This window comes from Oncorhynchus kisutch, linkage group LG13 (assembly GCF_002021735.2).
Source record: "Oncorhynchus kisutch isolate 150728-3 linkage group LG13, Okis_V2, whole genome shotgun sequence".
Classification (NCBI taxonomy): domain Eukaryota; kingdom Metazoa; phylum Chordata; class Actinopteri; order Salmoniformes; family Salmonidae; genus Oncorhynchus; species Oncorhynchus kisutch.
This window is the reverse complement of record NC_034186.2, coordinates 6,516,729-6,638,733: the sequence shown is the minus strand read 5'-3', so window position 1 is coordinate 6,638,733 and position 122,005 is coordinate 6,516,729. Positions and strand designations below refer to the sequence as shown.

Here is a 122,005-nt window from a genome sequence, read left to right as displayed (position 1 = left end):
TCTGTCTGCAATCTCTCTCCTCCTTCTACCTCTGTCTACCATCTCTCTCCCTCTGTCTCCCATATCTCTCCCTCTTTCTACCTCGGTCTCCATCTCTCTCCCTCTGTCTCCCATCTCTCTCCTCTTTCTACCTCTGTATCCCATCTCTCTCCTCTTTCTACCTCTGTCTCCAATCTCTCTCCCTCTTTCTACCTCTGTCTCCCATCTTCTCCCTCTTCTACCTCTGTCTCCAATCTCTCTCCTCGTTGCTCCTCATCTCTCTCCCTCTTTCTACCTCTGTCTACCATCTCTCTCCCTCTGTCTACCCTCTCTCTCCCTCTTCTACCTCTGTCTACCATCTCTCTCCTTCTGTCTCCCATCTCTCTCCCTCTGTTCTCCCATCTCTCTCCCTCTTTCTACCTCTGTCTCCCATCTCTCTCCCTCTTTCTACTCTGTCTCCCATCTCTCTCCTCTGTCTACCATCTCTCTCCTTCTGTCTCCATATCTCTCCCTCTGTCTCCCATCTCTCTCCCTCTTTCTACCTCTGTCTACCATCTCTCTCCCATCTCTCTCCCATCTCTCCCTCTTCTCTACCTCTGTCTCACATCTCTCTCCCTCTTTCTACCTCTGTCTACATCTCTCTCCCTCTTTCTACCTCGGTCTCCCGTCTCCCTCCCTCTTTCTATCTCTGTCTCCCATCTCTCTCCCTCTTTCTACCTCTGTCTACAATCTCTCTCCCATCTCTCTCCCTCTTTCTACCTCTGTCTACAATCTCTCTCCCTCTGTCTCCCATCTCTCTCCCTCTTTCTACCTCTATCTCCAATCTCTCTCCCTCGGTCTCCCATCTCTCTCCCTCTTTCTACGTCTGTCTACCATCTCTCTCCTTCTGTCTCCAATCTCTCTCCCTCTGTTCTCCCATCTCTCTCCCTCTTTCTACCTCTGTCTACCATCTCTCTCCTTCTGTCTCCAATCTCTCCCATCTCCCTCCCATCTCCCTCCCTCTGTCTCCCATCTCCCTCCCTCTGTCTCCCATCTCCCTCCCATCTCTCTCCCTCTGTCTCCCATCTCCCTTCCATCTCTCTCCCTCTGTATCCCATCTCTCTCCCTCTTTCTACCTCTGTCTGCAATCTCTCTCCCTCCTTCTACCTCTGTCTACCATCTCTCTCCCTCTGTCTCCCATCTCTCTCCCTCTTTCTACCTCTGTCTCCCATCTCTCTCCCTCTGTCTCCCATCTCTCTCCCTCTTTCTACCTCTGTCTCCCATCTCTCTCCCTCTTTCTACCTCTGTCTCCAATCTCTCTCCTCTTTCTACCTCTGTCTCCCATCTCTCTCCCTCTTTCTACCTCTGTCTCCAATCTCTCTCCCTCTGTCTCCCATCTCTCTCCCTCTTTCTACCTCTGTCTACCATCTCTCTCCCTCTGTCTCCCATCTCTCTCCCTCTTTCTACCTCTGTCTCCAATCTCTCTCCCTCGGTCTCCCATCTCTCTCCCTCTTTCTACCTCTGTCTACCATCTCTCTCCTTCTGTCTCCCATCTCTCTCCCTCTGTCTCCCATCTCTCTCCCTCTTTCTACCTCTGTCTCCCATCTCTCTCCCTCTTCTACCTCTGTCTCCCATCTCTCTCCCTCTGTCTACCATCTCTCTCCTTCTGTCTCCAATATCTCTCCCTCTGTCTCCCATCTCTCTCCCTCTTTCTACCTCTGTCTACCATCTCTCTCCTTCTGTCTCAATCTCTCTCCCTCGGTCTCCCATCTCTGTCTCCCATCTCTCTCCCTCTGTCTACCATCTCTCTCCTTCTGTCTCCAATATCTCTCCCTCTGTCTCCCATCTCTCTCCCTCTTTCTACCTCTGTCTACCATCTCTCTCCTTCTGTCTCCAATCTCTCTCCCTCGGTCTCCCATCTCTCTCCCTCTTTCTACCTCTGTCTCCCATCTCTCTCCCTCTGTCTCCCATCTCTCTCCCTCTTTCTACCTCTGTCTCCCATCTCTCTCCCTCTTTCTACCATCTCTCTCCTTCTGTCTCCAATATCTCTCCCTCTGTCTCCCATCTCTCTCCCTCTTTCTACCTCTGTCTACCATCTCTCTCCTTGTCTCCAATCTCTCTCCCTCTGTCTCCCATCTCCCTCCCTCTGTCTCCCTGTCAGGTGGAATATGAAGGGGGATGGATAATCAGACTGGGTTATGACAGCAGAATGAGTCAGATGCAGGTAAAGAATCACATCCTCCACCGCCTGTCTCACATTGGGCTCCCCTCTGTCAAATGGCCCTACCTGCATTTTTCTGCCTTCCTTCCTCCAGCAGACCTAAAGGGAGACCACCCAGGTTCTGTGCCCAGCTGGAATGCACCGTTCCTGGGTAGGGTAGGGGAGGCTATGTACCGGGGAGACGACAGAGGGGTTGAAAGCTGTGTGAGGGGAGAATGTGTGGTGTGCCACACAGATATGATGCATGTTGTGTCTCCTTGACCCCGCCGTGAACCCTCTCTACACACCATCCAGTCTCCTGTTCCCCTGAAATCAGACCTCAGGGAGCAGAGCGTGCAAGTCAGGGCCGGTTCCAGGCATAAGAGGTCGCTAGGGTCCCCCCCCCCAATTTTTTTTAAAACTCAGTCTTAACTTACTGTTGAGAGTTAGTAGAATACAGGTGTAAGTTCAACTTTTGGTTGTTCATCAGCAGTTGTTATTTTGTTTTGTCAGTCACTGACAATTACTCAATTAGCCATGTCAGCTAACAACTTTTAGACTGGTAAGTTAGTCTAGCTAGTTATCTTAACATGTAGTAATCATGGTGGAATTACCGACCAGGCACACAGGGCACATGCCCCGGGGGGCCTGTCCTCCAGAGGGCCCTCATTGATTTTATTAGTCATTCTCACTCAGATATCTGTCACGTTCTTCGTACGAAGGAGACCAAGGTGCAGCGTTGGATACGTACGGTCTTCTTCTTTATTTAATGAACACTGAACAAACTAGCAAAACAACAAAATGAACCGTGAAGCTAATATGAATAGTGCAGACAGGCAACTAAACATAGAACAAGATCCCACAAACACCAAAGGGGAAATGGCTACCTAAATATGATCCCCAATCAGAGACAACGATAAACAGCTGCCTCTGATTGGGAACCATAAACATACAAATACCTAGACCTACAAAATCCTAGACATACAAAAACCCTAGACAATACAAAACCCTAGACAATACAAAACTAGCGTATCCACCCTAGTCACACCCTGACCTAACCAAAAATGAAAGAAAACAGAGATATCTCAGGTCAGGGTGTGACAATATCATTAATATGGCATAAGTCATGGCAAAATGTGTAAAATTGCAGGAAATTAGCTTTAAAACTGCAAAGAAAAACTATGTGCTCCATGGCAACATAAGTAGAATTGCATCAAATTTGTTATAAAATTCTACCAAATTAATGGCAAAATGTGAACTGTAGAAAACTTGCTTTAAAACTGCAACATTTTCTCTACGTCCCATGACAAAATGTGTAGAATTGCAAGAAATTAACTTTAGAATGTACATCCACAAAAATAAAAAGAATTGTGTGGTTTGGGCCTCAAAAAGTACGGAGCCGGCCCTGGTGCAAGTCAATGGTCAGGAACAATCTAACGGTCTGTCACCAGTTGTATTCAACTGACAACCAGTCCAGACCACAGAGTAGAACAGGAGGGAAAACCTCCTGGTACCTCTTCAGGAAATAGAGTTGGAGAACACTAGAGTAGAACATATGACCGAATGTGTGTGTGTGTGGGTGCTGACTTTTTCAGGTGCACGTACACGCGTTTCTCCGCTGCACACTGGCCCGGTTGCCAGCAGCATCCCGTGAGATGAGGAAAAATAATCAAATGGATATCATACGCTCACAGCGGGTAGCAATAACCTCATTATTATTCTGACGGTAGCCAAACGGCTTCCTGTCAGCGAATCGGTTATTTATTGCACCTTCCGTGCCAACCGTGGGGCACAAACCCTCTGTCTTTTAACCACTATAATTGGCTTCAAGCTGTTTCAGCGCGGAGACAGATGCGCTCGCTTTGTAGAAGAATCTCGAACTAACCATTTCTTAGTTCACCTTCAGTTAGAGGCAGACCATATGATATGGCCAAGTATACAACATGATGTCCAGCAAAACATGTCTGGAGACGCAACATTGGAACCAGTGTTGGGGAAGCTACTCTGAAAATATACTAAAGTTTACCAAGCACAGGAGGTTGGTGACACCTTAATTGGGGAGAACGGGCTTGTGGTAACAACTGAACCGGAATCAGTGGAATGGTATAAAACACATCAAACACATGGTTTATGATAACAACTGAACCGGAATCAGTGGAATGGTATAAAACACATGGTTTATGATAATAACTGAACCGGAATCAGTGGAACGGTATAAAACACATGGTTTATGATAATAACTGAACCGGAATCAGTGGAATGGTATAAAACACATGGTTTATGATAATAACTGAACCGGAATCAGTGGAATGGTATAAAACACATGGTTTATGATAATAACTGAACCGGAATCAGTGGAATGGTATAAAACACATGGTTTATGATAATAACTGAACCGGAACCAGTGGAATGGTATAAAACACATGGTTTATGATAATAACTGAACCGGAATCAGTGGAACGGGTTGTGGGTTGTGCCGTGGCGGAGATCTTTGTGGGCTATACTCAGCCTTGTCTCAGGATGGTAAGTTGGTGGTTGAAGATATCCCTCTAGTGGTGTGGGGGCTGTGCTTTGGCAAAGTGGGTGGGGTTATATCCTTCCTGTTTGGCCCTGTCCGGGGGTGTCCTCGGATGGGGCCACAGTGTCTCCTGACCCCTCCTGTCTCAGCCTCCAGTATTTATGCTGCAGTTGTTTATGTGTCGGGGGGCTGGGGTCAGTTTGTTATATCTGGAGTACTTCTCCTGTCCTATTCGGTGTCCTGTGTGAATCTAAGTGTGCGTTCTCTAATTCTCTCCTTCTCTCTTTCTTTCTCTCTCTCGGAGGACCTGAGCCCTAGGACCATGCCCCAGGACTACCTGACATGATGACTCCTTGCTGTCCCCAGTCCACCTGGCCATGCTGCTGTTCCAGTTTCAACTGACCTGAGCCCTAGGACCATGCCCCAGGACTACCTGACATGATGACTCCTTGCTGTCCCCAGTCTACCTGGCCATGCTGCTGCTCCAGTTTCAACTTCCACCTGACTGTGCTGCTGCTCTAGTTTCAACTGTTCTGCCTTATTATTATTCGACCATGCTGGTCATTTATGAACATTGAACATCTTGACCATGTTCTGTTATAATCTCCACCCGGCACAGCCAGAAGAGGACTGGCCACCCCACATAGCCTGGTTCCTCTCTAGGTTTCTTCCTAGGTATTGGCCTTTCTAGGGAGTTTTTCCTAGCCACCGTGCTTCTCCACCTGCATTGCTTGCTGTTTGGGGTTTTAGGCTGGGTTTCTGTACAGCACTTTGAGATATCAGCTGATGTACGAAGGGCTATATAAATAAATTTGATTTGATTTGATTTGATTTATAAGACACATCAAACACATGGTTTATGATAATAACTGAACCGGAATCAGTGGAATGGTATAAAACACATCAAACACATGGTTTTAATTTGCTCCGTTCCAGCCATTATCATGAGCCGTTCTCAGCAGCATCCACTGTTACCAAGCTACCAATTGCTTCACATTGGAAGAATTTAAGCTACGCTAAAGCTACCTTTATGGAAAATATAGATTACTGAACGTTACTTACTTTGAAAAATGATGATCATATCTTGATCTGAAATGTTAACCTGGTCTCAGAGCATTTCGTATAACTTGTTAAATACACTCCATTTTGTATGATATGTTACGTTTTTGTATGGTATGTATTAATTTGGGGGATGTCCATCACACATTTCGCATGATATGTTACGAATTACAATCTGTACTTTACGTTACGAATTAGCAAAACGTACCATATATTATGATCATGCAAAACGTGTGATATGTTACGAATTCCAATTTGTTGTGGTTAATTTAAGCTAAGTGGCTAACGCTAACATTAGCTAGCTGGCTAATGTTAGCTTGGCTAACGGTTAGGGTTAATTTTCGGGTTAAGGTTAAGGTTAAGGTTAGGAGTTAGGTTAAAGATGTAAGGTTAGGGTTAATGTTAGGGTTAGCTACCATGCTAAGCAGCTAAAAAGTTGTTGAAAAGTTGAGAATTAGCTAAAGTTGTCGGTGATGAGATTTGAACACGCCTTTGGGTTGCCAGACGTTTGCGTTATACACCCATCCATCCACCCCGACCAATCGCCTTCCTTTTGTTTTTACCTTTAGTAACCATCTGTCTCATGTAACCATACCAAATGTAACATATCAAACTCATTTGAGTGTCCCGGATTTACATTACTTGTTTACGTTTAATCTATGAGACCAGGCTGGGAATGTCATAGACTACAAATTGGCAGGATAGATCACTCTGGTGTCAGAATGTGTCATTTAGCCTATTAAACACAAAAGCTGTGTTTCAATTGAGAATTAGGCAGGTCTGATGCAACAACAAAAAAAAGAATATATTGCCTACTTCAAACATATTTTATTTTTGTTTGGTGCAAAAATGTAGTGTGTTGTTCCAGCAGTTAGCTACATCACTACAAAGTAATCAACTACTGAAAACACTACCAAGATTTAAATTTAGTTCAACTGCCAACAAGCTAATGTGGTTAAATTACATGTAGTTTACTACCCCCCAACACTGATTAAAACTCATATTGTGATCAGTTAAGTGCCTCATGTCAAGGCTATCCGAAGGCCCAAACAATTCTTTATAAATACTACAAATAATGGTTGTATTGCTCCTAGCTTGCTAATATCCCCAAATGACCTAACAGTGTCATAATTAAGGGTTATGTTGGCTTGTTCATGAGAGCATTCCGTTTCAGTCCACATTATGAAATAGATGGAGTTGGAAGGGAGTTGACTCCAACCCTGACAATACTATCAATGTTTAGATGATGGATCACCCGTCAGACAGGCAGGACACTACATGCCAGGTTGACACTTTGTGGTCACCTAGCAACCCTCCAGCCTCCAGAGAGAGCGGGGTTAGAAAGGGGTGAGATGGGCAGGGGGAGCGAAGGGGTGGGGTGGGCATTGAGGTGGGGGAGAGAGGGGGTGGGGAGGGCATTGAGGTGGGGGAGAGAGGGGGTGGGGAGGGCATTGAGATGGAGGAGGGAGGTGGGCAGTGAGGCAGAGGGAGGGGGGGGGGGGTAGGCAGTGAGGCAGGGTGAGAGGAGGGTGAGGTGGACAGTGAGGCATGGTGAGAGGGATGTGAGGTGGACAGTGAGGCAGGGTGAGAGGAGGGTGAGGTGGACAGTGAGGCAGGGTGAGAGGGATGTGAGGTGGACAGTGAGGCAGGGTGAGAGGGGGGTGAGGTGGACAGTGAGGCAGGGTGAGAGGGATGTGAGGTGGACAGTGAGGCAGGGTGAGGGGGGTGAGGTAGACAGTGAGGCAGGGTGAGAGGGGGGTGAGGTAGACAGTGAGGCAGGGTGAGAGGGGGGTGAGGTGGACAGTGAGGCAGGGTGAGAGGGATGTGAGGTGGACAGTGAGGCAGGGTGAGAGGGGGGTGAGGTGGACAGTGAGGCAGGGTGAGAGGGGGGTGAGGTAGACAGTGAGGCAGGGTGAGAGGGGGCTGAGGTGGACAGTGAAGCAGTGTAAGAGGGGGTGAGGTGGGCATATTTTCTCTACTTTTGCAAAAATGTTATACAGAATGTTATCAGATCTTCAACCAAAACCTAATATCAGATAAAGGGAACCTGAGTGAACAAATAACACAATAATTGCAAAATTCCTCCACAGCGACGTGAGAGACAGATCAGCAACTACAGGAAGTGTCTGGTTGGAGTCATTACAGCTAAAAGGTGGCACAGCCAGTTATTGAGTGTAAGGGGGCAATTACTTTTCACACAGGGGAATTGGGTGTGGCATAATTTTGTTAATTAAATAAATAAAATAAGTATATATATATATATATTGTTTTGTTATTCGTAAAAAAAAAAAACTTTTTTTTACAGCACTGCACATTCTGCAATCTAATGATCTCAATATATTGAATTCAACATTTGTCCAAGTGAACATAATGAGAAACATAGAAAGCCATGAGTTTGACTACAAGCTACATTCAGATATGGGATCTTCATTTGATCAACCTGTTGTCGCTGAGAATTTTCCTGCGTTGCAGGATGGACATAAATTCACTGAAAACCACTAACACACTATTATATTAACATGATTGCACTGTAATGTAGCCCAATTTCGGCCAGCTAATAGCCTAACCAATCAATCAATCGATCAAGCAACATTACATCACGGAAAAGTGTGAATGGACTAAATGTTCAAATCCTGTTGATGCAAGATTATTTTGCTGTGACAATACTGGTCAAATTAAAATCCTACACATCTAACATCCATTAAAAAGGTGAAATATGCAGAAATCCCTCCGCCATTTCCTAGTTGCTAAAATTCGAATAGTTTTCCTAATTTAAACAAAACAGAGTGTAGAGAATCATTGTACCATCTAAATCGCTGTGAAATATATTTTCAATAGCCCAGAAATATAGCATTTTCAGCTGTTTGAAGCTGGTGTACAAAAACCAGAAAGTAAAAGATGCCAAAAACGAAACTTAAGAATGGGAAGCATAGAAATAGTATACATAGAACAGATATAACAGCTTCTTAGACTTATTTTCAATAATTACATATCTATAACTCACATTTCTATGTGAATCTGGTCGGGTCGCCCAAAAGTGATATATTTTAGCTTCAACAGCCCATACACAAAAATAGGTATAGAAGGAACAGTGATGGCTTTAAATACATTGAAAGCAAACCTTGTTTTACAGTACAATATCATTCAGCACATTATTTCTTTTAGGAATTTTCAAAAGCAGGGTTCTCTCTTTCCTCCCATAACGAGTTATCAAAGTGGAAGTCACCTGTGACGGACAGGAAACAGGGATTATTATTCTGGAACGGGCTTTAACTGTACGTACATACTACTACAACAGTACTACACTTATATACTAATACTACTATAGTACTATAGTGCCACTGCTTCTAACACAGGAAGGCCTAACACAGTAAGACATTATAGATGAAAGAAAGATGACCCGTTTGGAATAGTATCACACGGAATACATTTCCTCCCCAAGCTCTGGTGCAATAGCTTTGTGACGAGGTTACACATACAATATGAAATACATGTCTTTAATTAATTTCTCTTACTTTTCTTGCTGAGCTTCTTTGCGGCCAGCATGCCCAGTCCCAGCAGTAGTAACAGCCCAGCAGCAGAGGCAGCTCCCACCACTGCATAGACCAGCATCCTAGAGGACTCTTTAACACAACAACCACAGTTACTATCCCTGACTCTATAGAACAACCAGTCACTATCCCTGACTCTATAGAACAACCAGTCACTATCCCTGACTCTATAGAACAACCAGTCCCTATCCCTGACTCTACGAACAACCAGTCCCTATCCCTGACTCTATAGAACAACCAGTCCCTATCCCTGACTCTACGAACAACCAGTCACTATCTCTGACTCTATAGAACTACCAGTCACTATCTCTGACTCTGTAGAACAACCAGTCACTATCTCTGACTCTGTAGAACAACCAGTCACTATCTCTGACTCTGTAGAACATCCAGTCACTATCCCTGACTCTATAGAATATCCAGTCACTATCCCTGACTCTACGAACAACCAGTCACTATCTCTGACTCTATAGAACTACCAGTCACTATCTCTGACTCTGTAGAACAACCAGTCACTATCTCTGACTCTGTAGAACAACCAGTCACTATCTCTGACTCTGTAGAACATCCAGTCACTATCCCTGACTCTATAGAATATCCAGTCACTATCCCTGACTCTATAGAACTACCAGTCACTATCTCTGACTCTATAGAACTGCCAGTCACTATCCCTGACTCTATAGAACAACCAGTCACTATCTCTGACTCTGTAGAACAACCAGTCACTATCTCTGACTCTGTAGAACAACCAGTCACTATCTCTGACTCTGTAGAACAACCAGTCACTATCTCGGACTCTGTAGAACAACCACAGTCACCACAGGGTCAGAACAGAGCAGATAAACCAAGAGGTCACCCTGTAAGGACGGATGCTATGCTGTAGTCGCATGAAATGAAAAACAATCAGGGGAAATTATGATTTGACCTAATGTACTACTATTCAATTGAATTCAGTGTATATAATATTTGATGTGAACAAATAGTCAGTACAACCTTGGACAGAGTTGATGTTTCTTTGGCAAGAGGGCACAAGGTCACTCCATTGTCCCTCTGAGGTGCAGGACAGCTCTTCTGTTCCGTTCAGATAGTAACCTTTGCTGCAGGTGAAGAGGCACAGAGAGCTGAAGCTAAACTCCCCTAGGTAGTGTGAGCAGTTCATGAAGGGTCCCTGGGTTGGTGGTGGGGTTGAGGATGGAGTGGGTGGTGGAGATGGCTGTCTGGGCAATAGGTTCTCACACTGGACCACTGTAGGGGTTAAATCAATCAATCAATCAATTAATTAATAATATTTTTATATATCCCTCACTCACTTTGACAGGATGGCAAGTCTGTCAAGGTGAGTCTGTCAAGGTGAGTCTGTCAAGGTGAGTCTGTCAAGGTGAGTCTGTCAAGGTGAGGCTGTCAAGTTATTTATTTTATTTACCTTTATTTAACTAGGCAAGTCAGTTAAAAACAAATTCTTATTAACAATGACGGTCTACCCCGGTCAAATCCTAACCCGGACGAAGCTGGCCCTATGGGACTCCCAATCCCGGCTGGTTGTGATACAGCCTGGAATCAACCCAGGGTCTGTAGTGACACCTCTAGCACTGCGATGCAGTGCCTTAGACCGCTGCGCCATTCGGGAGCCCCTCATGCCAGATATACTGTTTCTAATCCTTCAGCTAACCACAATAGTTTAGGTTCTCCATTCCAACCCTGGATTTATTCAGTGAGGTGAAACAATTCAGAATGTTCTAGATAGAAATGAAGTGAATAGATCTGACATAGTTCCAAATCATACTTGACAATCACATCTGTTCTACACCACACATTTCTACCTAAACACCCCTGGTCTTACCCTGACAGACAGGAAGGGCGTGGCTCCAGTAACCCAGTGAGTAGCAATGGGTGGAGTTAGTTCCTACCAGAACAAAACCCTTCTCACACTCCAGGGTACAGGTGGAGCTCATAGCTGAACTCATTCATAATGTATTCTTTTTGAATAAATAATGGTTCTTATCACATTGAAACTCCCTCTAGTTGTCTTGGTTTAGCTCACGTTCACATGCAGGTGTGTGGTTGGTCCATTGTCCAGTAGATAAACAGGTGAGGTTGGTGTCTCCTCTCAGCAGGTAGCCCTCCTCACAGGAGAACCCACAAGAGGAGGTGAAGGAGGAATCCCCCAGGGGGTCCACACAGGACATGTTCCCCATGGCAGGAGGGGACAGGGGGCCACACCTCACCACTGTAGTAGGCAGGGTTGGGAAATAAGAAATGACATGCAATCGGATTAGAAAAAAACAAACTATTCAGTTACGTTTCCAGCAAAAATATTATAATCAGATTACAGACACTGTACTTTTGAAAAACTAGATGATGACTTCTTGGAAAACTTTAAAAGTCATAAAGAATGTTTGCCAAAAAATACATTAAAACACCTTTCTGTTTTCTCAGTGACATTCAATTCAGCATTGAAAAAAGGCGCAAGTTTAAGTTTGTTTGTTCTTCCTGAGCGAGTCTGACCACAAGTCAGAGACCTCTATGATGACACACCAAACAATAAACACCAATCAGAGACCTCTATGGTGACACACCAAATGATGACCACCAATCAGAGACCTCTATGGTGACACACCAAACGATGACAACCAATCAGAGACCTCTATGATGACACACCAAACGATGACAACCAATCAGAGACCTCTATGATGACACACCAAACGATGACCACCAATCAGAGACCTCTATGATGACACACCAAACGATGACCACCAATCAGAGACCTCTATGATGACACACCTAATGTGTTTGATGGATCCTTTTTGTCCTCTTCTAATGCCTCTTAAGGGGAAAGTCATCCAAAAGTAACCGAAATGAATCTGATTATGTTACTGAGGTTTGGTAATCAACACTTTACTGATTACAATGTTGTCCAGGTAACTAGTAACTAACAGATTGCATTTACAAAGTAACCTACAAAACCCTGGTAACAGGATACAGATAAGAACAGATGCAGAGAAACACACCACATTCACATCCTGATCCATAGAAAGCTAAATGAATAGTAATGCTGTAAGTAACGTACCTCTGTAACAATATATATTTGGACTAAATGTGCATTATGAGAATAATCTGTCCCTATAACTTATTTAAAAAGCTTCATTCTCGGCCCAGTAGATGGGGGTATGTATCCAGCATGGTTTGAAGATGTGGTGAGTTACCCAGACAGAGGGGGGCTCTCCTGCTCCATGTGCCCAGGGAGGTGCACTCTGTATCAGCCAACCCGTTCAGCAGGAACCCCTCCTCACAGGAGAACAGACACTGGGACCCGTAGTGGAACTGACCATGGAGGTCAGAGCACTTCAGGGAGCCATGCGGGGGAGAGGTTAAGGTGTCGCACTGCTGAGCTGGAGGGGCACAGAGAGAAGTCGGATATGAGTGACACCAGACACATTCTGTGAATCCTTTACTTATCCAATAGCAGATGGAATAAACACAAGTCATTTTAGGCTTCTACATTGGAACCCTTGGGGTTCAGAGAGAAATCTATATGAATATGTCTGATCTGACACAGTTTCCAACAATAGATGACAGACAGACTATGGTTCTAGGTTGGAAAATAACAAAGGTTTTACTAAATGACAGAGAGAAAATGGTTCTAGGTTGAAGATAAATAGTTAAGACAAGGATTCTAATATCCCAGAACTCTTTGCATAAATGAGGAAGAATTCAAACTATGGGATGAGCGATGCTGCTCAGCAATGGTTCCATGAATCTGTTTATTTTCCAAAGCTTCCACATGGAATCATTACATATTCCTAACCTGGGTATCTTCAACGTAGCTATGGTTTGAACTAGGATGTGGTGAGTTACCGAGACAGAGGGGGGCTCTCCTGCTCCATGTGCCCAGGGAGGTGCACTCTGTATCAGCCAACCCGTTCAGCAGGAACCCCTCCTCACAGGAGAACAGACACTGGGACCCGTAGTGGAACTGACCATGGAGGCCAGAGCAGTTCATGGAGCCGTGCGGGGGAGAGGTTAAGATGTCGCACTGCAGAGCTGGAGGGATATAAAGAGGACACAGGTTGTGACACACAGGCCCAAGATATTCCTATTATAATTACCCATTTATATTGATCTCTTCCTATTATAATATGATATTTTATTTACCTTTATTTAACTAGGAAAGTCAGTTAAAAGCAGTTTTATTTTCAGTGGCGGTCTACCCCGATCAAACCCTAATGATGCTGGGCCAATTATGCACCGCCCAATGGGACTCCAAATTACGGCTGGTTGTGATACAGCCTGGAATCTGACCAGGGTCTGTAGTGACGCCTCTAGCACTGAGATGCAGTGCCTTAGAACGCTGCGCCACTCCGAAGCCCCTCATGCCAGATAAACTGTTTCTAATCCTTCAGCTAACCACAATAGTTTAGGTTCTCCGTTCCAACCCTTTGGATTTATTCAGTGAGGTGGAACAATTCAGAATGTTCTAGATAGAAATGAAGTGAATAGATCTGACAGAGTTCCAAATCATACATGACAATCACATCTGTTCTACACCACACATTTCTACCTGAACAACCCTGGTCTTACCCTGACAGACAGGAAGGGCGTGGCTCCAGTAACCCAGTGAGGAGCAATGGGTGGAATTAGTTCCTACCAGAACAAAACCCTTCTCACACTCCAGGGTACAGGTGGAGCTCATAGCTGAACTCATTCATAATGTATTCTTTTTGAATAAATAATGGTTCTTATCACATTGAAACTCCCTCTAGTTGTCTTGGTTTAGCTCACGTTCACATGCAGGTGTGTGGTTGGTCCATTGTCCAGTAGATAAACAGGTGAGGTTGGTGTCTCCTCTCAGCAGGTAGCCCTCCTCACAGGAGAACCCACAGGAGGAGGTGAAGGAGGAATCCCCCAGGGGGTCCACACAGGACATGTTCCCCATGGCAGGAGGGGACAGGGGGCCACACCTCACCACTGTAGTAGGCAGGGTTGGGAAATAAGAAATGACATGCAATCGGATTAGAAAAAAACAAACTATTCAGTTACGTTTCCAGCAAAAATATTATAATCAGATTACAGACACTGTACTTTTGAAAAACTAGATGATGACTTCTTGGAAAACTTTAAAAGTCATAAAGAATGTTTGCCAAAAAATACATTAAAACACCTTTCTGTTTTCTCAGTGACATTCAATTCAGCATTGAAAAAAGGTGCAAGTTTAAGTTTGTTTGTTCTTCCTGAGCGAGTCCGACCACAAGTCAGAGACCTCTATGATGACACACCAAACAATGAACACCAATCAGAGACCTCTATGGTGACACACCAAATGATGACCACCAATCAGAGACCTCTATGGTGACACACCAAACGATGACAACCAATCAGAGACCTCTATGATGACACACCAAACGATGACAACCAATCAGAGACCTCTATGATGACACACCAAACAATGAACACCAATCAGAGACCTCTATGGTGACACACCAAATGAACACCACCAATCAGAGACCTCTATGGTGACACACCAAACGATGACAACCAATCAGAGACCTCTATGATGACACACCAAACGATGACAACCAATCAGAGACCTCTATGATGACACACCAAACGATGACCACCAATCAGAGACCTCTATGATGACACACCAAACGATGACCACCAATCAGAGACCTCTATGATGACACACCTAATGTGTTTGATGGATCCTTTTTGTCCTCTTCTAATGCCTCTTAAGGGGAAAGTCATCCAAAAGTAACCGAAATGAATCTGATTATGTTACTGAGGTTGGGTAATCAACACTTTACTGATTACAATGTTGTCCAGGTAACTAGTAACTAACAGATTGCATTTACAAAGTAACCTACAAAACCCTGGTAACAGGATACAGATAAGAGAAGACGCAGAGAAACACACCACATTCACATCCTGATCCATAGAAAGCTAAATGAATAGTAATGCTGTAAGTAACGTACCTCTGTAACAATATATATTTGGACTAAATGTGCATTATGAGAATAATCTGTCCCTATAACTTATTTAAAAAGCTTCATTCTCGGCCCAGTAGATGGGGGTATGTATCCAGCATGGTTTGAAGATGTGGTGAGTTACCCAGACAGAGGGGGGCTCTCCTGCTCCATGTGCCCAGGGAGGTGCACTCTGTATCAGCCAACCCGTTCAGCAGGAACCCCTCCTCACAGGAGAACAGACACTGGGACCCGTAGTGGAACTGACCATGGAGGTCAGAGCAGTTCAGGGAGCCGTGCGGGGGAGAGGTTAAGGTGTCGCACTGCTGAGCTGGAGGGGCACAGAGAGAAGTCGGATATGAGTGACAGCAGACACATTCTGTGAATCCTTTACTTATCCAATAGCAGATGGAATAAACACAAGTCATTTTAGGCTTCTACATTGGAACCCTTGGGGTTCAGAGAGAAATCTATATGAATATGTCTGATCTGACACAGTTTCCAACAATAGATGACAGACAGACTATGGTTCTAGGTTGGAAAATAACAAAGGTTTTACTAAATGACAGAGAGAAAATGGTTCTAGGTTGAAGATAAATGGTTAAGACAAGGATTCTAATATCCCAGAACTCTTTGCATAAATGAGGAAGAATTCAAACTATGGGATGAGCGATGCTGCTCAGCAATTAAATCAAATCAAATCAAATTTGATTTTATTTGTCACATCCACATGGTTAGCAGATGTTAATGCGAGTGTAGCGAAATGCTTGTGCTTCTAGTTCCGACAATGCAGTAATAACCAACAAGTAATCTAGCTAACAATTCCAAAACTACTACCTTATAGACACAAGTGTAAGGGGATAAAGAATATGTACATAAAGATATATGAATGAGTGATGGTACAGAGCGGCATAGGCAAGATACAGTAGATCGTATTGAGTACAGTATATACATATGAGATGAGTATGTAAACAAAGTGGCATAGTTAAAGTGGCTAGTGATACATGTATTACATAAAGATGGAGTAGATGATATAGAGTACAGTATATACGTATACATATGAGATGAATAATGTAGGGTATGTAATCATTATATTAGGTAGCATTGTTTAAAGTGGCTAGTGATATATTTTACATAATTTCCCATCAATTCCCATTATTAAAGTGGCTGGAGTTGAGTCAGTGTGTTGGCAGCAGCCACTCAATGTTAGTGGTGGCTGTTTAACAGTCTGATGGCCTTGAGATAGAAGCTGTTTTTCAGTCTCTCGGTCCCAGCTTTGATGCACCTGTACTGACCTCGCCTTCTGGATGATAGCGGGGTGAACAGGCAGTGGCTCGGGTGGTTGTTGTCCTTGATGATCTTTATGGCCTTCCTGTGACATCGGGTGGTGTAGGTGTCCTGGAGGGAAGGTAGTTTGCCCCCGGTGATGCGTTGTGCAGACCTCACTACCCTCTGGAGAGCCTTACGGTTGTGGGCAGAGCAGTTGCCGTACCAGGCGGTGATACAGGCCGACAGGATGCTCTCGGTTGTGCATCTGTAGAAGTTTGTGAGTGCTTTTGGTGACAAGAATAAATTTCTTCAGTCTCCTGAGGTTGAAGAGGCGCTGCTGCGCCTTCTTCACGATGCTGTCTGTGTGGGTGGACCAATTCAGTTTGTCTGTGATGTGTACGCCGAGGAACTTAAAACTTACTACCCTCTCCACTACTGTTCCATCGATGTGGATAGGGGGGTGTTCCCTCTGCTGTTTCCTGAAGTCCACAGTGATCTCCTTAGTTTTGTTGATGTTGAGTGTGAGGTTATTTTCCTGACTCCACACTCCGAGGGCCCTCACCTCCTCCCTGTAGGCCGTCTCGTCGTTGTTGGTAATTAAGCCTACCACTGTTGTGTCGTCCGCAAACTTGATGATTGAGTTGGAGGCGTGCGTGGCCACACAGTCGTGGGTGAACAGGGAGTACAGGAGAGGGCTCAGAACGCACCCTTGTGGGGCCCCAGTGTTGAGGATCAGCGGGGTGGAGATGTTGTTGCCTCCCCTCACCACCTGGGGGCGGCCCGTCAGGAAGTCCAGTACCCAGTTGCACAGGGCGGGGTCGAGACCCAGGGTCTCGAGCTTGATGACGAGCTTGGAGGGCACTATGGTGTTAAATGCCGAGCTGTAGTCGATGAACAGCATTCTCACATAGGTATTCCTCTTGTCCAGATGGGTTAGGGCAGTGTGCAGTGTGGTTGAGCTTGCATCGTCTGTGGACCTATTTGGGCGGTAAGCAAATTGGAGTGGGTCTAGGGTGTCAGGTAGGGTGGAGGTGATATGGTCCTTGACTAGTCTCTCAAAGCACTTCATGATGATGGAAGTGAGTACAACGGGGCGGTAGTCGTTTAGCTCAGTTACCTTCGCTTTCTTGGGAACAGGAACAATGGTGGCCCTCTTGAAGCATGTGGGAACAACAGACTGGGATAGTGATTGATTAAATATGTCCGTAAACACACCAGCCAGCTGGTCTGCGCATGCTCTGAGGGCGCGGCTGGGGATGCCGTCTGGGCCTGCAGCCTTCCGAGGGTTAACACATTTAAATGTTTTCCTCAAGGCTGCAGTGAAGGAGAGTCCGCATGTTTTGGTTGCCTGCCGTGTCAGTGGCACTGTATTGTCCTCAAAGCAGGCAAAAAAGTAATTTAGTCTGCCTGGGAGCAAGACATCCTGGTCCGTGACGGGGCTGGTTTTCTTTTTGTAATCCGTGATTGACTGTAGACCCTGCCACATGCCTCTTGTGTCTGAGCCGTTGAATTGAGATTCTACTTTGTCTCTATACTGACGCTTAGCTTGTTTGATTGCCTTGCGGATGGAATAGCTACACTGTTTGTATTCGGTCATGTTTCCGGTCACCTTGCCCTGATTAAAAGCAGTGGTTCGGGCTTTCAGTTTCACGCGAATGCTGCCATCAATCCACGGTTTCTGGGTTGGGAATGTTTTAATCGTTGCTATGGGAACGACATCTTCAACTCAAGTTCTAATGAACTCGCTCACCGAATCAGCGTATTCGTCAATGTTGTTGTTTGATGCAATACGCAACATGGCACTGGTTCCATTAATCTGTTTATTTTCTAAAGCTTCCACATGGAATCATTACATATTCCTAAACTGGGTATCTTCAACCTAGCTAGGGTTTGAACTAGGATGTGGTGAGTTACCCAGACAGAGGGGGGCTCTCCTGCTCCATGTGCCCAGGGAGGTGCACTCTGTATCAGCCAACCCGTTCAGCAGGAACCCCTCCTCACAGGAGAACAGACACTGGGACCCGTAGTGGAACTGACCATGGAGGCCAGAGCAGTTCATGGAGCCATGCGGGGGAGAGGTTAAGATGTCGCACTGCAGAGCTGGAGGGATATAAAGAGGACACAGGTTGTGACACACAGGCCCAAGATATTCCTATTATAATTACCCATTTATATTGATCTCTTCCTATTATAATATGATATTTTATTTACCTTTATTTAACTAGGAAAGTCAGTTAAAAGCAGTTTTATTTTCAGTGGCGGTCTACCCCGATCAAACCCTAATGATGCTGGGCCAATTATGCACCGCCCAATGGGACTCCAAATTACGGCTGGTTGTGATACAGCCTGGAATCTGACCAGGGTCTGTAGTGACGCCTCTAGCACTGAGATGCAGTGCCTTAGACCGCTGCGCCACTCGGAAGCCCTCCATGCCAGATAAACTGTTTCTAATCCTTCAGCTAACCACAATAGTTTAGGTTCTCCGTTCCAACCCTTTGGATTTATTCAGTGAGGTGGAACAATTCAGAATGTTCTAGATAGAAATGAAGTGAATAGATCTGACAGAGTTCCAAATCATACATGACAATCACATCTGTTCTACACCACACATTTCTACCTGAACAACCCTGGTCTTACCCTGACAGACAGGAAGGGCGTGGCTCCAGTAACCCAGTGAGGAGCAATGGGTGGAGTTAGTTCCTACCAGAACAAAACCCTTCTCATACTCCAGGGTACAGGTGGAGCTCATAGCTGAACTCATTCATAATGTATTCGTTTTGAATAAATAATGGTTCTTATCACATTGAAACTCCCTCTAGTTGTCTTGGTTTAGCTCACGTTCACATGCAGGTGTGTGGTTGGTCCATTGTCCAGTAGATAAACAGGTGAGGTTGGTGTCTCCTCTCAGCAGGTAGCCCTCCTCACAGGAGAACCCACAGGAGGAGGTGAAGGAGGAATCCCCCAGAGGGTCCACACAGGACATGTTCCCCATGGCAGGAGGGGACAGGGGGCCACACCTCACCACTGTAGTAGGCAGGGTTGGGAAATAAGAAATGACATGCAATCGGATTAGAAAAAAACTAACTATTCAGTTACGTTTCCAGCAAAAATATTATAATGAGATTACAGACACTGTACTTTTGAAAAACTAGATGATGACTTCTTGGAAAACTTTAAAAGTCATAAAGAATGTTTGCCAAAAAATACATTAAAACACCTTTCTGTTTTCTCAGTGACACTCAATTCAGCATTGAAAAAAGGTGCAAGTTTAAGTTTGTTTGTTCTTCCTGAGCGAGTCTGACCACCAATCAGAGACCTCTATGATGACACACCAAACAATGACCACCAATCAGAGACCTCTATGATGACACACCAAACGATGACAACCAATCAGAGACCTCTATGATGACACACCAAACGATGACCACCAATCAGAGACCTCTATGATGACACACCAAACGATGACCACCAATCAGAGACCTCTATGATGACACACCTAATGTGTTTGATGGATCCTTTTTGTCCTCTTCTAATGCCTCTTAAGGGGAAAGTCATCCAAATGTAACCGAAATGAATCTGATTATGTTACTGAGGTTGGGTAATCAACACGTTACTGATTACAATGTTGTCCAGGTAACTAGTAACTAACAGATTGCATTTACAAAGTAACCTACAAAACCCTGGTAACAGGATACAGATAAGAGAAGACGCAGAGAAACACACCACATTCACATCCTGATCCATAGAAAGCTAAATGAATAGTAATGCTGTAAGTAACGTACCTCTGTAACAATATATATTTGGACTAAATGTGCATTATGAGAATAATCTGTCCCTATAACTTATTTAAAAAGCTTCATTCTCGGCCCAGTAGATGGGGGTATGTATCCAGCATGGTTTGAAGATGTGGTGAGTTACCCAGACAGAGGGGGGCTCTCCTGCTCCATGTGCCCAGGGAGGTGCACTCTGTATCAGCCAACCCGTTCAGCAGGAACCCCTCCTCACAGGAGAACAGACACTGGGACCCGTAGTGGAACTGACCATGGAGGTCAGAGCAGTTCAGGGAGCCGTGCGGGGGAGAGGTTAAGGTGTCGCACTGCTGAGCTGGAGGGGCACAGAGAGAAGTCGGATATGAGTGACACCAGACACATTCTGTGAATCCTTTACTTATCCAATAGCAGATGGAATAAACACAAGTCATTTTAGGCTTCTACATTGGAACCCTTGGGGTTCAGAGAGAAATCTATATGAATATGTCTGATCTGACACAGTTTCCAACAATAGATGACAGACAGACTATGGTTCTAGGTTGGAAAATAACAAAGGTTTTACTAAATGACAGAGAGAAAATGGTTCTAGGTTGAAGATAAATGGTTAAGACAAGGATTCTAATATCCCAGAACTCTTTGCATAAATGAGGAAGAATTCAAACTAAGAGTTGAGCGATGCTGCTCAGCACTGGTTCCATGAATCTGTTCATTTTCTAAAGCTTCCACATGGAATCATTACATATTCCTAACCTGGGTATCTTCAACCTAGCTATGGTTTGAACTAGGATGTGGTGAGTTACCGAGACAGAGGGGGGCTCTCCTGCTCCATCTGCCCAGGGAGGTGCACTCTGTATTAGCCAACCCATTCAGCAGGAACCCCTCCTCACAGGAGAACAGACACTGGGACCCGTAGTGGAACTGACCATGGAGGCCAGAGCAGTTCATGGAGCCGTGCGGGGGAGAGGTTAAGATGTCGCACTGCAGAGCTGGAGGGATATAAAGAGGACACAGGTTGTGACACACAGGCCCAAGATATTCCTATTATAATTACCCATTTATATTGATCTCTTCCTATTATAATATGATATTTAATTGAATTTAACCTAATCTATTTCATTAGGCAAGTCAGTTAAAAACAAATTCTTATTTACAATGACGGCCTACCCTGGCCAATGCTGGGCCAATTGTCCGCCGCCCTATGGGACTCCAAACTACGGCTGGTTGTGATGCAGCCTGGAATCAAACCAGGGTCTGTAGTGATGCCTCTAGCACTGAGATGCAGGGCCTTAGACCGCTGCGCCACTCGGAAGCCACTCAAATCAAATCAAATCAAATCAAATGTATTTATATAGCCCTTCGTACATCAGCTGATATCTCAAAGTGCTGTACAGAAACCCAGCCTAAAACCCCAAACAGCAAGCAATGCAGGTGTAGAAGCACACTCATGCCAGATAAACTGTTTCTAATCCTTCAGCTAACCACAATAGTTTCGGTTCTCTGTTCCAACCCTGGATTTATTCAGTGAGGTGGAACAATTCAGAATGTTCTAGATAGAAATGAAGTGAATAGATCTGACAGAGTTCCAAATCATACATGACAATCACATCTGTTCTACACCACACATTTCTACCTGAACAACCCTGGTCTTACCCTGACAGACAGGAAGGGCGTGGCTTAGTTCCTACCAGAACAAAACCCTTCTCATACTCCAGGGTACAGGTGGAGCCATAGCTGAACTCATTCATAATGTATTCGTTTTGAATAAATAATGGTTCTTATCACATTGAAACTCCCTCTAGTTGTCTTGGTTTAGCTCACGTTCACATGCAGGTGTGTGGTTGGTCCATTGTCCAGTAGATAAACAGGTGAGGTTGGTGTCTCCTCTCAGCAGGTAGCCCTCCTCACAGGAGAACCCACAGGAGGAGGTGAAGGAGGAAGCCCCCAGGGGATCCACACAGGACATGTTCCCCATGGAAGGAGGGGACAGGGGGCCACACCTCACCACTGTAGTAGGATACAGGTAAGATAATAAAAGATTCTGATTGTGTTCCCCTATTCAGACGTTGTTGACGCCAGAACTTACAACGTAACAGCTAACCCAGTGCTTCCCAAACCTTTTTCATTCATGTCCCCCTTTCATCATTGGGGAACATAACGCACCATGTGGTAGAGAGAAAGATTTATACGTTTTAAAGGTGATTCCCTTCAGTTCTACACATTATGCCATGTCTTATGTATCAAACGTTACAGCAAAATATAAACACGATTAAAATACGATTAAAACACGATTAAAATACGATTAAAACACGATTCAAATACGATTAAAATACGATTAAAACACGATTAACATACGATTAAACGCAATTTAAATACGATTAAAACGCGATTAAACACGATTAAAATACGATTAAAATACGATTAAAATACGATTAAAACACGATTAAAACACGATTAAAATACGATTAAAACACGATTAAAATACGATTAATATACGATTAAACACGATTAAAATATGATTAAACACGATTAAAATACGATTAAAACACGATTAAGATACGGTTAAAACACGATTAAAACACAATTAAAATACGATTAAAACACGATTAAAATACCTATTACCCTATAGTATGAGTTACACACTGCGGGGAACTACTTTAGAGTTAATATGTACGCTGTGCGTATAGTCTATTTATGTTCAAAAGGAGACTGATATCTAAAGCAATGTCATCTAATAAGGCAAGGAAAACCGTAGACCCACAAGCCACTGCGGCCCCTCTTAATGAGTTCCGTGTTTTTGTGCCACCCTCTTTAAAGTTGCCCATCCCTGCTCTATAGAGATGAGGCAACGATGACGATTGTAGAAGCTGTAGATGAGGGTTGGTTCCTGGAGTGCCGCTGATACTGCAAGATTTGGTCCAAACAACGCACCACAATGAGCTACTTAGCTAATTCGTCAGGTCAGTGATTGCTTACGCTCGACACACCTGGTCTACTTTCGTTTTGCACACCGACTTCAAACGGATTCAAATATAAAATAATATGTGGTTAAAGAAAATATATTTCTTATATATATTAATATATAAATATATTTCTTATATATATTAATATATAAATATATTTCTTATATGACTATATACATATATTTCTTATATATATTAATATATAAATATATTTCTTATATATATTAATATATTAATATATTTCTTATATATATTAATATATTAATATATTTCTTATATATATTAATATATAAATATATTTCTTATATATATTAATATATAAATATATTTCTTATATGACTATATACATATATTTCTTATATATATTAATATATAAATATATTTCTTATATATATTAATATATAAATATATTTCTTATATATATTAATATATAAATATATTTCTTATATGACTATATACATATATTTCTTATATATATTAATATATAAATATATTTCTTATATATATTAATATATTAATATATTTCTTATATATATTAATATATTAATATATTTCTTATATATATTAATATATTAATATATTTCTTATATATATTAATATATAAATGTATTTCTTATATATATTAATATATAAATATATTTCTTATATGACTATATACATATATTTCTTATATATATTAATATATAAATATATTTCTTATATATATTAATATATAAATGTGTTTCTTATATATATTAATATATAAATATATTTCTTATATATATTAATATATAAATGTATTTCTTATATATATTAATATATAAATATATTTCTTATATGACTATATACATATATTTCTTATATATATTAATATATAAATATATTTCTTATATATATTAATATATAAATGTATTTCTTATATATATTAATATATAAATATATTTCTTATATATATTAATATATAAATGTATTTCTTATATATATTAATATATAAATATATTTCTTATATGACTATATACATATATTTCTTATATATATTAATATATAAATATATTTCTTATATATATTAATATATAAATGTATTTCTTATATATATTAATATATAAATATATTTCTTATATGACTATATACATATATTTCTTACATATATTAATATATAAATATATTTCTTATATATATGAATATATAAATATATTTCAATGATTATTTACACTATACTTGTTTGTTTTTTCACATAAACTGAAATTAGGCAAACTATTACAATTTTAGCAACCAGGAAATGGCAGAGAGATTTCTACATAGCACACACTTTATTAAGTGAAACAAAAGTTAGAGGAGAAAGAGTATAGTGAAAAGAAGGTGACAAGGGGAACGTCCTCGAAGGACACGTTTTAATATTGTAGTGGACAACGATGAGCAGAACATTAGCATGGCCAACTGGACTGTGTGCAACTTGCTATGCAGGTTTGATGCAATTTTCTACCTTTCATTTAATTTATTTTCATATTTATTATCAATTATTGTAAATTAATATTATTGTAGGCCTATTTAATCATCTAAACCAGTTCTTTAAATAGCCTATGCCAAAAGTGTTTTGTTAAATTTAGTTGAGACATTTTAGTCGGCTAAATTAAGTTCTGTCTTTTTTAATTTTGTGCTAATTTAGTTTAAGTGTCATTTGTTGGGTAGGCAATGACCTTTTGTTGGTAAGAGCTGCAATATAGGCCTAGCTTGTTCAAAACGTTTTTAAAGGTGGAATTCAGCTGAGACATTTTCATTGGCCAAATTCAATATAATAGAATCACCAGTAGGCCTTACTATGCTACTCACACTCAAACCATGAAAATGAAAAACCAGATTCTAAACTTCATTTAATGTCGCAATAATAGCCACTTGTTCATATTTTCCCTATAAACAATGACTTGAGTTACTTTTGATATTACCCTAAAAAAAGTGAATTCACTTTTGTGAAGGTTCGGTGCGGTAGGTAATTTCCCCCCAACATCTGACACCCCCTAACTTCGGACACTCTCTAGCGGTTGGAGGGTTAATTCACCTGGAGCTGATTAATCTGTAAAACAAATTGAGACATTATTTGGTTACGACACTGAAGAAGATGTTGGTGAGGAACCATTTTTAAGAGTTTACAGGAGGGCGCCCCTGGCAACGCAATGAAAAGTTGACAGGGAAGCCATTTTGTTTTTCACTGGAAGGCTAGCCAACTAGTCATCTAGTGAAACACTTCGGATACGAGGTTGGTGTCTCTTTTTTCAACTAAATTAAACGGATATATATTGTAATTGAACAAAATAGTAATGTGGCCAATAACTACGTACCGTATGCCGATAAACCCCTTATCAAAAAACTGATTTTACTCGTATTTCCACTGAAATGTCAAACATGCTAATACATTTTTTTTTATGACACCATTAATCACAAAACTTTGATGGGTTTGATGACACTGTTGAAGGTCATATATTTCTGAAACGCCATTGAATATGCCGATAACACGGGATGCTACTAGCATGTTAATTATTAGGTTTAGCTACTGCAGGCCAATGAAGGCAGTTGAACTTGAGGTGAGGAGGAATGTTTTAGGCCTACTAGAGTTATATTCTGATAGAACATGTTCAGACTCCTTCTGTACGCCTATATCGGTAGAGCAGTAGTAGTCTATCTGACAAGTATAAAAGAAATCCGTGTTGTTGCTGTTAGCATGTCTCTATCTTTCTTCCGGTCTCTCTAGGGCTAGCACTACGCTTGTCTGCCTTTAATATATAGGTTTTTATACGAATGTCATGTGGACACGCCCTGATGCAATTTGGTGCTCAACTCTCTGACAGCTGAACCCTGAGGTAGACAATAAAACGATAGACTATAAAGTTTAGCATATGCTAGTCTACACATCGAAACAGAACAAATAGCCCTAGTTTTTTGTTTGTTTGTAATTTGTTATAGGCAGTTTTTAAGGATACATAACTGTGGATAATTTCTCCAATATCACTGGCAGCGCCCCGTTGGTTGTTTCGTTCTCTCTCTCTTTCTATTCTCGAATCTGAATGGGTCTCTCGGGTTTCCGAACCGGTACTGGTCTGTTTGGGTCTGTTTTTCCACGGTTCTTTTATGGAACGGGTCTCTGTTTTTAATTGTTTTATTTATGCATATCTGGTCGGGTGGGAAAGCCACGGATCAATTTCGGAACGTTTTGGACCCATGAAGACCTGTACCTTCACAGTTCGTTGGCACTCTCCAAAGGCAATAGGGTAAAGAGTGAGATTAGGTTAAAGAGTGAGATTGGAGCAAAAAACATTCAGACTCTAGGAGTCGCCAACCAACTCCCAATCCATACAATATAATGTAAAGAAGTTAGGGACTGTCTTTAGTTTAACAAAAACACATTAGGGACTGTCATAAACAGCATGGGTTACATACGGTACGGTTGACAACATGGCTGACAACATGGTTCAGATAAAGTGTGGCTCAATCAGAAAAAAGGATTTTGGACAACACATTAACAGCCAGGGTTTTGTGTTCAGTGGCAGAACAGGATGTCACAGAAAAAGTGACAGTTTGAAAGTATTTCATCAGGTCATATTTCCTTGTGTTCTTTGACACAACTATTTCACAACAGTTCAACATTTTAAATAGTGGAGATTAACAGTGGGTGCGGTCAAGTGAAGGACTGGGAGGAGACACAGTACTTCTGTTGCAATTCTTGACATTTTATTTTCTCTCACTTTGACCTGACATTCAGCAGGTGTATTAGTAGCTACTATCCCATGGTGACAGTGATAAATACCTGTGCAGGTGGAGACGTTGCCTGTCCACTGTCCTGTGTGGTCACACTGAATCCTGTCTGGTCCTATTAGGTCAAACCCCAAATCACAACTGAATTCACAGGTGGAGTTATAACTATGCAGGGCGATGGGGTTACTGCAGTTCATAGTCCCTCTATGAGGACCACTGTCCAGCGCTGGACACTGTTTGACTGAAGGGGGCAATAAGAGAAAGGTTGTTTAAACTCAATAGGGCAGAAAATCTATGTTTCAAGCCTAAAAAAATGCTGGTTTATGAGCCTCGTTACACAACGTTATGTGAATTTGGATTAGTCAGGTAGCCTTCTTAAATAAGGGTGCATGCCCCGATAATGTCAGCTTTAGGAATGTCTTTAGTTTGATTAAACTGTTTATTGTTGCAGAGCATTATGGGTACTGTTGTATTTTATCCTTTATTTAACTAGGCAAGTCAGTTAAGAGCAAATTGTTATTTACAATGACGGCCTAGGAACAGTGGATTAACTGCCTTGTTCAGGGGCAGAACGACAGATTTTTACCTTGTCAGCTCTGGGATTTGATCCGGCAACCTTTCAGTAACTCTAACCACTAGGCTACCTGCCGCCCCAGTACATTGTGCTATACCCTCCTGCTCTCCCATACCTTGGCACTGAGTGGCAGGGTGGTCCCAGAACCCTGTGGCCTGGCAGAGCAGTTGTGATGCCCCCTGCAGCTCGTATCCCCGGGCACAGTGGAACTGGCAAGAGGAGTTGAAGGCAAACAGCCCATGAGGATGGTCACAGTTCACTGAACCCTGCTCTGGGTCCGACACAGTGTCACACTCTACGGCTGACAGAGAGAGAGGCAGAGAGACTAGATTATCAATGACAGCAAACAAACATACTGAATACTAACATGTCATTGAAGTTGAACTCGGGTAACTATTTTGGTTCACCTCTGTACAGAAAACCATGGCGTTAATTCCCGTAGATGAATAAGAATGGTTAAGACCTTTTGAATGTATTGTACAGGTTAACTCACCTTCCTGGCACCGGGGGCCCTTGAAGCCAGGGTCACACTGGCAGGTGTAGTTCCCTATGTTCTCTAAACACTCTGCATGGGTGCTGCAGCAATTCTCTGAGCAAGAAGCTACACACACACACACACACACACACACACACACACACACACACACACACACACACACACACACACACACACACACACACACACACACACACACACACACACACACACACACACACACAGGGGAAGAGACAAATAGAGGACTTAAGAAAATACACACACACACACACACACACACACACACACACACACACACACACACACTCTTCTACCTGTGTAGCAGAGGGCTCCCTTCTTTTTTGTGCATCTCTCATCGTTCCACTTGGCTTCGTCCTTTCCTCTTTTGATGTAGATCTCCACACAGTCCTGTCCGTCCCCTATGTTGTTGGGCTCCCCGATGGCCCAGTTCTCCGCCTCTTTGGTCAGTGTCTTGTTAGTCCCCGTCCAGGTCCACATCTCATTCACCTGATTGATTGACATAATTTATTTCAATAATACAACATAAAAATAGAAAAGATATGCAGCCACAACATAAATGAAATAGCAATGCATTTAAAAACAATTGAGATTAGTACATTTAATAAACCAGCGACACATTTTCTGCTAGACGAACCTCTTGTAGTAAGACAGACTAATCTGTCAGTCCACAGTACACTCCTGTTGATAAAGTAACAGAGAACGGAGACCAACCTTGCGGAGGCCGATCCAGTAGTATTGTGAGTTCTTAGGGAGCATGGTGTTGAGATAGACAATCTCCTCCTGGTTCTGGATGGCCACCATGTCTGTGTAGTCCTGCCTGCACCACTGGCGGGCCGAATCCCAGTCCAGATTCTGGTTGACGCTGTAGTTATATGTCCAGGCCTGGACACCTCCTGTCTCACCTGTTAAGTCTGAGGGCCAATGAAAACAGAGGCAATACTTTCCATTTTGAAGGGGCAATCTACAGTTGCTACATTTATTTCGGTACTTTTAAATGACTGATATGTACTCATTGATTCCTAAAGAATATAATTTATGAACACCTCATGAGCTTAGTTCACTGTCTATGTTGCTCTTCTACCCGCATAGCAATGCTGTAATTAGTAACATTTGCTATTTAGTAATTCCTTGATTTGATTTTAATGGTTTTGGTTATTAAAAGTAAGAGCACATTTCTGTCTGATAGTCAGGCAGTTGTAAACATCAGGTTGCTCTGTCTTACCTTGGTAGATTGTCATCAATAGAATCACCAGCAACCTATTATATAGGCTCTGTCTGAGATAGTTGGACCACGGAAGCATCTGGAAAACGTAACCAATATATCAACACTAAACAATAATCAAACTGGATTGTACAATTTGACTGAATGTTACGATACAATAATGCATAGTAATTTGCAATTGTACAGGAATAATCATAAAATAACCTACCTCTCCCTCAAGATTTGGGGAGACTAATAAAATGTGCTGTTTTCCATGTCATCACACCCATCCAAATGAACTGTGTAAGAGGTGCAATTTCCTTTCAGAATGAGTCAACACCAGACTGCAATATGCTGCATTTACTAATCTGATCATCAAACTGTCTACTGTGAAAAAGTAGCCCTTTCCTGCAGTCGAATGACCAAAGCGCCCTCTAGTGGCCTCATAGGTGGAACATATTCTTCATTATTTCATCATTAATAAACAAAACAAAAGTTTTTGTTATATTTTAGTATTCTGTAATGTATATAAAGTGTAATATTGGGATGCAAACTCAACATTGAATACATTTAAACATGGTACAGGTGTCTTATTTTGGTTAAGTCCATAACATACCTGTGTGTGAGGTGTATACTTTAATTTCAAAGTAGATTTGTTTATGACTACCAAGAAACACTCTGTGTGACCCTGATTTAGCCCACTGCAGTGAAAGGTGAAGAAAATATATTTTTTAATTGTAACTTCCTTTGCAATTTATAGGAATGCATACACACTCATGCATGAAGCGTGAAGAAAAAGGTGTTGTTCCCACGCACACTGATTTACCCCATATATATACTCTGAACCCCAAAATCAAGTGAGCTAAAATAGTTTTATTTACTTTTCTTACACAAAGCTGTTGAACTTGTAGAATTCACATAACATACAGTAACATAATTCTAACGATTTACAACATCCTATGTTTGATGTGGACTAATCCACACAGTATGTTGAAATAATAGGTAGATTGACATAATGTATGAAGTCTCAGAGGTCCATCAGTTGTCCCCTGTCTCGTTGGATGACGTCACACCCTCATCTGGTTCCCTTCAGGATAAGAGTAAAAGTCAAGATATCAATCAAAAACAACAACATACCAGCACATGGTCTAAGTGAGAAGCCAGCACATGGTCTGAGTGAGAAGCCAGCACATGGTCTAAGTGAGAAGCCAGCACATGGTCTGAGTGAGAAGCCAGCACATGGTCTGAGTGAGAAACCAGCACATGGTCTGAGTGAGAAGCCAGCACATGGTCTGAGTGAGAAGCCAGCAGATGGTCTGGGTGAGAAGCCAGCACATGGCATGGGTGAGAAGCCATCACATGGCCTGGGTGAGAAGCCAGCACATGGTCTGGGTGAGAAGCCATCACATGGCCTGGGTGAGAAGCCAGCACATGGTCTGAGTGAGAAGCCAGCACATGGTCTGAGTGAGAAACCAGCACATGGTCTGAGTGAGAAGCCAGCACATGGCCTGGGTGAGAAGCTAGCACATGGTCTGGGTGAGAAGCTAGCACATGGCCTGGGTGAGAAGCCAGCATCTCTTACCTTAGTTGAGCATGCTTCTTTTCTAACGGAAAGATCAAAAGAGAAGAAAAAAAATCTTGAATTGCTTGAAATGTTGTCCCTTGGCTTTGGCACCATGTAAAAACAGTTTAAAAAAATACTCTTACCCTTTTTCTACCCAATTTCATGATATCCAATTGCTAATTACAGTCTTGTCCCATCGCTGCAACTCCCCTACGAACTCGGGAGAGGCAAAGGTCAGGGGCCACGCCTCCTCCGAAACACAACCCAAGCCGCATTGCTTCTTGACACACTGCTCACTTAACCCAGAATCCAGCTACACCAATGTGTCGGAGGAAACACAGTCCAGCTGGCGGCCCGAAGTCAACTTGCAGGCGCCCGGCCCACCACAAGGAGTTGCTACAGCGCGATGAGACAACGAAACCTGTTCTGGGGGTTTAGATCTATGTCTATCTAATATATTTCATAGATCAATAAAAACAAAAAACGCTATTTAAATATGATATATTTTTTACACTATTATAATGTGTTCCCTCTGGTTTGTGTCACTGGTGTTTCCACCTTGAAAAATCACTGATTTACAAAGATATACAAGGACACTGAGCATTCTCTCCAGTGGCAAACTGTTATCATGGGGAGGGGGGGGGGGTCTATATTAAGCAACATTATTATCTTAATCACACCCTTTTAAGTATGTCATCAATTTGAAAGTTCCATTGATTCTGTGTGACACAGTTGGTAGAGTATGGTGCTTACAACACCAGGGTTGTGGGTTTGATTCCCAAGAGGGACCTGTATGAAAATATATGCATTGCACTATTGTGAGTGTTTGTTAAATGACAAACGAAATGTAAGATGACAATTAGGTGTTTCTAAATCAAAGGTGTTAGTCAATTTAGATGAAGGGAAATAACATTGTGAGCAAAGTGATTAATGATATCACTTTGGTAAAGAATTGTAAAGAATAAAGAAAATAATTGATGGCCATCTCAGAAAATCCTCATTTATCTAAAAATGTCTCATTGGTGTTATCATCATTGGCGTTACTACTCCTAAATATATATAGTCATTAAGTCCGGGATAGGGAGGGTTTGGCCTGTAGGGATATCCTTGTCTCATTGTGCACTAGCAACCCCTGTAGCGTTGCGTTGCGGTGCACGCTGACCAGGTCGCTAGGTGCACGGTGTTTCCTCTGACACATTGGTGCGGCTGGCTTCCGGGTGGTATGCACGCTGTGTTAAAGAAGCAGAGCTTGGGTTGGGTTGTGTTTTGGAGGACGCATGGCCTTTGACCTTTGTCTCTCCCGAGCCCGTACGGGAGTTGTAGTGATGAGACAAGACTAACAATTGGGGAGAAAAAGCGGGTAAAAAAAATATACTTTTTTTTTTTTTTTTTTATCATGTTTTTTTATAAACAACTGGAACTTACTTTTTCTGTGATTGAAACAACAGCAGATGCAGCAGGACATTGAGAGCATCCAACCAGCAGCTACAGCCATTAGGACATGCTGATAACCTGAGGAAACACACAGTCAACCAGCAGCTACAGTCCAACATGGAAATGACCCAGACACAACCCCTCTAAAGACCTGAGTCAGTCTCCAGTCTCCAGTCTCCCACCAGACAGGAACAAGCGTCTGTGCTGACAGCATGGAGCGTACCATTGTGTTGCAGTGTTGATAGATGCCCCCCCCTCCCACCTTTTGCTACAGTATATATGCAGTATATACAGTAATATCAAACTCCAAACAGCCTGCCTTGACTTGTATTATTGAGTTACTTTATTTGGACAGGGTCCAATGTACAGCAACAAAAAAGGTCTCAGTATTCTGAGAAGTGATGAGTTGCACAAGATTGAGCTCATTTCCATCAGCAGCCTCACTTCCTCTGAAACACTAGCCTGGCCTGGCACCATAAACTAGCCTGGCCTGGCACCATAAACTAGCCTGGCCTGGCACCATAAACTAGCCTGGCCTGGCACCATAAAGTTGTTCTGTAACCTGTAGTACATGATGGTATCAGGGGATTTAATTACTTGCACAAACTGGCCTTTGTCCGCTCCAGACCCAGATCCTGCTCCAGATGTCATCGCCCCAGACTGCAGTCCAGACCCTGTCCGTGCCACAGCTGACTTCTGGGGATCCCAGCAGTAGGTTCCCCTTCTCACAGCTCAACCGGCATGTAGAGTTGACAGTAAAGTTGACAGCAGAGCAGTTCACAAACCCATCAGGTAGACATAAGGGGTCACATCCCTTAGCTTTAGGGGCAAAGAAAGGTTTCAGCACAACAGTGGGGTACAGTAGGGACCTGTCATAATGCCTGATGTGTAAATGAAGTACCACTCAGGAAATTGAGGAAGCAGATGTTGTAGCCATAGCGACCCTCATTAGAAAAGGTCATAGGTTAAAGGAGAGGTGTGACATGGTGTGAACAGCAGCATTAGCAGCACCAGATTCCCCCTCACCTGTTTGGCAAACGTGTCCCTCAAACCCAGGTTCACACACACAGGTAAAATTGTTGATGGTCTCCAAACATCTCCCTTGTCCCATGCATGATGTTTGGTTGCATTGGTCTGTGATATAAATATACATCATGTAATATATGTCACAATCTCAACACAGCTTTCATCAAACTATTTACTGGTGGCCTTTAAAAGAAAAACTAAAAAAACAATGGTTGAGTCCCTCACCTCTGTAGCATAGCGAGTATTTGAGATTTGAGCACATATCATCGTTCCACTTCCCGTTATTCTCGCTGTTCCCTTTGTTGACGTACATCTCAACACACTCCTCACCCAGTTTGTTATTGGGTTCGTTGGGTGCCCAGGAAGAATTCCCAACCCACGTTCCGTTGGTTCCGACCCATGTCCAGTTTCCATTGATCTTCTTGATTCCGATCCAGTAATACGGAGACCCAGTTCTATCAGGCAAGATGGTGAGGAGGTAATTATTCTCTTCCTGGTTTTGGATGACTACCATGTCTGTGTGGTTGTTAATCCAACACCACTCTCTTGCCATGGTCCAGTTCATGGTATTTGTGGAGGCATGATATGTCCAGCCCGTGGCATGTCCTCCACACATACCTAGGACTACGATAAGCATCCACATCATTGTTACTACCTGTGGCTGTCTGAAGAAGGGTCCATGGACTGCCTGTGTTTGTCCATAAACAGTAAGAATTACACACTGGGGTTATCGAGACATAATTCTATCTACAATACAACAGTGAATGATAAGGACGGCCAATTATAAGAGAGACCAAAGGAGAGCTCCCATCTCATACTTACCATGTGTCGGTCTCCTTCTCTGGCACTCAGAATGTGGTGTTGGGCTAACCTGGGTTTGGAATGGAGCTCAGTTTGGCTTTCAGAACAATTTGACAAAGCCTCCTATATGGATTCCAATCTGCATTCAATGTATCACATGGAGTCATTTTACCATTGATTCCCAAATTAACGTAGAATACCCGGATGCTTGATCATTCACTAAATGTTTATTCTACATTACAGTGAATGGGGTATGATTCATGACTGACTGAATAATGACTGTTAGTAACAGTAAAACATTCTGGGAAGTGCAAGTTTTACTTGCCCCAGTTTCAGGAAATGAAAGATGAGATCTGTTTCTGTCCCCTCACGAGGCTGACAGAGAGGTTAGCTAAAGATGAGATCTGTTTCTGTCCCCTCATGAGGCTGACAGAGAGGTTAGCTAAAGATGAGATCTGTTTCTGTCCCCTCACGAGGCTGACAGAGAGGTTAGCTAAAGATGAGATCTGTTTCTGTCCCCTCACGAGGCTGACAGAGAGGTTAGCCAAAGATGAGATCTGTTTCTGTCCCCTCACGAGGCTGACAGAGAGGTTAGCTAAAGATGAGATCTGTTTCTGTCCCCTCACGAGGCTGACAGAGAGGTTAGCCAAAGATGAGATCTGTTTCTGTCCCCTCACGAGGCTGACAGAGAGGTTAGCCAAAGATGAGATCTGTTTCTGTCCCCTCACGAGGCTGACAGAGAGGTTAGCTAAAGATGAGATCTGTTTCTGTCCCCTCACGAGGCTGACAGAGAGGTTAGCCAAAGATGAGATCTGTTTCTGTCCCCTCACGAGGCTGACAGAGAGGTTAGCTAAAGATGAGATCTGTTTCTGTCCCCTCACGAGGCTGACAGAGAGGTTAGCCAAAGATGAGATCTGTTTCTGTCCCCTCACGAGGCTGACAGAGAGGTTAGCTAAAGATGAGATCTGTTTCAAAACAAAACATTTCTTGCACTATAACGGTGACAAATGGTGCCCACAAACTGTTACGGCCTATATAAAATTGTCCCAACTGCAGTCCCAAAATCTTACCACTGCTACACCTGGCTACCAGTGAACATTGTCTGGCAGCGAAACAGTTTATTCAGCCTCATTTACTGCTTTTTAAAGAAACAGCTTTTATGGCTGACTTGCTTAAACAAATGTGGTTTCTAATGACAATTGAGATGTACAAACTATGTCATAAGGGAACGACAAGTGGATGAGGCAATCTCTTTAAGACATTAATGAGCGAGCTAGGACGGAAGTAGTCAATATAGCTATTTGTTTAGCACTTTCGAAATGTACAACGACACAATTCAGAACATGGGCCATTCTTAAAGTAGTCTCCATGTACACCAAGTCAGAACCGTAGGATAAATAAAGGTGTATATAAGCAGACTGTAACAGATTTCCTCCTCTTCATCTGAGGAGGAGTAGCAAGGATCGGACCAAAACTCAGCGTGGTAAGTGTCCATATTGATTTATTCAAAAACACAACTGAACACTGGAACAAAATAATAAACATGCATCAACGAAACAGTCCCGTGTGGCGACAAACACTGACACGGAGGACAAACACCCACGAAAACACAGGTGGAAAAAGGCTACCTAAGTATGATTCTCAATCAGAGACAACTAACGACACCTGCCTCTGATTGAGAACCATACTAGGCCGAACACAGAAACCAAACATAGAAAAACAAACATAGACTGCCCACCCCAACTCATGCCCTGACCATATAAACAAAGACAAAAGAAAGGAACTAAGGTCAGAACGTGACACAGACAATGAAAGCTCTTACAATATTCAATGTTTTCATTTCTCTAAAACAGGTTATAGGCTACATGGTCACCACCAAGTCAGAACAGCAAATATAGGGGTAAATAAATTATTAGGGTGAGACACATGGGCTACACATGGGCTACTTTCTTAGCTACCGTATACATATCTCCCTGGCATATTACATCATTTATGCAGCAGCATACAACACCTTTTTGGACTCACCTTGTTGTGCTGTGTTCACTTCAACAGGAAGGTGACGCAGCGGTCCTTCAGGGGCAAATTTTGTCATCAAAGTCTGGCATTCTCTGGATTTATGTTGCTTTCAAAACAACTGGGAACTTGGGGGGTGGGGGGGGGGGGGACAAGGTCGAGATATGATGACGTCGTAGCTCTATAAAGAGGCCGGATTTACAATTCCGAGACGGATGACAGTTCAAAACTTATTTTCCCTTTCCCGGTTGGAGCTCGTTTATTCCCGACTTCCCAAGTTGTCTTGAACTCACTGAAGTCAAAGTTTTCGCAGTTCTGAGTTAACAGTTGTTTTGAGCGCAAGCACAAATCATGCTTCGTTGACAGCATGGACAATGTTGAATGTTTATGATTTTAAACTTGGAAAAGAGCCTCTTCATCCTAGACTCCAATGAATAGCAGGCTAGTGATGGCTTTGCAATGCTTGCAGTTAGCCACTGTCAGTCATTCCGTTCAAACCATTCATTGTTAAATTTGCGATTTCCAACTTGTTGTGTAATGTCCAATGGCCGATGAGCACCGATACGTTTTATCTATAATGTCTCTTCATTATTTCTCTTCATATGACAAAGATTAAAAATGATTTGCTAGTTGATTGTCAACTTGATTCATGATGATAACTGCTAACTTGCTAGCTAAGATTTTGAAAGTATAATGTTGACAAGATCAGTCCAATCAAAGCTGCCTGTAGATATAACGTGATTTGACGTCATTTTATCTGTCGCCATTGAATGGGCACTTCTAATGTAACTCTATGGCAGCACCCAAAGGGCAACATTTTTCTAGCTCTACCCTTAGACTTGGCGGTGACATAGTGTCTCCATGAGTGACAGAACACAGAGCCAATCATGGAACAACACTCCATATTTTCTGCTGGTTTGCCCCACCACCACCACCACAGAAAGCATTGCGCTAGGCTGAAACACCTGCATTTTGAAGCTGCTTTGGCCACCATGTTTGTATGCAGCTTTATTAACTCAATGATATACATTATTTTTTACATTGTTTGCAAACTTATATGTGACACCTATTAATGCCAAAATAACATGCAAAACATGCAAACCCTGGTTTTTTTGTTCCTAAAAACTTGCCCCGAATGACGGATCACCACATGCTGACAGAGAGGTTAGCAAAAGTTCAGGGAGGAACACAATGGTCCTGGTCTCCACTGAAGTGGGGTTTCACAGTGGGGGATATGACCCCATCAAATACCTGCTGTCTAAAGTGGTCTGCAATAAAGTGGGGATTCACAGTGGCAGATATGACCCCCATCAAATACCTGCAGTCTAAAGTGGTCTGCAATAAAGTGGGGTTTCACAGTGGCAGATATGACCCCCATCAAATACCTGCTGTCTAAAGTGGTCTGCAATAAAGTCGGGTTTCACAGTGGCAGATATGACCCCATCAAATACCTGCTGTCTAAAGTGGTCTGCAATAAAGTGGGGATTCACAGTGGCAGATAGGACCCCATCAAATACCTGCTGTCTAAAGTGGTCTGCAATAAAGTGGGGATTCACAGTGGCAGATAGGACCCCATCAAATACCTGCTGTCTAAAGTGGTCTGCAATAAAGTGGGGATTCACAGTGGCAGATATGACCCCATCAAATACCTGCTGTCTAAAGTGGTCTGCAATAAAGTGGGGATTCACAGTGGCAGATATGACCCCCATCAAATACCTGCTGTCTAAAGTGGTTTGCAATAAAGTGGGGATTCACAGTGGCAGATATGACCCCATCAAATACCTGCTGTCTAAAGTGGTCTGCAATAAAGTGGGGATTCACAGTGGCAGATATGACCCCATCAAATACCTGCTGTCTAAAGTGGTCTGCAATAAAGTGGGGATTCACAGTGGCAGATATGACCCCATCAAATACCTGCTGTCTAAAGTGGTCTGCAATAAAGTGGGGATTCACAGTGGCAGATATGACCCCATCAAATACCTGCTGTCTAAAGTGGTCTGCAATAAAGTGAGGATTCACAGTGGCAGATATGACCCCCATCAAATACCTGCTGTCTAAAGTGGTCTGCAATAAAGTGGGGATTCACAGTGGCAGATATGACCCCATCAAATACCTGCTGTCTAAAGTGGTCTGCAATAAAGTTTTTTATTTAAAAAAAAATATACTGTATATATATAAGGGACTGAGGTCATGAGGTCATGGTAACGCATTTGGAAATGACCCAGACACAACCCCTCTAAAGACCCGAGTCAGTCTCCCACCAGACAGGAACAAGCGTCTGTGCTGACAGCATGGAGCGTACCATTGTGTTGCAGTGTTGATAGGTGACCCCCTCCCTCTCGTATCCACAAAGTATCTCAGAGCAGGAGTGCTGATCTAGTATCAGGTCCCACCGGTCCATCTTAGTCATTGTTTAAAAGTTAAACTGATTCTAGATCAGCACTTCTACTCTGAGATGCTTTGTGAATACATCCAGACTGCATCACATCCGGACGTGATTGGGAGTCCTGTAGGGCGGCGCACAATTGGCCCAGTGTCGTCCAGGTTTGGCGCGGGGTAGGCCGTCATCGTAAATAAGAATTTGTTCATAGCTGACATGCCTGGTTAAATAAAGAATGTAAATCAAGAAAATGATGTACTTTTTACTCCTTACATTTTCCCTGGCACACAAAAGTACTCGTTACATTTTGAATGCTTAGCAGGACAGGATAATGGTCCAATTCACACACTTATCAAGAGAACATCCCTGGTCATCCCTATTGACACTGATCTGGTGGATTCACTAAACAGAGAACATCCCTGGTCGTCCCTACTGCCTCTGATCTGGTGGACTCACTAAGCACATACTTCCTTTGTAAAGGATGTGTGAGTGTTGGATTGGGCCCCTGGTTATCTGTAAAGGATGTCTGAGTGTTGGATTGGGCCCCTGGCTATCTGTAAAGGATGTCTGAGTGTTGGATTGGGCCCCTGGCTATCTGTAAAGGATGTCTGAGTGTTGGATTGGGCCCCTGGCTATCTGTAAAGGATGTCTGAGTGTTGGATTGGGCCCCTGGCTATCTGTAAAGGATGTCTGAGTGTTGGATTGGGCCCCTGGCTATCTGTAAAGGATGTCTGAGTGTTGGATTGGGCCCCTGGCTATCTGTAAAGGATGTCTGAGTGTTGGATTGGGCCCCTGGCTATCTGTAAAGGATGTCTGAGTGTTGGATTGGGCCCCTGGCTATCTGTAAAGGATGTCTGAGTGTTGGATTGGGCCCCTGGCTATCTGTAAAGGATGTCTGAGTGTTGGATTGGGCCCCTGGCTATCTGTAAATAAGAAAATGTGTTTGTCTGCTTTGCTTAATTTAATGAATTTGAAATCATTTATATTTGTACTTTTACTTTAGATTTTACTTGTATTTTAGTATATTTTAGCAATTACATGTATTTTTAATACTTAAATATATTTCAAACCAAATACTGTTAGACTTTTACAAGTATTTTACTCAGTGACTTTCACTTTTACTTGAGTCATTTCCTATTAAGTAAGGTATGTTTATTTTTACTCAAGTATGAAGAAAACTTGTTCCACCACTGGTGAGAAGACCGTTAGACCCAATGATGTGTTTCTACATATGAGCTTAGCCAGCCACTATTGCCATGACATCTCCTATGAGTTTATCAGGGATTTCTATAGGAGAAGCAGTGTCTGCCTATCTTCATCATGTGCTCTGTGTGGTTATAGCTTTGACTGTATGCTGAAGGTGAATTCAGAGCCATTTAGTGGCTAGTTACACTACAAACATCATTTTATCAGGTTTCTGTGAAGCAATTGTAATGACAGTCTGATGCAAAATACCAAAGAGTTTCCTGATTTGTAAGGGGTAGTCTGTGTTAATTTGATTGTTTATTAGAAACACATATTGAGATCATTCTGATGAGATTTTGCCAGTGGTTGAAAGGGGATTTGGGCTTCCTGTGAAAATGTCAGACGTTGCTAAAGTAACCAAGGGGGGTGGGGCTTAGCGAAGCCCTCTTGGATCCTTTCGTACCACTCTACCTATTCTTATTCTACTGGTGTATTTGAAGTAATGTTGCTCTCTGTTGGTACATTTGAACTCAGATAGCCACGGACTATTTATTTACAGCTATTATAAAAAGCATTGGACAGAAAATAATGGAAAAAATAAGAACATTATTGACAATGTTTGAAACATTTATTATATTTAAAAAGACACTTTTTCAACATCAAATTGAATTCTGTAACACACAGACTGTGGTTTCAAAATAAATATATCTTAAATACTGAAAGGCATTGATTTCACAGTTTTGTAAAATCATAAAATTATATTAATTATACGGTGGAATATTATATACAACTTTCTGTAGTTTGTATAAAATAGCTGTCAAAATCAGTATCATAAGAAATGTGTCCACTTGTGGTCATATACCAGCCAGTGGTGAACAATTTGTTCAATACAAAACTCCCTTAGGGAGAAAAAATACATTTTCTGTAGGACCATCATGAGAACAGATGATTCTGTATACTCAACGTAGCACCTCTCTCCCAGTCAGACGATTCAAGGCTATCTAATCTACTACATTACAATACTGAGGAACTGTGATCCAGGTGTGACCAGCAGATCTTCTTTGAAAACAGAGCCAGCCTGTTCCGACTGTTGTTCCTGCTGCTGTTCCTGCTGTTGTTCCTGCTGTTGTTCCTGCTGTTGTTCCTGCTGTTGTTCCTGCTGTTGTTCCTGCTGTTGTTCCGACTGTTGTTCCTGCTGTTATTCCTGCTGTTGTTCCTGCTGTTATTGTTGTTGGTCTCTATATCAGGCTGTCAATGCTGTTCCTGTAGGTCTGTAAAGGTTCCTCAATGTCTGAGGTGCTGTTCAGATCAAACTTGTTAGCTGGAAGGAAGCAATGAAGAGCATATTGATGAGAATTGTCAAGTAAGAAAAAGCCATTCTGAATCAAATCTGTGTTAAGAAACAGAGATATCTTAGAATTTCTTATAACTTTCTAATTCCTAGCCAATGACTGTGAGTGTAGAAGATAAGGGACTTCTTCTGTTTTTACCTTTCTGTCTGATTCGTTTGAGGAGCCATGCAGCCAGAGACAGGCCAGATAATGACACAGCGCCCCCTGCAACCAGTCCTAGGATAGTAGGGTTCAATGGAGGCTCAGGTGTGGCTGGAGGAAACAAGAAACAACAGAGGAAAACAGTCAAACAATCTGAATCAACTGATTGGTCACATCACTGAGCCCATTTATGTAGGATATGCATTCATGATGCATTCATAAAGCCTTTATAACCTCTACATAAACATACATTGTCCTGATGATCAGCAAAAATCCAAGTTGGTCGTCTCACAGAATTTCAATTTGGTTGTGTCTCACAGAATATTCAGTTTGATTGTGTCTCACAGAGAGAGTAACAGAGGTTATAACATACCTGTGCAGGTAGGTGTTTCAGCGCTCCACTCCCCTGACTGTGAACACTGCATGTTTGGGGCCCCCTGGTGATCGTAACCCTCATCACAGCTGAAGTTGCAGACAGAGCCCCAGGGATGTGAGGGGGCCTCACAGCTGACCTGACCCCCCAGAGGAACCACAGGAGAGGGGCACTGGACAGCTGAGAGAAGGACACAGTGGTTAGTATATTAAAATACCACAAAAGGTAACAAACAATTGTGGATGAAATAATGAAAATGATTGTCGTTGGAGAGCTCAAGTGTGTGGCAGACATCCATAAGGAGATAAGACCAATAGGTCAAATGGATGCCCGCATGACTGCAACTCACTTTGGATTAAAGCGTCTGCTAAAAGGTATATTAATATATATATGTTTGTCGTTCAAACATTCAAACCGGTGCGCCTGGCACCCACTACCATACCCCATTCAAAGGCACTTAAATATTTTGTCTTGCACATTAACCCTCTGAATGGCACACAGATACAATCCAATTGTCTTAAGGCTTAAAAATCCTTATTTAACCTGTCTCCTCCCCTTCGTCTACACTGATTGAAGTTGATTTAACAAGTGACATCAATAAGTGATCATAGCTTTCACCTGGATTCACCTGGTCAGTCTTTGTCGTGGAAAGAGCAGGTGTTCTAAAGATTTTGTACACTCGGGCTGAGTAAAACCTCTCACTTCACCACTTTCTCTCCATTTAAACTCAGTCTATACTGTTTTAGTATCGTGTGTAAATTGACTGAGTTTAAACAGAGAAGAATATTCGAAGTGAGAGGTTTTACTCAGCCCAAAATCTGTCGATAAAAATAAGCCCATGAAGTGTGGCATTTTAGTATGAAGGTCAATGAGATGGATTTGGTCAACAACAAAATGTCATTGTTAACTTGCTACGTGAGACTTATTTGATTGAATAGAAGTTTCGTAATGGTTATGTTCATGGCCTTGGTAGTTTGGGGCTCCCGAGTGGGGCAGCGGTCTAATGCACTGCATCTCATTGGAAGAGGCATCACTGCAGTCCCTGGTTTGTATCCAGGCTGCATCTCATCCGGCTGTAATTGGGAATCCCATTGGGCGGGACACAATTGGCCCAGCGTTGTCTGGGGTAGGCCGTCATTGTAAATAAGAAATTGTTCTTATCTGACTTGCCAAGTTAAATAAATACATGTTGTTTTACGAATGCACTGATATGAGTGGACGCACGTGGCATTTCAGCAACTTTTAATATTGGACATGTTTTTCCATTGTTAGAGTGGTCTTGTTAATTAAGAGTTTAAAAACTCTTGTCAATATAGACATTGGTTTAAATTGATTTAAAAACTCTTGTCAATATAGACAATGGTTAAAATCAGGTCTATTTTAAAGATGCAAAAAAGTTTGTCCTTACCTTCACAGTGTGGTATCTCCTCACTCCACTCAGCAGCTGATGTGCAGGTCAGCGTGATCGCCCCCTTGAGGAGATAACCCTCAGAGCAGCTAAAGTTACAGCTGCTTCCATAGGTGAAGTCTTCTCCACAGCTGATAGCGCCATCCTGTGGCTGCTGGAGGGTAGGGCAGCTTACAGCTGCAAGACAGAGTGGTGCAGTGGTCAGTCTGGGTCCAGAGACAATTCTACTGTCACACAATTACAAAACTCTATTTGCCCTCCTAGATATTTCTGAATGGAAAATGTCCTGTGTCATTCATATATTTATAGCAACTACAGTTGATGTAACATGTTATGGGGGCTACGTTTACAGATATCCAGAACCTGTACACACCAATACACTGCGACTGTGAGTCGTTCCACTGTCCCGAGGCTCCACACTGCAGGGTATCAGAGCTGGAGGCCAGCCTCTCATAGCCCTCCTCACAGGTAAAGGTACAGGTGGACAGGTAGCTGAAGGAGCCCAGGGGATGGGAGCAGGCCATGGAACCCTTCCCAGGTTCATACAGCTCACTGCATAAGACCACTGGGGAGGAGAGGGCAGATCGCAATACATGACTAAATGTTTCAATGCTGTCACAGACTCTATAATGGCAGAGATTCAGAGATGATTCCTCTATCTAGGCTTGGTTTCCTCTATTGTAATCACTCCTCTTTCACCCCAGCTGCCAAACTAACCCTGATTCAGATGACCATCCTACCCATGCTAAATTACGGAGATGTAATTTATTGATCGGCAGGTAAGGGTGCTCTTGAACGGCTAGATGTTCTTTACCATTCGGCCATCAGATTTGCCACCAATGCTCCTTATAGGACACATCACTGCACTCTATACTCCTTTGTAAACTGGTCATCTCTGTGTACCCGTCACAAGACACACTGGTTGATGCTTATTTATAAAACCATCTTAGGCCTCACTCCCCCCTATCTGAGAAATCTACTGCAGCCCTCATCCTCCACATACAACACCCGTTCTGCCAGTCACATTCTGTCAAAGGTCCCCAAAGCACACACATCCCTGAGTCGCTCGTCTTATCAGTTTGCTGCAGCTAGCGAGTGGAACGAGCTGCAACAAACACTCAAACTGAACAGTTTTATCCCAATCTCTTAATTCAAAGACTCAATCATGGACACTCTTACTGACAGTTGTGGCTGCTTTGTGTGATGTATTGTTGTCTCTACCTTCTTGCCCTTTGTGCTGTTGTCTGTGCCTAAGAGTGTTTGTACCCTGTTCTGTACTGCTACCATGTTGTGCTGCTGCCATGTTGTTGCTACCATGTTGTGCTGCTGCCATGTTGTGTTGCTACCATATTGTTATATTGTGTTGCTACTGTACCATGCTGTGTTGTCATATGTTGCTGCCTTGCTGTGTTGTTGTCTTAGGTCTCTCTTTACGTAGTGTTGTGGTGTCTCTCTTGTCGTGATGTGAAGATGCGTGTAATGTCCTATATTTTTATTGAATTGATTTGTTTTTTTAATCCCAGCCACGGTCCCCACAGGAGGCCTTTTGCCTTTTGGTAGCTCGTCATTTTAAATAAGAATTTGTTCTTAACTGACTTGCCAAGTTAAATAACGGTTAAATGCAATAAAATAAAATACATATATTTCTATGGTCTGTTGTTCACAGTCATCTCTGCCCTCTCATTGGCTAGAATGGTCCCACCTGTTCTCGCCATCTCCTGCCTGACTTCCATCTTTGAGGACATGTTTTTCCATTGTTAGAGTGGTCATATGTCTATCTTGTCAATAAATACATTGGTTTAAAAACTCTTGTCAATATAGACAATGGTTAAAATCAGGTCTATTTTAAAGATGCAAAAAAGTTTGTCCTTACCTTCACAGTGTGGTATCTCCTCACTCCACTCAGCAGCTGATGTGCAGGTCAGCGTGATCGCCCCCTTGAGGAGATAACCCTCAGAGCAGCTAAAGTTACAGCTGCTTCCATAGGTGAAGTCTTCTCCACAGCTGATAGCGCCATCCTGTGGCTGCTGGAGGGTAGGGCAGCTTACAGCTGCAAGACAGAGTGGTGCAGTGGTCAGTCTGGGTCCAGAGACAATTCTACTGTCATACAATTACAAAACTCTATTTGCCCTCCTAGATATTTCTGAATGGAAAATGTCCTGTGTCATTCATATATTTATAGCAACTACGTTTACAGATATCCAGAACCTATACACACCATTACACTGCGGCTGTGAGTCGTTCCACTGTCCCGAGGCTCCACACTGCAGGGTAGCAGAGCTGGAGGCCAGCCTCTCATAGCCCTCCTCACAGGTAAAGGTACAGGTGGACAGGTAGCTGAAGGAGCCCAGGGGATGGGAGCAGGCCATGGAACCCTTCCCAGGTTCATACAGCTCACTGCATAAGACCACTGGGGAGGAGAGGGCAGATCGTAATAACTGACTAAATGTTTCAATGCTGTCACAGACTCTATAATGGCACATATAGCTCCCCTCCTGACTCAGCCTCCAGTATGCAGTAGTTTATGTGTCGGGGGGCTAGGGTCAATCTGTTATATCTGGAGTAGTTCTCCTGTCTTATCCGGTGTCCTGTGTGAATTTTAGTATGCTCTCTCTAATTCTCTTTCTTTCTTTCTTTCTCAGAGGATCTGAGCCCTAGGACCATGCCTCAGGACTACCTGGCCTGATGACTCCTTGCTGTCCCCAGTCCAGCTGGCCGTGTTGCTGCTCCTGTTTCAACTGTTCCGCCTGCGTCTATGGAACCCTGACCTGTTCACCGGACGCGCTACCTGTCCCAGACCTGCTGTTTTCAACTTTCTAGAGACAGCAGGAGCGGTGGAGAAACTCTAAATGATCGGCTATGAAAAGCCAACTGTCATTTACTCCTGAGGTGCTGACCTGTTGAACCCTCGATAACCTCTGTAATTATTATTATTTGACCCTGTTGGTCATCTATGAACATTTGAACATCTTGGCCATGTTCTGTTATAATCTCCACCCAGCACAGCCAGACGAGGACTGGCCACCCCTCATAGCCTGGTTCCTCTCTAGGTTTCTTCCTAGGTTTTGGCCTTTCTAGGGAGTTTTTCCTAGCCACCGTGCTTCTACACCTGCATTGCTTGCTGTTTGGGGTTTATGGCTGGGTTTCTGTAAAGCACTTTGTGACATCAGCTGATGTAAGAAGTGCTTTATAAATACATTTGATTGATATACAGAGATGAGTCCTCAATCTGTTTCTATGGTCTGTTGTTCACACGCATATCTGCCCTCTCATTGGCTAGAATGGTCCCACCTGTTCTCGCCATCTCCTGCCTGACTTCCGTCTTTGAGGACATGTTTTTTAATTGTTAGAGTGGTCAGAAGTCTATCTTGTCAATAAATACATTGGTTTAAATTGATTTAAAAATTATTGTCAATGTAGACAATGGTTTAAATCAGGTCTAGTTTAAAGATGCAAAAAAGTTTGTCCTTACCTTCACAGTGTGGTATCTCCTCACTCCACTCAGCAGCTGATGTACAGGTCAGCGTGATCGCCCCCTTGAGGAGATAACCCTCAGAGCAGCTAAAGTTACAGCTGCTTCCATAGGTGAAGTCTTCTCCACAGCTGATAGCGCCATCCTGTGGCTGCTGGAGGGTAGGGCAGCTTACAGCTGCAAGACAGAGTGGTGCAGTGGTCAGTCTGGGTCCAGAGACAATTCTACTGTCACACAATTACAAAACTCTATTTGCCCTCCTAGATATTTCTGAATGGAAAATGTCCTGTGTCATTCATATATTTATAGCAACTACAGTTGATGTAACATGTTATGTGGGCTACGTTTACAGATATCCAGAACCTGTACACACCAATACACTGCGGCTGTGAGTCGTTCCACTGTCCCGAGGCACCACACTGCAGGGTAGCAGAGCTGGAGGCCAGCCTCTCATAGCCCTCCTCACAGGTAAAGGTACAGGTGGACAGGTAGCTGAAGGAGCCCAGGGGATGGGAGCAGGCCATGGAACCCTTCCCAGGTTCATACAGCTCACTGCATAAGACCACTGGGGAGGAGAGGGCAGATCGCAATAACTGACTAAATGTGCCACGATGAAGACATTCCTCAAGATACACAACAACTGAAATACAGGAGGTCTAAGCTGTCATACTGGTATAAAGACCGATAGCAAGACACTGAAGTAATTCAAAGAAAGTACAAATCAAAGGTTTATGACAAATTGTAGCTTATTTTATTCTCTTATTAGTCTGTCCAGAACACCTTATTTATAAGGTTTATAAGTATATACTTATAAAGTATATATACTTATAGGATATACTTACATTCACAGGTGGGAGGTTGTTCTGACCATGATTCTGAGGCTGTGCATCTCACAGGCCCGGAGCTGCTCAGCCGGTACCCCTCTTCACAGGAATACTGACACGTCGAGTCAAAGGAGAAATTCCCATTGGGGTGAGAGCAACTGACACTGGCTTTAGCAGGGACCGTGACCCCCTCCATCTTACATTCAACAACTGGCAACAAAGGAAAACAGGCAAAGAGGTACAATGAAGAGAACATTGAGTGTGATAACAGTTGGCTTCATACTGCCTGTATTAGATATTTGGACTATATCATCCTGGGCTTGCTTACCGTGTTCACACTGCTCTCCGTAGAAGCCCTCAGAGCATTTACAGCGGTGGCTGTTGATGGTCTCTACACACTCTCCATGGTAACATGAGTCGCTCTGACACGAGGCTGTGAAGCACAGAGCCGTCTTCTTCTTCATACAAGACTCGTCGTTCCACTTCCCTGTGTCCTTCTCTCTCTTGATGTACATCTCCACACAGTCCTCGTTGTTCCCCCCGTTGTTGGGTTCCCCGTCTGCCCAGTTCTCTGCCTCTTTAGTCAGGGTCTTATTGGTCCCCACCCAGGTCCACACGTCGTCCACCTTACGGATCCCTATCCAGTAATAGTTGGTCTGCCTGGGCAGGATGCTGTTAAGGTGGGAGATCTCTTCACGGTTCTGGATGGCCACCATGTCAGTGTAGTGCTCCGTGCACCACTTTCTAGCAGTGTCCCAGTTCATAGTTTTGTTGGAGTGATGGTAGGACCAGCCCTCTACTCTAGTGCACATGGTGACAACTGAGGAATGACAAAAAGGTCAATATTGACATACAGTACATGAATGACTTTACATGAGTGGGATTTTAGAAATGCATAGATCTATTGAAATGTGTTTCTTACTTGAGTACAGGAGGAAGAGGGTGATCCATGAGCTGAGGCTTCTGGTTTGCTGTGATGCAGAGCAGAAGTCCTGTGGAGACAACATCAAGCCATACCTTACAGACTGATAAATGCATTGGCTGTCTGAAATGTATATAAATGAACTGGTGCATCTTAATTTTAAGGCATAAACCAATTCTCTCAACAGTACTTACCATTGTAAGATTAAAATGTGATGCTCTTTTGCAGGTAAATCTCCAAAGGATATGTTTCTAGTCTGATCCAGTGGATGAAATGATACTGCTCTCTGGTACTCTGTGCATACATATATATATACCAACCCACACTTCAACAACGGCCAAAGACCGGAATTCATCGTTATGACACTGCCTGGGCGTGAATCAGCTACTCTGGAATTTCCAACTTGGAAACTTTCTCCCTCTCTCCCCCTCCCTCTTTTAGATATCTGGACTCTATCCTATTGTGTCGGTCAGACAGATAAGAACGTCTCTGAGTAGGTGCCAGAGCCCAGAGCCCAAAGCCCAAAGCCCGGCTGCAACAGGAAACAGAGATTGAGGAAGCAGTCATTAACAACAGCCTCTGCCCTGGGCAGAGACTCACAGATACTGAGCTGGTGTTGAAATGTTTCTTTCACTCCTTTGAAATGTCTGGCTAACACCACATCAAGCATTTGTTGTCATGAATAATGGGGTGCATAATCTATTAACTAGTCATAATATTGTAAGCTAACAGTTGACAAATGTACTATGTCAAGTCAACCTCTATTTCAAGTGCATTTCATTGAATTAGGTGTTGTTATAACAGTGTAGAATTTGACTAACCCACTACTGTGTTTCTGCATTTTTATTAAAGGATATGCACAGCTTGAGAGGATACAGGGAGAAAGACAGGTTGTCATGATGATACAGGCAGACAGACAGGTTGTCATGAGGATACAGGAAGACAGACAGGTTGTCAAGAGGATACAGGGAGACAGACAAGTTGTCATGAGGATACAGGGAGACAGACAGGTTGTCATGAGGATACAGGGAGACAGACAGGTTGTCATGAGGATACAGGGAGACAGACAGGTTGTCATGAAGATACAGGGAGACAGACAGGTTGTCATGAGAATACAGGGAGACAGACAAGTTGTCATGAGGATACTGGGAGACAGACAAGTTGTCATGAGGAGGGCCTCCCGGGTGTCGCAGGGATAGGAAGGGTTTGGCCGGTAGGGACATCCTTGCCTCATCGTGCACCAGCGACTCCTGTGGCGGGCCGGGCGCAGTGCGCACATTGGTGCGGCTGGCTGCCGAGTTTGAGGCGCTCTGTGTTAAGAAGCAATGCGGCTTGGTTGGGTTGTGTTTCGAGGACGCATTGCTTTCGACCTTCGTCTCTCCTGAGCCCGTACGGGAGTTGTAGCGATAAGACAAGATAGTAATTACTAACAATTGGATACCACGAAATTGGGGAGAAAAAGGGGGGTAAAATAAATAAAAAATAAAGTTGTCATGAGGATCCAGGGAGACTGTTACATTCTGACCTTTATTTCCTTTGTTTTGTATTTATTTAGTATGGTCAGGGCGTGAGTTGGGTGGGCAGTCTATGTTTGATTTTCTATGATTTGGGTATTTCTATGTTTCGGCCTAGTATGGTTCTCAATCAGAGGCAGGTGTCATTAGTTGTCTGGGTTGCACTGTTTGTTTGTGGGTGATTGTCTATGTTAGTGGCTTGTGTTCAGCACAGGTCTCATTTTGTAGCTTCACGGTCATTGGTTTATTGTTTTTGTATTCGTGTCATTTGGTGTAGCACTTGTGTTTTATTATCCGGTCTATTTTGATCCAGGATAATAAACTGTTTGAATCACTGAAACCTGCTCTCTGCCCTGATTCCACCCACCTTGATAAAACGTGACAGAGACAGACAAGTTGTCTGTCTGTGTGATGGGAAACAACACTATAGGCGCCCGTTGGCTGCCTGCACTGACTACCATGGCTCACATCCTTCCTGACTGGACTCACTTACACTCTGAACATCATCCACAGCAGAACTCTTTTGTTGACCCCTAGAAATTCCCCCATTCCTGAGGTCCAAACATAAATACTGCCGGTGAGGAAACAGAGATTTCAAGATGGCGTCTGATAAAGGTTTGATATCCCTAATGGATTCTAATTAGTATGACTCAGTTATGAGCAATAACAGGAGGATAAATAATCACTTTCCAACAGTTTATCATATGTTTGAGTATAAATCCACTTAATAATGTAATCATACACAGTGTTGCTTGGTAACTTCAGTGACATTTTTAGTAGTCATAACGGTTATTTTAAAGGTTGGTGTACACTGTAAATGCAGAGGAAAAGGGCAGGATGTTGATATCTTCAAAGCTATTTAATTTAGAAGCCCTGTAGATGTTTAACCAGAAAAGGGAGATGTGGAAGCATGGACTTAACCATACCAAAAAATCTATGTTATGCTGCAAATATGGTTGTTATTATGAAATAAGAATGAGGGTTTGCTCTCAGGCTAGAATGAATAACGGTTGGTGAAAGAAATGAGGGTTAGCTGTCAGGCTGGGATGAAAGACGGCCGGTGCCTGTAGAGTTCAAAATGGTCGCACTCAAAATCATGAAGAGGAATTACCTAAGGAGGCAGAGATGGAAAAATTGTGATTCACATTTTTTTTAAAGGAGGTGTTTTTCTGTACATTTTTTAAAACATTTTTTCCCCCCTTCACATTTTCAAACAGTTCATTTATATTTTCCAACGGGGCTATACATTTGCGCAAGTTTTATTCCCTCGCCTGAGAAACTTTGTTTCACTGCAAAAAAATAAAATTAAACCATCTAGTGTTCCGCTAAATAACAACACAATGTCAAATACAGGTAGCCTAGTCAAATAATGAACATCCAATCACATTAACTGTTACTCTCTCAATGATTATTACTTTGGTTAGAGAGTCATTACTTTGTTTAGAGAGTCATTACTTTGTTTAGAGAGTCATTACTTTGTACTTTGGTTAGAGAGTCATTACTTTGGTTAGAGAGTCATTACTTTGGTTAGAGAGTCATTACTTTGCTTAGAGAGTCATTACTTTGGTTAGAGAGTCATTACTTTGGTTAGAGAGTCATTACATTGTTTAGAGAGTCATTACTTTGGTTAGAGAGTCATTACTTTGGCTAGAGAGTCATTACTTTGGTTAGAGAGTCATTACTTTGGTTAGAGAGTCATTACATTGTTTAGAGAGTCATTACTTTGTTTAGAGAGTCATTACTTTGGTTAGAGAGTCATTACATTGTTTAGAGAGTCATTACTTTGGTTAGAGAGTCATTACTTTGGTTAGAGAGTCATTACTTTGGTTAGAGAGTCATTACTTTGGTTAGAGAGTCATTACTTTGCTTAGAGAGTCATTACTTTGGTTAGAGAGTCATTACATTGGTTAGAGAGTCATTACATTGTTTAGAGAGTCATTACTTTGGTTAGAGAGTCATTACTTTGGTTAGAGAGTCATTACATTGGTTAGAGAGTCATTACATTGTTTAGAGAGTCATTACATTGTTTAGAGAGTCATTACTTTGGTTAGAGAGTCATTACTTTGGTTAGAGAGTCATTACATTGGTTAGAGAGTCATTACATTGTTTAGAGAGTCATTACTTTGGTTAGAGAGTCATTACATTGTTTAGAGAGTCATTACATTGTTTAGAGAGTCATTACATTGTTTAGAGAGTCATTACATTGTTTAGAGAGTCATTACATTGTTTAGAGAGTCATTACTTTGGTTAGAGAGTCATTACTTTGTTTAGAGAGTCATTACTTGACACAATCGGAGGTCCAGAGGGAAACTCCGGACATGTGTTTCAATACCCATACCAACATACTGTATTCTACATAATGAGTATATACTACATACTATTGTGTAGTCAGTGTAGTCAGCTCAGCTATCCCCATTGAGACCGTGTCTGTGCCTCGACCTAGGTTGGGCAAAACTAAAAATGTTAGTGTTCGCCTTAGCAATCTCACTAGGATAAAGACCTCCTCCATTCCTGCCATTATTGAAAGAGATCGTGATACCTCACATCTCAAAATAGGGCTACTTAATGTTAGATCCCTCACTTCAAAGGCAGTTATAGTCAATGAACTAATCACAGATCATAATCTTGATGTGATTGGCCTGAATGAAACATGGCTTAAGCCTGATGAATTTACTGTGTTAAATGAGGCCTCACCTCCTGGTTACACTAGTGACCATATCACCCGTGCATCCCGCAAAGGCGGAGGTGTTGCTAACATTTACGATAGCAAATTTTGATTTCCCTCCCAAAAAATACATTTTTGTCTTTTTAGTTCTAGTCATGAAATCTATGCAGCCTACTCAATCACTTTTTATAACTACTGTTTACAGGCCTCCTGGGCCATATACAGTGTTCCTCACTGAGTTCCCTGAATTCCTATTGGACCTTGTAGTCATAGCAGATAATATTCAAATTTTTGGTGATTTTAATAATCACATGGAAATGTCCACAGACCCACTCCAAAAGGCTTTCAGAGCCATCATCGACTCAGAGCCATCATCGACGCTGGACCTAGTTTTGTCCCATGGAATAAATGTTGTGGATCTTAATGTTTTTCCTCATAATCCTGGACTATCGGACCACCATTTTATTACGTTTAGAATTGCAACAAATAATCTGCTCAGACCCCAACCAAGGAGCATCAAAAGTCGTGCTATAAATTCTCAGACAACACAAAGAGTCCTTGATGCCCTTCCAGACTCCCTCTGCCTACCCAAGGACATCAGAGGACAAAAATCAGTTAACCACCTAACTGAGGAACTCAATTTAACCTTGCGCAATACCCTAGATGCAGTTGCACCCCTAAAAACTAAAAACATTTGTCATAAGAGACTAGCTCCCTGGTATACAGAAAATACCCGAGCTCTGAAGCAAGCTTCCAGAAAATTGGAACGGAAATGGTGCCACACCAAATTGGAAGTCTTCTGACTAGCTTGGAAAGACAGTACCGTGCAGTATCGAAGAGCCCTCACTGCTGCTCGATCATCCTATTTTTCCAACTTAATTGAAGAAAATAAGAACAATCCAAAATGTATTTTTGATACTGTCGCAAAGCTAACTAAAAAGCAGCATTCCTCAAGTGAAGATGGCTTTCACTTCAGCAGTAATAAATTCATGAACTTCTTTGAGGAAAAGATCATGATCATTAGAAAGCAAATTACGGACTCCTCTTAAATCTGCGTATTCCTCCAAAGCTCAGTTGTCCTGAGTCTGCACAACTCTGCCAGGACCTAGGATCAAGAGAGACACTCAAGTGTTTTAGTACTATATCTCTTGACACAATGATGAAAATAATCATGGCCTCTAAACCTTCAAGCTGCATACTGGACCCTATTCCAACTAAACTACTGAAAGAGCTGCTTCCTGTGCTTGGCCCTCCTACGTTGAACATAATAAACGGCTCTCTATCCACCGGATGTTTACCAAACTCACTAAAAGTGGCAGTAATAAAGCCTCTCTTGAAAAAGCCAAACCTTGACCCAGAAAATATAAAAAAACTATCGGCCTAATATCGAATCTACCATTCCTCTCAATTTTGGGGGAGAAATTATGTTGCGCAGCAACTCACTGCCTTCCTGTAGATAAACAATGTATACGAAATGCTTTAGTCTGGTTTTAGACCCCATCATAGCACTGAGACTGCAGACTGAGGCTCTGCATCTGTCCTCGTGCTCCTACACCTTAGCGCTGCTTTGATACCATCCATCACCACATTCTTTTGGAGAGATTGGAAACCCAAATTGGTCTACACGGTGAAGCCCCAAAATTGCGCTCGCTAGAAGCCTGTGTTTCAGACATAAAGATGTGGATGGCTGCTAACTTTCTACTTTTAAACTCGGACAAAACGGAGATGCTTGTTCTAGGACCCAAGAAACAAAGAGATCTTCTGTTGATTCTGACAATTAATCTTGATGGTTGTCCAGTCGTCTCTAATAAAACTGTGAAGAACCTCGGCGTTACTCTGGACCCTGATCTCTCTTTTGACGAACATATCAAGACTGTTTCAAGGACAGCTTTTTTCCATCTACGTAACATTGCAAAAATCATAAACTTTCTGTCCAAAAATGATGCAGAAAAATGTATCCATGCTTTTGTTACTTCTAGGTTAAGAACGCATGACTAAACCACTTAGCTCTACTTTCCGGCTACCCGGATAAAGCACTAAATAAACTTCAGTTAGTGCTAAATACGGCTGCTAGAAATTTGATCATATTATTCTAGTGCTAGCCTCCCTACACTGGCTTCCTGTTAAGGCAAGGGCTGATTTCAAGGTTTTACTGCTAACCTACAAAGCATTACATGGGCTTGCTCCTACCTATCTTTCCGATTTGGTCCTGCCGTACATACCTACACGTACGCTACGGTCACAAGACGCAGGCCTCCTAATTGTCCCTAGAATTTCTAAGCAAACAGCTGCAGGCAGGGCTCTCTCCTATAGAGCTCCAGTTTTATGGAATGGTCTGCCTACCCATGTGAGAGACGCAGACTCGGTCTCAACCTTTAAGTCTTTACTGAAGACTCATCTCTTCAGTGGGTCATATGATTGAGTGTAGTCTGGCCCAGGAGTGTGAAGGTGGACAGAAAGGCTCTGGAGCAACGAACTGCCCTTGCTGTCTCTGTCTGGCCGGTTCCCTTCTCTCCCCTGGGATTCTCTGCCTCTAACCCTATTACAGGGGCTGAGTCACTGGCTTACTGGTGCTCTTTCATGCCGTCCCTAGGAGGGGTGGGTCACTTGAGTGGGTTGAGTCACTGACGTGATCTTCCTGTCTGGGTTGGCGCCCCCCCCCTTGGGTTGTGCCGTGGTGGAGATCTTTGGGGGCTATACTTGGCCTTGTCTCAGGATGGTAAGTTGGTGGTTAAAGATATCCCTCTAGTGGTGTGGGGGCTGTGCTTTGGCAATGTGGGTGGGGTTATATCCTTCCTGTTTTGCCCTGTCTGGGGGTATCATCGGATGGGGCCACAGTGTCTCCTGACCCCTCCTGTCTCAGCCCCCAGTATTTATGCTGCAATAGTTTGTGTCGGGGGACTAGGGTCAGTTTGTTATATCTGGAGTACTTCTCCTGTCTTATCCAGTGTCCTGTGTGAATTTAAGTATGCTCTCTCTAATTCTCTCTTTCTTTCTCTCTCTCGGAGGACCTGAGCCCTAGGACCATGCCTCAGGACAATGCCTCCTACCTGGCATGATGACTCCTTGCTGTCCCCAGTCCACCTGGCCGTGCTGCTGCTCCAGTTTGAACTGTTCTGCCTGTGGCTATGGAACCCTGACCTGTTCACCGGACCTGCTACCTGCCCCAGACCTGCTGTTTTCAACTCTCTAGAGACAGCAGGAGCAGTAGAGATACTCCTAATGATCGGCTCTGAAAAGCCAACTGACATTTAATCCTGAGGTGCTGACTTGCTGCTCCCTCGACAACTACTGTGATTATTATTATTTGACCATGCTGGTCATTTATGAACATTTGAACATCTTGGCCATGTTCTGTTATAATCTCCACCCGGCACAGCCAGAAGAGGACTGGCGACCCTTCATAGCCTGGTTCCTCTCTAGGTTTCTTCCTAGGTTTTGGCCTTTCTAGGGAGTTTTTCCTAGCCACCGTGCTTCTCCACCTGCATTGCTTGCTGTTTGGGGTTTTAGGCTGTGTTTCTGTACAGCACTTTGAGATTTCAGCTGATGTACGAAGGGCTATATAAATAAATCTGATTTGATTTGATATTAGTTCATTGTAGTATACTGTAAACGAACAGTATCCTTTCAGTTGAGTGTACTAGGCTTTGCCTGTCTACCATAAATTGATGCTGTTGCTATGCACCCTCTTGCTCGCTTGTTAGCGTAACAAATGACTAGCTAGACATTTTACTACTTCAAGTTTGTTATTAAATTCAATCTGGAGTGCCAGAGTGTACTCGTTGTCAGATTGTCCGTTATTACATTCAGAGCGCACAGACACTCTGGCGGAGGAGTAGGGTTGATCCAATCAGGAAGTGAAGCATCCAAGCTAATTGGCTTACTTCCACACACAAATGAGAGAACACCTCACTCCAACCATTTGAATCGCCCTTGTAGAACTGGTTAGGCTGTTTTCATGTTATCCAGAATGTTGGTGACGGTAACTGTGCTGCGGGCAACAATTTAATTATGCTTTTTTTTTTTTGCTGATGTTTACTGACACCAGACATATTCAACTGGTGTTGAGCTTTCGTAAATTAATCAGTTATTCTGTGCTCTGGCAGAAGTACACTCAAATGAGAATGCTCTGAAATCGGAGTAGTTAGCCAGAGCAAATTTACGAACACACGACTATACCACTTAGCTAAACTAAGAATGACGGAATAATCAAGTCAATAAACGTTGGGTAGTTAGATAGCATATAGTTAATACACTGGCAAGTTCGATGTATTAATAGCCAACTTGTAACGGCGTTCTTCGTTTGTTGAAAGAGAGTCGGACCGAAATGCAGCGTGGTGGTTACTCATGATCTTTAATGAAGGAAAAGTGACGATACATGAAATAACTAATAAATACAAAAACAACAAACGGAACGTGAAACTTATTACAGCCTATCTGGTGAAACTACACAGAGACAGGAACAATCACCCACGAAAGACAAAGCGAACTCAGGCTACCTAAATACGGTTCCCAATCAGAGGCAACGAGAAGCACCTGACTCTGATCAAGAACCGCCTCAGACAGCCAAGCCTAACTAGACACACCCCTAAACCTAGCAATCCCAAATCCTATAAAACCCCAATACGAAACACAACACGTAAACCCATGTCACACCCTGGCCTGACCAAAATATATAACGAAAACACAAAACACTAAGACCAAGGCGTGACAGAACCCCCCCCCCCCCCAAGGTGCGGACTCCCGGACGCACCTCAAAACCATAGGGAGGGTCCGGGTGGCCGTCTGTCATTGGTGGCGGCTCCGGCTCGGGACGTGGACCCCACTTCATTAATGTCCTAGTTCCTCCCCTTCGCGTCCTGGGATAATCCACCCTCGCCGCCGACCATTTAATTTTTAATTTTACCTTTATTTAACCAGGCAAGTCAGTTAAGAACACATTCTTATTTTCAATGACGGCCTGGGAACAGTGGGTTAACTGCCTGTTCAGGGGCAGAACGACAGATTTTTTTGTACCTTGTCAGCTCGGGGGTTTGAACTCGCAACCTTCCGGTTACTAGTCCAACGTTACTAGTCCAACGTTACTAGTCCAACGCTCTAACCACTAGGCTACGCTGCCGCCCCTATTAGACCATGGCCTAATAGTCCTCACCCAGAACCCCACAGAACTAAGGAGCAGCTCGTGACTGAGGGGCATCTCGGGACTGAGGGACAGCTTGGGACTGAGGGGCAGCTCGGGACTGAGGGGCAGCTCGGGACTGAGGGGCAGCTCGGGACAGAGGGGCAGCCCGGAACTGAGGGGAAGCCCAGTACTGAGAGGAAGCCCAGTGCTGAGAGGAAGCCCAGTACTGAGATGAAGCTCAGGTAGGTGGTAGGCTCCGGTAGATCCTGGCTGGCTGGCGGATCTGGAAGATTCAGATTGACTAGCAGATCTGGAAGATTCTGGTTGACTGGCGGATCTAGCTGCTCTATGCAGACTGACAGCTCTGACTGCTCCATGCAGGCTGACAGCTCCTTGCAGACTGGCAGCTCTTTGCAGACTGACAGCTCTGACTGCTCCATGCAGGCTGACAGCTCCTTGCAGACTGACAGCTCCTTGCAGACTGACAACTCTCTGCAGACTGGCAGCTCCTTGCATGGAGCAGTCAGAGATGTCAGTCTGCTCCATGCAGGCTGACAGCTCCTTGCAGACTGGCAGCTCCTTGCAGACTGGCAGCTCCTTGCAGACTGGCAGCTCCTTGCAGACTGGCAGCTCCTTGCAGACTGGCAGCTCCTTGCAGACTGGCAGCTCTGGCTGCTTCATGCAGATTGACAGCTCTGACTGCTCCATGCAGGCTGACAGCTCCTTGCAGACTGGCAACTCCTTGCAGACTGGTAACTCCTTGCAGGCTGACAGCTCCTTGCAGACTGGCAGCTCCTTGCAGACTGACAGCTCTGACTGCTCCATGCAGGCTGACAGCTCCTTGCAGACTGGCAGCTCCTTGCAGACTGGCAGCTCCTTGCAGACTGGCAGCTCCTTGCAGACTGGCAGCTCCTTGCAGACTGACAGCTCCTTGCAGACTGACAGCTCCTTGCAGACTGACAGCTCTGACTGCTCCATGCAGGCTGACAGCTCCTTGCAGACTGGCAGCTCCTTGCAGACTGACAGCTCTGGCTGCTTCATGCAGACTGACAGCTCCTTGCAGACTTACAGCTCCTTGCAGACTGACCGCTCCTTGCAGACTGACCGCTCCTTGCAGACTGACAGCTCTGACTGCTCCATGCAGGCTGACAGCTCCTTGCAGACTGACAGCTCAGGCTGCTTCAAACAGGCAGGAGGCTCCGGCAGCGCTGTAGAGAAGAAAGGCTCTGATAGCGCTGAACAGGCGGGAGACTCCGACAGCACAGGAAAGGAGGAAAACGCTGGCTGCACTGAACAGACAGGAGACTCCGACAGCGCAGGAGGGAAGGAAGGCTCTGGCTGTGCTGAACAGGCGGGAGACTCCGACAGAGCAGGAGAGGCGAGGCGCACTGTAGGCCTGATGCGTGGTGCGGGCACTGGTGATACTGGAGCGAGGACACGCACAGGAAGCCTGGTGCGGGGAGCTGCTACCGGAGGACTGGTGTGTGCAGGAGGCCTGGTGCGTGAGGCTGGCACCAACCTCACCAGCCGACTAACACGCACCTCAGGACGAGTATGGAGCGCTAACTCAGGTGCCATCAAATCCCCGACACGATCCGTCGGACGAATATGATATCTATAGCACCAAGCTAGCAACTCCCTCATTACTCTCCACTCCACTTTCCCCATTAACTCCTTCACAGTCTCTGCTTCGCTCACCTCTAACACCGGCTCTGGTTCTGGTCTCCTCCTTGGCTCCTCACGATAAACAGGGAGAGTTGGCTCAGGTCTGACACCTGACTCATCCACTCTCCCTCTGAGCCCCCCCAAATATATTTTTTGGGGTGACTTTCGGGTTTCGCTCTGCGCCGCCGTGTTTTCCTTTTCGACTCCATTCGCCTATAGCCTTCTTCGCACTGCTCCAGCGAATCCCATGCGGGCTCCTGCACTCTCTCTGGGTCGGCCGCCCACCTGTCGATTTCTTCCCACGTCGTATACTCCATGCCATTGCTGTCCATAACGTCCTCCCATGTCCATTCCTCCTTTCGCTTTTCCTGCGGTCGCTGCCTGTAACCACGCCGCTCGGTCCGTGTGTGGTGGGTGATTCTGTAACGGCGTTCTTCGTTTGTTGAAAGAGAGTCGGACCGAAATGCAGCGTGGTGGTTACTCATGATCTTTAATGAAGGAAAAGTGACGATACATGAAATAACTAAATAAATACAAAAAACAACAAACGGAACGTGAAACCTAATACAGCCTATCTGGTGACACTACACAGAGACAGGAACAATCACCCACGAAAGACAAAGCGAACTCAGGCTACCTAAATACGGTTCCCAATCAGAGGCAACGAGAAGCACCTGACTCTGATCAAGAACCGCCTCAGGCAGCCAAGCCTAACTAGACACACCCCTAAACCTAGCAATCCCAAATCCTATAAAACCCCAATACGAAACACAACACGTAAACCCATGTCACACCCTGGCCTGACCAAAATATATAACGAAAACACAAAACACTAAGACCAAGGCGTGACACAACTAAGTTAGATAGCTAGCTAACATACCGGTACTTACTGTTGTAATGATAGCGTAGCTTACAAATTGTCAGCCAAAATAACGTAGAATGTAACTTATTTGAAAAGTCATTACTTTATGACATTGCTCAACATTTTCTTAACATTTGTCATAATTAGTTAAAGCAATGAATTTGTGTCCCCTCTCGTTGGACCCTCGGCTACATATTTTCCACCAATTTTTTCAAATCTGAAAACGTAAAGCAACGCTTATTTAAAAAAAAAAAGATTTGCATTATGGGCCCTAAAAGCACCGAAATAGTGTCCACTGCTTGTATACGTCATATTTTTAGTACGAAATCGGATAACTTTTGAACATACTAACTATGTCCATGCTATGACCAATAAGCAATACTATACACTCAAGTTACGTCGCAAATAGTACGGTTAGTATGAGTATTCTAACACAGCTCTTGGTCAAATGTACACATCGGCCATGGTAGGCCGCTAGTCGATGAAGTAGCCCCATCCCTTGTCAATCAGAGAGCCTACCTCTTGGGCTCTGCTGAAAAAAATGACTCAATTTCGTATTATACACGCAGGTAGAGTCACCTTGGTGTTTGCAGTAAAAGTCGGTGTCAGACAATTGACTATGGATTTCTCCATCATTATCAAATCTATTCATGCCTCTATCACAATTCTTGAAGATAAGGTTGGAATGAAGTATGTCTCTTTGTATGTTGCTGCAGTTGGAAACATATTTTTTGTCATTAACAACAAGTAATGTATCAACATCTCTCTCCACTAGTTTGCAAAAACATGTTAATAGCTTAGTTATTTACAGGGGGGTAGACTGTCCTATTGTTATAATGAAAACAAACATTCATGAAATGCAGGCCACATAGCACATAAGTGTTGGAAATATACAGTGGAACAGATTGATGACTGAACTGGGCATTTCCAAAGCTAACCAAAGGAAACAGGATGTAGTGAGAACATGAAAAGCTATGACATTAGAACTGAAAGCTGGCATGTCAGATAAGCACTTTACTCCTAACAAACATATATTTCCATTCTGCTGAAAGACAACCATTTAAAAGCTTTAACTGAGTTACAGTTCACATAAGGAAATCAGTCAATTTGAAATAAATCCATTAGGCCTTAATCTACGGACTGGGAATGCAGATATGCATTTGTTGGTAGGGTAGTGGATCAGAAAAACAGTCCGTATCTGGTGTGACCACCATTTGCCTCATGCAGCACGACACATCTCCTTCACATAGAGTTGATCAAGGTTGTTGTTTGTGGCCTGTGGAATGTTGTTCCACTCCTCTTCAATGGCTGTGAGAAGTTACTGGATATTGACAGGAGCTGGAACACGCTGTTGTGGATCCAAAGCATCCCAAACATGCTCAATGGGTGACCCCAAACATGCTCAATGGGTGACCCCAAACAGGCTCAATGGGTGACCCCAAACAGGCTCAATGGGTGACCCCAAACATGCTCAATGGGTGACCCCAAACAGGCTGAATGGGTGACCCCAAACAGGCTCAATGGGTGACCCCAAACAGGCTCAATGGGTGACCCCAAACATGCTCAATGGGTGACCCCAAACAGGCTCAATGGGTGACCCCAAACATCCTCAATGGGTGACCCCAAACAGGCTCAATGGGTGACCCTAAACATGCTCAATGGGTGACCCCAAACATTCTCAATGGGTGACCCCAAACATCCTCAATGGGTGACCCTAAACATGCTCAATGGGTGAACCCAAACATGCTCAATGGGTGACATGTTTGGTGAGTATGTAGTTTTTCCCCTTGCTCAGCAAGGGCCGCGGCTTTTGTGGAGCGATGGGTAACGAGCCCATGTAGGGGCGAGGAGAGGGACGGAAGCAAAACTGTTACACAGTGCAATTAATGTATTGTTTCGTGTTGTGTTGTGTAGTGGCTTTGCTGGCATGCATCCCACTTATTTTAGGTTTTGCCCCACCAAGATTTACATGCTAAAATCGCCACTGGGTGTGACCACCATTTGCCTCATGCAGTGAGACACATCTCCTTTGCGTAGAGTTGATCAAGGCTGTTGATTGTGGCCTGTGGAATGTTGTCCCACTCCTCTTCAATGGCTGTGCGAATTTCCTGTATATGTAGGCAGGAACTGGAACACGCTGTTGTACACGTCGATCCAGAGCATCCCAAACATGCTCAATGGGTGACATGTCTGATGAGTACGCAGGCCATGGAAGAACTGGGACAGTTTCTGCTTTCTCTGAATTGTGTACAGATCCTTGCGACATGGGGCCGTGCATTATCATGCTGAAACATGAGGTGATGGCGGCAGATGAATGGCATGACAATGGGTCTCAGGATCTCGTCATGGTATCTCTGTGCATTTTTTTATTTTTTATTTAATATTACCTTTATTTAACTAGGCAAGTCAGTTAAGAACAAATTCTTATTTTCAATGACGGCCTAGGAACAGTGGGCTAACTGCCTGTTCAGGGGCAGAACGACAAATTTGTACCTTGTCAGCTTTTTTGTTCAGTGTAGTTAAGTTAATGTGAGTTTTGGGTCCGATAAAATGTGACTGCCACGGCATGCAGCAAGTTTCCTTGGGTGAAGTGTGTTATGGTCTTGAATCTGATGTATCATCATCTTCATTGTACTCATGGTGGCCAAGGACATGACCTTTGACCCTCACTTATGTCCCGCGTTTTGACCTTTTGTACAGTCTGTGACTGAAAAGTGAAAAGTGAAAAGAGCGTATTAGTTAGTATGTCCAAAAGTTCTCATTTATGAAGATATTCCATTTTTGGGACAAACGCTTCCTGCACGGGAAGACAGGACACTGCTGTAAACACAAATGTAGTTCTCTCTTTAGCAACACACATTCAGAGTCAATATTGATAGAGCCCAACCTGATTTGAGCCCCACCTGTTTAGCAAAAAAAATAAAAAGATATATATATTTGAAAAAAAAACACACTTTTTTGTTGCCTGTTTTGCATGTTATTTTGGCATTAATACGTGTCACATATCAGTTTGCAAACAATGTAATAAAGTGAATCATTGATTTAATAAAGCCGCATACAAACATGGTCTCTTTTTGTCACGATCGTCGTAAGGAACGGACCAAAATGCAGCGTGGTATGTGTTCATGATGAAGTTTTTAATAAAAGAAAGCACTGAACAACTGAATACAAACTATACAAAAACAATAAACGACCGTGACGCTATAATGAGAACTGTGGTGGACACAAGCAACTAACATAGACAATCACCCAACAAACAAACAGTGAAACCCAGGCTACCTAAGTATGATTCTCAATCAGAGACAACTAATGACACCTGCCTCTGATTGAGAACCATACTAGGAAATAAAGGTCAGAACGTGACACTTTTTTGTTTTGTAAGGCAGCTCCAAAATGCAGGTGTTTCAGCCTAGCTCAGTGCTTTCTGTGGTGGTGGGGCAAACCAACAGAAAATATGGAGAGTAGGGGTTGGTAATGTTCTAGTTGTGCCGTGATTGGCTCAGTGGTCTGTCACTCATGGGGACACTACGTCACAGCAAAATCTACAGGTAGAGCTCGAGAATTCAAGCCCCTTGACTGCTACCATAGAGTTACATTAAAAGTGCCCATCCAAGAAGGCTCAAGGTCATTAGCCACAGATAAAATTACGTCAAATCACGTTATATCTACAGGCAGCTTTGATTGGACTGATCTTGTCAACATTATACTTTCAAAATCTTAGCTAGCAAGTTAGCAGTTATCATCATGAATCAACCCGACAATCTACTGACAAATCCTTTTCAAACCTTGTCATATGAAGAGAAATAATAGATTAAATGTATCGGTGCTCATCGGCCATTGGACATAAACATTACACAACAAGTTGGAAATCGGAAATTCAATGAGTGGTTTGGAAAGAACCAGTGGCTAACTGCAAACGTTGCAAAGCAATCACTAGTCTGCTATTCAGTAGTGTGGGTGTGTGGTCCAACTTTGGGTTTAAGGGTCTCTTTTCCAAGCTTAAAAAGGATAAAACATTCAACATCATGGGCCAGAAAAGTTTGAATACATTGGCCATGCTGTCAATCTATCATGACTTCTGCCGCATTCAAAACAACTGGAAACTCGGAACTGGGAAATCTCAGACTTCAGTGAGTTCAACACAACTGGGAACTGAAAAACGAGCTCCGCCTGCGTTTTGAACGGTCAAGTCGGGAACTCAAGCCTCTTTCTAGAGTTCCAGCCTGAAGATCACTGACGTCATGATTCAACCTTGTTTTTTTTCAAAGTTCCCAGTAGTCTTGAAAGCACCATAAATCCAGAGAATGCCAGACATTGAATACAAAGTTTGATGACAAAATTTGCCCAAGAAGGACCGCCGGGCCACCTTCCTGTTCAAGTGAACACAGCACAACAAGGTGAGTCCAAAAATGTCTTGCATCCTCCTGCATAAATTACTGTGGTGTAAAGTACTTAAGTGAAAAATACTTTAAGGTACTACTTAAGTAGCTTTTTGGGGTATTTTTACTTTACTTTACTATTTATATTTTAGACAACTTTTACTTTTAATTCACTACATTTCTAAAGAAAATAATGTACTTTGTACTCCATACATTTCCCCTAACACCCAAAGTACTCATTACATTTTGAATGCTTAACAGGACCAGTTCACGTAATTATCAAGAGAACATCCCTGGTCATCCCTACTGCCTCTGATCTGGTGGACTCACTAAACAGAGAACATCCCTGGTCATCCCTACTGCCTCTGATCTGGTGGACTCACTAAACAGAGAACATGCCTGGTTATCCTTACTGCCTCTGATCTGGTGGACTCACTAAACAGAGAACATCCCTGGTCATCCCTACTGCCTCTGATCTGGTGGACTCACTAAACAGAGAACATCCCTGGTCATCCCTATTGCCTCTGATCTGGTGGACTCACTAAACACACATGGTTAGTTTGAAATGATGTCTGAGTGTTGTAGCGTGGCCCTGGCTATCTGTAAATAAAATAAAAACATTAAAATTATGCCGTCTGGTTTACTTAATATGAGCAATTTGAAATTATTTATACTTTTACTTTTGATACTTAAGTATATTTAAAACCAAATAGTTTTATTCAAGTTGTATTTTACTGGGTGACTTTTACTTGAGTAATTTTCTACTAAGGTATCTTTACTTTAATGGAAATTGGGTACTTTTTCCACCACTGATAAATTATGTATTATGCCAGGGAGATATGTATGCTGTAGCTAAGTAATACTAAGTGTATGATGTGTAGTAAGCTGTTAGTAGCCCGTGTGCCTCACTCTAATAATGTGGTCCCTTTCCCCCTATTAACTGAGCCTACTGTTCTGACTTGGTGGTGCACATGTAGCCTATAGCCAATTTTAGAGAAATGTAAACATCAAATATTGTAATAGCTTTCATTGTCTGCTTATATGCCCCATTTATTTATCCTGTGGTTCTGAATTGATGTACAGGGAGAACACTGTAAGAACAGCCTGTGTTCTGAATTCTGTCGCTGTACATTTCAAAAAGTGCTGAACAAATAGTTATATTGACTACGTCTGTCCTAGCTCGCTTTTTCATGTCTTAATTGAAATTACGGATTGCCTCTTATCTGCCAGTGGAAAGTGGCCAGTGGAAATCACATTTGTTTAAGCAAGTCAGCCATTTCAGCATAGTTTTTTTTTAAAGGCAGTAAATGAGGCTGAATGAAATGTTTCGCTGCCAGACAAAGCTCCGCTGATAGCCAGGTGTAGCAGTGGTAAGATATTGGGACAGCTTTATGTAGGCCCACAGTTTGTGGGCACCGTTTGTCACCGTTATAGTACAATTAATGTATTGTTTAGTATTGTGTTGTGAGTTTACATGCTAAATTCGCCAAATGATTACTGTCAATCTGAGTTAATACAGTACATGCATTTTGTTCAGGTGTGTTACCTATCATTTCAATTCCATGAACAATAGCTTGCGTGCCGGAGACATCGGACACCCCATGGTTTCTGGGAAAAGAAACAGGCGCACTGTATTTAGAACTGTGTTGAGACGGATTCTGGCTCTGCTCTCTACATCCTGATGCAGGGAAATCCCACATCCCACTGACCTGAGCAAGAGAGAGGGAGAGAAAGAGAGAGAGAGAGAGAGAGAGAGAGATGTGTGTGGTTGTGTGGTTGTGTGGTTGGATGGTTTGCTGTGGAGAGGGTGTGGATTGTTTTCACATAGTAACAGACTTCCTGTCTCTCTTGGATTCATATTGTGGCCATAACCAGTTGTGAACCACCTCCTACCAGTTATCTGAGCACTTGGCCTCCAAAGTGACGGTTTCCTCTCATTTGCCCTGTTCCATTGACACTGACCTTCCTAAAATATATTCTTATTCATGAACGCTCTTCCTTTTAATTTGACTGAGATCTGTGTACAGATGTAGGGCTATCTATTACGCTGCTGAGGCCAATAGTAATATCCCCAAAATATGATTTTTTTTTTAGGCGTGATTAATATTAGGCATAGTAGTAATCCGGGTAGGCACTAGTCCTTGATCATAACTCTCAGGTCCATTTCATTACACATAAGTAATTGGACTTCTGTAAAGGGGAGTTTTTGTTAAGAGTCCTGACACTCGGTCTAAACATTAACACACATGGTGCGTTACGGTTTTAGAATAATTCATATCAGTGATAAAAAAATAAAAAAAAAAAAAAAAGTTCCAATTGATAAACACCTTTAATGGGGTTAGGGTTTGTGTTCCCACACGGGCATATATCCATGTTACAGACGGAAGACTGAGGGACCACCGGTGGTAACTAGCATGCTCTGAACACCTGTGTGTCACTGAAAATTAGTGTCGGCTGCAACAGTGATGAAGCTGGTTAAAACGGTGTATATAAAAAAAAGTGTACATTTTGCATTATTTTTATGTGATATTAAAGTATAGGGCTTTATGTTTCTAGAACCGTATCGCAATTGAGAATAGATTCACGTTTTGATGGAGTATTTGGCTGTTTTGGCAGCCAGAGCCAGTACCTCTTAAAATAACATAAGGTTATTGAACTTTAACGGTAGGCTCTTTAAGAGTGCATCTTGGGCTAGGTAGGGACATACTATTCTACCAAGCATTTATTCAAGTCATACTGCATGCTAGGAAAGCAATGGATATGGTCAGATCTACTTAATTAATCAAGTTGGCCTTAGGCTACTGTTCGTTTACGTTAGCATACTACTCAAACGCTGTCTTTAAATGGTAGAACACGCCCTAAACCCGATGAGGCAGTCGTTTCATGAGCACTGTGCTGTAGGAATGGTGTATGTCGTAGGCAGAGCAGTGACAAGGTTGTGCGTCCCGTGTACAGTGCGTATTTTCACAGTCGCAATGGCAGACGCTTTGGGTAAAGTCCCCGACGCTGAAGTCGATCCAGAGGGAACATTTAAGTATATTTTAGTGAGGATAAAAGTAAAAGATGGAACTGAATACAAAGATATAGTGAGAGGCACAAAAAGTGCTGGGCAGTATCACAGTAAGTTTGCCTTGTTTCTTTCGTGGCTGTGGTCAGACAGCATTGCTTTGAGGCGCCCATTGCCCACGTACACCAATCCTGCTCTCATTAGCGACAATGTCCAGCTGAAGGCCTGTGTACTACATTTCTACCAGTGGCAAAATATAACCGACCTTGTTATAAATTGTTACTATGATATCTAATGCCATTTGCTAGTAAACCGAGGGCATGAAACTCAATAACATAGTAGCTTTTGAATGTGCCATTGCGCTATATAGGCTACTGTCCGCAACTGCTGGTAACCAAATACAGGATGTTGGAACATTGTCAACATGCATATATGCCTAAAGATAGCCACATAAGAGCTGATGATTACATATACAAACAGAGCTGGCCCTAGCCTTTTGCCCCCCACCTCTCTGACAAAACATTTTAGTGCCCCCCATTTCCTGCAATTCTACACGTTTTGCCTTGACTAATACCATGTTCATTTGATATCTCATTGAAAGTGACTAACAAAATCAGTAGGGGCCCCCTGGAGGTCAGGGCCCCTGGGCATGTGCCCTTCATGCCTGGTCAGCAATTCAGGCCATGATTACTACAAGTTTAGGTAGCTGGCTAGACTAACTTACCAATGAAGAAAATGTTAGCTGACATGGGCTAATTGAGTGACTGTCAGTGACTAACGTAAGAAAATATACAAGTAATTTTTTTGGTCGGGCCTTAAATGACCGCTAATGCCCAGGGCCTGTCTTGGATAGAAACATAGATGGGCCCTAGGCCTACATGAGGTGACTAATTGTACAAAAATCACTCTTGGTTGTAACTAACATTGTATGCCTTGGCCTTCATACATCACATCCCCTTCAGATTTCATGTTTATCACTTTGACTGGTTTTCAGATCATATATTTGAGAAGGTCACCCCACCAATAACGGCTTTGGGACTGGAGTGCAACTGTCTTGGAGGAGGGAAGATTGAGCACAACAGCAAAGACAAAAAACTGCGTGTTTTTGGGGAATCAACTGTAAGTGCATTTCAGCTCAATGTAAGGGCCTTCTCCCCAGAGGGGAACGGTCACCAAACAGGAGAGGAAAACATTTTCAAAACCTCCGGAAAATAACATATGCTGTGTGTGTGTCCCCCACCCCCCCCCCCATCTATTTCAGGGCTATGGCAAAGCAGATCATTCAGTGTCTGTTGAGAAGCTGAAGAGTGTCTTCAAAGACTATGAGATCACCTGGTCTGATGATAAAGAATAGATCACCTGGTACGATGCTAAAGAATAGATCACCTGGTACGATGCTAAAGAATCTATCACTTGGTCCTGGTAAAGAATATATCACCTGGTCCTGGTAAAGAATAGATCACCGGGTCCTGGTAAAGAATAGAGGGAAACTCCCCCTCTGTATATGTCTGCTAATATCTGCCTTATGGCTCAACACTCCTGTTAACAAAACAACACACATGTCACTGCAATGATTTAAAATCATAAAAATTGTAAAAACTTTTTTTTTCAGTTGCACTTTAATTTTGTACAAATTTTTTAAAATGTTTGATGATGCATAGTAGCGTGTATCTGCAACTAGCGCAGAGTTTAAATGAAAGTAAAGTAGGCCTCATCAGTCATAATGGTGGAGGCTGCGAGCCAAGCGTAAAGTCCATACCGGACGTTTCTGTGTGATATGAGAGCACAAAAACATATCCTGTTGGCCTCAGGGAGAGTGTTAGTTTGGGGAACCCTAAATACAGGCGAAGGACTGTTACGCAGGTCCTGTCCAACAGCCAGTCTTGTTCCAGAGCAATATAGCATATTCAGAAAGTGGTCAGACCACATTACAGCCTTATTCTAAAATGTATTCAATCGTTTTTTTCCCCCTCATCAATGTTGTAGAAACACCTCAAAGATGATCAATGGAAACATGATCATCAACATGTCGAGTCTCATAGCAAAGTGTCTGAATAATTATGTAAATAAAAATATTTTAAAAATTATACATTTGCAAATAGGAGTCTGAATACTTTCTGAATGCATTGTACTGTACATGTCCTCTGAAATCACAGTCCCGGGCTTTCCAGTTTCCACTATGTATTCTGAATACCGTCATCTAGGACAAGAGTTATGTAAGGACAGGCCTAAGGGGCTTCCGGCTTTGAATCTCACCACTATCTTCAACAGCGGGCCTTTAGCAGAGGGCAGTCTCACTCTTGTTAAGAACAGTGCCGGCCTAGCTTTGAATAATGTATATTCATTAAACTCAAATGTATTTATTCCATTCAGCTATGAGCTACTATCAGTTGCAGTAAGTCAGGTGGTTTAGCACAACCCCTTTGAATTCTTCTGCCCTCCGGGACCAGAATTCCTTATCCCTAACTAGAGGTATGGATGGAAACACACAGAGAGGTCCCGTAAACAAACATTGACCTCCATTAGCAGACTTTAACAGAAACAGACTGCATTTTTCAGAGGTTACAAGTGCCCATTAAAATCCCCTTCCCTCCTGTTTCTGTCCAAAGTTACCTTCAGCTTCCTGTGAGCTGATAACAAACCAGCCCTTTCTATTATCTGCTAACAGGGAGGTCACAGGTCGGTTGGTACGGACGAGGGTTCAGTCATGTTCGATTTCTCTTTTTGGAAGGGCAAGATTTTATAACACAATGGGGGTTTGTCATATGGCCATAAAAAGATCAGTCAAAAGCAATAGAAACAAAGGTTCCATGTTTCACAGTATTATTATTACAATAAAACAGTTTTTTTCTTTCTCCATCTTATGGTTTAGTCATAGTTCTATGAATGACTGCCGGGGAAAGTGGGACAGCATTCATTAAATAATACATTGTATACAGTGCAGTCAGTGTGATGGTGTTATCAGGTGTATAAAATGTATTATTTAATGACATCTGGTGGTTTAACACTCATAATGGATTGTCTTTTGTGTGTGCTTTGTCTGTGTTAATCAGTAGTTTGCACTACTTGATCACTTTTCTCCTACAGTGCATTTGGAAAGTATTCAGACCACTTGACTTTTTCCACAGTTTGTTATGTTACAGCCTTATTCTAAAGTGGATTATATTGTTTCCCCCCCCCCCATCAAGCTACACACAATACCCCATAATGACATCACAATACCCCATATTGAGAAGGAAGCAAAAACAGGTTTTTAGACATTTTGGCATATTGATAAAAATGACAAAACCTGAAATATCACATTTACATAAGTATTTCAGACCCTTTACTCAGTACTTTGTTGAAGCACCTTTGGCAGCGTCTACAGTCGTGGCCAAAAGTTTTGAGAATGACACAAATATTAATTTTCACAAAGTTTGCTGCTTCAGTGTCTTTAGATATTTTTGTCAGATGTTACTATGGAATACTGAAGTATAATTACAAGCATTTCATAAGTGTCAAAGGCTTTTATTGACAATTACATGAAGTTGATGCAAAGAGTCAATATTTGCAGTGTTGACCCTTCTTTTTCAAGACCTCTGCAATCCGCCCTGGCATGCTGTCAATTAACTTCTGGGCCACATCCTGACTGATGGCAGCCCGTTCTTGCATAATCAATGCTTGGAGTTTGTGGGGTTTTGTTTGTCCACCCGCCTCTTGAGGATTGAACACAAGTTCTCAATGGGATTAAGGTCTGGGGAGTTTCCTGGCCATGGACCCAAAATATCAATGTTTTGTTCCCCGAGCCACTTAGTTATCACTTTTGCCTTATGGCAAGGTGCTCCATCATGCTGGAAAAGGCATTGTTTGTCACCAAACTGTTCCTGGATTGGGAGAAGTTGCATTCGGAGGATGTGTTGGTACCATTCTTTATTCATGGCTGTGTTCTTAGGCAAAATTGTGAGTGAGCCCCTTGGCTGAGAAGCAACCCCACACATTTATGGTCTCAGGATGCTTTACTGTTGGCATGACACAGGACTGATGGTAGCGCTCACCTTGTCTTCTCTGGACAAGCTTTTTTCCGGATGCCCCAAACAATCGGAAAAGGGATTCATCAGAGAAAATGACTATACCCCAGTCCTCAGCAGTCCAATCCCTGTACCTTTGCAGAATATCAGTCTGTCCCTGATGTTTTTCTTGGAGAGAAGTGGCTTCTTTGCTGCCCTTCTTGACACCAGGCCATCCTCCAAAAGTATTTGCCTCACTGTGCGTGCAGATGCACTCACACCTGCCTGCTGCCATTCCTGAGCAAGCTCTGTACTGGTGGTGCCCCGATCCTGCAGCTGAATCAACTTTAGGAGACGGTCCTGGCGCTTGCTGGACTTTCTTGGGGGCCCTGAAGCCTTCTTCACAACAATTGAACTGCTCTCCTTGAAGTTCTTGATGATCCGATAAATGGTTGATTTAGGTGCAATCTTACTGGCAGCAATATCCTTGCCTGTGAGGCCGTTTTTGTGCAAAGCAATGATGATGGCACGTGTTTCCTTGCAGGTAACCATGATTGACAGAGGAAGAACAATGATTCCAAGCACCACCCTCCCTTTGAAGCATTCCAGTCTTGTATTCGATCTCAATGAAAAAGACAGACTGATCTCCAGCCTTGTCCTCGTCAATACTCACACCTGTGTTAACGAGAGAATCACTGACATGATGTCAGATCGTCCTTTTGTGGCAGTGCTGTTCATTTGCATGGCAAAGAGGGACTTTTCAATTAATTGCAATTCATCTGATCACTCTTCATAACATTCTGGAGTATATACAAATTGCCATCATACAAATTGAGGCAGCAGACTTTGTGGAAATTAATATTTGTGTCATTCTCAACTTTTGGCCACGACTGTACAGCCTTGAGTCTTCTTTTGCGTATGGCGCTACAAGCTTGGCACACCTGTATTTAGGGAGTTTCTCCCATTCTTCTCTGCAAATCCTATTAGGCTCTGTCAGGTTGGATCAGGAGCGTCGCTGCACAGCTATTTTCAGGTCTCTCCAGAAATGTTTTACTGGGTTCAAGTCCGGGCTCTTGGTTGTGCGCTTAGGGCCGTTGTCCCGTTGGAAGGTGAACCTTCGCCCCCAGTCTGAGGTCCTGAGTGCTCTGTAGCACATTTTCATCAAGGCTCTCTCTGTACTTTGCTCTGTTCATCTTTCCCTCAATCCTGCTTATTGTCCCAGTCCATGTCGCTGAAAAGTTTGGTTTCATTAGGCCAGAGAATCTTGTTTCTCATGGTCTGAGAGTCTTTCGGTGCCTTTTGGCAAACTCTAAGCAGGCTGTCATGCGCTTTTTACTGATAAGTAGGGCGGCCGGTGGCCTAGTGGTTAGAGCATTGGACTAGTAACCGAAAGGTTGCAAGATTGAATCCCCGAGCTGACAAGGTAAAAATCTGTCGTTCTGCCCCTGAACAAGGCAGTTAACCCACTGTTCCTAGGTCATAATTGAAAATAAGAATTTGTTCTTAACTGACTTGCCTAATTAAATAAAGATAAAATAAACAAAATAAGTGGCTTCTGTCTAGCCACTACCATAAAGGCCTGATTGGTGGAGCGCTGCAGAGATGGTTTTCCTTCTGGAAGGTTCTCCCATCTCCACAGAGGAACCCTGGAGCTCTTTCAGAGTGACCATCGAGTTCTTGGTCACCTCCCTGACCAAGGCCCTTCACCCCTGATTGCTCAGTTTGGCCGGTCGGCCAGCTCTAGAAAGAGTCTTGGTGGTTCCAAGCTTCTTCCATTTAAGAATGGAGGAGACCACTATGTTCTTGGGGACCTTCAATACTGTCAAAATGTTTTGGTATCCTTCCCCAGATATGTGCCTCGACACAATCCTGTCTCGATGCTCTACGGACAATTCCTTCGACTTCATGGCTTAGTTTTTGCCCTCACAAGCTCTGTCAACTATGGGACCTTATATAGACAGGTGTGTGCCTTTCCAAATTGTATCCAATCAATTGAATTTACCACAGGTGGACTCCAATCAAGTTGTAGAAACATCTCAAGGATGATCATTGTAAACAGGATGCACCTGAGCTCTATTTCAAGTCTCATAACAAAGGGTCTGAATACTTATAAGGTATTTCTGTTTTCAATTTAGAATAAATTAGCAAAAAATTCAGAAAAACTGTTTTCCCTTTGTCATTATGGGGTAATGTATGTAGATTTAATCAATTTTAGAAAAAGGCTGTAATGTAACAAAAATGTGGAAAAAGTCAAGGGGTCTGAATACTTTCCCGAATGCACTATACGTGTATTTTAAATCAGAAGGGAACGGGGTAGTATGGGTACAGATCACAATGTTGTGAATACATGGAGATGTATGTTCTGCTGTTTGTTGTCCATAGACCCTCCAGGACCAACATCGAGTCCCAAGAACAAGGTCCCTGCTGAGTCAGGGGCCACTTTTCCATTCTCTCTCTCTTCCTCGGACAAGAACATAACACATGTATCATGTCTTGTCACCAAAATGTCTCGTTTTTAGTCACACACAGCAATCCCCGAAGGTCTTATAACAGGAAATAATCAAATAGAATAGAATAGAAAAGGATGGATAAATCATTTGAACACTCTTGTTCAAAAAGAATGGGACACACACACACAACAATACATTAAGCACTGAAGACAAATGAAAGATTTTGAATGACCAACAGGCCTAGCTAACTACTGTGGAAGCCATAGGTTCACTGTAATACTTTTATTACATTAACAAGGCCCATAAGTGAGGGTGCATGTTAATTGACTCCCGTTTCCTAAACAAGAAGTTGTAGTTCCTTCCTGTAAAGGGACACATCAGATTTACTGGAACAAAGGAAACACCACAGGGAGGTGGTTTACCTTACTGCCAGATGTTATCATCAGAACGACTAGACCTACATGAAGTCTTTACACTTCAGAAAACATCTAATCAAGTCATGAAAATCAGTGCATCCCACTCAGCCATCGACAGCTAAAACATGTCACTATGACTTGAAAATGCAAGACGCCAATCGAAGACATCGTGCTGAATAGGACCCTGGAAATATCTTTGAAAAGTTATATTTTAGGGAAATATTTTAGGATTTAATGATTGATGTCTGCCTGTGATATGTCCCCCCCCCCTTTTCTTTGCTAATTGAGGACATTACTTACCTACTTACTGGAAACACTGCCCATGTAAAAACAGAGACAATTATATCTTCAATGGAATTCCTTCTATTGTTCTCTCCCCCATCCCTAGAGTAATCATAGCCTCACTCTTCCACTCACTTTCGGGAAGACGAGATATAAAATATACTAGATTTGTCACTTCATTGAGGGCACAGAAATGTAATCTACATTCCGGAAACAGCTTTTATGTATTGCAATGCTTTGTAGTCAGTGCTTGACTTGGGACTGAAAAAAGGTGCCGGTACTCATTCCGGGTGCTGTTACTGTTTATATTTAGGTTCAGGAGCTCCACAATACTTCTGAGTGAATATTCTAGAATAGGAACAGGTTCTCAGGCAGTAGAACATTTGAGGTTCCCGGCACTCTGCTTCGGTGAGCTCCTGCCCAAGTCAAGCACTGTATTCTTCATGTGCAGTCGCAAAAACCATCAAGCGCTATGATGAAACTGGCTATCATGAGGACCGCCACAGATAAGGAAGACCAGAGTTACCTCTGCTGGAGGGGTAAGTTACCAGCCTTGCAGACACATCTCAACATCAACTGTTCAGAGGAGACTGCATGAATCAGGCCTTCATGGTCAAATTGCTGCAAAGAAGCCATTACTAAAGGACACCATTAAGAAGAAGAGACTTGTTTGGGACAAAAATCACAAGCAATGGACATTAGACCTGTGGAAATCTGTCCTTTGGTCTGATGAGTCAAAATTGTAGATTTTTGGTTCCAACCATCGTATCTTTGTCAGACACAGAGTAGGTGAACAGATGATCTCCGCATGTGTGGTTCCCACCGTGAAGCATGGAGGAGGAGGTGTGATGGTGCTTTGCTGGTGACACTCTCTGTGATTTATTTAGAATTCAAGGCACACTTAACCAGCATGGCTCCCACAGCATTCTGCATCGATACGCCGTCACATCTGGTTTGTGCTTAGTGGGACTATCATTTGTTTTTCAACAGGACAATGACCCAATACACCTCCAGGCTGTGTAAGGGCTATTTGACCAAGAAGGAGAGTGATGGAGTGCTGCATCAGATGACCTGGCCTCCACAATCACCCGACCTCAATCCAATTGAGATGGCAGAGTGAAGGAAAAGCAGCCAACAAGTGCAGTTCACAGGAAGCTGCCTTCCTGAACCCTCCTGTCTCAGCCTCCAGTATTTATGCTGCAGTAGTTTATGTGTCGGGGGGCTAGGGTCAGTTTGTTATATCTAGAGTACTTCTCCTGTCCTATTCGGTGTCCTGTGTGAATTTAAGTGTGCTCTCTCTAATGCTCTCTTTCTCTCTATCTTTCTCTCTCTCGGAGGACCTGAGCCCTAGGACCATGCCTCAGGACTACCTGACATGATGACTCCTTGCTGTTCCCAGTCCACCTGGCCGTGCTGCTGCTCCAGTTTCAACTGTTCTGCCTTATTATTATTGGACCATGCTGGTCATTTATGAACATTTGAACATCTTGGCCATGTTCTGTTATAATCTCCACCCGGCACAGCCAGAAGAGGACTGGCCACCCCACATAGCCTGGTTCCTCTCTAGGTTTCTTCCTAGGTTTGGGCCTTTCTAGGGAGTTTTTCCTAGCCACCGTGCTTCTACACCTGCATTGCTTGCTGTTTGGGGTTTTAGGCTGGGTTTCTGTACAGCAGTTTGAGATATCAGCTGATGTACGAAGGGCTATATAAATAAATTTGATTTGATTTTGATTTGATTTGATCTTTGGATAGAAACAGGAGGAATGGGGAATTTTATGGGCACTGGTAACCTCTAAAAAAATGCTGTCAGTTTCTGTTGAAGTCTGCTAATGGGGGTCAATGTTTGTTTACGGGAACCCTTGAACTAGTAGGTGTGTCCAAACTTTTGAGTGGTACTGTATATACAGTGCCTTTGGAAAGTATTCAGATCCCTTGATTTTTTCCACATTTTGTTATGTTGGATAAATGGATAAAATAAACCAAAATAATCAGCAATCTACACATTATACCTCATAATAACAAGGTGAACAATGCTTTTTAGATATTTTTCCAAATGTATAAAAAACAAAAACAAAACAGAAATACCTTATTTACATAAGTATTCAGACCCTGAATTGAGCTCAGGTTCATCATGTTTTCATTGATCATCCTTGAGATGTTTCTACAACTTGATTGGAGTCCACCTGTGGTAAATTAAATTGATTGGACTTGATTTGGAAAGGCACACACCTGTCTATATAAAGGTCCCACAGTTGACAGTGCACGTCAGAGCAAAAACCAAGCTATGAGGTCGAAGGATTTGTCCGTAGAGCTCCGAGACAGGATTGTGTCGAGGCACAAATGTGGGGAAGGGTACCAAACAACTTCTGCAGCATTAAAGGTCCCCAAGAACACAGTGGCCTCCATCATTCTTAAATGGAAGTAGCTTGGAACCACCAAGACTCTTCCTAGAGCTGGCCACCTGGCCAATTTGAGTAATTGGGGGTGAAGGGTCTTGGTCAGGGAGGTGATCAAGAACCCAATGGTCACTCTGACAGAGCTTTAGAGTTCCTTTGTGGAGATGGGAGAACCTTCCAAAAGGACAACCATCTCTGCAGCACTCCACCAATCAGGCCTTTATGGTAGAGTGACCAGTTGGAAGCCACTCATCCGTAAAAGGCCCATGACAGCCTGCTTGGAATTTGCCAAAAGGCACCTAAAAACTCTCAGACCATGGAAAACATGAGAGTGCAGCAACGCTCCCCTCAAGCTGACAGAGCTTGAGAGGATCTGCAGAGAAGAATGGGAGAAACACCCCAAATACAGGTGTGCCAAGCTTGTAGCATCATACCCAAGAAGATTCGATGCTATAATCACTGCCAAAAGGTGCTTCAACAAAGTGCTGCATAAACGCCTGAATACTTATGTAAGTGTGATATTTCAGTATTTTTTTATTTTTTTTATAAATCAGCAAAAAGTAGATGTGTCTAAACTTTTGACTGGTATTGTATATATATATTTTTTGTGGTTTCCTGTTTTGCATGTTATTTTGGCATTAATATGTGTCACATATCAGTTTGCAAACAATGTAATTTTTTTAATATATAATTGAGTTATTAAAGCTTTCTTGAGTAAGGCAGCTCCAAAATGCATGTGTTTCAGCCTAGTTAAGTGCTTTCTGTGGTGGTTGTGCAGCCAGCGTAAAATAAGGAGTGTAGGTGTTGACAATGTTCTCTAGTTACGCCATGATTGGCTCAGTGTTCTGTCACTCATGGGGACACTATGTCACCGCAAAATCTACAGGGAGAGCAAAAAAATTCAAGCCCCTTTGGTGCTGCCATAGAGTTAGTTACATTAAAAGTGCCCATGCAAGAAGGCTCAAGGTCATCGGCCACAGATAAAATGACGTCAAGTCACATTATATCTACCGTAGCTTTGATTTGATTGGACCGATCATGTCAACATCATACTTTCAACATCTTAGCTAGCGAGCTAGTAATCATCATCATGAATCAAGTCAACATTCTACTGGCAAATCCTTTTCAATCCTCGTCAGAGAATACCAGACTTTGAGGACAAAGTTTGATGACAGAATTTGCCCACGAAGGACCGCCGCGCCACCTTCCTGTTCAAGTGAGCACAGCACAACAAGGTGATTCCAAAAATGTATATGCTGCCGCATAAATGATATATTATGCCAGGGAGATATGTATATTGTAGCTAAGAAAGTAATACTAAGTGTATTTTGTGTAGTAAGCTGTTAATAGCCCATGTGCTTCACCCTAATAATTTGGTCCCTTTCCCCCTACTAATTTAGCCTACTGTTCTGACTTGGTGGTGCAAATGTAGCCTATAGCCTGTTTTAGAGAAATGTTATCATCGAATATTGTAAGTGCTTTCATTGTCTGCTTATATGCCCCCTTTATTTATCCAACGGTTCTGACTTGGTGTACAGGGAGAACACTGTAAGAACGGCCCATGTTCTGAATTCTGTCGCTGTACATTTCAAAGTGCTGAACAAATAGTTATATTGACTACGTCCGTTCTACCTCTCTCATTAATGTCTTAATCGAAATTACAGATTGCCTCTTATCCACTTGTCCTCCCCTTAATCCATAGTTTGTATTTCTGAATTGTCAGTAGAACCATATTTGTTTAAGCAAGTCAGCCATATCAGTTATGTTTTTTTAAAGGCAGTAAATGAGGCTGATTGAACTGTTTCGCTGCCAGACAAGGCTCAACTGATAGTCAGGTGTAGCAGTGGTAAGGTTTTGGGACTGTTGTTGGGACAGCTTTATGTAGGCCCTAAAAGTTTGTGGGCACCGTTTCTCACCGTTATTGTACAATAAATGTATTGTTTAGTGTTGTGTAGTGACATGCATCAAAATATTTTTTGTTTGTTTCTTTACCCCACCAAGATTTACATGCTAAAATCGCCACTGAGTAATGCAATATCTAATGTATGTATTGCATTGTGACCCATTCTGTCCAATCCTTGGGGCATCCCTACTCTACTCCCCAACCCTTAACCTAACCGGTTCCTTACCTTAACCCTTTTAAAATGTCAACTTCAATGGGGTAGGGACATCCCATGGTTCGGGATAGCACGAGCCTAGCACCAAGTACCTACCCCTTTTAGCTCAAGAGCACCCCTAAAGGCAAACGTTCTGTAAATAATGTTTCATTGTATGATTGGTTCTGATACGTATCAATTCAATTTCAATTCAAGGGGCTTTATTGGCATGGGAAACATGTGTTAACATTGCCAAAGCAAGTGAGGTAGATAATATACAAAAGTGAAATAAACAATAAAAATTAACAGTAAACATTACACATACAGAAGTTTCAAAACAATAAAGACATTACAAATGTCATATTATACATATATATATATATATATATATACAGTGTTGTAACAATGTACAAATGTTTATCACTCACTGGGCTTTGACCAATCAGAGGCGACACAAACAAAGAGATGCGCGCGCGAACCTTTGAGCTTCGGGTGCTTCCACCAGTGTGAAAATAGCCACAATAAGGATTAGCCACACTTGCTGAATTTTAGGTTCGCATTCAAAGTTAAAGTCCCCCATTGAAATTGATTAAAACGCATACAAAAGGCAATACTTTGTTAATTTGACACAAAAAATGTACAAATCTGTTGAAAGTACACTATGGCTGTAGTAGACTTTAAAATTACATCAGCCTACTCAGTGACACCCACAGATAACAATTCTGAATAGATTACACAAATACTAGCGTTATGGCTCATATTCATAACGCTCAAGGTACTAAACGATATCATAACCGCCATCGATAAAAGACAGTACTGTGCAGCCGTCTTCATCGACCTTGCCAAGGCTTTCGACTCTGTCAATCACCATATTCTTATCGGCAGACTCAGTAGCCTCGGTTTTTCGGATGACTGCCTTGCCTGGTTCACCAACTACTTTGTAGACAGTGTTCAGTGTGTCAAATCGGAGGGCATGCTGTCCGGTCCTCTGGCAGTCTCTATGGGGGTGCCACAGGGTTCAATCCTCGGGCCGACTCTTTTCTCTGTATATATCAATGATGTTGCTCTTGCTGCGGGCGATTCCCTGATCCACCTCTACGCAGACGACACCATTCTATATACTTCCGGCCCATCCTTGGACACTGTGCTATCTAACCTCCAAACGAGCTTCAATGCCATACAACACTCCTTCCGTGGCCTCCAACTGCTCTTAAACGCTAGTAAAACCAAATGCATGCTTTTCAACCGTTCGCTGCCTGCACCCGACCTTGAATATGTGGACATCTATAAGTACCTAGGTGTCTGGCTAGACTGTAAACTCTCCTTCCAGACTCATATCAAACATCTCCAATCGAAAATCAAATCTAGAGTCGGCTTTCTATTCCGCAACAAAGCCTCCTTCACTCACGCCGCCAAACTTACCCTAGTAAAACTGACTATCCTACCGATCCTCGACAAAATTGCTTCCAATACTCTACTCAGCAAACTGGATGCAGTTTATCACAGTGCCATCCGTTTTGTCACTAAAGCACCTTATACCACCCACCACTGCGACCTGTATGCTCTAGTCGGCTGGCCCTCGCTACATATTCGTCGCCAGACCCACTTTCTCCAGGTCATCTACAAGTCCATGCTAGGTAAAGCTCCGCCTTATCTCAGTTCACTGGTCACGATGGCAACACCCATCCGTAGCACGCGCTCCAGCAGGTGTATCTCACTGATCATCCCTAAAGCCAACACCTCATTTGGCCGCCTTTCGTTTCAGTTCTCTGCTGCCTGTGACTGGAACGAATTGCAAAAATCGCTGAAGTTGGAGACTTTTATCTCTGAGCAGCTAACCGATCGCTGCAGCTGTACATAGTCTATCGGTAACTAGCCCATCCATTTTTACCTACCTCATCCCCATACTGTTTTTATTTATTTACTTTTCTGCTCTTTTGCACACCAATATCTCTACCTGTACATGACCATCTGATCATTTATCACTCCAGTGTTAATCTGCAAAATTGTAATTATTCGCCTACCTCCTCATGCCTTTTGCACACAATGTATATAGACTCCCCTTTTTTTTCTACTGTGTTATTGACTTGTTAATTGTTTACTCCATGTGTAACTCTGTGTTGTCTGTTCACACTGCTATGCTTTATCTTGGCCAGGTCGCAGTTGCAAATGAGAACTTGTTCTCAACTAGCCTACCTGGTTAAATAAAGGTAAAAAACAACAACAACATTGCATATAAGTATGCCTACAATGGAATCCTACAATCTAGTTCAGCCACAGTGCGATATTTTTGTTTGTTGTGGTTGCAAAATTAACAAATTCCGACCTTGTTTAGCATTATCTCGTCCAAATGTGTCATTATTCCACTATTTGTATCTGTTTGAATCACTTTCAATGATAGACTTTTACTTTGAAGGAAAACCGCAAACTCCTCTATAGTCGCTCATCCTTATTGTGGCTAGCTTCACACAGGTACCTCTTTTTGACTAAAGTTTTCCATAAAATCTCGATACAGTTTGAATATTTTTTAAACCAGTTAGCTAGCGAAGCAAGACATGTCGTTTTTCTATGCATGTAATAACGCAAGTAGAATGTACATTTCGTGGGGATTTGTGAACTACTGAAAGAAAGTAGCAAGGTAAACACAAGCTTATCAATGCTAGCTAGCTACTTAGATGGCTAACGTCAACGGAATCAGAGCGAAGCTTGTTAACTAGCTACCTTGCTAACGAGCTGGCTGTAAGCGGTGCTGTTATCCAAACCTAACCTGCAGCCAGCTAGCTAACCTTGACAAGGTTAGTGCCTGCACAACCTCCTTAGCCGTCTAAACGCAACGATTTACGATAGAGTTGGTTGGCTCTGATGCCAAATAAAATGATTCAAAACGACTGACTTCAGCACCAAAATAATAGCCCACAATATACACACAATATTGTTCTTTGGATGCTAAAATTAGTAGTTTTGATAAGAACTTCATTTTACGACATTAGAGCTGTCTGCCCACACTAGTCGCCGCTCAACTCCATCGTAAATCGTTGCGTTTAACCGGTGTTTCTATTCCTATGATTTAACTAGTAGCTTGCTACATCTATGGTTTGTAGAGAAAAGTACGAGAATAATGTTCTTTGTTTTGTAGTGTACACCACCTAGGCTGTCATCATCACCATGTCGCAGACCACTCTGTTGGAAGAGGTGGTCCAATGGAGTAAGGACACCTGTCGGCTGGAAGTCAAATCCGTCCTCCCCAAACTCATCATATCCTTTCGTGGGTCACTATTGTACAAAACATGGTATGGGGCATAAATTATTTAATTATGGTTGAAATTACTGTAAACATCAGTTCTGGGATCTGCACAAAGGCACTTCAAACCTATCCAGTTTATGTGGTATGCCTGTATGTGTAGCTACTACTGTTGAAGTCAAATGGCATTACCTTTGAACTCCTTAACTGTGTGTACTCCATGCATTATAAGACCGAAAGCTGGGAAGAACATATACGTAAGTCTAATCTTTTTAACATCAAATCAAAGTTTTACGAGTCGTGAAAACACAGATTTGCTGCCGTTATCGCAGGTCCAGCAAAATACGTGTTTCTAGCTCCAACTGTGTAGCAATACCTAGCAATAACGTTTAAAAAATATCAGAACGAGCAACGTCGGAGACTGGAATATAAATATATATATGCGTACATACTTATAATGGTGTGTAAAGACAGTTTTTGACTCACATTGTAGTTGGGGACATGAAGTTCAGGTCGCAGTTGTAAATGAGAACTTGTTCTCAACTGGCCTACCTGGTTAAGTAAAGGTAAAATCAGAAGTTGTCACCTGTCAGTAAACCCCAGTCATAATTCAGTGTTCTCCATGAATAAGGCCTGGAGTGAAGTGCCAGTGGTACTCGTTCTCTCATTTCATGTTTGTGTCTTCTTTTAGATGTGCTGAAAATCATCACAGACATGTTCCTGCCTCACCTCAGCCTGTCAGAGCTGGAAGACGAGTGTTTCTCCAAGGTCTTACCTAAGGTAGGACATATTTCATTTCTTGTTTGGACACAGACACGCATGTTCATAAGCATCAGCTCAGTGTGTGTGTGTGTGTGTGTGTTTAACTGTTGTAATGTCTGCAGGTCGGGAAGATGTTCAACACACTGATGGAAGAGATCACTAACCAAGTAGGAGGGCTGTCCATTCAGAACACGGAAATACACTCTTTTCTCAGGAACATTCTACAGGTGTGTTCTTAATGCCTGGTAAATTCTCTGTCTCTGATAACATGAGAGAGAATCACTCCCCTGTCTCTCTCTGTCTCTGATACAACATGAGAGAGAATCACTCCCCTGTCTTTCTCTCTGTTGTGTTTTAAGGTATAAGTTGTTTTCCCCTCTTCAAATCTGAATGCTAATTGTACTGAGTGGACATCATTAGCTGGGGGGAGTTCTGTTTGCCAGGTGATGGTGCAGGTGTTGGAGGTGCTGTCTGGCTGTGTGCGTCATGTCTGCTCATTTGAGGAGGCTCCTGCCCTGGATAGTATCCGCTCCTTACCCTCCTGCATCCTTAAGGTCCTCAGGAACACCTTCCAACACTGCAAGGTATGACTGCAAGGAATTCACTGTTTTAATTATTCTTACTGTGCAAATGTCTATGTCTAGGAGTATCTCTCTGTCCATCATGTTCATATGTAGTTTTGTACTGTATGGAGTCAGTGGCGTTATTACAATATGTTGTGGGAATGACTGTTTCCCCAGGAGAGTGGGGAAGTGTACTGTGGGCGTCTGTCCCTGGTGGGAGACCTGCTTCAGGGCCTGTTTAAAGAGGCTTACTCACTACAGAAAGGCCTGATGGAACTAATGGACAGGATCTCCCTGGAGAACACAGCCTCGGAGGGCGACGTCTCCGACATCATCACTGGTGTGTGGTGTGTGTGTGTGTGTGTCTCTCGGAAGAGACTTATGCATCCGTCTGGTTGTTTGTGGGTAGTAATTCTCACTGTAGATAAAAGGGACCATTTTATACTATTCAGTGTTATGGTAAGACATTGTCATACATTAACAATAGTTTTTGCCTCGGTGATGACAATGAAAAGGTGTTTATTTTCCTCAGTGATTCATAGTCTCCTGGATATATGCTCGGTTATTTCAAACCTTGACATCGCACTACACGCCAACACATGGAAATTCATTATTAAGTAAGTATAGAACGTGTACATTTTTAATCATCATAAACATTATCTGATCGATTGTAAATGAATTATTCACTAAGTATAGTCCGCCCCACAAACAATACATTTTGCTGATAATTTAAATCTTTCTGGCTGTTTTTGTTGGCTGACTGATTGATTGATCTGATCAGGCAGTGTGTGAAGTATGGGTCGTTGGTGGAGGAGCGGCTTCGTCACGGTGACATCACATCCTGTCTGTGCGATGACCTGCTGGCATCGTTCCACAGCTGCCTGGAGCTGGCTGAGCAGATCAGTCAGGCGGGGCCACAGGTACACGGCCAATCACATCACAGTCTTGAGGAACACACCCTATGAGCGAAAGACGACGATACATCTTTTGGGTTGAAAAGCTGTTGAAAATAGATATTTTTGTTTGAAAAGACGTTGAAATGTATATTTATGGTTGAGAAGACGTTGAAAATAAATCTTCAACTTGTGCTCACCGGGTTGGCATTAATCTTTCATTAATTTCCTCATGTTTTTTGTTGCTGCGTGCTCACTAAACATGACCTTGATGAGTGGAATGTGCTGATTTCCTTCTATAATTATTTATTTATTTCACCTTTATTTAACCAGGTTGGCCATTTACAACTGCCACCTGGCCAAGATAAAGCAAAGCAGCACAAACAACACATATTTACACATGGCATAAACAAACGTACAGTCAATAACACAATAGAAAAATCTGTATACAGTGTGTGCAAATAAAGTCTGGAGTCCAAATGTATTATTCATTAATATTACACAACAATAGAGAACATTTTGTTTGACCAGTTTGTTACTGGTCAATTCAGGACAGAAATGCAACGTTCTCACTGTGACCCTAGATGTCTGAGCATGAGGTGAAGGGTAGAACACAGCCACACAGTGAAACAATGCTCTCTGCTTGATCTGGTTGTTCCTGCTGTCCTGTTGAACCGCTGGTCTCTGTGTTTTCTACAGCAGGTGGCACACAGCCCAGAATACAAGCTTTTTCAGAAAACTGCAAAGATGTGCAGATTTTTTGCCAACACATTAGTTCATTACATAAAGGAATTCAAGGCTTTTCTTTCTAAGTCTTGCGGACGCTTCCACCAACTCTACCTTCAAATCGTCAGGTACAATACAGCTACACTTTCTGCAACTCACGCGTACTGTACACTCACTCACACACACCCCCCCTCTAGGGTTAATGTTTGATATTTTATCCACAGCAAGTTTCCCCCCAGCCTGTGTTCCCCAGTGCTCCCCTCCCCTCTGTCTGAGGAGCTGAACGGAGCAGCTCTGGTGCCCATGGACGCTCTGCTCTCCCAGCTGCTCCCCCTCAGACCCTTCGCCGAGTCCGTCCTCAACCCCAGCCAGCGTGAGTCCACCTCTACCTTCACCCATGTGTAGAAAAATATGAAATACTGCAGTCTATGCTAACCCATGTGCTTTATTGACATTGTTTGGTGCACTTTACTTTACCATGATGCACTTTACTGCCATGAGCCTTTGGTCTTGAATTGCACAGTCTGTTTCCTTATTACATCCATGTCCACTGTCCCACGTCCATCTGGGGCCTCTGTCAATGTACTGTAGGGATGCTTTCCGCCTCGAGACATATGTAGCAAAACACACACACACACACACACACACACCCCTTCTGTTGGGGGGGGGGGGTCAGAGGTCAACTTGGAACACAATTCTCTCACATCTCATAAGGCCAAAGTACCACTTTGAATATCAGGGCTCTGCTTGTTATCCGTCATTAATCAGGCGACATAAACAGTAGAGATAAGAAGTTCAGCTCTTTTTTTTTACTGACTCTGATCTTATCGACTCATTCGTTCTTTTGACTGAACCTTTCGACTCGTTTAGTTCCTTTTGAGACAGTAATGCCCAGTGCACACAGGACCACCTTTACCTGCAAACGATGAACTGAAGACTCATGATTCTACAAGTTCATGTCAACAATGTTGATCGCTAGCAAAACAAATATGATCATTTCTTGATGCATTTGAAAACGAAGTCTAGTTGTGGCCGGACTAGATTGTGAACGGCTGATATGGGTGATAAGAACAATATCGTTTCGACTGCAGTCCCCCCCCCCCCCCCCCCCCAAACTATTCTTGTTCGAGTTTGTTGAACAGAGGCTGTGTACGTTTTTGTTTCTACAAAGCTGTGTCCATCATAACATTCAATAATTCATTGTATTCATTCTTGCCCCATGCGACCAATGATCATTTCTAAAAATGTATTTTTCGTCTATGCTGCCTGCAGCACGATCTGTTTTCCTGCACGGCTACATGACAGACAGTAGTTGGTCAGAGGACGTCTCTGGAGCCACTGAGCCAGAGGAGAGTGTAGTAATCCTGCTGTAGGACTTCACTGCGGTCAGCGGGTCAAAACTAATTACTTAAATGAACGAGTCACTCACAACAACAAAAAATGAAGCACGACTTGAGTCATTAAAAAGAGTAGATTGCGATAATAATGCCTAAAAATGTCACTAATAATAATGCCTAAAATACCCCCTTGTGTCCATTTTTACCAGTAGGCCTACAGTCTCATGAGTCTTGTCAGGCCCACCTTGTGTTGAGTGTGAGCCTTTTTGTGGCCCCTGCCTGTCCTGTTTGTGTACCTGTATGTAGAGTTGAGTCCTGAGACAGAGTTACCTCATTGCCTCCTGCTGGTGAGTGTCATGGGTCAGTTCCCCTCCCATCCAGAGGAGGCACTGCAGCTGTGGTGTGACGGCAGCCACTTCCCTGAGGACACACCCAGGTAGGAGGGCTCTAGACTATGGCTGTCGACCAGACATTAGTCAAATAGTTTTTTATTTAGTTTGACTAGTGCAAAATAACCAATTAAATAGTCCCAAAAACTCCATAATACATCAAGTATTTCATTTTCATCCAAACATTTATTTGATCTGGCATTCTCTCTCCCCTCTCTCTTCTCCCCCCCCTGCCTGCCCTGTCTTCAGACTGCCTCTGTTCCGGGCCTTGTTCCAGAGCTTCAGGCGGTGCTGTATGGAACGCAGGGTTCCAGTCCTGTTGCCTGGGGTGATGATGAAGGGTCAAGCCCAGGGGAATGTGACCCTACATCATCACGTCTGCGTGATGCTCTGTGCCCGTGTGGCATCGCTGCCCCCAGAACACTTCCCCCTACTGGTGAGGCCCTTTTATTTTACCTTTATTTTACTAGGCAAGTCAGTTAAGAACAAATTCTTATTTTCAATGACGGCCTAGGAACAGTGGGTTAACTGCCTGTTCAAGGGCAGAACGACAGATTTTGTACCTTGTCAGCCCGGGGATTTGAACTTGCAACCTTTCGGTTACTAGTCCAACGCTCTAACCACTAGGCTACCCTGCCGCCCCCAAGATATTGTGTGTAAGAATTTTACACACACCGTGTACACACACATACTCTACACAGCACTTTGGCCCATGAGTTTTTCATAGCTTGGAAAAACTGTAAATGATTGCATTATGATGAAATTGTGGATACAGTATGTTTATGATATTATACCAAATCTCCGTTCTCTGTTTAATTTAGTGGAAACAACAAGGTCATTTCTGGTGAAATTATCACCCTGAAACGCAACTGTTTTTCTACTGTGGATCAGTTTATGATGTCATACCAAACCTTCCTCTCTTTATGTTTTGTTCTCTCTCTCTCTCTCTTTCTCTGTCCTTCATTTGTGCTAATCCATCCATCAGGAGCGTAGTCTGTTGGAGGCCGTGCTGCAGCCTGACACCCAGACGGCTCTGCTGGCTACTGACGTGTGGTGCTTCATGGCCCGGTGAGCATCTGGCCACAAAAACACCGGCCTTCCTTCCACCAACACTGACATTGCTTATAAACTGATGCTTTTTTTTTTTTTTCCAGGGACAAAATTAGCTCACTATGCTTATGTGGTTGTCTCAACCAAACCACCTTTAAAAAAAATGTTGATGTACTAACTGGAAGTCTTCTCTGTAAATGTAAATGTAAAGTACACTTCACATAAATGTACGTTGCATGTCCTGTGTGTTTGCTGCCGGCTGTGAGTGACTCTGTCCTCTCTCTGCAGGTATGGTACAGCTGAACTGTGCTTGCATCACGGTCTCCTCACAGCTCAGCTGGTGAGTAGAGAGGACAGGCGGACCACAGGGGTCACACCTTCTCCCTTGCGATCAGTGATCTCTCTCTGTCTGTCTCTTTCTCTCTGTGTGTATCCTAGTTTATCATCCCTATCCCCAAGGCCCAGTCCCAAATCCACCCCTAAGGCCTACGCACTTGTGGAGATCTGAGAGGATTTGATTGTTATAAGACATGTGGTGTATTTAGCCTATCACAAGGCAAGCTGGAGCTGCTACCAGATGGCTTAACACCTGTCAAATCCAGTCAGATCTCCACAAGTGTGTAGGGTGCAAGCCTTAGGGGTGGATTTGGCATCTCTCTGTGGGCAAGGTGGCTGTAGACTAGGGCCTCTCTGATACCCCGACAGAGGCGACAATTGGTGTTTCTGGATCCTGGGGGAAGGAGACACCTGTTAGTAACCGTGCCCCAGGTCATGAAATAAACTGAAGCTACCTACCTTCCCTTTTTCCACCCCCCCCCAGGTGAAGTCGTGTGGTGGGGAGTGTTACCAGCTGTCCCACCTGTCTCTGCTGCTGAGACGTATGGTGTTCCTCATGACTCCTGAACACCAGGTCAGACAGCAGCACGGAGAAAACGTGTGTGTGTGTGTGGGGGGGGGGGCTGTCGCTCTCTGGTTTTATAAAGTGATATGAGCTTATGGGTGTGTTTTTTTTATTTACATTTTGACCGAGTGTGTGTTTTTCATGTGATATGTGTTATACACTTCTGTGTGTTTTCATTGTAGATGGAGTTGGTAGAGCGTTTCCCTCCCTCCCAGGATGACAACCTCCCTGTATGGTGTCACATCCTTCTTAGAGCCCTTTCCCATGATGCCCGGCAGCGGGTCGAGGCAGACATCATCACCTTAACTGACACCACTGTGACAAACTGGCAGAAGGCTGGGTGCAAACTGGGACAATTGGACAAAGTGGTGAGGAGGACAGTTCAGACTCCCTCGGTTCAGAAGCTGCTTTAGACCAAGGATCAAAGCCTATCAAAAACGCTTTTTAGTGCCCAGCTGAACACTAAAGTTAATGTTGTATTCTATTCCACTGGAGGGATAGTGCTGAACCTACTTGTTTTATACAGCCTCATTGACAGGCAGGCACCTTTTTTTAAATAAATAAATAATGAACATGCCTCGTGACACATTTCGGCCTTAGTGACCACGCTGAAGGTCTCATTTCATTACCAAGAGTATAGATAGACAGGGCAAGGCTACACTATTATCTGCTGCATGGTATCTCCTGGCCTATAGTAGGTGTTGAATAGAAAGAGCATGACTGGCTATACGAGCTTAGAGAAGGTGAAGAGTTTGGTTTAAGAGCTTAGATAAAAAGTACCAATAAAATAAATCTTGTTTCGTATGAGGAAAATCAGGGTAGATAAGGACATTTCTTGTCGTCCTAAGTGGACCGTTCTGTTTATAATTTAGAATGAAAGCACTACAGTATGGCATGTCAGTTCGGCCCATTTTCCCGCCCCCCAGAACAAAGCGCTGTTGTCCCTGCTGATGGTGGTTCGAGGTGTATCTCCAGAGGCAGAGTGTGGGTCGTCTGCACTGACGATCATCTCACAACTCTGGGTTGCCATGTGTCCCAGTCAGGTGAGGGAAGTGCTTCTGGACACACGCAAACACACTCACAAGTACATTTGGGTGTACAGTTTTGCCTGTTCAGTTAACTCTATCCCTTTTGATTGGCAGGTGCAGAGCCACCCTAGCATCCAGTGCACTCTGAAACTCCTCCTCTCCATGTCAGCCATCTTGGTGAAGAGTTTTGACCCACAGGTCATCTGTCAGGTACAGAACACAAACTCACTTCAGTGACTATGATGCTCAGTGATGTGCTAAATTATCAGGTCCAGTGGGCTATCCAGACAACGCACAGGAGGGAACTTGACTAGTAGAATACAAAAGGTGCAATTTCGACAATCTCTCAATTAGCCCATGTCAGAAAAAACATTTTCTTCATTGGTAAGTTAGTCTAGCCAGCTATCTAAACTAGTAGTAATCATGGTTAAATTACCGACCGGGAGGGGCCCCATTGATTTTGTTAGTCACTCTCACTCAGATATCATATTCAAAACGGAAAACGGCTAAAATGTTTTGCTCACAAGGTGTGGGGGGGCCCGCCAACAACATTTCACTTAGGGCCCCCAAAAGGCTAGGGCCGGCTCTGACTGCATGTGTAGGGATGGATGTGGGTAGGCAGACTCTCTCTCCATCTCTCTCTCTCTATATGTCTCTGTCTCTCTCTGCCTCCATGGTGGCCGGCCTCACTACTAAAGCCACGTTAATTTTGTTATGAGAACTTATAGTAGCCTATCTTTTTGTTAAGAATATAGCTTCATTTCAGTCAACTACTCATACTGGGTTCAGGCCCCGTTTTAACGTTAGAAGCTATCAGGCTAAAAGTAGCCAGAGTCCTTGAGCTACCTGGCTGAAATTCCAGCGACTATTTACCAGTTGTTGTATATTATAAATTGATTGAGTGTGTTTTTAGGCCCTTGTGTGTGTGGGAGCCATGGTCTCTGAGAAGTGTCCTGATGACCTGCTGCTGGCTGCTCTGGAGTTCTTGGCCTCTCTAGGCAAGGTGTTCATCCCACATGATAGCCAGGTATTGTATGATAGCCAGGTACTACTGTATGATGGACAGAAAAATGTATTCTGAACAAAAAATATTAAGTGTTGGGCCCATGTTTCATGAGCTGAAATTAAAGATCCCTGAAATTTTCCATATGCACAATTAGCTTTATCTCAAATTTTGTGCACACATTGTTTACGTCCCTGTTAGTGAGCGTTTCTCCTTTGCCAAGATAATCCCATTCATCTGACTGGTGTGGCATATCAAGAAGCTGATTAAACAGAATGATCATTGCACAGGTGCACCAAAAGGCTACTCTAAAATGTGCAGATTTGTCACACAACACAAGTTTTTTGGGAGCGTGCAATTGGCAATTTGAATGCACAGAGATACCGTGATGCGATCCTGAGACCCATTGTCATGCCATTCATACGCCGCCATCACCTCATGTTTCAGCATGATAATGCACAGCTGAAAAGGTCTGTTCTGCTATGGCCTGCATACTCTAGACATGTCACCCAATGAGCATGTTTGGAATGCTCTGGATCGACGTGTACAACAGCGTGTTCCAGTTGCCGCCAATATCCAGCAACTTTCACACAGCCATTGAAGAGAAGTGGGACAACATTCCACAGGCCACAATCAACAGCCTGATCAACTCTATGTGAAGGAGATGTGTCGTGCTGCATGAGGCAAATCGTCACACCAGATACTGACTGGTTGTCTGATCCACGACCCTACTTGAATTATTTATTTTTTAAGGTATATGTGACCAACAGATGCGCGTGTGTGGTGTGTCGTCCACAGAGTCAGGTGTTTCCCAGGCTGAGTGATGTGTTTGGGGTCCTGCTAGCTGAGCGGTCCTGGCTAATAAACCAACATACCCTGGAGGCCTTCGCCCACTTTGCAGAGGTGAGACTCTCCTGAACACTGTTTTTAAGTGATAGGAATATAATGTATCTTAAAAATTCCTATGAGTTTCCTTCTTCCTGAGGGCACTTGGCTGAGTTTTTATTTAAAACTGGAGGGATAGTTGCCATTTTAATGTACGTATGCACTTCAATGTGCATGTACAGTGCTTTCAGAAAGTATACACATCCCTAGACTTTTTTTCTCATTTTGTTGTATTCCAAAGTGGGATTAAAATGGATTCAATACACAGTGGGATTAAAATGGATTTGTAATTTTTCTTCAACGATCTACACAAAATACCTTTGTCAAACTGAAAGAGAAATTATAACTTTAAAAAAAATCACTAATGTATCTTCATTAGATAACTATTCAACCCCCTGAGTCAATACAGTTGAAGTTGGAAGTTTACATACACCCTTAGGCAAATATACATTTAAACTCAGTTTTTCACAATTCCTGACATTTAATCCAAGTAAAGATTCCCTGTTTTAGGTCAGTTAGAATCACCACTTTATTTTAAGAATGTGAAACATCAGAACAATAGTAGAGATTTATTTCAGCTTTTATTTCTTTCATCACATTCCCAGTGGGTCAGAAGTTTACATACACTCAATTAGTATTTGGTAGCATTGACTTTAAATTGTTTAACTGGTGTCAAACGTTTCGGGTAGCCTTCCACAAGTTTCCCACAATATCTTGGGTGAATTGTGGCCCATTCCTCCTGACAGGGCTGGTGTAACTGAGTCAGGTTTGTAGGCCTCCTTGCTCGCACATGCTTTTTTTTAGTTCTGCCCACAAATCTTCTATAGGGTTGAGGTCAGGGCTTTGTGATGGCCACTCCAATACCTTGACTTTGTTGTCCTTAAGCAATTTTGCCACAACTTTGGAAGTACGCTTGTGGCCATTGTCCATTTGGAAGACTATTTGCGACCAAGCTTTAACTTCCTGACTGATGTCTTGAGATGTTGCTTCATTATATCCACATAATTTTCTTTCCTCATGAAGCCATCTATTTTGTGAAGTGCACCAGTCCCTCCTGCAGCAAAGAACCCCCACAACATGATGCTGCCACCCCCAAGCTTCACGGTTGGGATGGTGGTGTTCGGCTTGCAAGCCTCCCCCTTTTCCCTCCAAACATAACGATGGTCATTATGCCAAACAGTTCTATTTTTGTTTCATCAGACCAGAGGACATTTCTCCAAATGTCCCCATGTGCAGTTGCAAACCGTAGTCTGTTTTTTTTATGGCGGTTTTGGAGCAGTGGCTTCTTCCTTGCTGAGCGACCTTTCAGGGTATGTCGATATAGGACTTGTTTTACTGTGGATATAGATACTTTTGTACCTGTTTCCTCCATCTTCACAAGGTCCTTTGCTGTTGTTCTGGGATTGATTTGCACTTTTCGCACAAGTACGTTCATCTCTAGGAGACAGAACGCGTCTTCTTCCTGGGCGGTATGATGGCTGCGTGGTCCCATGGTGTTTATACTTGCGTACTATTGTTTGTACAGATGAATGTGGTACCTTCAATTGCTCCTCAAGTCTTGGCTGATTTCTTTTGATTTTCCCATAATGTCAAGCAAAAAGGCACTGAGTTTGAAGGTAGGCCTTGAAATACATCCACAGGTACACCTCCAATTGACTCAAATGATATCAATTAGCCTAACAGAAGCTTCTAAAGCCATGACATAATTTTCTGGAATTTTCCAAGCTGTTTAAAGGCACAGTCAACTTAGTGTTTGAACTTCTGACCCACTGGAATTAGGATACAGTGAAATAATCTGTCTGTAAACAATTGTTGGAAAAATTACTTGTCGTGCACAAGGTAGATGTCCTAACCGACTTGCCAAAACTATAGTTTGTTAACAAGAAATTTGTGGAGTGGTTGTAAAATGAGTTTTAATGACTCCAACCTAAGTGTAAACTTCTGACTTCAGCTGTACATGTTAGAATCACCTTTGGCAGCGATCACAGCTGTGAGTCTTTTTGGTTAAGTCTCTTAAGTGCTTTCCACACCTGGATTGTAACAATATTTGCACATGTCTTTTTTAAATTCTTCAAGCTCTGTAGTGTTGGTTGTTGATCATTTCTAGACAGCCATTTTCAAGTCTTGCCCGAGATTTTCAAGACGATTTTTAAGTCCAAATTGTAACTAGGCCACTCCGGTACATTCAATGTGGTTTTGGTAAGCAACTCCAGTGTATATTTGACCTTGTGTTTTAGGTTATTGTCCTGCTGAAAGGTGAATTAGTCTCCCAGTGTCTGTTGGAAAGCAGACTCAACTAGGTTTTCTAGGATTTTGCCTGTGCTTAGCTCTATTCTGTTTATTTTTATCCTAAAAAAAAACTCCCTAGTCCTTGCTGATGACAAGCATAGCCATAACATGATGCAGCCACCACAGTGCTTGAAAATATGAAGTGGTACTCAGTGATGTGTTGTGTTGAATTTGCATACAAACATACAGCTTTTTATATTCTGGACAAAAAATGAATTTCTTTAGCATATATTTTGCAGTATTACCTTAGTGCCTTGTTGCAAACAGGATGCATGTTTTGGAATATGTTTATTCTGGCTTCCTACTTTTCACTCTGACATTTAGGTTAGTATTGTGGAGTATTTACCAAGTTGTTGATCATCCTCAGTTTTCTGCTATCACAGCCAAAAAACTCTAACTGTTTTAAAGTCATCCTTGGCCTCAAGGTGAAATCCCTGAGCGGTTTCCTTCCTCTCCGGAAACTGAGTTGGCAAGGACGCCTGTGTCTTTGTGCTGACTGTGTGTATTGATATACCATCCAAAGTGTAATTAATAACTTCACCATGCACAAAGGGTATTCAGCATCTGCTTTTTACATTTTTACACACCTACCAATAGGTGCCCTTCTTTGCGAGGCATTGGAAAATGATCTGGTATTTTGTGGTTGAGACTACTTGAAATTCACTGCTCGACAGATAATTGTATTTGTGGTGTACAAAGATTAGGTAGTCATTCAAAAATCATGTTCAGCAATATTATTGAACACAGAATGAGTCCATTCAACTTATTACTTGTTAAGCACATTTTTACTCCTGAACTTATTTAGGTTTGCCATGACAAAGGGGTTGAATACTTATTGACTCAAGACAATTTTCTACAAACAAAAATTCCTCTTTGACCTTCTGGAGAATTCTGTGTAGATAATTGACACAATCTCAATTTTAAATTCAGGCTATATCACAACAAAATGTGGACAAAGTAAAGGGGTGTGAACTTACAGCACTGTGTTAATTATTATTATTATTTTTTTATATTTAACTGGGCAAGTCAGTTAAGAACAAATTCTTATTTACAATGACGGCCTACCTTGGCCAAACCTGGACGATGCTGGGCCAATTGATGTGATTACATCTAAGTCGTTCTGGATAAGAGTGTCTGCTAAATGACTAACGTGTCATGTTCATGTTTCAGGTCACCAATCATGAGGAGGTGATCTCCCAGAGCTTGTCTTCAGAAGACACCAAAAACAAAGTGGTGAATTTCCTCAGTAAGGTAATGAATGGTACACATCCAATACACAATCATTGGGACCTGGAGATAATAAAAGATGGGACTGAACATTGTCGTGGAATTATTATAATCAAAGGGGAGACTTTTTTTTCCATTTTATTTCCCCCAAATAATTTAACTTTATTTAATTACTGCAGTAATGGAGTTGGTAAGTAACCACTAGGAGGTAGCCGCCAAAAACTCAACTAGCAGAACTGAGCCACATCATTTTATAGTTAAGACACAGCCTCCTGAATACATGACAAACAACAGATGTGTGGAATGGGTCAAACGGTTAGGATTATTATGAAATAAATGAGTAATTCATAGCAGACAGTATCTGCTATGAAGACTGTTCTCATTGTATGGAAACCAGGGTTTGGCCCCCAAGACGAGGTTCTCCTTATCAGCAATTCATAACAGATCTCGTCCCTGGTACCTTAGACACCATTTTTTTTTTAGGTCAGTTGAGAACATGTTCTCATTTACAGCTGCGACCTGGCCAAGATAAAAAAACAAAGCAGTGTGACACAAACAACACAGAGTTACACATGGAATAAACAAACGTACGGTCAGTCAATCACACAATAGAAATAAATCTATATACAGTGTGTGCAAATGAGGTAGGATTAGAGAGGTAAGGCAATAAATAGGCCGTAGTGGCGAAGTATTTACAATTTAGCAATTAAACACTGGAGTGATAGATGTACAGAAGATGAATGTGCAAGTAGAGATACTGGGGGTGCAAAGGAGCAAAAAAAACAACAACATATGGGGATGAGGTAGTTGGATGGGCTATTTACAGATGGAGGCTCAGTCCCTCACATGCACCACTGATCATAGAATGGAATGTGGCTGTTGGGTTTTAACACCTAGCCATCACTTAATCAGTTGCCAGCCCAAGCTTCAGAGACTCCTCTCAGTTCACACGTGAGTTCTAAGAACCCTGTTCTATTGCATAAAACAACAGTATTAAAACATATTGTGCTTTTCTACCATAACATGTGTTCTTCTAGACTATTAACGCACAGGAAACGGCGGAGACTCGGCTTGAGAGGTTAAGATTGGAGACGCCTGTTCTTGATAGACACAACATCATACTGGAGACCAATGAGAAAACTGCTGCTGAGGTTTCAGCTGCATCTGCCGATGATGACCAGTCCACTGCTGACACCGAGGTGAGTGATGAGGCTGATGCCTGTGACCATATTTGTGTTTTTTTTGGGGGGGGGGGGGTGAAAGATTAACTCTACAACAGCTGTTGATGGCAAACTTGGCAGATTTATTCAGTGAGATGGTGGTAATAAAAAAACTAATAGTTTGTCTCTGAACCAATAGCTCAAAATACCTTATTCATTTCACTTCCCTTCCTAGACGTAATTACTGATCGTACATTATTCACCAAGTCTGTCCCGTCAGTGATTACTTCATGGAAGTTGGGATGTATTTTGTAAGTGTTCAGACTTGGACAATGATACAGTGACTCATTACCCCCCCCCACCATCCCCATCCAGCCCTGTCCCAAGCGAGCACGGCAGGAAACCAGTGTTGAGGAGTACAGCCGTTACCTCCAGACAGCTGAGAGTTCCCTGAGGGCCCTGCAGACGCTGGTAGAGGGGCATGCCACCGACACCCCAGATTGGGTGACATCCAGACTACAGGAGCTGCAGACTCTGATAACCCATATCAGCACAGCCAACCCACCAAACCACTAGTGAACTGGACATTTTTGTATATTTTTTTTATAAAATAGGGTTTGTATGGGGGGGGGGGAAAGGGTCAGTCCTTATTAAACATGAATCCCTTGAATATGGAGTCTTTTCAGTAAGTTGGGTGTGTCCAGACTGGATTGACAAGAGGTTCATGATTGCCCTCTGCTGGTGAATGTGACATCCTGTGGATCTCTACAGCACAAATTCACTAGTTCTCAATCAACAGACAATATTGCAAGTGAAGCTGCAGTACGGTATAATTTAATCTAGGTCCATTGTAGCCACTCATAAGACAAGGCAGGAAAGAGCAATTTAATCATGTGCTTGAACTGGGAAATCAAGATGGTCCATTAAAAAGCTTGGGATTGTTGCTTTCACTTTAAATCAGACCTTCTTACTGTTAGCATTTTTTTGTTGACAAATGTCACGCGGTGCAAGTGAAGCTGAGCACTGGGGCGGCAGGTAGTGGTTAGAGCGTTGGGCCAGTAACCCAAAAGGTTGCTAAGATCTAAACACAGCTGGCAAGGTAAAGTCATCCTGCCCCTGAACAAGGCAGTTAAATTAACCATGCCCCGCTTCCATCCCGACACTATTAGGCTTGTCAGACAACGGAACCGTAAAATTAAAACCAGACGTAATCATAAAACCTTTTATTCCACCAGAAAGATACAAATAGTCAAATCTTTCATTCAAAGTCTATTCCCCCCCCCAAAAAGAAATCTCACATCTCTCCAGGGGTTTATCAAGTCTTCCTCAAATCCTTGCATGCTCTCCCCAGAGGGACGTGAGGAGATCTTCTGAAAATTCTCAGGAAGGACTTGAGGTTCCCCCTCTCAAAAAGTCATCCAAATTAAAACTGCCAGATGAGAAATGTTTGGCACAAAACTAGAATTAAAACAGTCCACTAGTTTAGTGGATGACATTTTGGCAAACTATGATGAAGGATTCTCAAGGTCAGTCTGCTGCCCCAGTCTAGCTGGTAACAATCCCAAAGAGTCCCCTCACATCATTCTAGTACAAAAAGTCAAGTTCCCATAGATATAATTCCTTAGTAACAGGATGGATGGTCATCTTATTAACCATCTGAAAACTGATTAAAATCTCAATTGTAAAATGTATTCTTCAGTGTCTCACATCCCATCACATTTATTTTTCATTAGCAATATTACTTCATGATAACGGTTTAGAACAGGATGTGCAGGTGTTCCAGTTCTGATTGGCTGGTTAAGGAGAGGTGTATCCTGGAAATTGAAGTGCTGCAGTAACCAGCAACATGTAAGTCTCTACAACGTGTCTGAGTAATAGATCCAGCCAGGTAACTGTTAATCACCAGGTGTTCTCATCCTCTCCCCAGTTAAGGTCATCTCCTTCTTCCCAGCCTTCTGCTTCCGTCTGTGGAATACAGAGATTTAATTAACATGGCCACTCATGAAGCAGGAACTTTTCTTACGCTAATGAATTTCCTTTATAGTACATGGGATTGACATTACATTCTGAAAGGCTCAGGACTATTATGTTGGTTGCCTGAAGTTTATGATCACTTGCCTGAAAATGAACCAGTTACATGCAGGAATGCCATATATTAGCTGCCTTTCACCTACACATTAGGGGAGGAACCAGAAAGTCAAAATACAAAGAATTCCAGTAGTGATCTATCAGTAAAAAAAAAAAAAAAGGCTCAACTGCCATAAACACAAAATTCTCTTTCACTTAAACCAGTTTTCCAACAGCAAACATTTTTTGTTGTAGCCCCAGACAAACTCACCTGATTCAACTCGCAGTGCTTGATGATTAGATGACCAGTTGAATCAGGTGTGTTTACAAGGGGCTTCAATGTGCATCGTTGGGGAAACAGACTTAAAAATCACTGGGGAGGCACCAGACAAAATCAGTACTGGAATTCTTAGCCGTTTGACTTAAAAAAATTAAATTTCAAGCGCCGGATTCTGTGAATATCCCACCGAGGGCCTGGTGAAAGACGTGGATTGCTTTTTAAAGTGATCCAGTGGTACACAACGGACCCTGCACCTACCTAGTCACAGAGAATAGTAGTACTTTGTTTCTGTCACATGGACTCACCTCCGTCTGGTCAGCAGCTGCGAACTTGGCGGGGAGTGTTAGTGTGTCAACAGATGGCTCAGTGTGTTCTGACGGTGCGGCTGTGAGCAGCCCAGTATCACTAACATTGCTCTTCACAGGCAGCAGCAGAGCTACAGCAGACGATAGTTTAATGTCCGGCTCCATGTCTGCAAAGAAGTCCAATTCCGGGTCTCTCTCCTGCTTCCTCTTCACCTCGATGGTGAACTCCTCTCCCAGAACCCTCGTGCCGCCATCCTTGCGTGCAGTGTGCAGCTTGGGCCTGGGCTCGTCGTTAGGTTGCGGTTCTTCTTCCTGCCCCCAGCCGTTGTCCCAGGAAGACGTTACCGTTGTCTTCCTCTCTAAAGCCTTGAGGTTATAGCTCAGTTTGAGGGGTTTGGACCCCCCTCGCAGGGGCTCGGCCGTCAGGTTGAGGGGGGGTGGTGTTGCGGTTAGGACCACAGGGTCTGGTATGGGCGCAGTGGGGGAGAGGTCAAACGCGGGCTCTGTGTCTTTGTTGTCCCATGGTTCCTCCTCTTGATCCCGCGTTCTGTCTGAGGCCTGGATGTGTGTCTTGACTGACTGCTCCTGTTCCCCCTCCTCTGGGTCACTCCAATCTGGCCAGTCCTCAGCCTGACTCCGGCCCTCTGGCCTTTCTGGCTGGTCGGGACTGTAGGAGGACTCCTCTTCCTCGTTTTTGCTGAAGCCGTTCAGGGGTAGAGATATCTCTCTACTACTACCTGGAATAAGGGCCAGATGACTGGTATAAGCTTCAACCACTGAATGTGAGTGAATTGGAAGAGGTAAGGTTCTCAGTATTACTTCCTTACCTGATTTGGGTGGCAGGGAGTATATCCTGGTGGTCTCTCTGGCCTGAAGGCTGTCTATGTTCCCCAGGACCAGACCCCCTCTCACTGCTACCGGTTTGGGGAACAGACTCAGGACCTTCGAGGGCTGGGCAATCTGGGGATGGGACCCTCCAACTATGTGAACTGGAGAGGCTAGAGAAGGAAAGGATTAATTGTTTTGTAGGGAACTATGACTAGCAGCACTGCAGTTATATGAAATCAAAAAAGATAAGCGTTATCTTATGCGTTTCTTACTTTCTGGGGTGACCTCTGTAGACTTAGTGAAATTGGGCCTGGTGCGTTTGAACACCTTGGTCCTCTCCCCACCCACCACCACTTGGGCACCTAGCAACGGCACCAGCACAGCCAGGCTCTGCAACGTCATGGCAACCAGAGAATCATTTGTGTCTCTCATCCCAAGCAACACCTGCAGTTTACAAGGGAGGGAGGAAGAGATCTTGAGTTGAAACAGTGTTTTCAAAACATACAAGGCAAACCCCAGCAAAGACAAAATACACTGAACATGCAAATGTTGGAACCACAGACATTACCGTATAATGTTTCCGAATAAAGTTATGAGAGGTGAACCACACATCTGGTAAGTAACTTTCCGGAGACCCCTAATAACTAGGTTCACATCAGTGGGGTAACAGTCGTGCAGAAAATGGACAACCTGGCTTCAAAACCAGTCAGTAACATCAGCAAATATGAAAAGGGTGTTTTGTTTGTCTGACCTGAGGTAGGATTTGGTTCTTTAGCTCATCTTGGGAGAAACACTCAGCGTAGACGTGAATATGAGCCAGCAGCACCATCCGGACGTGTTCCTCGTTGACCTTGAAGAGCTTCAGCAGCTGAGGAACCACATGTTTTCTGTAGAGAGAGACCGACAGGAGGCACTCCTCACTCCCACCACAATCTGTCAACACAGACAGATTGAAATTAGAAATCTGGTCAAATATATTCATTGAATAAACTTGAAACTTGATTTAATTGTTTGTTTTTTTAAACAGAACACGGTGTATTCAACATGTCAATACTACTCACAAATAGGTAGTATTGGAGTCAATCTCTCCTCTACTTTCAGCCAGGAGAGATTGACATTAATATTAGCTCTCTGTGTACATCCAAGGGCCGGCCGTGCTGCCCTGTTCTGAGCCTATTTACATTTTCTTAAATTCCTCTTTGTGGCACCTGACAACACGACTGAACAGTAGTCCAGGTGTGACAAAACTAGAACATGTAGGACCTGCCTTGTTGACAGTGTTGTTAAGAAGATAGAAACTAGGGCCTGCAGGACCTGCCTTGTTGATAGTGTTGTTAAGGTAGAAACTAGGGCCTGTAGGACCTGCCTTGTTGACAGTGTTGTTAAGAAGGTAGAAACTAAGGCCTGTAGGACCTGCCTTGTTGATAGTGTTGTTAAGAAGGTAGAAACTAGGGCCTGTAGGACCTGCCTTGTTGATAGTGTTAAGAAGGTAGAAACTAGGGCCTGTAGGACCTGCCTTGTTGATAGTGTTGTTAAGAAGGTAGAAACTAGGGCCTGTAGGACCTGCCTTGTTGATAGTGTTGTTAAGGTAGAAACTAGGGCCTGTAGGACCTGCCTTGTTGACAGTGTTAAGAAGGTAGAAACTAGGGCCTGTAGGACCTGCCTTGTTGACAGTGTTGTTAAGAAGATAGAAACTAGGGCCTGTAGGACCTGCCTTGTTGACAGTGTTGTTAAGAAGGTAGAGCGTCGCTTTATGGACAGACTTTCCCCATCTGAGCGACTGTTGTATCAATGTTTTGACCATGACAGTTTACAATCTAGGGTTACTCCAAGCAGTTTAGTCACCTCAACTTGTTCAATTTCCACATGACATGATTTAGTTGAGGTTTGGGAATGATTTGTCCCAAACACAATGCTTTAATAGTTTCAATATTTAGAACCATTTTATTTATTATTATTCTGAAACTGACTTCAGCTCTTTGTTAAGTGTTGCAGTGATGTGGTAGTTGAATATACTGAGTCATCTGCATACATAGACACACTGGCTTTACTCAGTGCCAGTGGAAGGTCATTAGTAATGCCTGACCGCTGCCCTGGGGGGGAATGCCTGAGAGCTGCCCTGGGGGGGGGGGGGGGGGGAATGCCTGACAGCTGCCCTGGGTGGGGGGGGGCACAAAGAAACAGAATTTAGAGGGTTCCATGTTCTTTAATGGAAGCATCTCCAACATAATCCAGGTAGTCAGGCATTCTCCCCCCCCCCTCCCAGGGCAGCTGTCAGGCATGCTGGGGGAAATGCCTGACAGCTGCCCTGGGGGGGGGGGGGGGAATGCCTGACAGCTGCCCTGGGGGGGGGGGGGGGGGGGGGAGAATGCCTGACAGCTGCCCTGGGGGGGTGAGAAATGCCTGACAGCTGCCCTGGGGGGGTGAGAAATGCCTGACAGCTGCCCTGGGGGGGTGAGAAATGCCTGACAGCTGCCCTGGGGGGGTGAGAAATGCCTGACAGCTGCCCTGGGGGAGGGGGGGGGGGGGGGGGGGGGGAATGCCTGACAGCTGCCCTGGGGGGGGGGGGGAGAATGCCTGACAGCTGCCCTGGGGGGGGGGGGGGAGAATGCCTGACAGCTGCCCTGGGGGGAGGGGGGGAAGGCCTGACAGCTGCCCTGGGGAGGGGGGGGGGAATGCCTGACAGCTGCCCTGGGGGGGGGGGGGGAATGCCTGACAGCTGCCCTGGGGGGGGGGGGGGGGGGGGAATGCCTGACAGCTGCCCTGGGGGGGGGGGGGGGGAAGGCCTGACAGCTGCCCTGGGGGGGGGGGGAAGGCCTGACAGCTGCCCTGGGGAGGGGGGGGGGGGGAATGCCTGACAGCTGCCCTGGGGGGGGGGGGGGGGAAGAATGCCTGACAGCTGCCCTGGGGAGGGGGGGGGGGAATGCCTGACAGCTGCCCTGGGGGGGGGGGGGGGGGAATGCCTGACAGCTGCCCTGGGGGGGGGGGGGTGAGAAATGCCTGACAGCTTCCCTGGGGGGGGTGAGAAATGCCTGACAGCTGCCCTGGGGGGGGGGGGGGGGGGAAGAATGCCTGACAGCTGCCCTGGGGGGGGGGGGGCGAAGAATGCCTGACAGCTGCCCTGGGGGGGGGGGGGGAGAATGCCTGACAGCTGCCCTGGGGGGGGGGGGGGGGGGGGGGGGAGAATGCCTGACAGCTGCCCTGGGGGGGGGGGGGGGGGGGGGAGAATGCCTGACAGCTGCCCTGGGGGGGGGGGGGGGGGGAGAATGCCTGACAGCTGCCCTGGGGGGGGGGGGGGGAGAGAGAGAATGCCTGACAGCTGCCCTGGGGGGGGGGGGGGGGAGAATGCCTGACAGCTGCCCTGGGGGGGGGGGGGGGGGGAGAATGCCTGACAGCTGCCCTGGGGGGGGGGGGGAGAGAGAATGCCTGACAAGCTGCCCTGGGGGGGGGGGGGGGGGAGAATGCCTGACAGCTGCCCTGGGGGGGGGAGAATGCCTGACAGCTGCCCTGGGGGGGGGGGGGAGAATGCCTGACAGCTGCCCTGGGGGGGGGGGGGGGAAGGCCTGACAGCTGCCCTGGGGAGGGGGGGGGGGAATGCCTGACAGCTGCCCTGGGGGGGGGGGGGAATGCCTGACAGCTGCCCTGGGGGGGGGGGGGGGGGGAATGCCTGACAGCTGCCCTGGGGGGGGGGGGAAGGCCTGACAGCTGCCCTGGGGGGGGGGGAAGGCCTGACAGCTGCCCTGGGGAGGGGGGGGGGGGGAAGGCCTGACAGCTGCCCTGGGGAGGGGGGGGGGAATGCCTGACAGCTGCCCTGGGGGGGGAATGCCTGACAGCTGCCCTGGGGGGGGGGGGGAAGAATGCCTGACAGCTGCCCTGGGGAGGGGGGGGGGGAATGCCTGACAGCTGCCCTGGGGGGGGGGGGGGGGAATGCCTGACAGCTGCCCTGGGGGGGGGGGGGTGAGAAATGCCTGACAGCTTCCCTGGGGGGGGTGAGAAATGCCTGACAGCTGCCCTGGGGGGGGGGGGGGAGAGAGAATGCCTGACAGCTGCCCTGGGGGGGGGGGGGGGGGAGAGAATGCCTGACAGCTGCCCTGGGGGGGGGGGGGGGGGGAGAATGCCTGACAGCTGCCCTGGGGGGGGGGGGAGAGAGAATGCCTGACAGCTGCCCTGGGGGGGGGGGGGGAGAATGCCTGACAGCTGCCCTGGGGGGGGGGGAAGGCCTGACAGCTGCCCTGGGGAGGGGGGGGGGGGGAAGGCCTGACAGCTGCCCTGGGGAGGGGGGGGGGAATGCCTGACAGCTGCCCTGGGGGGGGGAATGCCTGACAGCTGCCCTGGGGGGGGGGGGGAAGAATGCCTGACAGCTGCCCTGGGGAGGGGGGGGGGGGAATGCCTGACAGCTGCCCTGGGGGGGGGGGGGGGGGAATGCCTGACAGCTTGCCCTGGGGGGGGGGGGGTGAGAAATGCCTGACAGCTTCCCTGGGGGGGGTGAGAAATGCCTGACAGCTGCCCTGGGGGGGGGGGGGAGAGAGAATGCCTGACAGCTGCCCTGGGGGGGGGGGGGGGGAGAATGCCTGACAGCTGCCCTGGGGGGGGGGGGGGGGGGAGAATGCCTGACAGCTGCCCTGGGGGGGGGGGGGAGAATGCCTGACAGCTGCCCTGGGGGGGGGGGGGGAGAATGCCTGACAGCTGCCCTGGGGGGGGGGGGTAGAATGCCTGACAGCTGCCCTGGGGGGGGGGGAGAATGCCTGACAGCTGCCCTGGGGGGGGGGGGGGAGAATGCCTGACAGCTGCCCTGGGGGGAGGGGGGGAAGGCCTGACAGCTGCCCTGGGGAGGGGGGGGGAAGGCCTGACAGCTGCCCTGGGGAGGGGGGGGGGAGAGAGAATGCCTGACAGCTGCCCTGGGGGGGGGGGGGGGAGAATGCCTGACAGCTGCCCTGGGGGGGGGGGGGGGGGAGAATGCCTGACAGCTGCCCTGGGGGGGGGGGGGAGAATGCCTGACAGCTGCCCTGGGGGGGGGGGGGAGAATGCCTGACAGCTGCCCTGGGGGGGGGGGGGGGAGAATGCCTGACAGCTGCCCTGGGGGGGGGGGGGAGAATGCCTGACAGCTGCCCTGGGGGGAGGGGGGGAAGGCCTGACAGCTGCCCTGGGGAGGGGGGGGGGGGAAGGCCTGACAGCTGCCCTGGGGAGGGGGGGGGGAATGCCTGACAGCTGCCCTGGGGGGGGGGGGGGGGGGAATGCCTGACAGCTGCCCTGGGGAGGGGGGGGGGAATGCCTGACAGCTGCCCTGGGGAGGGGGGGGGGAATGCCTGACAGCTGCCCTGGGGAGGGGGGGGGGGGGAATGCCTGACAGCTGCCCTGGGGAGGGGGGGGGAATGCCTGACAGCTGCCCTGGGGGGGGGGGGGGGGGGAATGCCTGACAGCTGCCCTGGGGAGGGGGGGGGGAATGCCTGACAGCTGCCCTGGGGGGGGGGGGGGGGGGAATGCCTGACAGCTGCCCTGGGGGGGGGGGGGGGGGGGAGGGAATGCCTGACAGCTGCCCTGGGGGGGTGAGAAATGCCTGACAGCTGCCCTGGGGGGGGAATGCCTGACAGCTGCCCTGGGGGGGGGAATGCCTGACAGCTGCCCTGGGGGGGGGAATGCCTGACAGCTGCCCTGGGGGGGGGAATGCCTGACAGCTGCCCTGGGGGGGGGGGGGGAAGAATGCCTGACAGCTGCCCTGGGGGGGGGGGGGGGGGGGGGGAGAATGCCTGACAGCTGCCCTGGGGGGGGAATGCCTGACAGCTGCCCTGGGGGGGGGGGGGGAAGAATGCCTGACAGCTGCCCTGGGGAGGGTGGGGGGGAATGCCTGACAGCTGCCCTGGGGGGGGGGGGGGTGAGAAATGCCTGACAGCTTCCCTGGGGGGGGTGAGAAATGCCTGACAGCTGCCCTGGGGAGGGGGGGGGGGGAAGGCCTGACAGCTGCCCTGGGGAGGGGGGGGGGAATGCCTGACAGCTGCCCTGGGGGGGGGGGGGGGGGGGAATGCCTGACAGCTGCCCTGGGGAGGGGGGGGGGAATGCCTGACAGCTGCCCTGGGGAGGGGGGGGGGGAATGCCTGACAGCTGCCCTGGGGAGGGGGGGGGGGGAATGCCTGACAGCTGCCCTGGGGAGGGGGGGGGGAATGCCTGACAGCTGCCCTGGGGGGGGGGGGGGGGGGAATGCCTGACAGCTGCCCTGGGGAGGGGGGGGGGAATGCCTGACAGCTGCCCTGGGGAGGGGGGGGGGAATGCCTGACAGCTGCCCTGGGAGGGGGTGGGGGAATGCCTGACAGCTGCCCTGGGGAGGGGGGGGGAATGCCTGACAGCTGCCCTGGGGAGGGGGGGGGAATGCCTGACAGCTGCCCTGGGGGGGGGGGGGGGGGGGAATGCCTGACAGCTGCCCTGGGGGGGGTGAGAAATGCCTGACAGCTGCCCTGGGGGGGGGGGGGGGGGGGGGGGAAAGAATGCCTGACAGCTGCCCTGGGGGGGGGGGGGGGGGGGGGGGGGAGAATGCCTGACAGCTGCCCTGGGGGGGGGAATGCCTGACAGCTGCCCTGGGGGGGAATGCCTGACAGCTGCCCTGGGGGGGGGAATGCCCTGACAGCTGCCCTGGGGGGGGAATGCCTGACAGCTGCCCTGGGGGGGGGAATGCCTGACAGCTGCCCTGGGGGGGGGGGGGAAGAATGCCTGACAGCTGCCCTGGGGGGGGGGGGGGGGGGGGGGGAGAATGCCTGACAGCTGCCCTGGGGGGGGAATGCCTGACAGCTGCCCTGGGGGGGGGGGGGGAAGAATGCCTGACAGCTGCCCTGGGGAGGGTGGGGGGGAATGCCTGACAGCTGCCCTGGGGGGGGGGGGGGGTGAGAAATGCCTGACAGCTTCCCTGGGGGGGGTGAGAAATGCCTGACAGCTGCCCTGGGGGGGGGGGGGGGGGAAAGAATGCCTGACAGCTGCCCTGGGGAGGGGGGGGGGAATGCCTGACAGCTGCCCTGGGGAGGGGGGGGGGGAATGCCTGACAGCTGCCCTGGGGAGGGGGGGGGGAATGCCTGACAGCTGCCCTGGGGAGGGGGGGGGGGAATGCCTGACAGCTGCCCTGGGGAGGGGGGGGGGAATGCCTGACAGCTGCCCTGGGGGGGGGGGGGAATGCCTGACAGCTGCCCTGGGGGGGGGGGGGGGGAATGCCTGACAGCTGCCCTGGGGGGGGGGGGGTGAGAAATGCCTGACAGCTTCCCTGGGGGGGGTGAGAAATGCCTGACAGCTGCCCTGGGGGGGGGGGGGGGGGGGGGGGGAGAATGCCTGACAGCTGCCCTGGGGGGGGGAATGCCTGACAGCTGCCCTGGGGGGGGGAATGCCTGACAGCTGCCCTGGGGGGGGAATGCCTGACAGCTGCCCTGGGGGGGGGAATGCCTGACAGCTGCCCTGGGGGGGGGAATGCCTGACAGCTGCCCTGGGGGGGGGGGGGGGGGGAATGCCTGACAGCTGCCCTGGGGGGGGGGGGGGGGGAAGAATGCCTGACAGCTGCCCTGGGGGGGGGGGGGGGGGGGGAGAATGCCTGACAGCTGCCCTGGGGGGGGAATGCCTGACAGCTGCCCTGGGGGGGGGGGGGGAAGAATGCCTGACAGCTGCCCTGGGGAGGGGGGGGGGGAATGCCTGACAGCTGCCCTGGGGGGGGGGGGGGTGAGAAATGCCTGACAGCTTCCCTGGGGGGGGTGAGAAATGCCTGACAGCTGCCCTGGGGGGGGGGGGGGGGGGGGGGGAAAGAATGCCTGACAGCTGCCTGGGGAGGGGGGGGGGAATGCCTGACAGCTGCCCTGGGGAGGGGGGGGGGGAATGCCTGACAGCTGCCCTGGGGAGGGGGGGGGGAATGCCTGACAGCTGCCCTGGGAGGGGGGGGGGGAATGCCTGACAGCTGCCCTGGGGAGGGGGGGGGGAATGCCTGACAGCTGCCCTGGGGGGGGGGGGGGGGGGGGAATGCCTGACAGCTGCCCTGGGGGGGGGGGGGGGGGAATGCCTGACAGCTGCCCTGGGGGGGGGGGGGTGAGAAATGCCTGACAGCTTCCCTGGGGGGGGGTGAGAAATGCCTGACAGCTGCCCTGGGGGGGGGGGGGGGGGAAAGAATGCCTGACAGCTGCCCTGGGGGGGGGGGGGGGGGGGAGAATGCCTGACAGCTGCCCTGGGGGGGGGAATGCCTGACAGCTGCCCTGGGGGGGGGGGGGGAAGAATGCCTGACAGCTGCCCTGGGGAGGGGGGGGGGGAATGCCTGACAGCTGCCCTGGGGGGGGGGGGGGGGGGGGAATGCCTGACAGCTGCCCTGGGGGGGGGGGGGGTGAGAAATGCCTGACAGCTTCCCTGGGGGGGGTGAGAAATGCCTGACAGCTGCCCTGGGGGGGGGGGGGGGGGGGGGGAAAGAATGCCTGACAGCTGCCCTGGGGGGGGGGGGGGGGGGGGGGGGGAGAATGCCTGACAGCTGCCCTGGGGGGGGGGGGGGCGAAGAATGCCTGACAGCTGTCCTGGGGGGGGGGGGTGGGGGGGAGAATGCCTGACAGCTGCCCTGGGGAGGGGGGGGGGAATGCCTGACAGCTGCCCTGGGGGGGGGGGGGGAATGCCTGACAGCTGCCCTGGGGGGGGGGGGGGGGAGAATGCCTGACAGCTGCCCTGGGGGGGGGGGGGGGGAGAATGCCTGACAGCTGCCCTGGGGGGGGGGGGGGAGAATGCCTGACAGCTGCCCTGGGGGGGGGGGGGGGGAGAATGCCTGACAGCTGCCCTGGGGGGGGGGGGGGAGAATGCCTGACAGCTGCCCTGGGGGGGGGGGGGGAGAATGCCTGACAGCTGCCCTGGGGGGGGGGGGGGGGAGAATGCCTGACAGCTGCCCTGGGGGGGGGGGGGGAGAATGCCTGACAGCTGCCCTGGGGGGAGGGGGGGAAGGCCTGACAGCTGCCCTGGGGAGGGGGGGGGGGGAAGGCCTGACAGCTGCCCTGGGGAGGGGGGGGGGGAAGAATGCCTGACAGCTGCCCTGGGGAGGGGGGGGGGGAATGCCTGACAGCTGCCCTGGGGGGGGGGGGGGGGGGAATGCCTGACAGCTGCCCTGGGGGGGGGGGGGGGGGAATGCCTGACAGCTGCCCTGGGGGGGGGGGGTGAGAAATGCCTGACAGCTTCCCTGGGGGGGGTGAGAAATGCCTGACAGCTGCCCTGGGGGGGGGGGGGGAAAGAATGCCTGACAGCTGCCCTGGGGGGGGGGGGGGGGGAGAATGCCTGACAGCTGCCCTGGGGGGGGGGGGCGAAGAATGCCTGACAGCTGCCCTGGGGGGGGGGGGGAGAATGCCTGACAGCTGCCCTGGGGGGGGTGAGAAATGCCTGACAGCTGCCCTGGGGAGGGGGGGGGGGGAAATGCCTATAAGCGTGCTGAAAATCTGTTTACTGTGAAATAGCATCTGGTCAACAACAACAACAAAAAAATCCCCTAACGTTTACTAAGGGTTGGTAACAGGCTGATTGGTCGGCTGTTGGAGCCAGTAAAAGTTGCTTTGCTACTTTTAGGTAGTGGAAGGACTTTTGCTTCCCTCCAGGCCTGAGGACACACTTTCTAGTGAGCTTAGAGCAAAGAGAAATAAAAAAGAGATCGCAAATAGGAGTGGCAATATCGTCCTCTATTATCCTCAGTAACTTTCCATCCAAGTTTTTAAAGACAAACCCTTGTTTGGCTTTAAGAGGTGAGGCAGAAAGCTCTTCACAGCGGTGGGTTCAGCAAACACCATCCCATTGAGGAGTTTAGGAACAAGACGCGTTGCGATCAGTTCCTCTGGCAGGCTCTGCACCCGGTCCAATAGAAACCTGCCGTACAGACAGAAGATACTTTCTGTGGGCTCAGACAGTAACAAGTTCATTGGCAGACATTTTGTATGAGGTAATTAATAACACAAAGATAACAATGTATTGTCACATACACCGGGTAGGTGCAGTGAAATGTCGTTTTACAGGGTCAGCCCATAGTAGGAACGATGACAAAGGCAGAGCTGTCGCCGACGAATCACTAAACAGTCTAATTAAATACGCACACAGTCACTCACTCACTTAAAGAATTCGTTCTTCTCTTCCTCTGCCTTCAGGGTCAGGCTCTTCAGAAAATTCATGACCTCCAGAAAGTCATTTCTGAAGAAGTCGTGAGTGAGTAGGGAGCTGAGAGAGGGCCGAGACAAGGGGTCAGAGGTCAACAGGCCTGCTTGGAGAGTCCTCTTCAGACTGCCTGATAACTCTTCAGAGACTGCAGAAAGAGAGAGAGTTCCCTCAAATTAAAAGCAGACAGTCTGCACTTTTAAAATCAATCAACATGTACTTATAAAGCCCTTTTAAATGTTTTACATCAGCCGATGTCAAACCTTATACAGAATCCCAGCCTATAACCCAAAACAGCAAGCAATGCAGATGTAGAAGCACAGTGGCTAGGAAAAACTCCCTAGAAAAAAGGCAGGAACATAAGAAGAAACCTAGAGAGAAACCAGGCTCTGAGGGGTGGCTGTACCGGAGTCTTCTTCGGGCTGTACCGGGTGGAGATAAGGGATGAACCGGTTACATGATTAAAACACAGTAAAATTCCCAACGGCTAGTAATACTGTTTTCAATGTTAAAAATTATCATTAAAACCGTGTTTGATTACCACAGTTTGTCAAACTCACAGTAAATACGGTCCAGAATCAACCAAAAGTTAGCATGACGCAGGCGTAGCAGGCAACGTGGGTTTTGTTTTTTGTGAAAACATGGCAGAAGGCAGGGACAGCATTCGGGAAGATTTTCCTTCTAAGACGACCAAATATGAAGTGTGATAGTATTTTGGCTTTTACAAGAGTGCTGAGGGAAACTTACAAAATCGAAGATGTCACCCAGTCTGCAGAACATGCAAACAGGGTGACCTTTGTGACCACCACCTTATAGTGAATGCAAGGGAAGTCAACCTTTAGCTCAATGCAGGATCTTCGGAATGGGGGGGATGTCATGGTTACTTGCTAATAGCTTGTCAATAACGTAAACTGAAGCGTTCAGTGTTACCTGTTCTTCGTAAAAAACACTACACGTTGTTCTGCTGCTGTGTGTGTCGTGTGTCTGCAGACTATTCGCCCATTGCACACGATAACACATTATGTAGTTTAGTCACACAACCAACATATTTTGTTCATTTAAAATCCATCAGACGTGGCCTTGGTTGTAAAAGTGTTCCAACAGGAGAACCACTACACACACACACACACACACACACACACGACTCCTGTGTCAATTGTTGGGCTCATTGCAATTACTATCACTGTCTTAAGACTCATTTGTATTTACGCAAAATTGTGCATGGGGGTCATTGCATATACTCAAATGCAACACAGAAGATGTTAATAATAATAATAATTATAATGTAATAATACATTTGCTATTCCCTTGTTTACAGAGTGGGCATGCAGCAGGCAAACCCAGTGATACTACTGGTCCATCCTCATCTACAGCTGTGACACAGACACTCCAGCAAGCATTTAAAAGGCAGGCTGCTTATAGACCCACATCAAAACATACTCAAGACCTCACTGCAGCCCTATCATATAACATTGCAAAGGACATGACGCCATTTCAAATTGTTGAGAGGCCTGGCATCAAACTTTATTTTCCAAGACTGAAATCCAAAACCTGTACAACCAGGTTAAAGTTGATGTTGGAAAAAGTTTGGCTCAAAAGGCACATGGTTTGGCTGCAACTACTGACCTCTGGTCCAATGAAAGCAGGGGGTGGTTCAACACTACAAGCAGCTTCACTGTCCATTACCTCACTCCCAGACTGGCACCTGGAATCAAACTGCCTGGGAACAGTTCTTCACTATCCATTACCTCACTCCCAGACTGGCACCTGGACTCAAACTGCCTGGAAACACAGTTCTTCACTATCCATTACCTCACTCCCAGACTGGAACAGGAATCAAACTGCCTGGAAACACAGTTCTTCACTATCCATTATCTCACTCCCAGACTGGAACAGGAATCAAACTGCCTGGAAACACAGTTCTTCACTATCCATTACCTCACTCCCAGACTGGAACAGGAATCAAACTGCCTGGAAACACAGTTCTTCACTATCCATTACCTCACTCCCAGACTGGAACAGGAATCAAACTGCCTGGGAACAGTTCTTCACTATCCATTACCTCACTCCCAGACTGGAACAGGAATCAAACTGCCTGGGAACAGTTCTTCACTATCCATTACCTCACTCCCAGACTGGAACAGGAATCAAACTGCCTGGAAACAGTTCTTCACTATCCATTACCTCACTCCCAGACTGGCACCTGGACTCAAACTGCCTGGGAACAGTTCTTCACTATCCATTACCTCACTCCCAGACTATTCTTTTTTTATACCTTTTATTTAACTCGGCAAGTCAGTTAAGAACACATTCTTATTTTCAATGACGGCCTAGGAAAGGTGGGTTAACTGCCTCGTTCAGGGGCAGGACGACAGATTTTCACCTTGTCAGCATGGGGGATCCAATCTTGCAACCTTACAGTTAACTAGTCCAACGCAATAATGACCTGCCTCTCTCGTTGCACTCCACAAGGAGACTGCCTGTTACGTGAATGCAGTAAGCCAAGGTAAGTTGCTAGCTAGCATTAAACTTATCTTATAAAAAACAATCAATCATAATCACTAGTTAACTACACATGGTTGATGATATTACTAGATATTATCTAGTGTGTCCTGCGTTGCATATAATCTGACTGAGCATACAAGTATCTAACTGAGCGGTGGTAGGCGTACACATTCAAACAGCACTTTAGTGCGTTTTGCCAGCAGCTCTTCATTGTGTGTCAAGCATTGCGCTGTTTATGACTTCAAGCCTATCAACACCCGAGATGAGGCTGGTGTAACTGAAGTGAAATGGCTAGCTAGTTAGCGCGCGCTAATAGCGTTTCAAACGTCACTCGCTCTGAGCCTTCTAGTAGTTGTTCCCCTTGCTCTGCATGTGTAACGCTGCTTCGATGGTGGCTGTTGTCGTTGTGTTGCTGGTTCGAGCCCAGGGAGGAGCGAGGCGGAAGCTATACTGTTACAATGGCAATACTAAAGTGCCTATAAGAACATCTAATAGTCAAAGGTTAATGAAATACAAATGTTAGAGGGAAATTGTCCTATAATAACTACAACCCAAAATTTCTTACCTGGGAATATTGAAGAAAGGAACCACCAGCTTTCATATGTTCTCATGTTCTGAGCAATAAACTGAAACGTTAGCTTTCTTACATGGCACATATTGCACTTTTACTTTCTTCTCCAACACTTTGTTTTTGCACTATTTAAACCAAATTGAACACGTTTCATTATTTACTTGAGGCTAAATTGATTTTATTGATGTATTATATTAAGTTAAAATAAGTTTTCAGTATTATTTATTTGTAATAATGACAATTACAACAAAACAAAAATCGGCCGATAAATCGGTATCAGCTTTTTTGGTCCTCCAATAATCGGTTTCGGCGCTGAAAAATCATAATCGGTCGACCTCCAATTCATACTGCTTGCGCTTTGCAGAGCCGTTGTCAAGGAAGTGAGCTCGTGTTTATACAGGATGTACCGCACCCAACTAATCATGTCAATGCGAAGCTATATAGAGCCCTCCGCATTGTTACAACATTTGGGAGACTCCGCATTTGCGTCACACCCTCCGACCACATTTTCGGATCAAGCGTAAATGGGCTTTTAGTCTCGGCCTCCACAATGGATTAGTTCACTGAGATGGGCGCAAATATATATATATTACTGCTTGACTAAAAACAATCTCGGTCGACCAACAGCCTAACGATCAAACAATTGACAAGTCAACTAATTGGGGTCAGCCCTAATACAGAGTGTACAAAACATTAGCAACTCTTTCAATGACATAGACCTCTCAACATCAACTCTGGACCGCCAAGCCAGTTCCACTGCAGTTCTTCCATTGTTCCCCTCTAATCAGGAACTGATTTAGACCTGGGATACCAGGTTGGTGCAATTCATTATCAGGCAGAACAGAAAACCAGCATGCTCCGGACCTTGTAGGGTCAGAGAATCCAGGTGAAAGCCATGATCCCTTATTGATGTCACTTGTCAAATCCACTTCAAATCAGTATAGATGAAGGGGAGGAGCCAGGTTAAATAATGATTTTTAATCCTTGAGACATAGATTGGGGTATGTGTGCCATTCAGAGGGTGAAATGTAGGTGCCAGGCACACTGGTTTGTGTCAGCAACTGCAACGCTGCTGTGTTTTTCACGCTCAATAGTTTCCTGTGTATCAAGAATGGTCCACCACCCAAAGAACATCCAGCCAATGTAACACAACTATGGGAAGCATTGGAGTCAACATGGACCAGCGTCCCGGTGGAATGCTTTCGACAACATGTAGAGTCCATGCCCCAACAACTTGAGGCTGTTCTGAAGGCAAAATGGGGAGGTGCAACTCAGTATTAGGAAGGTGATTCCTAATGTTTTGTACACTCAGTGTGGGGAGAGAGAGAGAGAAGAGGTTTGGCAGGAAGAGAGAGGACAGGGAGGATGAGGGGAAGACAAGACCAGGCAAAGGAGAAAGAGAGCGTCACAAAGTCTGAGATTATCAAGCATAATGTTCACTTCTATAATAAGAAAAAAAAAAAAAGCCATTCCATCCTATTGTACAAGTGTTCTGTTCATGGTTTGAATGGAACGTTCCAACAGTCAATCAAGTTGAGGCTTCTCCACTCACCATATCCTATTGTACAAGTGTTCTGTTTGGAACGTTCCAACAGTCAATCAAGTTGAGGCTTCTCCACTCACCATATCCTATTGTACAAGTGTTCTGTTTGGAACGTTCCAACAGTCAATCAAGTTGAGGCTTCTCCACTCACCATAGCCATTGAGAGAATCATTTATTTTCAAATTCAGGAGAGGGATGAGGGTTTCCACCATCATTCCAAAGGAGAAGCAGTCTCGAGAGTGTGCATGCTTATCTGGCAGCGTTTTAAAGCCTTCCACCTGCAAAGAATGATTTTAGGAATTAAAGACAGACTGTTTTATTATTGGTAATTATGCAATGTTAAAATAACAGTGATGGGTCTGTTAACCTTACCCGCTCCTCCGGAGGAACAGTACTGGTCTCCCTCACATTCTGAATGGTGCTGAGAAACTGAGGTGGACAATAGAATGGAACTTTAAAACACATACAATAACCACAGACAATAGTGATGGAAAGTAGATTAGTTCTTTCCAGCTGAATTGTCAGTCACCTCTGGGGTAGCCTCAGCGAACTTGCAGACAGTCTCCATCCCCCCCAGCTTCCAATGGCCGTCTTCACTTACGAACACAGAAGACATGCAGACGTTGTTGTGGCTCGATTTTCCCTGAGGGGAGAAAGAAGACCTGTTATAACAGAAATGAGAACTGTAATACTGAACAGCGCAGAATCATGTGAGAGAGTTTAAATGTTCAAACGGTCCCGTCCACCACTTCGGTCTTATGGAGAAAAAAAAAGTTTATGCCTGCAGGGATTCTTCATTAATAGGGTCTGCCTGCCTGTGTGTGTGTGTGTGTGTGTGTGTGTGTGTGTGTTCCTTACCCTCTCATGCAGGAAAATCAGGGCCTGTAGCAGGTCATAGATGCCTGCACACAACTCCTCCGGAGTCAGGCTGTCCAGCAGGGGCTCCAGGGGCTGCACACGCTCCGTCACCAGGTGGATACCCCCGTCCTGCACCGAGCATGACAGGAAACGCAGCAGACACGGGTGCCGCAGGGTCTTCAGGTGCTACAGGGAACCAAACATTCATTAATGGCTCTTATTTTGTTCCAGCAGCTCACTCCTGTACAAAGTAGGATGAATTTAAAACTATCATTTCTTCAGGTGATAAAAGGCAGTACAGGACAGGAGGGGAGAGGCTGGAGGGATGTGGATGTAGCCTTATCCCTTGTAATGCTGTGCTTCCTTATCACATTGATGTTTTGTTTTTTTCACGATACCACACTCAAGCAAAGGGATGGCAAGTGATTTCCTTGGTAATGGCAGCTACATACACAAGGGAGCATCATTGCCCTCCAGTAGCCTCACATCATGAGTAGCAGCATGTCACACTTACTGTAAGTCACTCTGGATGAGACTGTCTGCTAGGGCTTAAATATAACGCAACAAGGCTCAGACAATTTCAAGTGATCATTTATCATGAGGATATATTACAGCCAGGGCAGCAGACAGGAGACACGGGTGATGCCTTGCCCAAATGTGACTAGCCTGGAGAAATCCAGTCTGTTTGTGCTAACATTCCACTTAGTTGCTTGAATAATTGTAAGCGAGCGTTGCGCCTTTTCAACATTCCTCTCCTTCTCACGCTAAACATGGCATGACAAGAAGTGGCAAAGAGTGGAATGACAGCTAAACAGGCTGGTACCCAGGCAACGATCAGACGGCTGTGTCACTCGCATGGGTGATGCCATACTCTGTCTGGAAGAAACGTTTTATAGATACCATATGGGTTTACCTTAGCAGCTTTGTTGACTTTGTCTTCGTTGCCCTGCTTGTGAACAAACACAGAAGCCGGCTTGCCATCCTGGAGCACGGCAGAGTACATGGTCAGCCCTGAGGGCAGGGTTAGGAGCGGTTCCTCCAAGATGATGCTCCGCATAGCGCTGCTCTCCGCGCCCATGGTCGCTCACCCCTCGATGCGGTTGTTCGGGACGCAGTGCCTGATGATCACACTGTACAGTGATTTAAAATAGAATTAGAAAAACTTTTATTGTCCACATTGTGGACATTTTTCTTCAGCTTCATCACATAAAAACAGACATTGAACACCATCAGAAGCACATCAACATCATTAAATAAACTATACAAAGTACAAATTCAGTATCAAGTTCACATATATTAAATCATTTATCTAAACCATAATCAATAGTTCCTAATTTAAAATAAATCAAAATGATCAAAAAAATCATCATCATCATGACAGATAGTTAGCTAGCTAGGCAGCGTGGCTAACTAGTATCTGTATGTTAAGTGATACACATCTGGCTAGCTGACATGGTTGAATGCTGTTGATTTAACTTGGTCACGCTAACCAGCCCCTTGGACTCGTGTCAAGCAGAGTAAATACAGCAAAACGGAACTCGGAAAGCAAAAGGTGTTTACACCTGTCTAGCTAGCTAGCTACTAGCTAACCTAATCATCTTATTTTTTGCTAGCGATACTCTGGTTGCTTTACAAATGGCTAGGTAGCAATTAAATAACGTAGTGTACCCAGTATCAGTAGTGTTAATGTCACATCGAAGTGTGTGTTACCTGTTTGGTTGAGTGCCACTTCTACGTATGGACAGCCAGCTAAGTTAGATGGCTACGCTCGCAAGCTAGCCTTGCTAAAAGTAGTCATCGCATTGGTTGTCACTTGGTCTTCAGTCATAGACACAAACATGTATATATATATATATAATGTAAATTGCCAATAGGTTAGCAATCCACGTATTTAACAATGAAGAAGATATTCGCTGTTTAACTTGAACGTGAAGCAAATAAATCGCTTCCTGTGTACCAACTGTAAACAACCGGCTCTTCCTGTCAAAGATTAGGACGAAACCATTAAATAAAAGCCAGTGGCAGGCGGATCGGGCATCATAATCAAAATATGAATTGTCGTTTGAACAATCACGAATAAGTGACTATAAAATAATTATAGTGGTTCTAAACAGTTCGTTCATTTGGTATCGTGTGGCATTTGTTGATCAAATCCGTATGATGTAACAGCATCAAAATACGTTACCCTCTTTATCAATACAAATGGTCAATGCCATAGTGGTGCGAGAAAACGCAGGTAGAACGCAACATATTACGCTACGTTACCTAACTGCAATCATTTATACACCTTTATGGCTGCAATAGCAGCGGGCTATGCATTATTTATTTTTTGACATGAGGCATTGCCTACTCCAGTCGTCGGGGCCCTGATTGGTGTCACACTTTTGCCCCAGCTAACACACCTGACTCCAATGATCAACTAATCATGAGTCTTCAGTTTAGAATGAGATTACGCTGAACAAAAATATAAACGCAACATGTAATGTCTTGGTCCTATGTTTCATGAAGTGAAATAAAAGACCCCAGAAATAATACATACATACACAGAAAGTGTGTTTCTCTCCAATTTTGTGGAGCAATAAGTTTACATCCCTGTTAGTAAGCGTTTCTATTTTGCCAAGATGTGGCATATCAAGAATCTGATTAAACAGCATGGCCATTACATAGGTGCACCTTGTGCTGGGGACAATAAAAGGCCACAGAAAATGTCCAGTTTTGTCACACAATAGAATGCTACAGATGTCTCATGTTTTGAGGGAGTGTTCAATTGGCATGCTGACTGCAGGAATGTCCACCAGGGCTGTTGCCAGATAATTTTATGTTAATTTCTCTAACATAAGCCATCTCCAATGACATTTTAGAGAATATGGCAGTACATCCAAACGGCATCACAACCTCAGACCAGGTGTAACCACGCCAGCCCAGGACCTATACATCCGGCTTCTTCACCTGTGGGATTGTCTGAGACCAGCCACCCGGTTAGCTGATGAGTATTTCTGTCTGTAATAAAGCCCTTTTGTGGGAAAAACTCGTTCTGATTGGCTTGGCCTGGCTCCCCAGTGGGTGGGCCTATGCCCACATATAGCTGCACCCTTGCCCAGTCATGTGAAATCCATAGATTAGGGCCTAATTTATTTATTTGAATTAACTGATTTCCTTATATGAACTGTAACTCGGTAAAAAAAATATGAAATTGTTGCATGTTGCATTTATTTTTAGTTTGGCATAGTTTAATCAGCTATGTTTGCTACTACCCCTGAGGGCTGTAGTTTCCCAGCCCATAGGCCAAAGGCAGGCAGATAGCGATATTGAGTCCTTTCCTAAAACATTCTCCATTAAGGCTGCAAATGAATCGATTTCCTACTAACATGCACCTCCATGCTAAAGCGTCTAATGCCTAGGAATGCTAGTCCTGGGTGGTGCGCATCTCGTTCAGCCAATCACTTTGCAGCAGGCTGTTTACCCTGGCTGAACGCGCAACATCAGGAAGTAGCATTAGCCACGAACATGAATGGTGGTGGAAATCAAATCATATCCAATTTTATTTACCATGTGCGCCGAATATAACCTTGAAATGCTTACTTACAAGCACTTAACCAACAATGCAGTTCAAGAAATAGAGTTAAATAAATATTTACGAAATAAACTAAAGTTTAAAAAAATTAAATAAAAAGTAACACAATAAAACAACAATTATGAGGCTATATACAGGGGGTACCGGTACCGAGTCAATGTGCAGAGGTACAGGTTTGTCAAAGTAAATTGTACATGAATCCCCGAGCCGACAAGGTAAAAATCGCCATTCTGCCTCTGAACAAGGCAGTTAACCCACTGTTCCTAGGCCGTCATTGAAAATAAGAATTTGTTCTTAATTGACTTGCCTACTTAAATAAAGGTAAAATAAAAAATAAATGTAGGTGGGGGTAAAGTGATTATGCATAGATAATTAACAGCGAGTAGCAGCAGTGTAAAAACAAAGAGGGGGGGGGGGTCAATGTAAATAGTCAGGGTGGCCATTTAATTAATTGTTCAGCAGTCGTATGGCTTGAGGAGAGAAGCTGTTAAAACTTCTCTAGGGCAGGGGGCAGCATTTGGAATTTTGGATGAAAAGCGTGCCCAAATTAAACTGCCTTCTATTCAGGCCCAGAAGTTTGGATATGCATATAATTAGTATATTTGGATAGAAAACACTCTAAAATTTCCAAAACGGTTAAAATAATGTCTGTGAGTATAACAGAACTGATTTGGCAGGTGAAAACCTGAGAAGAATCCATTCAGGAAGTTAGATTTTTTTTGTGTGTAGTTTTCTATTCAATGCCATTACAGTATCCATTGACTTAGGACTCAAATTGCAGTTCCTATGCCTTCCACTAGATGTCAACAGTCTTTAGAAATAGTTTCAGGCTTGTTTTCTGAAAAATGAGGGAGTAAGACCAGTCTGAATGAGTGGACCCTGCCGTATCAGAGCAGGAGAGTGCCTTTCTTGTTGACCTTTTATATTGACACGTTATTGTCCGGTTGAAATATTATCGATTATTTAGGCTAAAAACAACCTGAGGATTGAATATAAACATTGTTTGACATGTTTCTATGGACTTTACGGATACAATTTGGATTTTTTGTCTGCCTGTTGTGACTGCGTTTGAGCCTGTGGATTACTGAAGAAAACGCGCGAACAAAACAGAGGTTTTTGGATATAAAGAGAGACTTTATTCAACAAAGGAACATTTATTGAATAAATAAATGTCTGCTGAGTGCAATCATATGAAGATCATCAAAGGTAAGTGATTAATTTTATCTCTATTTCTGACTTGTGTAACTCTTCTACTTGGCTGGTTACTGTTTGTAATGATTTGTCTGTTGGGCTATGTTCTCAAATAATTGTAAAGTATGCTTTCGCCGTAAAGCATTTTTGAAATCTGAAACTGTGGTTGGATTCACAAGAAGTTAATCTTTAAACCTATGTAAAATAGTTGTATCTTTTCTGAATTTTTATAATGAGTATTTCTGTATTTGAATTTGGCGCTCTGCAATCTCACTGGATGTTGGCCAGGTGGGACGCTAGCCTCCCACATACCCTAGAGAGGTTTTAAGGAGCCTTTTGGTCCTAGACTTGACGCTCCGATACCACGTGCCGTGCGGTAGCAGAGAGAACAGTCTATGACTTGGGTGACTGCAGTCTTTGACAATTTTTTGTGCCTTCCTCTGACACCGCCTAGTATATAGGTCCTGGATGGCAGGAAGCTTGGCCCCAGTGATGTACTGGGCTGCACACACTACCCTCTGTAGCGCCTTATGGTCGGATGCCAAGTAGTTGTCATACCGGGCGGTGATGAATGTTTTAGGTACGACCCGGTCCACGGGGGATACAAGTGCCTTGCAGGCAGCATGGACCAGGGATGTGTAGCCTAAAGGCCATTAGAGGGCGATATTAATCTAGTATTGAGGGTTTCATTTCACCGTGCGTTTGGTCTATGGGCATTGCCAACCAGTTTTAGATTATTTTAACCACAGTTAGCAAATTAATTAGTTCAAAAACAAACATGTCAATAAATAATCAGTGGTGTAATGTAGTTAAGTAAAACATATTTTTAAGTAATACTTATGTAGTTTTTTGGGGGTATCTGTACTTTACTATTTATATTTTGTATATTTTGTACAACTTTTCCTTTTCCTTTACCACATTCCTAAAGAAAAGAATGTACATTTTGCCTGACATCCAAAAGTACTTGTTACATTTTGAATGGCTAGCAGGACAAGAAACTTGTCAAATTCATGCACTTAATCAAGAGAACATCCCTGGTCATCTCTACTGCCTCTGATCTGGTGGAATCATTAAACATAAATGCTTCATTTGTAAATTATGTCTGAGTGTTGGAGTGTGCCCCTGGCTATCTGTAAATGTAAAAAAAGAAAAAGAAAATGGTGCTGTCTGGTTTGCTTAATATAGGGAATTTTAAATGATTTTTACTTTTAATATTTGAAGTATATTTTAGCAATTACATTTACTTTTGATACTAAAGTATATTTAAAACCAACAACGTTTATATTTTTACTCAAGTCGTATTTTACTGGGTGTCTTTCACTTTTAATTGAGTCATTTTCTAATAATCTTTAATTTTACTACAGTGACAATTTGTTACTTTTTCCACCAGTGTAAATAATGTGATCATTATAGGCCAAATTAACAGCGTAATGGGTTGTTGTCATTGGAGAAGATCTTGCATCACTTATAGCAAAAGTTTGGTGGATTTCATTGATTGAAAAAAGTATATAGTATGCTGTTTGAATACATTTCAGTGACCTGTCAGTCGGATAAAAACATCTGCATTGAATCAGGTAGGCCTAGGTTTCATCATTAGAATAACATTGATCCAATTTGTCAATATGACAAGTTTTCTTATTGTCGATGGGGCTCCCCTCCCTCAGCCACTGCCTGTTAACAAGGGAGTACCCCAAGGCTCGTTCCTAGGC

General features: G+C 44.7%; 6 protein-coding genes across 17 annotated transcripts; 2 read left to right on the top strand and 4 right to left on the bottom strand.

Moving 5' to 3' along the window:
• Positions 1-6,547: 6,547 nt before the first annotated feature.
• On the bottom strand, positions 6,548-29,616 carry selp (selectin P). Of its 4 annotated transcripts, XM_031785456.1 has the most exons (20): positions 29,490-29,616; positions 29,282-29,360; positions 28,771-28,970; positions 28,353-28,545; positions 28,036-28,143; positions 27,658-27,843; positions 27,021-27,209; positions 22,101-22,286; positions 21,083-21,268; positions 20,431-20,616; positions 19,351-19,536; positions 18,427-18,612; positions 15,389-15,574; positions 14,063-14,248; positions 13,139-13,324; positions 12,487-12,672; positions 11,325-11,510; positions 10,277-10,528; positions 9,251-9,358; positions 6,548-8,961 (listed from the first exon to the last, which is right to left on the bottom strand). In XM_031785456.1, the coding sequence occupies exons 2-20, from the start codon at positions 29,358-29,360 to the stop codon at positions 8,897-8,899; spliced, it is 3,240 nt and encodes a 1,079-aa protein (XP_031641316.1). In that variant the 5' UTR covers positions 29,490-29,616; the 3' UTR covers positions 6,548-8,896. The 4 variants fall into 4 exon arrangements, with proteins under 4 accessions (XP_031641316.1, XP_031641317.1, XP_031641318.1 ...); XM_031785457.1 differs by lacking the exon at positions 15,389-15,574; XM_031785458.1 differs by lacking the exon at positions 27,021-27,209.
• A 497-nt stretch (positions 29,617-30,113) lies between these two features.
• On the bottom strand, positions 30,114-34,378 carry LOC109883437 (L-selectin). The gene is made up of 7 exons (XM_020475476.2): positions 34,107-34,378; positions 33,510-33,972; positions 33,285-33,392; positions 32,856-33,077; positions 32,250-32,336; positions 30,843-30,864; positions 30,114-30,347 (listed from the first exon to the last, which is right to left on the bottom strand). Exons 1-7 carry the CDS (start codon positions 34,107-34,109, stop codon positions 30,299-30,301), a joined length of 954 nt encoding a protein of 317 aa, XP_020331065.1. The 5' UTR covers positions 34,110-34,378; the 3' UTR covers positions 30,114-30,298.
• A 5,894-nt stretch (positions 34,379-40,272) lies between these two features.
• Positions 40,273-48,479, bottom strand: sele (selectin E). Of its 2 annotated transcripts, XM_031785453.1 has the most exons (13): positions 48,350-48,479; positions 48,156-48,225; positions 47,562-48,053; positions 47,252-47,443; positions 46,783-46,974; positions 46,410-46,586; positions 45,156-45,347; positions 44,811-44,987; positions 43,311-43,502; positions 42,938-43,114; positions 41,530-41,709; positions 41,154-41,267; positions 40,273-40,984 (listed from the first exon to the last, which is right to left on the bottom strand). In XM_031785453.1, the coding sequence occupies exons 1-13, from the start codon at positions 48,350-48,352 to the stop codon at positions 40,902-40,904; spliced, it is 2,241 nt and encodes a 746-aa protein (XP_031641313.1). In that variant the 5' UTR covers positions 48,353-48,479; the 3' UTR covers positions 40,273-40,901. The 2 variants fall into 2 exon arrangements, with proteins under 2 accessions (XP_031641313.1, XP_031641314.1); XM_031785454.1 differs by lacking the exons at positions 45,156-45,347; positions 46,410-46,586.
• An 18,555-nt stretch (positions 48,480-67,034) lies between these two features.
• On the top strand, positions 67,035-69,246 carry si:dkey-51e6.1 (Ocnus domain-containing protein). Its single transcript, XM_020475487.2, has 3 exons — positions 67,035-67,482; positions 68,364-68,488; positions 68,631-69,246. The coding sequence occupies exons 1-3, from the start codon at positions 67,206-67,208 to the stop codon at positions 68,721-68,723; spliced, it is 495 nt and encodes a 164-aa protein (XP_020331076.2). The 5' UTR covers positions 67,035-67,205; the 3' UTR covers positions 68,724-69,246.
• A 12,179-nt stretch (positions 69,247-81,425) lies between these two features.
• firrm (fignl1 interacting regulator of recombination and mitosis) lies at positions 81,426-98,074 on the top strand. 6 transcript variants are annotated; one of them, XM_020475481.2, is made up of 24 exons: positions 81,426-81,467; positions 82,132-82,250; positions 82,454-82,493; positions 82,928-83,016; positions 83,121-83,225; positions 83,442-83,582; positions 83,739-83,901; positions 84,094-84,178; positions 84,343-84,481; positions 85,154-85,308; positions 85,405-85,553; positions 86,824-86,953; positions 87,156-87,342; positions 87,892-87,974; positions 88,245-88,296; positions 88,777-88,866; positions 89,040-89,225; positions 89,784-89,900; positions 90,000-90,095; positions 90,799-90,912; positions 91,687-91,791; positions 95,233-95,313; positions 96,327-96,488; positions 96,825-98,074. In XM_020475481.2, the coding sequence occupies exons 2-24, from the start codon at positions 82,161-82,163 to the stop codon at positions 97,023-97,025; spliced, it is 2,760 nt and encodes a 919-aa protein (XP_020331070.1). In that variant the 5' UTR covers positions 81,426-81,467; positions 82,132-82,160; the 3' UTR covers positions 97,026-98,074. The 6 variants fall into 6 exon arrangements, with proteins under 6 accessions (XP_020331070.1, XP_020331069.1, XP_020331071.1 ...); XM_020475480.2 differs by having other exon boundaries at positions 81,426-81,790; XM_020475482.2 differs by having other exon boundaries at positions 81,431-81,790; positions 83,358-83,582.
• Positions 97,268-117,848, bottom strand: scyl3 (SCY1-like, kinase-like 3). 3 transcript variants are annotated; one of them, XM_020475484.2, is made up of 13 exons: positions 117,242-117,843; positions 116,445-116,661; positions 115,532-115,717; positions 115,203-115,316; positions 115,046-115,102; positions 114,825-114,951; positions 110,013-110,202; positions 109,633-109,772; positions 100,681-100,862; positions 100,202-100,373; positions 99,929-100,099; positions 99,102-99,838; positions 97,268-98,414 (listed from the first exon to the last, which is right to left on the bottom strand). In XM_020475484.2, exons 2-13 carry the CDS (start codon positions 116,607-116,609, stop codon positions 98,349-98,351), a joined length of 2,307 nt encoding a protein of 768 aa, XP_020331073.1. In that variant the 5' UTR covers positions 116,610-116,661; positions 117,242-117,843; the 3' UTR covers positions 97,268-98,348. The 3 variants fall into 3 exon arrangements, with proteins under 3 accessions (XP_020331073.1, XP_031641312.1, XP_020331074.1); XM_031785452.1 differs by having other exon boundaries at positions 97,321-98,414; positions 117,717-117,848; XM_020475485.2 differs by having other exon boundaries at positions 97,321-98,414; positions 116,445-116,649; positions 117,242-117,844.
• Positions 117,849-122,005: the final 4,157 nt, after the last annotated feature.

What these genes read in the sequence shown, in the direction of transcription:
- selp (XM_031785456.1), bottom strand. Translation starts at nt 29,360, where the DNA reads ATGCTTCCGTGGTCCAACTATCTCAGACAGAGCCTATATAATAGGTTG. An exon ending in CCCTGCCACTCAGTGCCAAG is followed by an intron (nt 27,210 to 27,657) that starts GTATGGGAGAGC and finishes TGCCCCCTTCAG; the next exon opens with TCAAACAGTGTCCAGCGCTG. An exon ending in GAGAGCCCCCCTCTGTCTGG is followed by an intron (nt 19,537 to 20,430) that starts GTAACTCACCAC and finishes TGCCTACTACAG; the next exon opens with TGGTGAGGTGTGGCCCCCTG.
- sele (XM_031785453.1), bottom strand. An exon ending in GGAGATACCACACTGTGAAG is followed by an intron (nt 41,710 to 42,937) that starts GTAAGGACAAAC and finishes TCCTTCTCTCAG; the next exon opens with CTGTCCAGTGCCCCTCTCCT. An exon ending in TGAAACACCTACCTGCACAG is followed by an intron (nt 41,268 to 41,529) that starts GTATGTTATAAC and finishes TGTTTCCTCCAG; the next exon opens with CCACACCTGAGCCTCCATTG.
- si:dkey-51e6.1 (XM_020475487.2), top strand. Translation starts at nt 67,206, where the DNA reads ATGGTAGAACACGCCCTAAACCCGATGAGGCAGTCGTTTCATGAGCAC. An exon ending in AAGTGCTGGGCAGTATCACA is followed by an intron (nt 67,483 to 68,363) that starts GTAAGTTTGCCT and finishes ACTGGTTTTCAG; the next exon opens with ATCATATATTTGAGAAGGTC. An exon ending in GTGTTTTTGGGGAATCAACT is followed by an intron (nt 68,489 to 68,630) that starts GTAAGTGCATTT and finishes CATCTATTTCAG; the next exon opens with GGCTATGGCAAAGCAGATCA.
- LOC109883437 (XM_020475476.2), bottom strand. An exon ending in GGGACACGTTTGCCAAACAG is followed by an intron (nt 33,078 to 33,284) that starts GTGAGGGGGAAT and finishes TTGCCCCTAAAG; the next exon opens with CTAAGGGATGTGACCCCTTA. An exon ending in AAGAAGCATGCTCAACTAAG is followed by an intron (nt 30,348 to 30,842) that starts GTAAGAGATGCT and finishes CTTATCCTGAAG; the next exon opens with GGAACCAGATGAGGGTGTGA.
- scyl3 (XM_031785452.1), bottom strand. Translation starts at nt 116,609, where the DNA reads ATGGGCGCGGAGAGCAGCGCTATGCGGAGCATCATCTTGGAGGAACCG. An exon ending in AAGTCAACAAAGCTGCTAAG is followed by an intron (nt 115,718 to 116,444) that starts GTAAACCCATAT and finishes GGTTCCCTGTAG; the next exon opens with CACCTGAAGACCCTGCGGCA. An exon ending in TCGCTGAGGCTACCCCAGAG is followed by an intron (nt 115,103 to 115,202) that starts GTGACTGACAAT and finishes TGTCCACCTCAG; the next exon opens with TTTCTCAGCACCATTCAGAA.
- firrm (XM_020475481.2), top strand. Translation starts at nt 82,161, where the DNA reads ATGTCGCAGACCACTCTGTTGGAAGAGGTGGTCCAATGGAGTAAGGAC. An exon ending in TCAGTCAGGCGGGGCCACAG is followed by an intron (nt 84,482 to 85,153) that starts GTACACGGCCAA and finishes TGTTTTCTACAG; the next exon opens with CAGGTGGCACACAGCCCAGA. An exon ending in GTCTCCTCACAGCTCAGCTG is followed by an intron (nt 88,297 to 88,776) that starts GTGAGTAGAGAG and finishes ACCCCCCCCCAG; the next exon opens with GTGAAGTCGTGTGGTGGGGA.